Consider the following 126,405-nt stretch of genomic DNA (forward strand, 5'->3'; position numbering starts at 1 on the left):
ATGGGAACAGTTGCTCGGTGTGACTAGCCGGGGTCGCACTTGGCGTGTGAGTTAGGTCCACCTTGCAAGGTTAAATCGCATCGATTCGCCGTGACTCGCGGTTATGAGAACCTTGGTCACTTCGTCGCATCGTAGTAAAGAAGTGGAATGACACTGGAGTGGAAATGTTGAGTTGTATGTTACTAAAGATTAATATGATCAACCATGTATGCTCTAGAGAAATAGGCGAACGGAGTTTGTAGCTGCCAACTCAATTGGAGCTAAAATATTGAAAGTAAGGATCCAGTATCAGTAACGTTTCCGCAAAACAACTCCAGAGCCAAAAAGCCTTGCATGTCTAGATAATGGGCTAAGTATACCCATAGACGGGTAAGTCTTGCTGAGTATTAAAGTACTCAGGGTTTGGTTGTACCCTCTTCTGAGCAGGCTGTGTTCCGGAAGACTTCAAGGAGATCTGCGCATCTTGGGTTGGTCAGCCTCTTCCTCCGGGTTGGACTGTCGAGTGGGTTCCGTCTTCTCCATGAAGTACGGGCAGATTGGCCTCACATTAGTGGGCGAGATGTGAAGCTCGTCTTTTGTCGTCGATGGCAGTTATCGTATTGTATTTTGGGTCTCTGTTTTAAACTCTGTTTTACTTCCGCTGTGTTGAACTCTGAGATTTGGATTGTAAACCCTGGATTATAAAACTTTGTTGTAAATTATTTCTGAAGCTTGTGTTAAACTCTGTTTGTAAATTAATTTGAACTCTGCTTTTGCTTGTAATCACCTGTGCTCGTTTTTTGTCGAGAGTTCCCGTGTAATTGATCCTGATTACAGCAGGCAGTCTGGGTGTACTAGTTGAGTGCAGAAGTTGTGGTTTAATCTTAAGTTGTTAATTACTGCACTTGATCAGTATTATTTGGACTGTTCTGTGACAGCTGGTGTGGCAGAACCGCCTAAATTATCCCGGCTCAAGTGCGTAAACCATCACCATAAAGGCAACATTAGCTTAAACGCACTTCAAACGGAACAATTTTTGGTCTGTCGGGTAACGTCCCGATACAACCACCGATTCTCGGATCGAACAAGCATACCCCGCACGAAGGCGAGTTCAGAGATATTACAACCACAGTTTTACAACTCAGGCATAATAATGATTACAAACCCGTTAAACACATTATTACAAAGCCAACTTAAATAACAGTTATACAAGCTATGATTATAAGTTCAGAGTTTAAATAGCGGAAGGTGAAACACGATGACTACAACACGTCGCAAAAGTATACCAAGCTAGCCCAAGCATGGTATCACTCGTCATAGTCATTGCCGGCCGAAGACGTATCCCACTCTACGGACCAGCCAGGAGGCAACGAGCAAGGATAGGTCCAGCTAGCGATCTGATCCTCAAAACTCATACCTGAAAAAAAAAGTTTCAACAGCAAGGCTGAGTATTCTAATACTCAGCAAGACTTAACCGACAACGGGTATAAGTAGCCCACTTTAACTAGACTATGCAAGGCTTTGTGAGGCTCTGGTTTTCCTTTTTTGCTGAAAAGCAATAAAGAGTATGTCCTTACTTTCAAGTTTGAGCTTCAAGATTCTAGTTGATTAACCATTCTATGTAAGCATCTACTATCCAATCATGGTGGAACTTATAAGCAAACATCGAGATTAATAAGAATATTGTTGCTCTTATTACTCTGTGTGGCAAAGAGATCAAGCAGTCTCATTTCATCGTGAGAGGCGGACGATTCTGAATCGAAATTCAACCTTGCAAGGGTAACCTAGCACACACGTCTGGAATACCGTCGGGTCATTCCCAAACAACCGTTAACCTTTCTTTCCGGCTTGTGGATAGTGCCACTCTCCCCGACTACAGGGCTCCAAGGCCGAACCTTGTCCCTAGAAGTCATAGTGTTGCGCAACATATAATAAAACCTATCCCTACTGAGAGAGTGGGAGGTATATCCACTCCCCGGTCCAATCGGCTACTAGGCTTGCCGCGTACCATATTTACGGCATGTGACTAGTACTTTCAAAAACTTAACCAGCACTACCACACACCGCGACCTTAGCAAGTTCATCAACACAGACGGGGTCTCACATAGGACATGATATCGAACACAACCCCGTCCGTCGTCCTTATATTGATAACAGAAAGTAAACAAGCAATTCCTATAAAGCTCGCGAGTGACAGGCAATCACTCGACTTTTACCGTTCCTATAAGCTTAGCAATTACTCGAACTCAAGTCTAGTGTTCAGTACATAGGTTCCTAGGATCATGCATCTAGGGTTTCAATCCAAATCCTAAGAACTGTAAATGCACAAGTAAGTAATAACAGTAAATGATAATAATTTGAAATATAGGTTATGTCCGGGGCTTGCCTTCTCGGTAATTGCTAACTATTTCAGCGCTAGGCTCTCCCGAACTTTGGTTCGGGGCTTCAGTTAGTTCCGCAGTGTTTACTTGAGCGTCGAGATCACCTCCGTCAGACTCCTGAATCAACTCGTACGTCCCGTCCGACAAAGTAGTCGTATCTATATGTAATGCAAGGACAATATTAAAAACACACATGGGCAATCGTTTATAGAGTAGTTAAATAACACACTTAACAACACAAGGCATCATGATCAACAGCACAAAAGAAGTTCACTAACTTCATAAAATGAGTGGTGGTGATTTCCTATACGATTAAATCATGGTTTGTAAATAAAACAACAACTCAGAGTACAAATAGTAATAAATTCTACCAAAATTACCCTAAACAGAACATTAACATACTAAACTACTCTGCAAAAATCATGCCAAGACATGTAACCATTTAATCACAACAAATTATTTATGCAGGCAACACCTAGCACAAGCTTGAATTATACAGATCAAACTAGAGCAAAACAGAAGCTCAAAATTTAACAGGAGTCCTACACAGGGATTATTTATCTACTGTGAATTTTTCATGATTTTATCTACACAGAATTAATTCGGAGAAAAATAAACAAAACAGACATCAGTTTAGCAAGATTCAATTTTAGCTCCCGTTCTAATCATGAACTAAAGCTCAAACTTCCTGATCAAACTAATATACTCCATATGAACACTCAGGAATATGTTCAGGATTTAACAAGAACTGAAACTATTTATCATAAATAATGTGTACTAAACAAAGTTTAAATCAAAGAAAAATCTACACAAGAGAACTGACCATGAAATTTTTATAGCAAAGCTAGTGTTACATGAGTAAACTACCACCAAAATTTCATAGCAATATCAGCTTCCAAGCCTCAGATAAGAAAAAGATTAAACAACTAGTATTTATAAACCTAGTAACACAAATCAAAATCTACAGCAAAAACTTGCAACTAAAGCCTAACATATTCTGGTTCTACTGCATAGAGCTCTTCAAGAGGATTCCAAAACATCAAGATTTGCTATTTTACGAATTTTCCACGAATTGATATTGAATTTCAAAGATCACAACAAACTATTACAAATAAGCCCCTATAACACTATTCCCCTGAGTCACTGACATCGCAGACAGCCCCCTGGGCTTTTTCAAATTCAAAACCGAGGTCCTCGGGTCGGGTCAGAGGGGGAGCGCGGGTTTGACCGGCGATTTCCCGGCGAGGGGCTCACCGGCGGCGAGGGTGGAGGGGTGCGTGAGCCTCACTGGTGCAAGGCGCACCTCTGGGTGCTTGGAATCGAGGCTAGGGCGGTCGGAGGTGGGGTGTCGACGGCGAGCGGCGGCTTGCGGGCTCGGAGCACGGCGGCGAGGTAGCTCCGGTGAGGTTCGGGCGAGGGGAAGTGGCCTAGGAGCTGCGCGAGGTCGAGGCGGTGCTAAAGGTGGGGGCTGTAGGGGTGGAGCGGGTCTGGGGTGGCGGCTCCGCGGCGGGGTGGAGCTCGCCGGGGTTCAAGCAGGGCGGCGGCGGCGTTCTGCGGCGTGGGAGCGATGAGAGAGCGAAGGGATGCGCGAAATCGAGTTCTGGGAGTCTTGTAGTGCGCGGGCGCTCGCTAGAAGAGAGCGGCGGGCTCTGCAGGGGGCGCTCCACAGCGGCGTCGCGGTGGCGGCCGTCGGGGCGGTTCTGGAAGCGGCGGGGGCGCGTGGCTCGGCCGGGAGGCTCCAGCGCGAAGCAACAGGAGGGGGAGGAGGTCGTCCGCGACGCGTGGGCGCCAGCACACGGCGGAGTAATGGCCGGGAAAGCCGGGAAGGCGTCGGCGGCGGCGCTGTCGGTGGCGTCGGCGGCGAGAAGCAGAGCAGGGAGGGGGAGATGGTCATAAGGGTCGATTTGTAATTACCAAAAATTCCAGGGACCTCTCTATAAACAAGCAATAACTTTTAAACTAAAGCTCAAATGAAAAAGTGCCCAACATGAAAGTTGTTCAACTTTTCAAGATCTACAACTTTGATGTTGTGCAAAAATTTATTTGACCAAAGGATAGAGAGCTAAATTTGAAAACACAAAAGGGATTTTAAATTCTAGGAAATTTGTCTTTTTCAATGCAAATTCAGTTCAAATGTAGACTTACAAGCAAAAATGACTACCATGCATTAAATGCACTGAAATTTTGCACAAACACCCTCCATAAAAGCTATAAACACAAATAACTATATAAAGGACCTTGCATAAAATCATAATTACACATATAACCTTTCATAATTACAAAAAGATCCTTTTTAAGCATTTCAAGCACAAGATGCATAACAACAAACACAATTACTGTGTAGACACCTATTTAAATTATTGTGCAAACACCCGGGGTGTTACAGCCTTCCCCCCTAAAAGGAATCTCGTCCCGAGATTACAGGAAGAAAAGGATGCAAGGACTTGGTACCTGGATTGGTTCTAGGAAAGTCGGGAAAGTTTCTTTGGAGAAAATTTTCAGTTTCCCAAGTAGCTTCTTCTACAGTATGCTGATTCCACTAGATTTTGTACATTTTAACTTTCTCCCTTCTAGTACTTCTTTCTTTGGTGTCAAGAATCTTGATTGGATACTCCTTATAAGAGAGATCGGATTCAATCTCGATATCCTGTGGTTCAAGGATTTCAGTAGGTACCCTGGTGCACTTCCGAAGTTGTGAGACATGGAAGACATCATGAACGGCGGCCAACTGAGATGGAAGACGGAGTCGGTAGGCAACGGGTCCACAAGTTTCGATAATTTCAAATGGTCCGATGTATCGGGGTGCTAATTTCCCTTTTAAGCCAAAGCGTTGAACACCTTTAGTAGGAGATACTCGCAAATATACAAAGTCTCCTACCTCGAATTGTAAAGGATCTCTTCTTTTGTCTGCATAACTTTTCTGTCCTGATTGGGCTGCTTTAAGATTAACCTGGATAACTCTGACTTGCTCCTCTGCCTCAGAGACTAAATCTGGCCCAAAAATTTTGCGTTCCCCAGCTTGTGACCAATTCAAAGGAGTTCGACACCTTCGACCGTATAATGCTTCAAATGGTGCCATTTGCAAGCTGGATTGATAGCTGTTATTGTATGAAAACTCTGCCAATGCTAGGCACTTAACCCAGTTCTTGCCATATTGAATAGTACATGCCCTCAACATGTCTTCAAGGATTTGATTGATTCGTTCAGTTTGCCCATCTGTTTGTGGATGATACGCTGAACTACGAATCAGTTTTGTTCCAAGGGATTCTTGCATTTGTTCCCAGAAACGTGCTATAAACTGAGGCCCACGATCAAAAATAATCGTCTTTGGAATTCCATGTAAACGAACAATCTGATCGAGATAAATCTTTGCGTACCTCTTGGCAGAATAATTGGTGTGTACTGGAATAAAATGAGCGGTTTTGGTGAGTCTATCAACGATTACCCAAACAGAATCATGCTTATGAGGAGTAGTGGGTAAACCAACGATAAAATCCATACTAATGTCCTCCCATTTCCAGGATGGAATAGATAAAGGTTGGAGAGTACCAGCTACTTTCAAATGACTAGCTTTAACTCTTTGACAGACATCACACTCAGAAACATATCTGGCGATCTCTCTTTTCATTCGAGTCCACCAGAAATTTTGTTTGAGATCATGGTACATCTTGGTACCACCGGGATGAATCGAAAACTTCTATAGATGTGCTTCATCAAGGATTTGTTTTCTAAGCTCATGATTCTTGGGTACAACTAGTCGAGATTCAAACCATAAAACTCCTCTATGATCCACTCGGAAACATTTATACTTTGCTTCACCTTGTGATAACTTTTCCTTGATGACCTTGATACCCTCATCATGTAATTGCCCCATGATGATGCTATCATGAAGTGTAGGCTCAAGGGATATATGGTTCAAACTTCCTTGAGGTACCATTTCCAGGTTTAACTTCATCATTTCCTGGCATAGAGTTTCATTGAATGGTTCTACAGATAGACAATGGCATTGTGACTTGCGGCTGAGTGCATCCGCAACCACATTAGCCTTTCCTGGATGATAGTGCACTTCTAGATCATAATCCTTTATCAACTCTAGCCAGCGTCTCTGCCTCATGTTGAGATCAGCTTGAGTGAAGATATATTTAAGGCTCTTATGGTCAGTGTAAATATTACAGTGAGTTCCCATAAGATGATGTCTCCAAATCTTAAGAGCGTGAATGACAGCTGCTAATTCCAGATCATGGGTTGGATAATTCTTCTCATGATCCCGTAGAGCTCTTGATGCATAAGAGATAACCCGGTTGTCCTGCATAAGCACACAACCAAGTCCCGTACCCGAAGCATCACAATAGACATCAAAAGGTTTAGTACTGTCTGGTGTAGACAATACTGGAGCGGTAGTTAATTTTGCTTTGAGAGTTTGGAAAGCTTCCTCACACTTATCATTCCAAACAAACTTCACTCCTTTCTTCAATAACTCCGTCATAGGCTTGGCTATTCTGGAGAAATCAGTAATGAACCGACGATAATATCCAGCTAAACCAAGAAAACTGCGAATTTGATGAACTGAAATAGGAGATTCCCAATCCATCACTTCTTGTACTTTAGTTGGATCAACAGATATACCATCACTGGAGATAGTGTGACCTAAGAATTTCACACTGTCCAACCAAAATTCACACTTGGAGAATTTGGCATAAAGATGATGATCTCGTAATCGTTGAAGAACGATACGCAAATGTTCAGCATGATCTTCTTCATTCTTGGAGTAGATCAAGATATCGTCAATGAAAACCACGACGAATTTATCCAGCTCCGGCATGAAGACTGAATTCATCAAGTACATAAAATATGCTGGGGCGTTGGTAAGACCAAAAGACATAACCAAATATTCATATAGTCCATATCTGGTAGAGAAAGCAGTCTTTGGAATATCACAAGGCTTGATCTTTATTTGATGGTAGCCAGAACGAAGATCAATCTTAGAGAAAACCTTAGCTCCAGCTAACTGATCAAACAGAATATCAATGCGGGGAAGAGGATACTTGTTTTTAATAGTGACCGCATTGAGTGGTCGATAATCAACACATAGCCTCAAACTATTGTCTTTCTTCTTCACAAACAGGGCTGGACATCCCCAGGGTGAAGAACTTGGACGTATAAAACCTTTGTCAAGAAGGTCTTGGAGTTGGACTTTCAATTCTGCTAATTCATTTGGAGGCATTCGGTACGACCTCTTAGAAATAGGGGCGGTACCGGGTTGAAGTTCGATAACAAACTCGATGTCTCTATCAGGAGGCATTCCAGGTAAATCATCTGGAAATACATCCGCATACTCCCACACAATAGGGATATCTTCAAGTTTAATTTCTTTTGCGGCATAAGCACAAGAGTTAATGTACTCTCGTTGTGGTAGATAGAGTATGGTGGCTCCTTGATGTGGTGAATCTATCTCGATAGCTCGGGAAGAGATATCTAATAGTACTTTATGTGTAGTCATCCAATTGACGCCTAGAATAACGTCCATGCCTTCTAAATTCAGCAAGATCAAGTCTGTCTTTATCAATTTGCTACCCAGCTTAATTGGCACACATCTAGTGATTTGATTGGAAGCTATCTTCCCACCAGGGGTTGTTATCATAAAAGATCCCTTAGTATGACAAAAATCCAATCCTAATCTTGCTCCAAATTTGGCACTTATAAAACTATGCGTTGCACCAGAATCAAATAATATGACTGTGGGTTTATTGTGGATAGAGAAAGTACCCGTCATTACTGGTGCTCCTGCTGGAAGGTCTGCAAGAGTAGTGAAATTAACTCGCCCTTGCCGGACTTGCACCATATGCCTCTTGCCCTTGCCCTTGTTGTTGTTGTTGTTGTTGTTGTTCTGATTAGAGTTTTGCCCTGGATTATTCCTTCTGGGTTGTGGACAATTCTTGGCAAAATGAGAAGCACTGCCGCAGTTGAAACATCGATTATTACTATTCCCACTATTGAATTGTGGGGCATTCGGCCTTGGGCTAAATTGCTGCTGTTGCTATTGCTGAGGCACTGAAGGTCTGAATCCTCCTTGTTGCTGAGGCGGCCTAAAGACAAACCTACCCACTGGGGTACTTCTTTGTGGAGGCCTAGGTGGAGTATTTTGCACCAGGCGAAACCTCGGTGGCTGGGCACTCGAGGATCCCGTTGGTGCCTTTCGCTTTTTCTCAGCACGATGTGCAGCAATACAGTCCTCTTGCGTAATGGCCAGGTTGACCAGCTCATTGTAGGTGTTGGGCTGAACAAGGTTCAGGCGTTCCTTGAGCTTGGTAGTGAGGCCACGACGGAAACGATCACGTTTCTTGGCATCAGTGTCAGCATGATGGCCCGCATACTGGCACAGATGATTGAAGGTCTGTGCATATTGAAGAACAGTGCGGGTTCCCTGATCTAGAGCCAAGAATTCATTCAACTTTCTTTCAATTAGTCCATCCGGAATATGATGTGATCTGAATGCAGTTCTGGATTCCTCCCAAGATATGATATGTTCAGCAGGCTGCATTTCACAATAATTATCCCACCATATACGTGCAGGACCGCGAAGCTGTTGGGCGGCAAAAGGGGCCTTGTTCGCATCAATACATGGTACCGCTAACAAAGCAAACTTGGAATTGATTGTACGAAGCCAAGCATCGGCATCCAATGGGTCATCAGCTTTGCTGAACAGCGGAGGTTGGGTACCAAAGAATTCCTGGTAACCCGCTGGTTGGGCCTCCCTTCCTCCATACTGTTGGCGGGGCTGATTTTGTTGCCCTTGGACTAGCTGGCGAAGCAACTCTGTTTGCATGGCCATTAACTCGGCCAGATTCGACGGGGGTGGCGGTGGTTGCTGAGATCCACTGCCAGTTTCACAACCGAAGCCATCAGGCGTTCCGCGAGTATGACCAACCATCTGTAATTATGGAAGACATCCATTAGATACATATTTCTCGCTTCCAAAATCAATGGTACGTGCAATGATCATACATTGGATAGAACAACATCAGCAAAAATGTATCTAGATGCGGTGTAGCACAATATGCACAATACATAACTGTGCAACCCACAAAACTCAGAACAGGCTAGCTGTTAGATAACTTCATGCTCCATCGTATTGATACTCAATGCTAAGAGCAAAGGGTAAAGAAAATAATGTAGCAAAACACTCTTCATCGCTATGTGCTATGCTGCTAAACAACAAAGATCATAGAAGTGCTTGGTCTAAAATTTAGTCTCACAGATTCAATATGCTAAATTTGATGAGCACACATGTCACAAAAATTTGCAACATCTTGTATTCATCAAACAGCGTGAACATGCACAAATGAAGAGATTTGGTAAGTAGGAAGATCCTGATTTCCAAACTGGTAGTCGCTACTTATATTACATTCAAAGCAGCATATTTCTTACAACCTAACATCACTCACCCTTACCACATATAATACAACAAGTGGTACTCCTCCCTAGGGCTATCGTACAACATTTCTTTCCTACGTGCAAGCTACAACAAGATAAAACACGAACTTTCTAGGACTAGTCTAAGGCGCCTAGAAGTCGTCGAGGTTGCCCACAGAAGAGGCACTGCCGGAAGAAGAGTCATCCGGCTGAGGGTTAGGCTCAGCAAGTGCGTGCTCTGAATCTAAATCAGATACTCCCTCAATCTCCTCTGGGTCCTCCTCTGCTGCTGCAGGCTCAGCTGGGGCATCTAGTTGCTCCTGGAGCATACCAACATGTGCTAAAGCATCAGCCCAATCAGCTTGAAGCTCATTCACCTGCCCCTGAAGAAAACCAATAACTATGTTGCGCTGCTCTATCTCAGCACCATGCTCCATAGCCTGCTGCTCAAACTGTGCAATGGCCAGATCCCTCCCAGCAACGGCATCCTGAAGTCCCTGAATCTGAGTATCCTTCAAACGAAGGCCTCGTTGAAAACTCTGGGCCAAGTTTATCACCTGGTCCATGTGTCGCTGCTGAAGTATCTGGTAGTGCGACTGAGCATTCATATATCTGACTACTGCCTCGATAGTCTCATCCGCTACATCTCCAATCAAGTGCCCAAAGTGTGTGACCCTGAACAGCCACTCTGCATTGCCAGCACTGACTGCTGGAAACAAACCAATAGGATATGCTGCTACCTCCTCGGGATGGTGCTCACAAAAAGTGGTGATAGCGTTGAGAGCTGCTTTCTCAAACGCATCCACAAGACGGTACCCAATCACCTCAATCTCAATCGGTGGCCACTCTAAGGTGGGGTGCTGAGGAATGGTCATTTTAACTCTGTTCTTCTTAATTCCATCCTCCGAAAACTGACGTCCCGTGTACTGGGGTGGATCTGGGTAGTGGAAGATACGAAGTGAATCCCAAAGAATCCTCGGAAAACCCTCCCAGTACAGACAGTCGGTATAAGCATTTCCCTCCTCATCCCAAAAGACCTGGGAACAAGTCGCCATCTGAATCAAAAAGGATTCAAATGTGAGTAACGTGATTATCTCAAGACTTCTCAAATAAAGCTTTAAGAAGACTGCGGAAAAACAAATACGATTCTAAGTCAAAAGATGATATGGTTCCAAACTCAAAGAATAATAAACCACAATCGGTACTGGTTCATCATTTGAGATTCTAAGGAATGAAAAAGATCCTTACAACAACAAGATGGGGCTTAGGAGGAAAGCATGACTCAAAACCATATTTTTCATCCAAGGAAACCTAAGCATTTTACAAGTATACTTCTAAAATCAGAGTTTCACTCACTCAGGTTTTAAGCACACTAACACTTATCTTATAAGGATTCATACTAGAAATTCCTTAACAAGCTCATGTAGCAACTGCAAATATTATGAACCAATCAACCATCAACCAAATATGTATGCACGTCCTGACCGTCCTCACAAAATAAACAATTGCCAACTAAAGTTGGGCTTACGTGGTTAGCACGGTGGTATACATAAATACGGCTCTCCCTGTATAGCTAGTCGATACATTCTAACCGTTATTATCTTATCGAATCGTGGTTAGTGTACCTGCAGAAGATTGACAGAACATATATATATATATCCAATGAACTTTTCATGCCAGCACCCATGAAAGCATTCCCAAACATTACCGCTCACTATAGAAGCGGCAGCCATACAATTTCCGCCGTATGGCCAACGTTAACATACGCTACCCAGAGGCGTATTCACAAGTTCCTTTACTCCCAATATAGTCGACCGAGATCGATATATTGGCATCAGCTCAAGTAGGCCACTGCTGTGGCAGAACCGCCTAAATTATCCCGGCTCAAGTGCGTAAACCATCACCATAAAGGCAACATTAGCTTAAACGCACTTCAAACGGAACAATTTTTGGTCTGTCGGGTAACGTCCCGATACAACCACCGATTCTCGGATCGAACAAGCATACCCCGCACGAAGGCGAGTTCAGAGATATTACAACCACAGTTTTACAACTCAGGCATAATAATGATTACAAACCCGTTAAACACATTATTACAAAGCCAACTTAAATAACAGTTATACAAGCTATGATTATAAGTTCAGAGTTTAAATAGCGGAAGGTGAAACACGATGACTACAACACGTCGCAAAAGTATACCAAGCTAGCCCAAGCATGGTATCACTCGTCATAGTCATTGCCGGCCGAAGACGTATCCCACTCTACGGACCAGCCAGGAGGCAACGAGCAAGGATAGGTCCAGCTAGCGATCTGATCCTCAAAACTCATACCTGAAAAAAAAAGTTTCAACAGCAAGGCTGAGTATTCTAATACTCAGCAAGACTTAACCGACAACGGGTATAAGTAGCCCACTTTAACTAGACTATGCAAGGCTTTGTGAGGCTCTGGTTTTCCTTTTTACTGAAAAGCAATAAAGAGTATGTCCTTACTTTCAAGTTTTAGCTTCAAGATTCTAGTTGATTAACCATTCTATGTAAGCATCTACTATCCAATCATGGTGGAACTTATAAGCAAACATCGAGATTAATAAGAATATTGTTGCTCTTATTACTCTGTGTGGCAAAGAGATCAAGCAGTCTCATTTCATCGTGAGAGGCGGACGATTCTGAATCGAAATTCAACCTTGCAAGGGTAACCTAGCACACACGTCTGGAATACCGTCGGGTCATTCCCAAACAACCGTTAACCTTTCTTTCCGGCTTGTGGATAGTGCCACTCTCCCCGACTACAGGGCTCCAAGGCCGAACCTTGTCCCTAGAAGTCGTAGTGTTGCGCAACATATAATAAAACCTATCCCTACTGAGAGAGTGGGAGGTATATCCACTCCCCGGTCCAATCGGCTACTAGGCTTGCCGCGTACCATATTTACGGCATGTGACTAGTACTTTCAAAAACTTAACCAACACTACCACACACCGCGACCTTAGCAAGTTCATCAACACAGACGGGGTCTCACATAGGACATGATATCGAACACAACCCCGTCCGTCATCCTTATATTGATAACAGAAAGTAAACAAGCAATTCCTATAAAGCTCGCGAGTGACAGGCAATCACTCGACTTTTACCGTTCCTATAAGCTTAGCAATTACTCGAACTCAAGTCTAGTGTTCAGTACATAGGTTCCTAGGATCATGCATCTAGGGTTTCAATCCAAATCCTAAGAACTGTAAATGCACAAGTAAGTAATAACAGTAAATGATAATAATTTGAAATATAGGTTATGTCCGGGGCTTGCCTTCTCGGTAATTGCTAACTATTTCAGCGCTAGGCTCTCCCGAACTTTGGTTCGGGGCTTCAGTTAGTTCCGCAGTGTTTACTTGAGCGTCGAGATCACCTCCGTCAGACTCCTGAATCAACTCGTACGTCCCGTCCGACAAAGTAGTCGTATCTATATGTAATGCAAGGACAATATTAAAAACACACATGGGCAATCGTTTATAGAGTAGTTAAATAACACACTTAACAACACAAGGCATCATGATCAACAGCACAAAAGAAGTTCACTAACTTCATAAAATGAGTGGTGGTGATTTCCTATACGATTAAATCATGGTTTGTAAATAAAACAACAACTCAGAGTACAAATAGTAATAAATTCTACCAAAATTACCCTAAACAGAACATTAACATACTAAACTACTCTGCAAAAATCATGCCAAGACATGTAACCATTTAATCACAACAAATCATTTATGCAGGCAACACCTAGCACAAGCTTGAATTATACAGATCAAACTAGAGCAAAACAGAAGCTCAAAATTTAACAGGAGTCCTACACAGGGATTATTTATCTACTGTGAATTTTTCATGATTTTATCTACACAGAATTAATTCGGAGAAAAATAAACAAAACAGACATCAGTTTAGCAAGATTCAATTTTAGCTCCCGTTCTAATCATGAACTAAAGCTCAAACTTCCTGATCAAACTAATATACTCCATATGAACAATCAGGAATATGTTCAGGATTTAACAAGAACTGAAACTATTTATCATAAATAAAGTGTACTAAACAAAGTTTAAATCAAAGAAAAATCTACACAAGAGAACTGACCATGAAATTTTTATAGCAAAGCTAGTGTTACATGAGTAAACTACCACCAAAATTTCATAGCAATATCAGCTTCCAAGCCTCAGATAAAAAAAAGATTAAACAACTAGTATTTATAAACCTAGTAACACAAATCAAAATCTACAGCAAAAACTTGCAACTAAAGCCTAACATATTCTGGTTCTACTGCATAGAGCTCTTCAAGAGGATTCCAAAACATCAAGATTTGCTATTTTACGAATTTTCCACGAATTGATATTGAATTTCAAAGATCACAGCAAACTATTACAAATAAGCCCCTATAACACTATTCCCCTGAGTCACTGACATCGCAGACAGCCCCCTGGGCTTTTTCTAATTCAAAACCGAGGTCCTCGGGTCGGGTCAGAGGGGGAGCGCGGGTTTGACCGGCGATTTCCCGGCGAGGGGCTCACCGGCGGCGAGGGTGGAGGGGTGCGTGAGCCTCACTGGTGCAAGGCGCACCTCTGGGTGCTTGGAATCGAGGCTAGGGCGGTCGGAGGTGGGGTGTCGACGGCGAGCGGCGGCTTGCGGGCTCGGAGCACGGCGGCGAGGTAGCTCCGGTGAGGTTCGGGCGAGGGGAAGTGGCCTGGGAGCTGCGCGAGGTCGAGGCGGTGCTAAAGGTGGGGGCTGTAGGGGTGGAGCGGGTCTGGGGTGGCGGCTCCGCGGCGGGGTGGAGCTCGCCGGGGTTCAAGCAGGGCGGCGGCGGCGTTCTGCGGCGTGGGAGCGATGAGAGAGCGAAGGGATGCGCGAAATCGAGTTCTGGGACTCTTGTAGTGCGCGGGCGCTCGCTAGAAGAGAGCGGCGGGCTCTGCCGGGGGCGCTCCACGGCGGCGTCGCGGTGGCGGCCGTCGGGGTGGTTCTGGAAGCGGCGGGGGCGCGTGGCTCGGCCGGGAGGCTCCAGCGCGAAGCAACAGGAGGGGGAGGAGGTCGTCCGCGACGCGTGGGCGCCAGCACACGGCGGAGTAATGGCCGGGAAATCCGGGAAGGATGCGGCGGCGGCGCTGTCGGTGGCGTCGGCGGCGAGAAGCAGAGCAGGGAGGGGGAGATGGTCATAAGGGTCGATTTGTAATTACCAAAAAATCCAGGGACCTCTCTGTAAACAAGCAATAACTTTTAAACTAAAGCTCAAATGAAAAAGTGCCCAACATGAAAGTTGTTCAACTTTTCAAGATCTACAACTTTGATGTTGTGCAAAAATTTATTTGACCAAAGGATAGAGAGCTAAATTTGAAAACACAAGAGGGATTTTAAATTCTAGGAAATTTGTCTTTTTCAATGCAAATTCACTTCAAATGTAGACTTACAAGCAAAAATGACTACCATGCATTAAATGCACTGAAATTTTGCACAAACACCCTCCATAAAAGCTATAAACACAAATAACTATATAAAGGACCTTGCATAAAATCATAATTACACATATAACCTTTCATAATTACAAAAAGATCCTTTTTAAGCATTTCAAGCACAAGATGCATAACAACAAACACAATTACTGTGTAGACACCTATTTAAATTATTGTGCAAACACCCGGGGTGTTACAGCTGGCATCAGAGCTAAATGCACTTGGGGTGATTACTTGAGTGCTTAACTGCAAAGTTTTTGGGTTTTTCGAAAAGTTGACGCTAGATGCGCTAAGGAATAGGTTAGATAGTTCGTATGCCCTAATTATGAGTTATAAGTTAGGAGGCATCTAAGTATATATTTCATTCCAGCAATTCTAGCATTTACTTCTCGTTAAATCTTACTTTTGTGCACAACTCTTATTCTGTAACGACGCACCTACGCTAAGGTAAGCAAGGTGAGTATTCTGATAGTCCTTAGAATAGCCCACGTGTTTTCGTATACCGTATATGGTACTTGCTTGGGTGAGAAACGATAGAACGTGCATGCATCTGGTATATCTGAGTTTGGTCTGATCACCTTGTTTGTTTACTGTTGTGCTTCTTTAAAAATTTATTTATGTTGTTGTACAAAAATTTATTCTGCTGGTACCTAAAAATTGTGGAACTCCAGTGATGAGCTGTGCATTGGACGTCTGGGAATCTGAAATTCTGTTTGAGCAATGTTCAGTACCACCTACTTTAGAGCTACTTCAGAGCGGAGTCTATGCAACCTTAAACTACAAAGTTGTAGTTAGCCAAGTTACATAGTGGCTGAAGCAAGCCGTTTTATTTTCTCGGTGAACCATCTCGTGAGGGAAATGATTCATGCTGGGTGTTCATATTAGATATGCACATTCTTTATTTGCATGAATTAGTCCTGATAGTGGAATGGCTAACCAAGGAGTGGTTATTTTGCAGATGGGCGATAACCATGCCAATGAGAATCACGGAGCACAGCCACAACCACCTCTCTCTTTGGCTTAGGCTATTGCGGATCTTATCGCCGATCGCAATGAGCAAACTGAGTTGATGAGGCAACTAGTGCAAAACAATGCCGGCAGAGGCCGACAAGGTTCCCCACCTCCACCAGCAGAGACTGACTATGTCGGTTTTCTTGCCACCCAACCACTTTTGTTTCACAAGATAGATGATCCCCTTGAGGCAGATGCTTGGATTCGCACCATCGAGGACAAGTTCAGCATCCTCAATTGCACAAAAGTGAACAAGGCTGCCTTTGCATCGCAGCAACTGAGAGGCCCAGCAAAGATATGGTGGGTTAATCATAAAGCATTGCTCCCTCCCAATACACAACTCACTTGGAATGAGTTTGTCGCAGCATTCAAGGCCCATCATATCCCTACTAGTCTGATGAGAAGGAAGATGGCAGAGTTCCTAGCATTGAAGCAAGAAAACAATACTGTTCTACAGTATGCTCAAACCTTTAATTAGTTGTCTCAGTATGGTGGTTTTCATGTGGATAGTGATGAAAAGAGGCAGGATTGCTTCAGGAGGGGACTTAACACCAAACTGCAAGACAAACTAGCTCTAACTACTTGTGCCAACTTTACCGAGCTAGTCAATAAGGCCATTACTCAAGAAGATGCTACATTAGCTCACAAGGCAGACAAAAAGACAAAAGCACCTGTTGGATCTTCCAACTCTGCACCCCAGAGGTACAAGATAGTATAGACAGGAAATCAGCAAGCTCCACGACGCCCTATGCAGCCAGGTCGTTGGGTCGCTAGGCCGCCACAGCAGCAGCCGTGGGTACCACGTCTCCCAGCGCCACAGCAAGGACAGAGGCCGCCAATGCAGCAAGTTACACGCACTAATAACTATCCCTGTTTCAACTATGGACTTCCTGGGCATTTGGCTCGTGATTGTCGTCTACCACGCAAGCAATTTAACTATAAGCCTCTCGCACCAGTTCCAACTGCCAGTACACAGGATCACAAGAAGAAAGCTGCACCTATCAAAATTGGTCGTGTGAACTACACCACACTGGAAGATGTTACTGACAGTACTCAAGTGATGACAGGTATGTTTTGTGTCAACCAGTGCCCTGTTGTTGTGTTGTTTGATTCTAGAGCATCTCATACATTTATCAGTGAAGCCTGCGTAGCACAGCTCAACTTACGAGTAACACACCTGAAAAGACCCTATATTAATCATGCACCGGGTGCACAGTTAAAAGCCGGTCAATGTGTTCTGGGTGTATCCCTTGACCTAGGTGGGAAAGTTTTCCAGACCGGTCTCATTATTCTTCCAAACCAAGGAATAGATATCATTCTCGGAATGAATTGGATGGAAGAACATCGTGTTGCCCTTCATACTTCATCTCGCATCATTCGAATCAATTCTTCCACATACGGTCCTTTGGATATTCATCTTTCTAAGCATGATATCCCCATCAATGCAATCTATCACCTTAAAGGGAAAGGCTTAGCCAAAATTCCTGTGGTTAGTGAGTATCCTGATGTGTTCCCAGAAGAATTACCAGGTATGCCTCCCGATCGAGATGTTGAGTTCGTGATTGAACTACAGCCTGGTACAGCACCTATATCTCGACGACCATATAGAATGACTCCTAGTGAGTTGGCTGAATTGAAAATCCAGTTGCAAGAATTACTAGATAAGGGTTTCATCCGACCAAGTACTTCACCGTGGGGTTGTCCAGCCTTGTTCGTGAAAAAGAAAGATCATGGGTTAAGATTGTGTGTGGATTATCGACCTTTGAATGTGGTCACCATCAAAAACAAATATCCTCTCCCTCGCATTGATATTCTATTTGATCAATTAGCCGGTGCCAAGGTATTCTCGAAGATAGATCTTCGATCTGGCTATCATCAGATCAAAATCAGGCCATTAGATATACCAAAAACAGCATTTTCCACTCGTTATGGTCTCTATGAGTATTTGGTTATGTCCTTTGGGTTAACCAATGCTCCAGCTTATTTTATGTACCTCATGAATTCAGTATTCATGCCAGAGTTGGATAAATTCGTTATGGTATTCATTGATGATCTCCTAATTTATTCCAAGACGGAGGAAGAACATGCTCAGCATCTTCATATAGTGCTCCAACATCTTAGGGAACACCAACTATATGCCAAATTCAGCAAATGTGACTTTTGGCTGAAAGAAGTTCCATTTTTAGGTCATGTTATCACGACTGAGGGTTATCTCTGTTGATCGCAGTAAAGTATAGGATGTACTGAACTGGAAGGCTCCAACCTCAGTGGCTGAAATCCGAAGTTTCTTAGGTTTAGCGGGTAATTATCGTCGGTTCATATCAGAATTTTCTAGAATTGCTAAACCTTTGACTGAACTTCTCAAGAAAGGTACCAAATTTCATTGGAGTGACCAATGTGAGCAAGCTTTCCGGAAGTTAAGAACTCTATTTACTTCAGCACCAATCCTAGCTCAACCAGACACTACAAAACCATTCGATGTCTATCGTGATGCTTCAGGCATCGGAATTGGCTGTGTTCTGATGCAAGAGAATCGGGTGATTGCTTATGCTTCTCGATCACTCAAGTATCATGAAGAAAATTATCCTACACATGACCTGGAATTGGCAGCTGTAGTCCATGCTCTGAAGATCTGGCGACATTATCTTCTGGGCACGAAGTGTAACATTTATACAGATCACAAGAGCCTCAAATATCTTTTCACCCAAGCGGATCTGAACATGCGTCAAAGACGATGGCTCGAGTTGATTAAGGATTATGAACTCGAAGTACACTACCACCCCGGAAAAGCAAATGTGGTTGCAGATGCGTTAAGTCGCAAGGCTCACTGTCATTGCCTCTCTGCTATACCCTTAAGTGAGTCTCTTTGCTTTGAAATGGAAAAATTGAACTTGAGCATTGTACCACAAGGCACATTGGCCCGTCTAGAACTCACCCCTACTCTTTGTGATCTCGTCATCGCGGCACAAAAGAAAGATAAAAGGGTGAAGGAAATTCAGAGAAGACTATCAGAGGGAGATCACAAAGTAAGTTGTTTCCACCAAGATAATGAGAATGTGTTATGGTTCAAAAACCAACTAGTGGTGCCTAAGGATTTTGAGCTTAGAAAGCAAATTCTTGATGAAACTCATACTTCTCGATTATCCATCCATCCGGGTAGCAACAAGATGTACCAAGACCTGAAACAACGATTTTGGCGGACTCGGATGAAAAGAGAAATTGCCAAGTATGTATCCGAATGCAACATTTGTCGAAGGGTTAAAGCCAGTCATCTCAGGCCAGCTGGAACTCTTCAACCCTTAAATATTCCTGAATGGAAATGGGAGGATGTTAGCATGGATTTCATTGTCGGTTTACCTCGAACTCAGAAGGGTTATGATTCGATCTGGGTCATTGTAGACCGCCTTACCAAATCTGCACATTTCCTTCCAGTTAAGACAAAATACTTGACCAAACAGTATGCTGAGTTGTATATGGATCGCATTCTATGTTTACATGGTGTGCCAAAGACTATCGTATCAGATCGAGGGACCCAGTTTGTTGCTCGCTTTTGGAAACAATTGCATACTTGTTTAGGAACTTGATTGATCCGCAGCTCAGCCTATCACCCTCAAACAGATGGCCAAACGGAGAGAATTAATCAGATTTTAGAAGATATGCTCCGCGCATGTGTCTTAGCCTATCCATAGAAATGGGATCAATGTTTACCATTAGCGGAATTTTCTTATAACAATAGCTATCAAGAAAGCATCAAAATGGCACTATTTAAAGCATTATACGGTCGTCGATGCCGTACACCTCTGAATTGGTCTGAAGCGGGGGGGAGAACTATCTTTGGACCCGATATGGTTCAAGAAGCTGAAGAACAAGTCCGCCTTATCCAAGAAAATTTCAAAATTGCGCAGTCTCGGCAGAAGTACTACGCTGACAGAAGGAGAAATCCATTCGTCTTTGAAGTCGGTGACCACGTCTACTTAAGAGTATCACCTTGGAAAGGTGTGCAAAGATTCGGAGTAAGAGGAAAGCTAGCTCCCCGCTATATTGGTCCATATCCAATTGTGGAAATATGCGGTCCTGTGGCTTACCGGTTGAATCTTCCAGCAAAATTTTCGGCAATTCATAACATTTCCATGTATCACAACTAAAGAAATATTTGAGAATTCCAACAGAAGCTATTGATAGTGACTCAATTCAGTTAGAGTCTAATCTCACTTATCCTGAACATTCTATCAAGATTATTGATCACAAAGATCGAGTTACTCTTCGCACAACCAACCGATTCTACAAAGTTCAATAGAGTAATCGCTCGGAAGATGAAGCTACTTGGGAGCAAGAGGAATTTCTAAGATCCAAGTATCCGGACTTTTTAAACGCTCATCAAGGTACTTCTCACTTGAACCATCTCACCTTATACGTTCCCTCGTGCCTGAATCTCGGGACGAGATTCCTTTAAAGGGGAAAGGCTGTAACACCCCTGGTATTAATATTGTACATTAGCCGCTAAGCATCGCTTAATCATGATCATTAGTTTAAGCTTTGTCATTAGTAGTAATTGTGCATGCATAATTATATTTCGAATTCATGTCATTACATGCATTCAAGTTTAATTATGTTTGCACAATTTTTGCTAATTATAAACCAGCAGTCAAAATCCAGTCCAATCTCTGTCTGAACCCCTCTTTGCGTTGAGTCTAAAAACAATTTTGATCTTCTTTTGACCCAATTTTATCTCTCAAATCGTTGATCAAAATAACTTTTATCCAATACCAATGTTGTAGATCTTTTCTTCCTCTACAACTTTTATTTTGGCCAAACTTCAAGTTGCTGTGCGAAAATTTTAGTTTTGGGCGCTCCAAAATTGAATCTGTTTTGCCCCAAAACCCAGAGGTTCCGGGTTTGAAAATCGGAAGCTCCGGTTTTGCTCTGTTTCACCTACTCCGGCGCCCATACCGGCGACTGTGCCGCCGGCGACGCCACACGTCGCCGCGCTGGTGAAGCCCTCACCGCTTAAGCGGCGCAGCCACGTCACGAGCGAAACCCCATTTCGCTTCTCCTTCTTCTCCCTTCCCGTGCCCGCGCGAAGCCGGTAGGCGGAGCTCGCCGCCGCTCGCTGGAGCTCGCCGCCGCTCGTCACGCCGGCCGTCCCGCCGCCGTTCTTTGAGCCCGAGCCCTCCCCGAGCTGCTCCACCTCACACCGCACCTCCACCGCCCCATCCCGAGCTCGGCCCAGCCCTATCTCGGCCGAATCGGCCCCTCCTCCGTTGACCCGCCATTGCCGTCCCCATCGAAGCTCCGCCCCTCACGCCGACGACCCCTCTCCGGCCGTCCTCCACCCGATTCGAGCCCGTGGTGAGCTTTCCCGCGAGCCCCTCATCATCCCCGACCCTTTTCCCCTTCGATCCGGGCGCCGTCAGCGTCGGAACGCCGCCGCACCGCCGTGGCAGCCGAGCTGTGCTGCCGGCGCACGCCACGGGCTGCTCCTGCGCAGGCCCGGCCGCCACCGCCACAAGCCCCGGGGCCGCAGGGCTCCCCTGGCCGCGGGCCAGCCCCGCCCGCCGCCGGCCGGCCACGCCGCCGGCGGGGAACGCAGAGCGCCGCCGCCCCTGCCCTTGCGCGCCATGCGCCGGCTATGGCCTTGGCCTGGCTGTCCCCTGTTTTTGCCCCCAAAACCGGAACTGCTGGTTTTGGAACCCGGAGGTTCCGGTTTCCAGTTAAATTCCAGTTTTAATTTTGTGTACTGATCTTGTAAAATGCGTGGTAAATAGCAAAAAAATGTGAAAAATGCAAAATAAATTTTGTTAGGTTTCTAAAATCAAGACCTTCAGAGGAAAAATACTCATGCTTGTGAAATATCACTTTTGCCCCTGCTAAAATTTTAGTTTGTGCTTAAGCTAGTTTAATTTGTATCTGTTTTTTTGTTGGTCTAAAAATCATGAATTTTTTGTGGTAGACTACTCCTTGCATGTGTAGTTCACTGAAAAATTTCATGAGCATAGCCTATGTGCATGTTTGTAGATTTAATATAGCTTGATTTTCATTCTAAGACTAAATAAATGTTTTCGGTCATCAATAAATGTTGGTAAATTTTTGTTGCATGTTCTTTCAATATCTTGGCTTACTGATAACTTTTGGGTGTCTCGATTAAGTCTGTAAGCTAGGTTTTGCTTTTATTTCGTTCCTAGCTGCAGCTTTTCTTTTTGTGGTTAAGTGAATCCTTTTATGCGTTGGGGCTTTCAGTATTTTGTGATCAGTAGTAATTGATGCTAGTCATGTCTTCCTTTTTAGTTACCTCGCATTGCATCGTGAGTGCCTTGTAGCATTTTCTTGCATTGTTTTAATTGTTGCATGGCATCTTTCTTTGCGTATAGACGTCACGAGCGAAGCCGTCTACGAGTTGGTCGCTGAACCGATCCAGGAGCCGCAAGTCGGGGAACCACAAGCCGACGAAGCAGCTGAGCAAGTTACGGAGGAAATTACTAACCCCACTGACCTGCAAGGCAAACCCCGGAGCATAACCCCTACTTTAAAACTTATGCAATGTATTATTTAAGTACTTATGCATTAAGTTCTAGGAGTTATTTGGAACCTTAAATGCATTATCTTTAGGAGACCCGGTCTTTTACTAGCATGATAGGTCGATACCACTGCCATGCATAAGTAAGATACGGTAGAAGACGGGTGATTTCCTGTCACCCGCGAGATATAGGTTTGGTACTTCAGTATGAAAGTAAGAAATAATGCTATGAGAATGGAAATGGAGACTGGGCGGAGGGAAAGTTGGACATAACCATGGAATAAAGGAAAGTTGAGCCTCCGCCTGTGTCGATTGAGGACTGTACCGTTGCTGGCCGTGCTGACCAAGATTAAACAGTACTAACCACATGCCGGAAGTAGGAGGTAGTCGAAACCGGTAAGCTAATTACCTAAATTGTTTCGGAATCTGATTCTCGACCCGTGGTGCTGGGCAAGGGTTGACGGATGGTGAAGTCGTCCACGGGTTCACCGGGTGTTCGCACATGCGGGGCTCATCATCCGGGTGTTTGCGGGCTTGACTCAGGCTTCGGGGTAATCATGGGAACAGTTGCTCGGTGTGACTCGCCGGGGTCGCACTTGGCGTGTGAGTTAGGTCCACCTTGCAAGGTTAAATCAGATCGATTCGCCGTGACTCGCAGTTATGAGAACTTTGGTCACTTCGTCGCATCGTAGTAAAGAAGTGTAATGAGACTGGAGTGGAAATGTTGAGTTGTATGTTACTAAAGATTAATATGATCAACCATGTATGCTCTAGAGAAATAGGCGAACATAGTTTATAGCTGTCAACTCAATTGGAGCTAAAATATTGAAAGTAAGGATCCAATATGAGTAGCTTTTCCGCAAAATAACTCCAGAGCCAAAAAGCCTTGCATGTCTAGATAATGGGCTAAGTATACCCATAGACGGGTAAGTCTTGCGGAGTATTAGAGTACTCAGGGTTTGGTTGTACCCCCTTCTGAGCTGGCTGTGTTCCGGAAGACTTCGAGGAGATCTGCGCGTCTTGGGTTGGTCAGCCTCTTCCTCTGGGTTGTACTATCGAGTGGGTTCCGTCTTCTCCATGAAGTATGGGCAGATTGGCCTCACATCAGTGGGCAAGATGTGAAGCTCGTCTTTTGTCGTCGATGGCAGATATCGTATTGTATTTTGGGTCTCTGTTTTAAACTCTATTTTACTTCCGCTGTGTTGAACTCTGAGATTTGGATTGTAAACCCTAGATTGTAAAACTTTGTTGTAAATTATTTCTAAAGCTTGTGTTAAACTCTGTTTGTAAATTAACTTGAACTCTGCTTTTGCTTGTAATCACCTGTGCTCGTCTTTTGTCTAGAGTTCCCGTGTAATCGATCCTGGTTACAGCAGACAGTCTGGGTGTACTGGTTGAGTGCAGAAGCTGTGGTTTAAGCTTAAGTTATTAATTATTGCACTTGATCATTATTATTTGGACTGTTCTGTGACACCTATCGAGTCTTCTGAATAATCCGATGAACATGAGCATGTCCTAGAGAAGGATGACAGTGAAGCTCCTAGAAGGAGCAAAAGACAAAAGATTGTAAAATCCTTTGGTGAAGATTTCACTGTGTACCTTGTGGACAATACTCCCACGTCCATTGCAGAGGCATATACATCTTCAGATGCAGATGATTGGAAAGAAGCAGTCCAAAGTGAGATGGACTCAATTCTTTCTAATGGGACATGGGAGCTCACTGAACGACCCTATGGTTGCAAGCCAGTAGGATGTAAGTGGATATTCAAGAAGAAGCTTAAGGCTGACGGTACTATTGACATGTACAAGGCTCGGCTTGTTGCTAAAGGGTACACACAAAAGGAAGGCGAATACTTCTTTGATACTTATTCACTTGTCGCTAGATTGACCACTATTCGAGCATTAATTTTCTTGGCTGTCTCATGTGGTCGTATCATTCATTAGATGGATGTTAAGACAGCTTTCCTAAACGGAGAGTTGGATGAAAAGATCTACATGGATCAGCCTGATGGATTTGTAGTGAAAGGTCAAGAAAACAAGGTGTGTAAGCTCTTGAAGTCTTTGTATGGGTTGAAACAAGCACCTAAGCAATGTCATGAGAAGTTCGACAGAACTTTAACTTCTGCGGGCTTTGTCATTAATGAGGTTGATAGATGTGTGTACTATCGCTATGGTGGGGGTGGAGGAGTGATATTATGCTTGTATGTGGATGACATACTGATCTTTGGCACAAACACTGATGTGATCAATGGGGTCAAGTCCTTTCTATCAAAGAGCTTTGATATGAAGGATCTGGGAGAAGCTGATGTTATCCTTAACATCAAGCTTATTAAGGTTGAGAATGGAATTACTCTTTCACAATCTCATTATGTGGAAAAGGTCTTGAGCCGTTTTGACTATATCGACAGCAAGCCTTTTCCAACACCTTATGACCCTAGTGTGATGTTGAGAAAGAACAGAAAAATTGCCAAAAATCAACTGAGATATTCGCAGATTAATGGTTCACTCATGTACTTAGCTAGCGCAACGAGACCCGACATATCTTTTGCTGTGAGTTGGCATGCACTTGAAAGGGTTATGCGCTATCTAGCAGGTACTATGAGTTATGGGATTCACTATTCTGGGCACCCTGCTGTGCTTGAGGGATATAGTGATTCGAACTAGATATCTGACGTTGATGAGCTATATTCCACGAGTGGGTATGTGTTTATCCTTGGAGGGGTGCGATATCATGAAGGTCTTGCAAACAGACCATTTTGACACAGTCAACCATGGAAGCAGAACTTATTGCTTTGGACACAGCCACTATTGAGGCAGAGTGGCTGCGTGAGCTCTTGATGGACTTGCCTGTGGTTGAGAAACCAGTGCCGGCCATCCTTATGAACTGTGACAATCAAACGGTGATAGTCAAAGTGAACAGTGCTAAGGATAATGCAAAGTCATCAAGATATGTTAAAAGACGACTGAAGTCTGTCAGGAAGTTGAGAAACTCCGGAGTGATAAGTGTGACTTATATTCAAACAGACAAAAACCTGGCAGATCCCTTTACAAAAGGATTATCACGGAATGTGATAGATAGTGCATCAAGGGAGATGGGTATGAGACCCGTATAAGTTGCCACAGTGGTATCCCAACCTATGTGATCGGAGATCCCGTGAATTAGGACTTGGGGAGAACAAGCTGATGGTGAACTGAGGAGAGTAATGGTTAAACCCTCTTTAAGAAAAGATGCAATACTCTCAGTTGCTGTAAGGCAGGTTGGCTATTTGCCTTAATGTGTTTCTGTTGGCTCTAATGAGCAAAGGTGCTGTCCCACAGAGCATTCTTGAAAGAACACACCTATATGAGTCTGACTGCCTAACGTCGCAGTCTGTGAGATTTGGGTGATCTCTAGTAAACTCATGAAGAGATCAGGGAGTACGACGTATATGCTCCAATCGCGGAGTAGTCTACTGGCTGTTGTGTACTGGTTCGGGATTTGAGTGAATCTTGTTCTCACAAAACTTGTAATTCAAGGCTTAGTCCATTGTTCAAGTTGTGAATGAATGTAGCTTGAAGCTCTAAGCGAGAGTTCAACTTAACAGTCCTTGCTGAAAGACTGGTATATAAACAGTTGTGAGAGACAGGCAAAATCTCTTATGGGTATTTGAGATCTGGTGGGGGATTGATGGAATTTGGGCTAGCCCCATAAACAATTTCAGAAATTCCAAATAAATCTCAAAAGCACATGGTGCATGAAGGAAGTGAGCTAGGGTGCAAACCTTTAATCCCACATTGCTAGGGGAAGTTGAGGAGGTCCTATGGATCTCCTATATATCTAACTCATAGGCTACTATCAGAGTACACATCAACTCAAGCTAAAGTTACAAAACTGAGTTAGGGTTACAAATCTAGAGTTTTGCCTCTTTCTCGTTGTTGCGCCGCCATCATAGTCTAATCCATCCCGAACGACGGCGTGCACCAGCGAACGGGAGAGCAGGTCTCCGAAACCGCTCGCACTTGTGATCCTGCACCGGGAGAGGGCGAATAAGGTTTTTGGGAAGCGCTAAGCGCGACTGCTCATCTTCTTCGCCACGGCTCGTCCGCCGTCTAAGTCAGGAGCTGCGGCGTACCGTCGTCTGCAACGCCGGTTGCTGCGCTCCGTTCGAAGGACCGTCTTCGTCTCGTCTGCGCCTTTCGTCTTCCCGGCGGCTCCCGCACAGTACGTATTTTGTAATCATATCTGTTTCATAATCATGTTTTCTGAGATCATGTTTATGATATACGTATTGTCTAGTATGTTAGAGTCATGCATGCTAGGTTTAATTCTCGTCCTGATAAATCTAGTTCGGAATTTAAACTTACAGTTATCTATTTATCCAACAATTCATGTGCATGTTAACATTTTTTACAGTGCTTCTCCGATACTAGCACTCCACTGGACTTTTTTTTATCCGATCCTGAAATGAAACGGGCGTAGGTGGTAGCTGAGGGTGAGGCTATGGATTTCGGGGCGCTAGATTAAGTTTCTGGGCATCGGGTGGCGTGGCTCGGAGATTTGTGCGGAACGGCGACCCTTGTTGCTACTCATCCTGACAGACATGGGAGTGATTCCTGCAGCGGTGTGTGTGCGCGTGTGTGTGGCGTTGCTGCTAGGGCAAGCAAGCCGGTCGCCTGGCTCCCCTGATTTCCGGCCTCGGAAACGTCCATGGATCGTTGCCATGCAATTCTTTCTCGGCAAAGCAACCCCATGTTTGATTAATACCGTCTTTGTTCAGGTTTTCCTTCAGGGCGGTTCACTTTGTTTCAGTTTTCTTCACACACCGATGGAGCTCGCCCAAAAATGTCCTCAGAGAAGCAAAACGAGGGCCACACTGGGCCGCGAGTGGTATTCCTAGATGGGCCAAATGAGCTAGGCCTAGCATAAACAACAATGTGTCCATGCAACCTGATCTTTGGGCGAGCCCAGATAACAAATAAGTCGCCCACGATGCCGCAGGCCGGACCGTCCAAATTACGTTACGCTTGCAAGCGGGGCAGTTTGCGGCTGACCGCTCCGCGTCCGCAGCAGCCGCAAGAGTATATACGGGCTTATGCCGCAGCCCGCAAATGGCCGCAATTGTTTTGCGGGTTTTGCGGCAGCCCGCATGCCGCCGCGTCACTGGCTGTCTCCGAGCTTTAGGATACAAGTGTTTCCTTGCTTACTTGCTTGTTAAGCTCATGTTACTCAGATTTGAGAAGGCGCAAAGAGCGAGCTAGCTAGGCAGCAGAGGCAGATGGATCGATCGACCTCATGAGCGAGCGAAGCGCGCTCTCTGAGTAGTCATCAGTGATCATCCAACAGCTAGCTAAACTGCAGGCTGCAGGTCTCTGATCGATGATAATGGCGAGGCGCGACAGGTCCCCTGCCGCTGCTAGTGGCTGCAGCCTGGTGGTGGCACTGGCGCTCCTGGTGTGCGCCGCCGGCGGGGCCTCCGCGGCGGGGCAAGCAGGAGGGATGCCGCAGCCGGCGAGGGGCGGAGCAGAGCAGCGCGTCCGTGGAGGGTCCGCCGGCAAGGAAGGAGGAGGGCGGAGGGCCGCGCCGGTGAGCAGTGGAGTGGACAGAGCAATCTTGGCAAGACTACGAGGCTGAGTAGCTTAGAGTGCGAGGTTTGAATGTGATGTCCACCGCCGAATACCAAATGGCGTCCCAAATGGAGTTCTTCCCATTCTTACGTTGAACCTTTATTGATGTGTATCAGTATATGAACTATTATGACTATGGTATTTGTATGCACACTTATTACTATTGTATTTATATGCATGATTATAAATTGTTGCTTTGGTGTGGTCTTTTACATTAATATATGCATAGGTCATGCCAAAATTTTCATTTATTTCACACCTGGAAACCACTTTAAAACTGTCGGTTTTTTTGTTCAACGGACCAATTACCACTCAAACCGGACCGGTTTACTGGCCAAACTGGTCGGCTAACCGGTGGAAACCGATTGAACTAAATGAAATTTGAAATTTGAATTTGACCGGATTTTACCGATTTCCTGTCAAACCGGACCGTTTACCGAAACCGGAGGGCGGCGATTTCGTCAGACCGGTCGGTAAAAAAACCCTATCGCTATCGCGGGCTGAAATGCAACGTATCGCGGGTATGCGGAGCGGGTTTGCCCAACAGGTTGGCGGCAAAGCCCGTTCCGCTTGCATCCCTAGTCCAAATTTCAGCGGAACTTACTCTCAAAAAAAATGATAAAAAAAGAGTCTAGAAAAAACATGGCTACCTCAAACAATTGTGTTGTGAATTGTAAGTTTGTAACTACAGCTAATGCTGCCGTCTGTCTGTATTACGTGCTGTGGAGCAGACAAGCCGGAAATATTAGGAGTCGCTCGGGCGACTGACAATCAAACCATCACATAAGTCCCAATAACTAATTAATTTTAAAATAATTTTTTTCCCGAACAATTTTATTTATTGTTGGAACAATTTAAAAATTATTTTGAAATAAAAAAATTATTCCGGGACAATTTTGATTGAAATACACATGTGGTCAATTTATTAGGCTACTTTAGACCCAAAACACAAAAACTGGAGTGGAAAATAATACGTGCGACAGCTCGGCTGGGGTCACGCGCGTTAGCCCCAACGCGACCCAGACAAGCTGTTACTTGACGACATCAATCGTCTACTCCGAATCTCCGATGGAAGCGCATGCTTAATTGCCCGGTCGCTCTCAGAGCCCTGATGACCTTTTCCATCGGGGTTCCGGGGAAATGCATTCCTTCAATCCATCCATCACTAGTGCTCTCTCGTACACGCAAGCTCGCTAGCTTGGCTGCTCAACGCCAGAGGAACCCTAAATCATCATATCAGCCAACCCAAGCAAACGGAAGAGCGAGACGGAATGGTTGGAAACGAATTGCGCGTTTGTTGTTGCTGCACGTCTGACGACTAGCTAGCTGCGTGCTCCAAGGAAGAAATAAACTGAATCTCCCAGGCAAGAGTTTTTTCGTTTCCTTTCTGAAAAAGGAAAGCATCAAGTATCTGTTCATCAAACATACTCCTACTAAACGGTCAGTTGGTATGAGTGGTTTTTCTTTTCCTTCGGTGACAAATAATTATTGATGTTCCCACATCAAGAAACATCTTATTTATTATATATAAAAACATGCATAAATTGGACCCCTAGCTATTTTATAATGAAAACACAGCAACATTACTATTGCGAATGCACTCTTGATGCTTTCAAGTACGCAAAATTAAAACAGAGAAAACAATTGGGAAACTGTGTTCGAAATTAAATTGTTGACTTAATCAAGAAAATCTAAAAATGTCTGACTAGAACGATGCGTGTAATTGTCTGTCAGTTTGCGGTCTGCCCGTTTCGCTCCCTTGAATGCTTTAACTCGACCAGCTAGGGTCTGTGGACGACGAGTGCTACAAAGTTCAAAGAGTCCAAGCTACAGTTAAGCATAGCTTCGCTTAGTAAGATTGTTTGGAATCATGTTCAAATAAACTTGCTCCGTCGCCCAAAAAAAAACTACTCCTTTTTTAGTAGATCGGTTAAAGTTTGCTCAGATTATGTAGATCGGTTTAATTTGGAACCTAGAATGCATTGGAGTAAATGAGAGAGTGTAGGGGTATTGCAGCTATAGATTTAATTTATTTCATGTTTAACCAAGATATTGGCTGAAGGTGCTACATAAACACAACACACGCTGGTTGCTTAATAAAACTACTCTCTTCGTTCCAAAATCTAGGTCGTTTTGACTTTTCTAGATTCATATATTTTGCTATATATCTGGATATATATTATATCTAGGTGCATAGCAAACACTATGAATCTAGAAAAACCAAAACGACCTACATTTTGGAACGGATGGAGTATATACTATGAGCAGAAGATGCTGAAGACTGTATAGCTATGCCATATCTCTGGTCAGAATTAGCTACAAGCTAGAGAGAAAGCTTCCAAAAGGTCTAATATATTATTTCTCCATGACTCTTGTACAGCCTTCCCCATGACTAATTCGTATAGCTTCCGTTGGGATCGTCGAAAAATCAGATCACATAATTTCAGGAAGCTGTTTTCTTCTCCTGAATTTCAAGATGCGGATGAAATATATTGTTGGATAGCAGTTGGTATTCAGTTCAGTAGCAGCTGGTATTCAGTTCAGTAACTGTTGGTATTTTAATTCTTTTCGACTTTAATTTGCTGCCCGTTTGTACCAAGCTAGCTATGTACATTATTACATGAGCTAGCAAATTATTACAATGAAAATCAACCAACCAACCAAATGATGAGCAGTCATCTCTTCTATCCTTCTTATTTCAGCTCGGCCTTGCTGCTGCGCAAACTTCTGGTTTCACAAGCTTCGCATTTTCGACAACGACGCATATATATGCGCTTCATCATCGCAAGCAATCCCCGACGGCTCGTGATCATTTCTCGATGAACCCGGTCATCTCGAGCACGAGGTTCCTGACGTCGCGGAGGTCGCGCCCTTTGAGCGTCCTCCCTTTCCCCGCGCACATGGAGTACGCCGCCGTCCGGGCACCCAGCAGCCTCCGCCGAGCCAGGAGAACGTGCGGCGGCACGACCGCCATACCCTTCGCGCTTCTTCTCTGCTTCGCGTCGTCGGCGCAGCCGTCCTCTTCGACGCCGTCGCCCCCGCCGGTTTCTGGATCCAGCGCGGCGTGCTCCTCCGCCGCCCAGGGCCGGCACCGCCGCTTGCGGCGAGAGATCTCGACCGGCGCGGACAGCTCCGGCGTGTCCGCCGGCTTGGGACGAACGATGACGGAAGACAAGGTAGTACTAATACCTGTCTTCTCGACGTCGCCTTCATCGTTGTCATGATGCTCGTTGGCGCCGGGCCACAGGATTTCAGCTTCTTGGAACTCCTCCATGATACGGTGGCCTCGCCGTGGGGGGACGGGCAGAGCTCGGTGTGTCCATGGCCGGCTGAATTTATAGTGGTGTGCGTTGGAAGGAGGCGGTGGCGTGCCTTGGCGAACAAGCACTCTTCCTTGGGTGGGAAGATTGCAAGGGCATCGCATCGCGGCGCGCATTGTGTCGGTATACGCAGCAAGGAAGAAGAGTAAATTCCCTGAATGCCATCAAAATTTAAGCCAATTCCTTCAATGCCATCAAAATTTAGGCCATCTCTTCATTGCCACTGAAATTTTACTCCAATCCCCTCAGTGCCATTTCCGTTAGATTTCGGATGGAAACCGTAAAATCACTGTACAAACACGTTAAACTCCGATTGTCTAATTTTTGTGTTCCGTTCCTACCCCCGAACCCGATCCCTAAATCCCGACGCCACCTCACTCCAACTTCCCCCCCCCCCCCCTTTCGAGTGTGCCGCCCACCCCTCCCCCACTTCGGATCGCGCTGCCGGAGGGCGACGCGCCCCCGCCGCCAGGAGTCCGCACTCCCCCACCCCACCACTGACGCGCGGATCCGACGTGCCCCTGCCGCCAGGTCGCCGTCGATCCGCGCGGACACCCCCCCCCCCCGCCAGGTGCCCCGACCCGCGCCAGGAGCCCCCTCCCCCCGCCACCAGGAGCCCCGACCCGCGCGGAGCCGCGGACCCCCCTCCCCCTGCCAAGAGGCCCCCTCGCGCTGGCCAGGAGCCCCCCCCCCCCCCGCTCGTCGCCCTCGATCCGCCCGACGCGGCGCCAGGAGGGCGTTCCGCCCCCCCCCCCCCCCCGCCAGGAGGCCAACTCGCCCCCACCGCCAGGAGCCCCCGCGCTCGTTGAGGTCGATCCGCGCGCCAGCACCGCATCAGCACCGCGATCCAAGCACCAGGACCGCGTCAGCCCGCCGATCCGCGCGCCAGCCCACCGATCCGCACGCCAGCACCGCGATCCATGCACCAGGACCGCGTCAGCCCGCCGATCCGCGCGCCAGCCCACCGATCCGCACGCCAGCACCGCGCGCAGGGACCACGGAGGGGCGCCAGCACGCGATGGAGGCTCCAGGACACTCTTGGCTTCCTACAGGGTGAGATGTTCATCTCCTTTTTTACTGCTGCTAAAGGGAAGGCGAAGGAACCTAAAGGGAAGGCGCAGACAGCTAAAGGGAAGGCAAAGGCAGCAGGGAAAAAGAAGAAGAAGGAAGTTTTAGTGCTACATGATAGTCCGGCAACGGGTACTAGAAGCAAGACCACACCCCAGAAGGACAGCCATGCCTCACAAACTAGAAGCAAAAGAAAGGTTCCACTTCCAGATCTCAACTGCTAGTTGATGCAGTTCATTTTGTGGCACTCTATTTTGCTTGGTCTTTGTGAACCAATGTCATGTTCTTTTGCTAAGATAGTGTCAGCTACTGGGTGCTGCTAGTTCTTTCTTTATTTGCTAGACTAGAGTACTCTATTTGCTAAGGTATTACTAGTACTTTGCATGCATGACTGTGTGTATGGACATCTATGGTTGATTGTAATATGCCTGTATGGACATCAATGTTAACATGTATGGCTGCTTTTATGGACAGCACTGAAGCTTATACATGTCATACAGGGGCAATAACTGTCTACAATGGCATAGAAGGGATGGCACTACAAATATTTCATCCATGTCATACAGGGGCAATAACGTCTTTTTCACCTAATTTAACAGTCAATCTAACAGCTGACTCACGGAATGGCACTGAGGGGATTGGAGTAAAATTTCAGTGGCAATGAAGGGATGGCCTAAATTTTGATGGCATTGAAGGAATTAGCTTAAATTTTGATGGCATTCAGGGAATTTACTCAAGGAAGAAAGGAAGGGGACTGGCGGGTTGAATTGGAGCACGGTTCACCCTCTCGTCAGCTGCCACGTGGCTACCGCCGGACCGATACGGTTATGTTGAAAGTCCTCTGACCAAATGCCTTCTAATGTGAACTGTGAAGACGAGAGCTCTGATTATTAGCAGCACACAATTAGGGGTGGTAATAGGCCATGACCCTAATGGTCTCTTCCCAACGAGGTCCTTAAATTATTTAGTTCAAAATTATATAATATTAGAGCCCGGCCTTTTTAGGATCCGGTCCTTAAATTTTCTAGTTTAAAATTTTCTACAGTGTACAAACTCATGTTGGCAGAATTGTTACACGGCAAGTTACATAGGGCGGGAGCACTTGGTGTTTTCACCACATGCATGTTTCGTGTTGGATCTCTCTTGACATTTATGCCGAGGAACAACGAAGTTTTGAGAGACACAATTTAGGCCTTGTTTAGATGAAATGCAAAAAAATTTTGTGATAGAATGTTGCTAATTTGAAGTACTAAATGAAGTCTATTTACAAAACTTTTTACACAGATGGGTTGTAAATCGCGAGACGAATCTAACGATGCTAATTAATCCATGATTAATTAATAATTATATGATGGTTACTGTAGCATCACTGTTGCAAATCATGGATTAAGTAGGCTCATTAGATTCGTCTCGCGATTTACAGCCCATTCATACAAAATGTTTTATAAATAGACTTCATTTAGTACTCTATATATGTGTTCAAATATTCGATGTGATATTTTTTTTTGCGTTTAGGGGGTTTACAGGGTCTGATCTAAACAGAGCCTTAATGATGTACAAGGGCCGTGTCGTCAAGAGATAAGGTAAAAGAGTCGTCTGGTCCAGATCCAACCTACAGATTCCAAACTCGAAATATAGCCGCCATGTAGGAATTTCCATTTTGACCGCGAGTACAAATCGAAGTACACCAGATACCATGCCGTGATGGAGTTTGCGACGACCGTTGTTACACGAGCAGACAGCACAGCGCACACCCCAGGCTTGCACACTGCACACACAGCCGTTCAAGGCATCCAGCAGGTCGGCAGTCGGCGTTATCCTTCAATGAAGCCGGTCATCCGCAGCACGGAGGTGCGGAGCTGGCGCAGGTCGCGCGCTTGCTTGCACGGCGGCGGGCCGGACGACGCTCGCAGCGTCCACGCCGTCTCCGACCGCCGCCTGCCGGACACCAGCAGGTGCGGCGGAACGATATTAGCTTTCCCGCCGCCGCGGTCATCATCACGACGGTCACCGTCGTCCCTCGGCCCGTCCCACCGGCGCGCCCGGGCGGCCTTGGGGTTGGGAACGTCCACGGGGCGAGAGCGCGCCGCGGCGGGCGCCTCGGACGACGGCTGCACCGGCGCAGGCGACGCTCTCGGCGGCGGCTCGCTCGTGTGGCAGCAGGTCTCCGGCCAGAGCACCTCGAACTCGTCGAGCTCCTCCATCGCCATAGCAAAAGCGGCCGATGGCGAGATGCCGCCTGGGTCGGAGCGCCGGTCCAGCGTGCCGGGGGAGCGCCGTACTTAGGACTATCTCCAACCATTCCCCCATCCAACTCCCCACAAACATACTATTTACTATATTTTACTATCTCCCTCTAAAAAATTCCTCCTCTTATAGCTCCTTCTCTCCAACCATTCCCACATATCTATTCCCTCTATATACTATCACTCATTAACTAACTATTTATTTATCGTTTTTGAATTAAAAAAACATACATTATTTATACTATCATAATACGCATTATCATCATATTACGGGACTCAAACAAAATTAATATCATAAAAAAATGATGTGATTAGAATATAGGATAATATGTGATCTCCCTCCATACATAAAAAGAGATTCATCTCTCCCGCTACGTGAGGGCTGTTGGAGCGCTCGCTCCCCCGGGCGTTTTAGGCGGCTCCGTTGGAGCTCGCCTTATACCGCCGAGCGCCCCGGGCAAATCATCTCCGGAGCTCCGAGTCGCCACGGGTTCCGGTGGAGCCCAGCCACCGCGCGTTGGGCGAACCCCCACACGCTTCGCGAAAGGGACGGCGGCGAGAGAGGGGGTGTGTGGATGTGGATCCCGTTGGCGCCGTCCCGCCGCGGACGCCGGGCACACGCCGTGTTGCCGCGTCGGAAAGGAACCGCGGCGATTTGCATATATGCAATAAGCTCTGTGGCCGCGTCTAACTTGTTGAGGATTTAATTCCTTCCAATTCCCTCCAAACTGAATAAACCCTCAAATGTTTTCTCTTTTCTGCGATATTAATTAGCATCAGATTTTTGACACTCATTGATGAGTGGTCGTAATCAGGTTTTACTACTCTCTGCATGCATTTGTTGTGCGCAATCATGCAACAAACTTTGGTGCTTCCGGCCGGCAACACAAGTCATTCATATTGGGACAGGCGTCGCGAGTCACCGGTCGCCAATTTTTTTAATTAAAACACCGGTCGTATAAACTAATAATCCCGTCAGATTGTGGCGAAGAATGCTGGTTTTATCACACTTCTCCCATCCTTGCTGCCTAACCGTAGAGCAGAAAGCTAGCATATTCCATTTATTCATTTTAAAACAACGGCACCGGAGGCGCGATCCAATACGTAGTTCTTTTTTTATAAAAAAAATAACTTTCTGGTCCAAACATTGGATGCCGAAGGTATTCTATCGATAATCTCATAGTTTCTGCAGGATGGAGACAACGGAGTCGGTTTGAGTGCTGTGGATCCTGGATTATAGGTGTTTGGATAGTTAAGTGTTGGTGTTATTAGGTCAGCTGGATTATTTATGGGTTTATAATGAATGAATAGCTTGGTTTTTTTTATTACCTGGACCATAAATCTGGCTGCTTTGGGATCAGCGACATATCCTCGGGCCTTTGTTCTACATGGGCTTGAAGGATATTTTTTCATTTTTATATTTTTTAAAAATTAAAATTTCAAAAATATATGTCCGTTTTCAAATATTTCAAAAATATACCCCGGTCGCCCTTCCATAGGGCGACAGGCCCAATGTGTAATTTTTTTTTTCAAATTTGGGGGCAGGGGCCTGTCGCCCACCCCTCGGGCGACAGGGCCCTGTCGCCCGTTGGGGGGGCGACAGGCCCCCCTTTTTTTCTCGGACTTTTATTTTTGCAGGGACCTATTTTGAACTATTCGAGCATGTATTCGTCATCATCGTCGGCAAGATCTCGGCCGCTAACTCCTACCGCACGTAACTTGTCCTTCATTAAATCACGGAAAAAATCGCAAGAACTTCCCTTATTTCACGAGCATTATGGAACCCACAAACATAATAAATTCACATAAATAATATCTATAAAAACAAATGACAAGTAACCTACCACAATCATAAACATCGGATACAAATAAGCGGTCCACAGCTATCTCATTACAAATAAACATCATATACATCTAACCACCCCTAGGGCGTCGGACCCTCTTAGCCCTCTGCTGGGCACGGACATGTCCCTCGGAGTAGGTGAGAACATCCGGAGACCTCACCTGTCGCTCAGGACGCGCAAGGGGCTACGGTGTCTGCTGCTGAGAGATCCCAAGTGGTGCTCCTCCTAGCTGTGAATACCCCAAGACATCGGGGTCACCTTGCGCGGCAGGCTCTTCTGGACTCAAGCTGTCGAAGTCGTCTAAGGTGAATATCTCGTTATCTGGTCGAAAGGAGGAAGAAGAAGGTCCGGCGCCCGCATCGGGGTAGAATCCTACGCAAAAAATGTGGATGTTAGCGTATGCTCGTATATTTCGTAATGACATGTAGAAACCGAAATACGAAACATAAATTAACCTGTGTAGGCCGGTATCTGTGGCCCCGGTACCATCCCTGGATACGGTCCGCCAACTGGTGCTGTCCCTCTAAACATTCCAGTATGGCCGAACGCAGTAGCTGGATCGTATCCTGTATGTGATATTAGTAAATATGTAGGAACATTTGATGTAATTTTAAAGAGATATGTACGTTACCTGCACTTGGGAAGAACTGCGACGTCGGCCCGTGCATGGTCGACGGACACGGGAACGACGACGAGGCCTGAGACGACCCGTGGCTGTCTTCGTACTGCACACGGCTTCCGAAGTTGTGCGCTACCTGACGCAACTGATCACGCTGCCTCGACCATGCCTCTGTCTGCTCAAACTGGGTCATTGGGGATCCGGCACGTACCCTCGTCAGGTAAGTCGAGCAGTCCGTCTCCATCATGTTGCAAAGGCGAAGCTGCATCAATTCAGTAAAGTTACAAACACATGAATTATCTTATGAATTTGATTATATATGCAAATATGATCAAGAGACTCACCGCGCCAGCTAGTGCCTCCACGTGGTGCCGGGCATAGCCATCCTGAGGCCTCGCCTGGTGTGGCTGCGGGTGAGTGTCAACAAAAACCAGACGAGCCCGAGTCCGGGGTAAGTACCAGGTGAGGTAAGCCCTAAAGGAGCTATCTATGTGTGGTCCTGTTGGATGGACCAAGTGCTCATCTGTCTGTTCCCATTGGTCCACCCACGGCTGGATCTTGGTGAGCCAATCATCAGAGCACGGCAAGCCACTCCTTGACAACCTACAAAGTGGACCACGAAGAATCGTTAGATTCAACACGAATGTATGAGCCAAGTTCATTCATAATTACCTGTGGTCCTGGCGACTGACACGCTCCAACGCGGTGGGCACCGGAAACTCCTGGCGCTGCCCAAACTGTCTCCTGACTCTCCAGGGGCAATATGCCTCAACCGCGATGTCATAAACCAGGACGGCGGAAGTAAGCCACAGGCTCGCATTCGCAGAGCAGTGCGAAGACAGGCCTGCTGGTGCACGGGTAGCCACAGCCTCTGGGCTGTAAGGCTCCCAGACAACGTCCTCGGGCGTCAGCATGTCGAGCTCCGAAACAAACTCAGGATATGCGCGTTAAACCCGCGCATGTGCCCAGGACCTCTGCATTCCGAATAAGTAAAATTAAAATTGCGCTAATACATCATGTAACAATGAATAACAAAATTAGGTTTGTTCCGAACATACCTGACGCCAGATCCAGATAGTTCCCATAGTGGGCCTCTCGTCCTCCTCGTCGCCGTACATGCCCCCGTGGTAAGACTCGTGGCTGACCAAGGGGCGAACAACGGCTAGCCTCTCGTACGACCAAAGCTGTAGCAGTAGTGGACACCCTGACAGGATAGTGTTCCCATGTGTCTTCATGCACCCATCGCAGAGTCCACGGTAAGTGGCTGCAAGTACCGCCTCACCCCAGCTGTAGGGCGGTACGTCCTCGTCCCCATCCGCAATCTCCCGTGCATACGGAAGGAGAATCCTATCGACCGAGTTGCCATGAGTGTTGTTGAACATGATGTAACCAAACAACCAAAGTAGGTACGCCTCCAGCGATCTGGTCACACTGTACTCGTCGGCATCCGCAGCCAACAAAGCAGGCTGCATAAACAATTAAGATTAATGGTTTCAATTGGCAATGGAACATGTGAATTGTAACAATTAAATTTATATATGCAATGAATACGTACTGTAAACTGTAGGAACCAGGTCTTCGAAGGACCTGCTGCTCGCGGGTGCGGGTTGATCGGACCTGCTTCGTCCACGCGGTCAACCAGGGCAAAACGGGCCTCCAGCTCATCCTTCCACGAGGCCGCCACCACACGCGGACCTACAGCCTCCCCGACGATAGGGAGGCCGAGGAGGTAGGCCACGTCCTGCAGCGTAGGAGTCATCTCCCCACACGGGAGGTGGAACGTATGTGTCTCCGACCTCCATCTGTCAATGAGCGCCGTCAGGAGGGATCGGTCGAGCTGAATAGGCCCAACCTCGACAAGACGGCTCAGAGTCAGTAGGCCGGCTTCACGTAACCTGCAAAAAAACAAAAAATGTCGAAACAAAGGAATACCGGCGAATACAAAAGTGATAAACAATAATATTTCATTACATACCGATCACACCAATCGTGGTGTATAGAGATCGCCTCGCCGGTTGGACGAGGACGTAGCACCTCTAGGGCTCGGTGCTCAACAGCTGCAAAGTAAGACCTGTGGCTCGAGTCGATCACTGGGTCTAGCAAGGAGTCCATCTCCATACCTGCATTCAAAAATATATGAGAACACATAGGTAAAAATATATTTCATACAAACTGGACACATAAATACAATAATACTTTATTACATACCTGCCATATTTCATTACTACATATTACAAATAATGAAATACAATTGTGGATCATGACACCGAATGCCTTCCACGAGCAATTCTCGCCGATGCTCGTCTGAACGTAGGAGGTGCTCCATCTCTAGGATTTTCGGAAGGACCGACGTCAGCAGCATCGTGAAGTGCATTCTGAGGAAACTTCTTGTAGTTGTGACTCAATGATCCACATTGGCTGCAACGCTTTTGTGCCTTGCTTGCTTCCGACTCGTCTATACCATTCCGAATACGACGTGTCTGACGGCGGCCTTTGCCTTTCTTAGTGGCTGGATCAGGAATAAACATCTTATTCTCATTATCCTGAGTGAAAGGCCCCACAATTCCAATCCCGTATACCTCATGTCCCCATGTGGATACAGCTGCTTCCTTGCTGAAGTACGGTGAAACAAATAGTCCTGGCTGTAACGCAGACTCTGCACATGCCGCAATGAGATGGGAGCATGGCATATGCAATAACTTAGGCTTCATGCAGGAGCAGAATGCTTTGCCATCAACTGTAATCAAACTCTCCTCTACCACTCTATCTCTACGGATATCACGACCACTTCTATCCTTACATAGAACCTCAAATCTATGCTCCATTGTACCTGTGGATATGACGCGGTGCAGTTTTGCCTTTTCAATCTTCTCTTACATATATTGTGTCACTTTTTTGCAAAACTGAATTTGGGGGTTGCTGATGTTTATGCTTGCAGCCGTGTAACGCTCTCTGAAATACTTCATGCACCCATGATGAACTCAACAATTCCCACAAGTGGAAAGGCACGACAAGAACGCATAACCATATTGAAACACTCTGCATGGTTTGTTGTCTGAATACCATACCGTATTCCGTTGGTATCATAAAGGATTGACCATTTCTCCTTAGGTGCACCTCGAATCCAGTGTGAAAATGGCTTCTCAATTGAATCCCTAGCCTCTGCAGCCTGACTCGTGCCTGCTCCTGATGCCCTTACCTTCACTAGATCTGCAGTCAACTGATCAAGCATCTGCCATAATGCATTGAATTTTCTCTGTTGATTTTGGGTGCACAACCTCTTAAACAGGTTCTTAAGATCCTTGTTCTTGAAGTGTTCATAGAAGTTTGCAACCATATGCCTAATGCACCACCTGTTTTGGACATCAGGCCATAATGGAGGCGTTGTCGCAGTTCCACGTTGCAATTTCAGTATTGATTGCAGAATACCTGCATGCCTATCACTAATAAGGCACACATCTGGACGTGCAGCAACAACATGATTCTTCACTCGTTCAAGGAACCAATACCAACTGTCTATGTTTTCATTCTCAACAAATGCAAATGCGAGCGGAACAATTTGGTTGTTGCAATCTACACCGATTGCGGTGAGTATCTGACCTTTATACCTTCCAGTCAAAAATGTGCCATCAATGCAGATCACCGGAAGACAAAACTGAAATGCTCTAACAGAAGCACCTATGCAAAAGAAGGCTCGTTGCATAATTCTTTGTCCCCTAGTCACGGCTGGTAAAAGGTATGTGTCATAAAAGCTTCCAGGATTTCTAGCAGCAACCTGGGATAACATACGAGGTAGGTTATCATATGATGCCTCGTATGTGCCGAACCGCATCTCGAACACCCTTTGTTTAGCCCGCCATGCCTTCAAATAACTGATGGTGTACTGGTAAGTCTGCTCAATGTGTCGAATAATCATTTTTGGCTCATAATTTAGATTGTCCATAATAAACCCATACATTTGCTTTGCAACAAAGTCGCATGATATATTGCGATGCGAGGGAATAACTTATGACAGCAAACAAGTGTGCTCTGTGACAATGGAACATTTCCAGTTTGACTTCCATTTTCCCTTGAATGCATGTACTCGCCATGGACATCCAGCATTCACACACTTCACCTCATATTCTTTACTGCCAGACTTCACGACTCTGAATTCTCGTTTCAATGAGATTGCCCATAGTCTCACAGCATCTTTTACGGCTTCAATGTTTGGATATGTTGCACCTTGCACTACCTCATTCCCTCTGTACTCCCACTCCTGATTTCGTACATCTTCTGCGATATGACTGCCAAAACCATGCTCTTTCCACTCTTTTGGCAATGAGTACTGCTCGTCATCAGATGAGTCCTCATATTCTTCCATCTCTATTGCGGTTTGGTCTTCTGCCTCCATCTCGTCCACAATGCTATGTATCCTCTCTCCCTCATCAGCAAGGCCCTGTGGTCCCATGTTTTGGTTCTCTATCTCTTCTGACTCATCTTGCTCAACATAATTGGTCTCTCTTCGAATACTCGGAGTTCCTTGATCTGCACAATGTTGGATTTCATTTTGTGTCTTCTCCCGGATTTGAACAAGAATGGCCAGAGGCCACCCACGCTCTAGAGCTGCTTGCATGTACTTCTGCCAGTCATCAGTGCTGTGTATCATCATTAATTCTCATAATTCACTTTCTACCTCCCAATTAACAAGAGACTGGACAGTGATCACATGTGTCAACGGATCAACATGGAACCCACGCTGCAGCCACTTACATATGGAACCAAAACTCCTTTCCAGAGGTTTATCTATGCCGCTAGATGTGCGCTTAAAGACAGAAAGATCTACTCCATTTGGCCCATACATAACATTGTATTCACCATAAAATACTTGAAACTGCATTTTGCTCGACATATCTGTATATCACATAATACTTATCGAGTTATACTCTTTACTTCACTACCTTATTCAATAATCCGTAAAAACTAAGTATGGAATTCAACTACAACGTATAAGTATTCATAACTACGTGATGACTCTCGAATTCTATACTGCATATGCCAAATTCTATTCTAAATCATAATTAATTTATAAACATGTCTCTAATAGCACTGCAATTATAATAATAAATGCGTAGAACTAATTTTCTAAACTAATTTACTACTACGTAACTACAAACTAAAGTATCATTGAACTCCTACTTAAATGGATCCACTATAGCACTAATTAAATTAAATTACTCATATTTAAATACGTAGTACTTAAATATAACAATATTTAAACTAAATGTACTAACCTGCAGATCACAAGTGCTGAATCCGGCAGGGCTTCGCCGCTTTCCTTCTCCTCACTCCTCTCTTTTTTTCTGGATTTTTGGTGGAATTTTCGGGCTCAAATGAGGAGGGGAGGGCTGGGGCTTTTATAAGGGGGGAGACCCCGGTCGCCCGCGGGGGGGGGGGGGGAGGGGCGACAGCCCCCTGCCGCGACTGTGGGCCGGGCCCAGCGGCGGTCGCCCGTGGGCCGGGCGACAGGCCCCTGTCGCCCCCCCCCCCCCCAACGGGCGACAGGGCTTGTTTTTTTTCTCCAGGGACTTCGTTGCAAATTTGAAAAAAAAAATTACACATTGGGCCTGTCGCCCTATGGGAGGGCGACCGGGGTATATTTTTGAAATATTTCAAAACGGATATATATTTTTGAAATTTTATTTTTTTAAATATAAAAAAAGAAAAAACCGCGGCTTGAAGAGCCCAAGTTGGACCGCGAATATAGACGTGATCGAAATTGGGCTTCGTCTAAAACACCGGCTGCACTCGGACCGCCAGACAAACAGACCTGTTAGATTACCCAATTCACAACAGTCAGCTGTGGTTATCTGATATGTCTAGTTCCTTCAGACTTGGCGAGTGCTCCAATCGACCAAGGAATGGTGACGGGAAGAAACACACAGATATTCAGATGCAGTAGTGGCTTGCGCTTCATAATCCAAAGCGTTGTAATCTCCGTGATTCACATCATACAGTACAGTATAATGATCTGTGTTCTACAATGATCAGTTGCCAATCGGGTGGCATCCCTGCAACTCTTTTCCTGCCAGGCCTTCGTTTTGTTCTTTTGTGGGTAAAAAACTGTCCTGTCGCTTCTAGCATGTCTGCAATAACCTTGTGTATCATATTCACATTGCCTTGCCCAAATGAATTGCCATTCACGCACCTACAGTAAACCCCCACATCTCGTGTCCACTACAGTTTCAGCCGTCGACTTGTCACTCCTGCCCTTTCTTGTTTTTTTCTTTCTTCTTTTCATTCATGAGACGCAGCTGCTTCGACATTCTATTCCAGTGAAACCTCCTTTCAGAGCAACCTCCATTTCGTACAGCGGGGATGTTCTTGACACATGGCCAAATATAAGGGCAGGCATCAGGTATGTGTATATAGCCTGTTCACTTTCTGTCGGTCGGCGTCATTGTTGCTCCTATCTGTGCAGGTAAACCCGAGCCCTACCTGTTACAGTAGAGCTGGGACTTCCGTGCCGGCCCGGCCCGGCCCTCTTTGTGCCTTGTGCCGTGTCGAGTCTAGATTTTTAGACACGATCGGCACATGGTGACGTGCCATGCTGGCACGACAAGTCTATTATCAAGCCTAAGTACGGCCCATGGCACACCGGCACGTCTTCGTGCCATGCCAGCCCAAGCACGGCCCTCTGAATACTTGCAAGTGAATTTATATGCATTGATACAGAAATACTACTATTGTAATTAGAAAGCACATAAACTATCGATGGTATGAAAATTACATGATTTTCTTAAATGAATAATATTTTCTTTCATGATTGCTGTTAATTAGAAAGAAAAATTAACTGTTATAATAGAACAAGGGTTACGTACTGGTCGATGGGCTGTTTTCGTGCCGTGCCGGCCCAAGCACGACCTAAAATGCGGGTCGTGCCATACAGCCCGTCGTGATGAGATCCTAGGCACGGCACGGCCCTCGTGTTCGTGTTGTGCCGGCACGGTCCAAAATATTTCGTGCCGTGCCATGCTTTGGGTTGTGCCAAATAATCATGCCACGGCCCGCCAAAAAACGGCACGGCCCAAGTCCCAGCTATATGTTACAGTATCCTACGTGGTCCAGTACCCTGATGGATGCGTATCTGTTCACCGCAGGCCTTTCGTTTCGTGTAAAAAGCCTGAGCCGAGCCGCGCCTGGTCTCTTCTCCGATGCCTCCTCGGCGCCTCTCTTGTCCGAGTCACATGCACGACGCGCCATGCCACGCCGCGCAACAGTGCCCTGGCTGGCTCGGCGGCGAGCGGCGCAGGAAGCAATTCCCGGGGCGGTTCAGTTGAGTTGAGAGACGATCTCGATCGATCACCGCTTGCAGTCCGGACTTCGGCTTGGAGGCGGCGGAACGGGCGGCGGCGGCCGGGCTGCGCTGTTCCGTGGCGTGGCGTCTACCCGCCCGCGATGATGGCCCAACCGTGAGGCCGTGACTGCGACTGCGAGGGAGCGAGCCTCCGGATCTGCGATGTCTCACCTTCAGATCAGAGTCAGAGTGGGGCAGTGCAGTATTAGATAACTCGTTGTTTTCTGAAGAACAAGATGGGTGGGGATTCAGGGTAGGGTAGCGTTTGTTTTTCTGAGGGGCCGTTTAGTTCCAAGCAAAAAAAATTGGATGTCGCGTTAATAGTTTGACCAGATGTCGGGAGGTCTTTTCGGACACTAATTAAAAAACTAATTTCAGAACTCACTTGGAAACCACGAGGCGAATCTTTTGAGGCCTTTGACCACATCATTAGCACATATGGGGTTACTGTAGCACTTATGGCTAATCATGCACTAATTAGTCTTAAAAGATTCGTCTCGTCATGTACATCCAAACTGTGTAATTAGTTTTGTTATTTAATTACATTTAGTGCTTCGTACATGTGTTTAAAGGGGAGGTGAAAATTTTTGGGTGAAAATCTGGGGAGGAAAAGCAAGTTCAGAGCGGGTGGGGCAGGGCGATCCGCTGCTGGCGACGCCACCAGGAGCGAGCCGCCGCCCATGGCGCCCTGTCCCTCCGGCGCACATGGCGCCCGTCGCCTTTGCGAGGGGCGGAGCACCGAGCCAGGGGCGCGAGACGATCGGTCATCTCAGCCGCGCTGCTTTGCGGTCAACTTTTACCCCTGGCTCCATGCCTCCATCGTCTCCATTCTCCACCAGCACCACCACCGCGCCGGAGGGTGCCCTGCCTGTCAGGTATCTTTCGTCACATCACCTGGGAGGTGCCGCCGCCTGCCGATGGAGTGCTCGGACGGATCCATCCATGCACGCACGGACGCACTCACGCACGCGACGCGCGAGTGGCGCGACGGAGCATCAATGGACATGCCCCCCGCCCCCCTTCTCCGTTCGCGCCCGCGCGGCGACACGAGCGCTCGTCGCTCCTGAGCCTCTCGGCGCCTCCCGCCTGTCCGAACATGGGCGTGGGTGGCCGACGGGCGATGGCGCGACGCACGCCTCTGGCGGCCGGCAGCCCGCACTGTGCGCCGCCCCCATGGAGGCTGGATCCGCATGTGCGCCGATCACGTCTCCGCATCGCAAGGCTCGTCGGGCGCCGGCTCCGGCGCTCCCTCTCCTCTCCTGATTCGCTCTGCCACTCGGAGTTTTTGCCGGGGTTTCGTTTGGGAAAGTTTCCACTGTCCGGCGCTGTACATCCCGCGCCGGCTGCCGCTGCTCTCTCTCTCTCTCTCTCTCTCTGTGTGTGGGGGCGCGCGCGCGCGCGCGTGTCCAGTCTCGTCGCCCGCAGTGCAATTGTGCAAAGCAGCAAAGGCTACCTGGAACTCCAGCAATCAAATAATTGCGCTCCATTTGCCTGAGCTCAAGTGATCCATAACACGCACCTGCGAACCAAAAGCATGGCTGCCAGCACCCAGCGCTGCTGCTGAGGCCCGGAATGTTCAACCTCCGTGGAGGGGCTCGCCGCTCGCCCCCTCATCAGGCCTCAGGAGCGCGCGGCGTGGAGCCGGTCATGGATCGCCTGCAGAGACGGACCCCTCTGCGTGCGCCCTCCTTCCCAGGGTCCAATAATTCAGCGAGGGCGAGCAAAGCAAGTACCCCCAGGACAGGCTACAACCCTCAAGCGTTGTAACCAGCTCTGCCTGGGCCGTCAACAACTCAGGTTGCACAGTGCCTGTCTCTGTAGCTCCGCTTGTCGCGCGCGCACTGACGATGTGCGTGCCCGGAGACGACAAAGGGTCAAAGGCAGACCGCACGAGCTGCATCGTACCCGGGCAGCGGGTACGATACGAGCAGAGAGCCAGAGATAGAGGGAGGGCTCCGAGCGACGCATGGTGGTGCAGCGGCGAGACCGCGAGGTCATACCGCGTGCCTGGCACAAGATGGGTAAAAAAGGTCGGAGCAGCAATTTTTTTTCAATGTAATGCGAGGGTTTGATTTGAATCGGCTTCGGAGGTGACGATACGTGATCGCGAGGATTACTGCAACCAGCCAGTAAATCCAGATAAAAGAGAGGGTTTTTTTTTAACTGTTTTGGTCTTTTGGAGGAGGAAAAAACAGAGCATGTGGCTGCTCGTCAGCTGGCTCTTCCGGCAGCTGGATGAATTGCTCGCAAGTTGCAACAGTTGCTATTATATAAAAAAAAATCGCAACAGTGTATCGCCAAGCAGGCGCACGCACGCTGCCGTATTTGGTTTGTCCAGGAAAATTTTTTATGAAAACTTTTTTAAGCTTTGACCATTAATTAGAGGTATTAAATAAAGTCTAATTACAAAATCACTCCACAACTATAATACTGTAGCAGTTATTCTAGCTAACGAGCCATTTAATTGTACGTTTAGGGAATGATTAGACCCGGTCACTGTAGCATCACTGTAGCCAATCATGATGAAACTTGATTCATTAGATTCGTCTCGAAAAATTACACTCATCTATAAAAAAAATTTCGCAAATAAATTTCGTTTAGTACTACATGCATACATGCATTCGTCTTTTTTTGAAATTTTTTTCACTATATAAGGCCCTGTTTGGTTTAGGTTAGCACAAGTAGCACAAAAATTTTGACCAATAATTAAGGGTGCTAAATAAAGGTAATTTATAAAACTAACTCCACAGCCGTGTTCTACTTCGCGAGACGAACCTAATGAGGTCTTTGACCGCACGATTCGAGGATGGTTACTGTAGCATCACTGTAGCCAATCATCGATTAATTACTATCATTAGATTCGTCGTGAAAAGTTACACCCATCCGTGAAAAGGTTTTGCAAATAAACTTCGTTTAGTACTCCATGCATTGAAGATTCTTTTCTCGGGAAATGTGTGCTAGTAGTACTACACATAAACCAAACAGGGCCTAAACCAAACATGGCGCCTGTTTCCCCCTCTGTACGGACAGGCGGACCCCGGTCTCGTCACGTCAGATGCCCCTGTGGCTGCAGGCGGGGCCCCGCCACCCGCATTCGACAGAAACGTTGCCTCCCCGCTCCCGCGCCCCCGCTCCACAACCATCGACCGGCCCCCAAAAGCGAAACCCGAGGCCGCCCGCCACCCCCAGTCCACCACCACCCGGCCGGCAGCAGAGGGAAGCGGGGCGCAGCGGGGGCAGGGGGGCAGAGCCACACGCGCGCGCGAACGCGCAGCAGGGCGCGGCCATCATGGCGGCACCCTCCTCCTCATCCTCCAGGGCCCTGGCCACCGCCCTGTGCCTCCTCCTCCACCTCTCCCTGCGGGCCGCCGCGGCCATGGACCCCGCCGAGCGGGAGGCGCTTCTCCGCGTCATGGAGGCCGTCTCGTCGGACCGCAACTGGCGCGAGGCCGCCGGCGCTGACCCCTGCAGCTCGCCGTGGCCGGGGCTCGAGTGCAAGCCGGCGCCCGGCGGCGGCGGGGGGCCCGCGGCGCGGATGCACGTCGCGCGCCTCGACTTCGGGGTGCCGCCCAATCCGACGTGCAAGGACACGGCCACGTTCCCGCTCGGCGCGTTCGCGCTGCCGGAGCTCCGGGCACTGTTCCTCGTCGGCTGCTTCAAGAACCCGGACGCCATCACCGCCTTCACCCTGCCGCCGCCGGCCAACCTCTCGGCGTCCCGCCTGCAGCAGCTCAGCGTCCGCTCCAACCCCTCGCTGTCCGGCACGCTGCCGCCGCAGCTGGCCAGCATCAGGTCGCTCCAGGTGCTCACCGTGTCGCAGAACCCGCTCATCCGCGGCGAGGTCCCGCAGGGCCTCGCCGAGCTCACCAACCTGGTGCACCTCGACCTCAGCTACAACTCGCTCACCGGCCCGATCCCGAGCCGGCTCGGCGAGCTGCGTGGCCTGGTCGGCCTCGACCTCAGCTACAACTCCTTCTCCGGGCCCATCCCCAGCCGGCTCGGCGAGCTCACCCAGCTGCAGAAGCTGGACCTGAGCTCGAACAACCTCACCGGCGGCGTCCCGGCCACCGTCACCCGCCTGAAAGCGCTCACCTTCCTGGCGTTAAGCAACAACGGGCTGCGCGGCCGCCTCCCCGCCGGCCTCTCCGACCTCCGCGACCTGCAGTACCTGATCATGGAGAACAACCCGATGGGCGTGCCACTGCCGCCCGAGCTGGGCAACATCGCGCGGCTCCTGGAGCTCCGGCTGGCCAACTCCGGCCTCTCAGGCTCGATACCGGAGACCTTCGGGCTCCTGTCCAGCCTGACGACGCTGTCGCTGGAGAACAACAACCTGACCGGGCAAATCCCGGCGGGGCTGAGCCGGCTGAAGCGGATGTACCACCTGAACCTGAGCAAGAACGGGCTGGACGGCGTGGTGCCGTTCGACGGCGCGTTCCTGCGGCAGCTCGGGCGGAACCTGGACCTGAGCGGCAACCCGGGGCTGTGCGTCGCCGACGGGGCCGTCGTGCCGGACGTGGGCGTCGGCGTCTGCGCCGGCGACGCTGCCCGCAAGAGCTCTGCCGCCGCGGGGAGCTCGGCCGGGGGAGAGGTGACGGGGGGTCGCTGGCCAGCGGCGCTGCTCAGGCCCGCCGCCGTAGCGCTGTGCTGCTGCCTTCTGCTCTAAGCTCTTCTTTCTGATCCCCAGGCGTGCGCGCATGCGATTGTTTGGCTCTGAACTTGCATAGCTGCATCCGTTGATCCCTGATTTTCTGTACGTAATTGCGTTTCCCGTAACTTGCGATGTTCATTGTGCGGGGAGAGTGTGGCAGTGACTCTTTCTGTGACAAGAATTCCAAGGGGATGACTGGCGGGTTAGGACGGGCGTTGGTGGTGATTGGCGCACACGTGGGTTTTGTCGGATCACTTCATTCATTCACTTGTAAAGATCGGTGGTCCTGGGCCCCGGTGGTCAACGAAAGCAACGTGGGCAATAGGACTCTCTCCTTTCGCCAATCTGACCGTCAGTCCGTCACAATGTGCGTATCAGTTGGGGTTAGGCCTTTTGTGTATCTCCGCCCTTTGCATCGGTCTTCAGACTTCGGCGAACGTATCAGTTGGGGTTAGGCCTTTTGTGTATTCATATTCCTGCATGCGTCCGGCTCAAGAGCATGAGGTTTTTTGAGTTCGAAGCGGAAAAAATGGTGAAAAAACATGGAATGGAAATTTGAAGCAATCGTCTAATCTTACTATTACTAATTGGAGGTTTTTTGAAGCCTCCAGATGAAGCCATCTAGGATTCTAGGTGGATAGTCTAAAAAAATAGAGAAATCCTATAAATTCTCACAAAAAACAGAAACATCCGGCCATCAATTTGGCAACTCTAATCATAATAGCCATTGGATCTATTATTCTTTTCTAATAAATTACTCATCTTTGCCATTATGAAAATAGACTAAAGTAACCCCTAAACATGTATCTAAATTATCCACCTCTGCCATTATAAAAAATAATCAAAAGTAGCCCCTAATCTTCATGTAAATTACCCACTTATGCCATTATAAAATAATATTAAATAACCCCCTAAATTTTTATATCTATTATCCAATATAACATAATAAAAAGTTAAAATAAATCTAAATCTGAATCAAAACTATATTATTATAATAAAATTTTGAAGCGCATTAATATAAAATTCTAAATTACTATTTCTATCATTATTAATATATTATTTATGTTATTATTTATAATGTGTGTCACCATATATTCATGTATAAGAGAAGAGATAAGAACACCAATTTTTCATGTTGTTCACATTGCTCAAATAAAGTGTCAATTAAATACATATCAAGGATATATATATGAATGTGTGATGCAAAGTGAGAAAAAATTGTCAGTAACTAAATCTATCACATTTATTACAATTACATAATGATAAATATGTATCTTTACAGTACTGAATTAGAATATTTAATTGGCACTACTACAAAATTCTATTTTGCGAGGCACTTAAAAATCGGCTCGAAGGCGGGCAGAAAAAAACCCGCCTCGGTTAATGCCTGCAATTAACCGAGACAGTCATTTTTTATTAACCGAGACGGTTACAAAAAAATCTTCTCGCAAAATCAATTAACCGAGACGGTCAGCTTTAAAATGACCGCCTCGGTTAGTCTACTATTTTTCGAGGTGGGCAGGTTATAATGAACCGCCTCGGTTAATGGGCCGAGCCCTGTTTAAGCCCAAATGAGCCCGATTGTTGAGAGAAGTATATAAACATACTAAAACCCTAACCCACCCACTCACCCACCCCACAAGCAGCCACCACTCCCGCAGCTTCCCTTCCCGGCCTCCCTCTCTCCCTCCCCTAGCTCCCCTTCCCTCCCTCCCCTCCCGCAGCTCCCCTTCCCGGCCACCCTCCATCTTCTCCTTCCTCTACTCTCTCTCTCCCTCCACTCCAGCGGCGACCGGCGTGCGGCGTGCGGAGGGGCGAGCGGCGGGCGATCGGCGGCGCTCGAGGCCGTGCGAGCGGAGGCGGTGGCCCCTCGCAGTGCGTGCGGTGCAGCCTAGCGCGCTGCCCCTCGCGGGCGTGGGCGGCGGGCGACGGCCCATGCAGGCAGCGCAGCGAGGCCCCACACGGCGCATTGAGGCGCGCGTGCGAGCAACATCGGCGGGCAGCGTCCCCATGCGGCCGCGGCGTACGGTGGCCCCAACCGGCGTGTACGGGCGGTGGGCGGCGGCCCCTCGCGGTGCGTGCGGGGCGGCATGCGGAGGCCCCTCGCGCTGGATCTGGCGGTGCCGAGGCCCGATCCGACGGGGACGCGGACGTCGGCCTCGAGCTCCGCCACGCCGGTCCTCTACCTCGAGCTCCTCCGTCGCGCCGCCCCTCTAACTCGAGCTCCTCTCTCAGATCCGGCAGTGGCGCACGGCAGCGACGTCAGGATCCGGCGGTGGCGGCGAGATGGGCTCGGCAGGCCTACGATGCCCTCGAGGAGGCCGGATCCTGCCCCGGCGTGTGCGGATTCGGCGGTGGAGGGGGGCGCGGCGGCGGCCCGGAGCGGGACGCGGCGGCGACGGCCGATGGGCTCGGCAGGCCCGTGATTGGCTCGCCGGGCTTTTCTCTTTTTTTTTTTGATTTACTGAGGCGGGCACCAAACCGTCTCGGTTAATACCCCATTTACCGTTACGTCTGTTCGGAGGCGTTTCTCCTGCTCGTCTCGGAAAACTGATTTTGACCGCCTCGGAAAATGTTTTCTGTAGTAGTGTGGCTAAAGAGAGTGTAACATAGATAATTATTAGATATATCTAACTAGCCCGTGCGGGAGCACGAGTTGATAGACTAGTATGTTCGAATGGAGGTAATTTCCCTTGAATTTGCTCAAGAGAGGAATTTATTTCATGCGAATTTGGACACTTGCCTTGGGCGCTGCTCAAAACTTACCGTCGAAGTAAGGAGAGGGAAGCAAAACTGGGCGTAATGCTACACTGTTTAAGGGGCCATTTAGGAGAGCTCCTCCAAAACGGCTTTACTAGTGAAGCCAAAGGCGGTGAATCTAAAATAAGTGTTTTTATCCGGTTTTAGTTTATTTTTATCCCGGTTTACAAAATAACTTCATGTTATATTACTTCAATTTTGTGCAATGTAGGTCAAGCAAAAAAAAAAAAAAGAGCTTAGACCGCCTAGATAGTCTTATCGTGGACAATCCATTCAGATAACTGTCTGTCTCTCTCTCCTCACACGGTTCATATTTGAAAGCGTTGAAACCGATTACCGATCAATGTGTTTTCAGCAGCAGCCCACACCGTCTTTCGAGCAAAGCCTCCTGTCGCCGCCTTCTTTCGTATGTCATCACCAAATAGGGAAAATCGTTGATGTTTTTTCTTGCAGCTGGGACTTGAGGCTTGCATGCAAATTTCTGAATGACTGAAACTTTTCATTAGTTCGTTTTCTCTAAAAAGCTTAATCAAAAGTTGGCACAGTAAACAAACCAAAGGTGAAAAGAAAATGGTTAAACTCGAGGTTTGGTAAGGAATGGAAATGACCTGAAGTACAATCATTGGTGTCCCGGTTCATCTGGTCGCAGTCGACACGAACTGTTGACAAGAGAAATGACAGGATAGGATACTGACAAGGTGAGCGTACTGGCCTACTGGGTAGGCATTCAGGCAGCTGCACGCTAGGGTCATGGCGCAAATTAGAGAGAGGATTAGGATCGCGTAAAGAACGGGAGGAGAGAAAAATACCTGAAAGCCTTCGAAGCGAGGTAGATTCACAGCACAGGCCCAGAGAAAGAAAATGGCAGGTTAGCACTTCGCGGTATGATCCCTGCAGTCTGCACGCCGTCCCTGCAGGACAGCTGCCGGCTGGATACCCTACGTAGGAGTAGCCATTAGCCGGTACCAAAAATTGGTGAGGCGACGCTTTGTCAGAACTTCCACGGCTCAGAATCAGAACTCCTACAATTGTTTTTTTTTGTTTGAACCTTCTTCGACTCTGAGACAGTAAATTTTTTTGTGAGGACAGAATGGTAAAATGAAATCCCCAGGGAACTGGAAGCCAGCTAGGCAGCTACTGAGCTCTGGTTCCAGAAGGAAAGTATCTACTGCTCCGAGCTTTTTCACGGTGGTCCGAGCGAGGCGTCAGGCGAGCCCTTTCCGGAATTTCACACTCCACGGCCACGCGAGCAGCCCGGTAGGAAGCGGACGAGCAAAGGCATCGGCACGCCATGCACGCACGTCGCTGGCGTTCCGCTCTTTTTACAGTGACGTTCGTGAGCCCGTGACACGGACTGAAAGAATGGCTCCCAGGTCCGGCACGGGCAGGCAGGCAGTTCACGGCGGCCGGCGGAGGCAGCCAGCCATCGCTCCTTTCCTACCGCCGTAGCACACTAGCACGCGTTGCGCCGAGACGGACGGGGACGCGCGCCGCTGCCGGCTGCCGCGGCGCGATCGAGCCGGGGGCGCTAGCACGAGCGCACGCGCGGTGTCTGCCCCACTGCTGTGCTGTCGCTTTGACGAAAAGGGGCGGCGAGCGAGAGTGCGAGACGACACCCTGGTTGCGGGGCGGTGGAGGGAGAGGCGCGACGCGAGCGCGAGAAAAGAAAGCAAGCGAGCGCAGGTACAGTGCGGCACTGTTGCGCGCGGGGCAGGGGGCGGCCGCTGAGACTGCCGGCCCGCCCGGCAGGCAGGCACCCACCAGCTCCTGCCGCGCGCCGGCGCCCGCGCGAGGCCCGGTCGGCGGGCGCGTTCAAGACCCCAAGCGCCGCGCTTGGTGTGGCGGGCGCGCGAGGAAGGACGCACGCGGTGCTCCGGTGGGCGGGCGGACCGCGGCGCGGCGCGGCGCGGGCGTCGGAAAGGGGTTGGAGACGGCAGGCAGGCAGGCAGGCAGGCGTGCAGGGTGGTGGTCGCAGCCAGCAGTCTTCCCGTCGCGCAGGTGTGCACCAAAAGGCGGGACGTACGGGCGTGTGCTGGTACTTGGCGCCAGGGCCGCAGGGGGGCTTTGCCGCTGCGCCCGGTCCGCCTGCCTGCGCTGCTCTCACGTGGGGCGCGCTGCCGGATGGGCGGGTCGTGTGGGTGTGGGGTGTGGCTGTGGCCACTGGCCACCGGCCGCCACGGCCAGCCAGCGGACGGGCTCATCAGGCTCCGTGCAGGACCGCCGATCCCGACCGCCGCCGTCTTGTTTCGTGTGCCTTTTGATGCTATGCTACACGCTGCGTCGCTGCACTGCACTGCACGCTGCGCGCGGCATGTTTGTCATGTGGTGGGTGGTTCGGCAACTTTGGCCATGGCCCGGCCTTTTGCAGCGGAGATTGACGGCACCTGAGACCCGAGTCATGGCCGCTGCCACTGTTTGTTTGTACGGCCGTACCTCCCTAGCCGAGCAGCTGCCGGGCGCGCCTCACGTTCCCGGACATTGACTGGGGCGGTGACAACACCCAGACCTACAGTAGTACTCCACAGAGGAGCTCGCGATTCTTTTCATGGCCCAGTGTCTCCCTCCGCGCGTGTCACAACAGGGAACAACCAGTCAGCAATGATACAAGAAATCACTGACCAATTCATAAGTCATAAACTCCCTCCGTCTAAACAAATGTAAATCTGATTTCCCGAGGAGTCAAATAATCTTAAATTTGACTAAATTTATACAAAAAATTAATAATATTTATGTCTCCAAATAAATTTAGTATGAACATATAATACATGATAAATCTAATGATATTTATTTTGTAATATAAATATTATTACTGTTTTTTATAAATTTTTTCAAATTTAAGATTGTTTGATTTCTCATAAAGCGATATTTACATTTTTTAGAACGGAGGGAATACAAAATATAGATTTTTTGGGATTATAAATATTTTAGATGAATGGTTTCTTGTTTGTGGGAGAGGAAACAAACGAGATGATGGAACCAGTTGGGCTCACTGGGCCTCAGCGGGAGTAATAATTAGGCCAAACTTTTTGGCGAAGCCCGTTCACAAAATGTTTGGCCCAGCTATCTGAAAATTTTGTAACGCATTGTCCTGTCTTGGGCCTTATAGCCCGAGACGCCCTCGGTTCTCTCTCTCCCTCTCTCCTCCCCGCCGCCCCGCCGCCTCTCCCCGCCCGCCGCCGCGATGGAGGTTCTCCACGAGGAGATGCCCTTCGACCTCGACTTCCACCCGTCCGCCCCCCTCGTCGTCACGTCCCTCATCACCGGCGAGCTCTGCCTGTACGCCCTCCGTACCGCGAACCCTTAAACCCTATCCCGTTTCGAGTTTCCTGTTCTAGCTTAGCTTGCTCTTACCGCCACAAAGTAACCGCTTGCAATCTGGCTGGTTTCGCAGGTTTCGCTACGGCCCGGAGTCGGAGCCTGAGAGGTACTCACGAAATATCTTGCTGCTCGTGCACTTGTTGGTTTTACGCTTTGGAATTCCACCTTACTGTAGTCGTCACCGCGTGTTATTTTGCCTCTAGCATCTGTTTGTGTCCTAGGTTTTTGTTGGTGCTGTCCACAATTTCTAGAACTTTGGAGTTTCTACCTCTTGCTATTAATAACTGCAGTAAGGCAGAAAAATTCATGTGATTAGTGCATTATTTGATTCGGGTATTTGTCAATGCGGTTTTGCTATCACACAGTTCGAAGGTTAATTCCATATCTGTTAGACTAACACAAAGTATATTTCTGTTTGATCTTAAGGTTGTTTTCGGTGAAAGCTCACAAGGAGTCATGCAGAGCTGTTCGCTTTGTGGACTCAGGAAAAGGTAATGACTTCTTGCCTTCTGTAATTGAATTCCGTCATACCTGCCAACTTGTTACTTCGTTAGCTTGGAAGATGATGCAGAAAAATTAGTAGCACTATGCTGACAGTTACAATCTGGAACTAATTGGGAGGGGAACACGCCTTAATACATATTGCTACACACTTACGTCCTCTAACCATGTCCTGATAGTTTTCTTTCTGTCATGGTTTGGTTCAGTGATCTTGTCGGGGTCTGCTGATTGCTCAGTTCTTGCTTCGGATGTAGAAACAGGCAAGGCCATTGCCCGCTTGGAGGATGCTCACGAGTGAGTTTTGTTAGTTTTTCATGCTATTATTTATTTTATTTCTGTAACTAAACGTTGGCTCACTTGTAATTCGATTTTAGGGATGGCATAAACCGCCTTATCTGTCTTACTGAAACAACAATTGCTACAGGTGACGATGAAGGCTGCATTAAGGTATGAATCAGTGAATCGGTCCAAAATGTATAGGTGCTAATATGGTTGAGTTTCATTATATTCCTTCAGTACATTGATATTTAGGGGATATATGAAAATAAGCATGAACCAGCTTATATATATAACAATACAGTCAGTACCTGTGCCGAGCAATTATCATACTTACTCCGTCCATCCCATGAAGAATGCAATTCTTGTTTTCTCAGACAGATTAGTGGTAGCGTGAAAAGACTCTCATGCCCTCAATTTGTTGGCCTTGCCGTTAGTTTTGGCATGCAAATCAAATCTAATCACTTAATTAGGCAGGTAGTTGAGATCCAATTCTAGGATTGCACTCTTTGTGGGATTTTTTTTTCAAACACAGGTTTGCACTTTCATAGGACGGAGGGAGTAGGTAGATAAAATCGGAATGTCTGTTACAAAATTTTTCTCCTACATCTGTGTCTAAACAAACCACTCAATGGAGTTTTTGGATTGACATGACATTTATGAGATGACAATTTCTGTCGCTAAAATTTGTTTTATATGCAATCAACATTATTAGTTAAGATTTAGTCTGACACCTTATCCACATCCTTTCAATTCTAGGTGTGGGATACACGGGAACGTTCTTGCTGCAACACTTTTCATGTCCATGAAGATTACATTTCAGATATGACCTATGTGGCCGACTCAAATCAAATACTGGCAACAAGGTACATTTCCTGCAGTCGAGATGGATCAAAGACGGTTGACATGTTTTCTGCATGGCGAAGACTAAATATTATCACCCATCCTCTTATGTCCTTGCCCATTTTGTGTCATGAAGCAGCCATAACCACTTCCTGTTCTTAGTTCTGAACATAACTGTTACTTCGTACTAGTTATTAAGAAAATTGATGGGATTTCACAACGCTTACTTGCCCAATTTTGCATGTCAGATTTATGGACATGCACTATTTGCATGATAATATTGTAACAAAGGCTTGCACTTCTTTGTTCCTTGTAGTGGGGATGGAACTTTGTCAGTGAACAACCTGCGTAGGAATAAAGTGAGTTGCTATTGGAGTACATCATCTATGTTTCTTATGTGTTGAATTTCTTTTAAATTTAGGATGTATATTAAGTTAACTGGCAATCTCATAAAAAGGGCGTACCCAGTGCCGTAGGCTTCCCGCACAATCTCATAATTGTACCTAATTTACTACCAGGTAAAATCACAATCTGAATTTTCAGAAGATGAGTTGCTTTCTTTGGTGGTAATGAAGGTAGCTATTTTTGTCAAACAGTTTTTGCTGAGCAACATTTCATCCTGTTGTCATGATAATTGAATTTTAACTGGTTCTTTGTGATTCAGAACGGTAAAAAGGTTGTTTGTGGAACTCCAAGTGGAGCACTGTTATTATATTCATGGGGATACTTTAATGATTGCAGGTAACCATATTTTCATCATTCAACACTAGTTGCAGAAATGAAATGGCACATTTATAAAAACTTCAGTAACTAAATATATTTTTGTAATGCTATTTGTGTAGTATAAGCTTTCTTCTATAGCAGTAGCTGTTGGTGTTATGCCATGATACCCATCAAAGTAGTTATCTGAATGTGGTGTTGTGTCACATTTTGATGCTTAAATAGTGCTTATATGTTTGCTGCCTATATTTTTTCTAATAATCATTGTAATTATCATTTTTGGGAGCATTTTATTCTTACAAGTAATTTAACTAGTTCAGGCTTTATTGGATCAAGTGTAATCGCTTTCTTCCAGTGTTCCAATTTGCAAAGATCTATTGCCAACTTTGTTGAACTCTTTTCATTCATCAATCATTACTATTGCTGATTAGTAAATCCGAGACTGTTACTGATTAGTAAATCCTCGGAAGGATCTTGATAAGCATTTTTATTTTTCTAATCATGCCACTATGAGATGCCGTAAATCTGCTTCTTGCACTTTCTGTGGTTTAGACCAATTAATTCCGCAAGCGATGTGATCTAAAGTTATTCACTGACATGTACTTTGTGGTTAGTGACCGCTTTCTGGGACACACACAGTCTGTGGATACAATGCTGAAGGTTTGTGGGACCCAATCCTTGTGATAGCTGTCATTTCTGCCTTATTTGCGTATCAATTCTTATTATGAGTGTAATTTCTGTTCTAGCTGGATGAAGAAACTCTGATATCTGGTGCATCAGATGGTGTGATCAGGTTTGGAATTCATCACTGTAATTTGAATTAACAACTTCTTGCTTCTCAGACTGTTAGTCTGAATTGCTGTTCTAACATGAAATCCCTGTTCTTTGTGTAGATTAGTGGGCATCTTACCTAATAGGATAATACAGCCACTTGCTGAACATTCAGAATATCCCATTGAGTCCCTTGGTATGTTGCGCCCGTTTGCTTGTAAAATTTGGTGGGAAAAGGAAAACTGCATGTCCTCATTACTTATTTACTCTATGCAGCTTTCTCAAACGATAAGAAATATCTAGGAAGCCTTTCACATGATAAAATGCTTAAGGTGACCATCCTTTCTCTCTCTCATTGTAGGTGTGCCCTTGCATTAATCTGATTCGGCATCTTGTTTGTATGCAGCTATGGGACTTGCAAGAGCTCTTGAATGGCTCACAGGTAGTTAATGGTGGTGAACCTGTTGAGTCTGCTAGCGATGGTAGTGATGACGACGACAATGATGACGGCATGGATGTAGACATGGCACCTCCCTCTTCAAAAGGTAGAACTCTATCGAACTTTTTTTTTGAGGGGTAGAACTCTATCGAACTTTTTTTTGAGGGGTAGAACTCTATCGAACTGTGCTGTGCACCACTAGCATGATGACCCCACTTCTTTTGTTCACATTTCTTCTCTGAACGCTGTTTCATATTTTCTCAATTCTGGGTGGTGTTCAGGATCAAGGAGTAAGAAGGCAGGCAAAGGTCAGAGTTCAAGTAGACCGGCATCAGATTTCTTTGCAGATTTATAAGCGCCATGCTCCCAAAGCAGAAGCTGTGAGTTGTATTATTTTTGCTACTGTACGTGAGTGCAAGTGGGCAACTTTGATTGCCACTGCAGTTTTGGTATTTTCCAGTGCGGGGCATGTCAAATGTTGTTTCTAAGTGTATTGACTGATGGAACATTATAGGTAGAAGTAGTAAGCTGTGATTTATCTCCAGGAGACAGGACCTCGCTGTGTTATGCATTGCACATGTATATTGCTTTGACGATTTTCCAGTAAAAAAGGCTTCTGAGTATTGGATGATTGTGACCTGAATCATAACAAATTGGGCGCGATGCGCTAGTTTGGCTATGTTGGGAGGAATAGGACATGCCCTGCCAGTTCTCTACTGGATGTCTGAAATCTGTGGAAGTTTTTTTTTTTTGAATGAAAGAAGAAATCTATGGAAGTTCATTGCTTGAAGCAAAGTGAAGCACTCGCCTAGAGGCTTCAGTCGGTTCCTTCGATGTGCACGCTGGAGCAACTGTGACCGAACCAAAGAGTGTGTCCCCTGGTGTGGCACGGCACACGCCAACGCAGATGGAGAGTTTCGCGCGTGGGCGCAATGCCGCTATGCCGCCGTCGAATGTTTGCAGAAACTCCCTTTGTTCTGTGCTGTCTGAACCTGGCAATGCCATGGAACGAACCATAAAAGCCGCCGGAATCGGGCATACACATTCGACTCGACAGCAGCTTCAGGACGGCGACTTTGATGCTCTCCAGCCGCCAAAGGATGTTTTGCTGCGACGGCAGCGCGGCACTCTCCTGCAACTTTTTTTTTTTTGAGGGCAGCACTCTCCTGCAAGTTGAGCAGGTCCATCCGACCAGCGGCAGGAGTAGAGAGAGCATCACCGTGTTCGTGTCGTGTGATGCGAAATCGCGAGGCAGCGGTGACGCGTCAGGTGAAGCTGGCGCGTCTCGTAGGTAGGCAGGCCGGGCCGGCATGGGGCAGGACCGCAGGAGCCAGGCAGAGACAGGCCGCGCGAGCGGCGAGGGGAACCAATTATTGCTGCGCGCACAGCCAATCGCGCGCCCCCACGGCCCCCCGGACGACGTGTCGGGTCGCTCGCTCGGGCCCCATCAGGTTCCCACCAAAGCCCCGCGCACGCATCTCCGCGGATTTTTTTTTAATTTTAACCTTTTTTAATCTAAAATTTTAATAATAATTTGTATGGATCTAAAATTTCAAAAACTAGTCTTTTTTGTCAAGTTGGCGCGACCAACCTGCCACGATGACAGCTCAGCTAACTTGGCAAGATTGAGATCCTGTTTGGGAGGACTTCTTGAGCGGCTCCAACACCGGCTTTTACAGGAGTCGTGCCAAACAGTGCTTTTGGGGATGGCTCTGGCGTAGAAGCCCCGAGAAATCTGCTGACTGGAGCGGAACGGAGGGCGAGGAGCCACGAAATAGTAGCTCAGCGCGGCTCCGTGACCTCCTTCGTCTTGTCTGCCACCTTTGCCCCCCGCTAGCGCGCTGCGTCTCCTCGAGAGGTGGAGGCGGAGGCCACCGGCGGAGAGAGCGCGAGGTGGAGGCGGAGGCCACCGGCGGAGAGAGCACGAGGTGGAGGCGGAGGCAGCTGATTGCGGGAGGGGTGGCTCCATCTCGCAACTTGGAGGTAGCGCCGGCAACCACAAAGAACGGCAGCAACGCGGCAGCCAGCGGCGGAGGTGCGGGAGCCGCCAGCAGCAGCAGCACACCTGGGCCATCGGCGGAGTGCAGCGAAGCAGCGCATGGCAGAGCAGCAGCGACATGGAACAAGCAACAGTCTTGACCAGATAAGGGATATGTGAAGATAAGGAAGAGAGAAGAAAATAAAAAAGTAAGAGAGAAAATATAAAAAGAAGGGAAAAAGGAAAAACAATGAGTTAAATACGCCAGCGGCCCTCGAATTTGTCATGAGGTGCCACTTAAGTCCACGAACTTACAAAATCGAAATCTAGCATTCTGAACTTGTTAAGTTGTGCCATTTAGGTCCACAGCCCTTAATATGGCGCAATGTGGAATGAATATATGCATAAAACCCCTCTAAAATTACTATTTTCTACCTTCAGCCACCTGTTCTCTCTCTTTCTCTCTCCCAATACCTCCCCTGCTTCGCCTCGGAGCTCGCCGCCGCTGCCCTGCTTCCTCGCCTTCCACTGGAGCTCGCGGACGTCGCTGCCCCCTGGAGCTCGCGGACGTCGCTGCCCCCTGGAGCTCGCGGGCTTCGCGCTCACCGCCGCCCCTGGAGTTTGCGGCCGCCCCCTGGCTCGCCGGTCGAACTCGCGAGCCATGTACGGCGGCGACGGAGCTTGCGGGCCTCACCCGCGCGGCCGCGGAGGAGGTCGTCAAACTCCCCCACTATCTCTTCACTACCTCCACGCCAACGCAGCCCCTCCTCAGCACGCACGACGGCAGCGGCGTTGCTCGCGGCTCCCGCGTAGGCGGCGGTGGCGGAGCTCACGACCCCCACACGCGCCGCGGCGGCGTCGCTCGCGGCTCCCACGCAGGCGGCGACGGCGGAGCTCGCGGCCCCCACACGCGCCGCGGCGGCGTGGCTCGCGGCTCTCGCCTTCGGGGAGGGCCGAGCTCGAGGATGGGGAGGGGGGAGGCAAAAGGGGGTTGTGCCCCTGCTCGCCGCGAGCTAGGGAGGAACGACCGCGAGCTAGGGAGGAACGGCGTCGGCGGTGGGTGTCGGCCCGCAATCCTCATCCTCGTCGCTGCTGCTGTGCCTGCCATGGACACCGCCGCCATGGGAGAGCGGAGGCCTCCGCCATGGGAGGGGGTGGAGGAGAGAGGACCAGGGGCGACGGATCCACTCGGGTCTCCTACCCCAGCACCACAGTCCTTCCCCACCGCAGAGCTTGGCCGCCGGCGCCATGGAGCTGTCATGGCCGCTGCCGCTATGGACACGCGGAGGAAGGGGCCTGACCGGAGGAGCCGGCGTGGCCGGAGGAGGAGGAGCCCTCGCGCGCTCGCCCTCTCCCCGTGCACTGCAGCTCCTGGCCGGCGGAGGGAAGGAGGAGGGGCGCGCCGGGACGGAGGAGGACAGCCGCGCGCGAGAGGAGAGGCGCGCCGGCGGAGGGAGGAGCGGCGCGCAGGTCGGCGGCTCGCCGGAGGTGGGCGTGCGGCATGGAGGCCGGTGGCTCGCGACCGCGGGAGGTGCGCTCGCGGCGTGGAGGCCGGCGGCTCACAGAGGCAGGCACGCGCTGTGTGCGGCAGCCCTGGCTTCTATCCCTCAAGGATGTGAAGGTAGAAGACGATAAAACTCAAAGGACTTTTTGCATATATTCATGCCCCCTTGAAGGGGTATGGACCTAAGTGGCACAACATAACAAGTTCAGGGAGCCAGATTTCGATTTTGTGAGTTCGTGGATCTAAGTGGCACCTGGGGACAAGTTCGAGGGCCGCTGGTGTATTTAACTCAAAAACAATTGAGAGAAGGAAAGAAAAAAAAAGAAGAATTGAAGAAAAAAAAGTTAAGGATAGTATAGTCATTTGACAATTTTTAGATATATTAAACATCTATAAGGAGCTGTTTTGCCAAACGATTTTTAAAACGGCTTCAGCTCTATCAAATAAGCCACTCCACCAAAGGAGCCGGAGCCGGAACTATTTTTGGAGGAGCCGGAGCTCTGCTAAACAGGCTCTGAGTCGTGTCACATGCTTTGGCGTGACTCTTCAGCGAGTCGTACCATGCGGCGTGGCGTGACCTTTCAGGGAGTCGTGTCATGCGCCGTGACGCGACCCAACTTAATAAATGATTTCTTCTCCATTTCTTCCCCCCCCCCCCCGCCTCTCTCACCCAACTTGATCTCCATGACACCGCCCCTCCCCCTCTAAATTCACTCTATCCTCCACCCAATTCGAAGGGAAAATAAAGAAAAATCAATCCTTATAGGTAACTCCTCCATTCTAACTAATTGGTTTTTCTTCATTTCTTGGATTTTTTAGAATTTGAGTTGGTTGAGGTTATTATGGCGACCGCGCTTGCATTTTCTCTGACAACTCTTGTTTAATAGCTTGAAGTTAAACACTAATTCCAATTGAAACTGAATATTAATTGAAACTATTGGCTCTATTATATTGCAAAAGTAATCTTTTAGCGAAATCTATGTTACATTGCAATGGAGATCTATTTCATTTTCATTGTGCATCTCATGTCCTTAATTTTATTGTAAAATTTGTTTGAAAGTGATTGATGGAGTAATCAATAATATAAGAGAGAGCGTGATGTATATTAAGTGTTCCACAGCTATAGAGGAGAAATTTGAGGAGGTAATAGTTGCAATGGGCATAGATTGTGGGAGTCGTCCTACATTAAATGTGCCGACACATTGAAACACAACGTGTGATATGTTAGAGTCAGCTTTACATTTAGATAAACTTTTTATGAGTTAGAAAGACAGGACCATAACTACATATACTTCCCATCACTTCAATAATGACAACGCACTAAAGTAGTTTGCAATTTGTTAAAAGTATTCGAAAAAGTGACCAAAGTTGTTTAATTTCCGGTTCAAAATACTCCACCTCTAATCTTTATTTTCATGAAATATGGAGTGTGAAAAAAATATTGGACAAGTAAACATCATGTCAAAACTAAATTATTGCATTTATGGTGATAGAAATGAAGACGGAGTTTGAAAAATATTGAAAAATCTCATACTTAAATTGCATACTAGTTATACTTGATCCTCGATTCAAGTTTGGATTTGTTGAGTTTCACTTTTGAAGACATAGTTAGTGTTCACATTGATTAAGTAGGTAAAATTATAAAAAAATTGTACAACGGATACACATCTCATCTGAAATGAGAGAGTATTTTAATTCTTCAGCTCAAGAAGGTTAGATTGCAAGTTGAGGAGATTTACAGAATACCTAACCTAAGTTGGCGGGCTTCTGCAGAGCCTAATCAGTGCATACAAGTGAGGTGGATAGTCCTGCAGTGTCTGTAGATGGGCCTGTTTGCATCTTGAGACGGTGCCATGGAGATCAAGTCGGGTGGGAGAGGGGGAGAGGGGGAGATGTGCGAGAGAAAGGGGAAGGTGATCGTTTATTAAATTGAGTCGCGCCACGCCGCACGACACGACTCCTTTAAGAGTCGCGCCATGCCACACGACACGACTCGCTGAAAAATCACGTCAAAGTATGTGGCACGACTCAGCCTTGCCAGCGTGGCAGGTTGGTCGCGCCAAACCATTTGGCGCGACTCACATGTGACCAAAATTTTAGATCCATACAAGTTATTATTAAAATATTAGATTAAAAAGAGTAAAAATTAAAAAAAATCATCTCCGCGCGGGCGCTGCGCGAGCGGACGGACACGCCTCCTTCGAGGCCCTGTTTGTTTCTCCCTAGTACTACTAGCACACGATTCCCGAAAAAAGAATCTTCAATGCATGGAGTACTAAACGAAGTTTATTTACAAAACTTTTTTACGTATGGGTGTAACTTTTCACGACGAATCTAATGATAGTAATCAATTGATGATTGGTTACAGTAATGCTACACTAACCATCCTCGAATCGTACGGTCAAAGACCTCATTAGATTCGTCTCGCGAAGTAGAGCAAGGTTGTGGAGTTAGTTTTATAAATTGAATTTATTTGGTACCCCTAATTATTGGTCAAAATTTTTGTGCTCCTAGTATTACTCAAAACCAAACAGGGCCCGAGGCCCGCCAAGGCCGCCACCCCGGCGGGTGGGTCCCGCCCGACGCGAGCCTCGCTTTCCTCCCTCCTTTCTCTCTGTCGCGTCACTCGTGTGTCAGGAGCACTCCCCTCCCCTCCCTGGCTCTCCCCCTAGCTACCGGCCTCGCCTCCACGCCTCCGCCGCCGAGCCGCGAAACTCCCTCTCCGCCGCCGCCGTCGACTCCTGCTCCGGCGGGCAGGATCCGGCTCGCCGGCTCTCCCCTGCGGTGAGGTACGGGACCATCGCCTCACCTCTCCGCGCCTGCCCGGCTCTTATCCTCCGAGCCTGCTGCCTGCCGATTGGGATGGCCGTTAGGGTATTGTTGGAGCTCGGTCCTGTCGTGTCCGGCTCCCCGCTAGCGGGAGATGGATTTCTCGGGTCAGGCCAGCTCCGTCAGATCCGGGACCTCGGCACCTCGCGCCTGTTGGATGGCGTGCTAGTGGTTCGGGTGTGCCGTGTGGGTGTGGTGGGGTTGGGGAGCTCCGCTCCAGCTTCGTTCTCTACGGAGGTCAATTTGGGTGCCGATAGTTTTGGGAAATAACTTGAGGAATTGGCAGCGGGAATTCTGGTTCCCCTCCCCGCCTCTCCGCGGAGTGAATTGAGGCGCGCAGTGTGTTTGTTTAGCCTTAATCGAAACCTTACTTGATTCAATCGTCTAGATCCGACCTTCGAGTGGCATCAATGGATCGTAGTTTTTCATATTCATGAACTGATAATAGCTTCTGTTAACTTTCTCTTTTGCTCGCAAAATAGTATGATATGCTCTGGTTGTGATTTAGGTACAAGATGGAGGGAGTTGGAAGAGATGCCAACCCTTTGAGCGGCTACCGAATTGGCAAAACCCTGGGGATTGGATCGTTCGGCAAGGTGAAGATCGCCGAACATATATTGACAGGCCATAAGGTGGCCATCAAGATCCTCAATCGCCGGAAGATCAGAAGCATGGAAATGGAAGAGAAAGGTTGGTGCTTATTCGCTATCTACATAGCATTGGTTTGTGGTTCTGTATCGCGTACGGTATGTTTAGATATGCAGCAAAGCTTCTCTGGGGACATTACATGCTTCTGCGTAAAGAATAATAGAATTCATAGCTTCTAATAGCATTTAGGTAAACAATTAATTGCACATGTTCTTATATAGTATGAACTGTATGTATATATGGTAAAGGTCCTTACAAAATTATCCTCTGGGCCTGTGGGGGTACTACACGCTTCTATGTAAAGAATAATAGAATTCGTAGTTTTTAGTAGGAGTGCATATAGTTCAATCATTGCACATGCTCTTATTTATGGAATAAGGTATGAACTGTACAACCATATTTGCGTGTATAATGCTTCAGAAACTTACATGACCATTTTTCACTACTGGGTCTAAAATGTTTTACCAGAAATGACCAGCTACTATATGTTGGCGTGAAAATTAATGCCTGTAAATTTGGTATCAACATATGCTCTTTTGCTTACTAGTTTAAGTCTTTGATGAAGTGGTCGAAGTTTATGTCTTGCATCTTTTACTTTGATGAATTGCTCAATTTAGTTGTCTTTTAATATGTACCTGCAGTGAAGAGAGAAATCAAGATACTCAGACTATTTATGCATCCTCATATCATACGCCTTTATGAGGTGATAGATACACCTGCTGATATCTATGTTGTTATGGAGTATGTTAAATCTGGAGAGTTGTTTGATTACATTGTTGAGAAGGGAAGACTACACGAAGAAGAAGCTCGCCGTTTTTTTCAGCAGGTAGCTTTCTTGTATATCACTATGTTCATATTGCATGATGCATTATGCTCCCTGGTTTGAGCTGCAGTATGGCAGTATGGTTGGCATAAGCTGTTCCATGAGCAGATGTATTTTTTATATCTGTTGACTTTCATGCTTCTGTCATGTCCGTGTTTGTCAAATTGATAATTTGTGTTTATTTGGTTCATTGAGCTTGGTTCGATGATTTCCTTCTTGATTGACTTGTTATGCAGATCATATCTGGTGTTGAATATTGCCATAGAAACATGGTAGTTCACCGTGATCTAAAGCCAGAGAACCTTCTTTTAGATTCAAAATGGAATGTTAAGATTGCTGATTTTGGCTTAAGTAATGTTATGCGTGATGGTCACTTTCTAAAGACGAGTTGTGGTAGCCCGAATTATGCAGCACCTGAGGTACACATCTCTCATGGTTTTTATTTAGTATTCTTCATGGTTGCATTTAAGTAGCTAACTTGTTACGTGTCGCACTCACCCACTCACAATTCTTCCTTATTGTTTAGGTCATATCTGGTAAACTATATGCTGGTCCCGAAGTTGATGTCTGGAGCTGTGGTGTTATTCTTTATGCTCTTCTTTGTGGTACTCTTCCATTTGATGATGAGAATATTCCAAATCTTTTTAAGAAAATAAAGGTTAGCTTGCATCTGAGTGATTTACCCAAAAAAAGTTTCCTTATTTTCTTTTTCTTTTAATATGCTCCAGAAATTCTTATATGTAACTGTAGGGTGGAATATATACCCTTCCTAGTCATTTGTCACCTTCCGCGAGGGACTTGATTCCCCGAATGCTGGTTGTTGATCCAATGAAAAGGATTACCATCCGTGAAATCCGTGAACATGTGTGGTTCAAGATTCGGCTTCCACGGTATTTGGCTGTGCCGCCTCCAGACACTGCACAGCAAGTTAAAAAGGTATATTGATGATATTGTATATCAACTCGACAATCTGAATTTCCTCTTTAATGAAATGACACACAGCTCTCCTGCATATTTGAGGGGAAAAAAAACTTGACGATCCGGATGGGTCACCTTCAAATTTTAGAATCCTTTGCTTATGGATCATCTTGGTTTTTTAGGCAGCTAGGTGCATGCATGCGTGTGGGTTTGGATAGGCAGGCTGGGCCTTATCTACTTTTTCTAAGCGAATGATTTGATATTGTTTTGAATTTTGTAGCTTGATGAGGAAACTCTTAATGATGTTATCAAGATGGGGTTCGACAAGAATCTGCTAATTGAATCACTGCAAAACAGGTTGCAGAATGAGGTATCTGCTTTACTCTGTTTCTCTTATTCGTTGTTGTTTTATGGTATTGTGACACAGTTTGGTTGTGTAGGCAACAGTTGCCTATTATTTACTCTTGGACAATAGGCTTCGTACAACCAGTGGTTATCTTGGAGCTGAGTTTCAAGAATCTATGGTGAGTATGATTTTTGTCTCTTGAATGTCTAGCTGTTGATTGCGAGTTGTTCAGTTGTGATGCTCCCTGTAAGTTTCCTGCTAATTCCTATAATCTCTAGGACTCTTCTTTTTCTCAAGTAATTGCTGAAACGCCAACTTCGGCAACTGAACTTCGGCAACATGGGTTTACAGAATCTCCAGGTTCTGGCTTGAGGCAGCATTTTGCTGCTGAAAGGAAATGGGCCCTTGGTCTTCAGGTAATTTTCATCTGGAGTTCATCTTCTTATTTTCATTTTCCTGAATTCTCCAGATTCATTTGCTTGTAATTGTTTGACAGTCTCGAGCCCATCCACGAGAGATAATTACTGAAGTGCTTAAAGCTCTGCAAGAATTGAATGTTTACTGGAAAAAGATTGGACACTACAACATGAAATGCAGATGGAGTCCTGGTTGTCTTGAGAGTATGATGCATAACAGTGATGGCTTTAGTGCGGAGTCTGCTATAATTGAAACAGATGATCTCATCCAGAAATCAACCCCTACAGTGAAGTTTGAGATTCAGGTACCATTTTGAATCTTAAATCATACACAATTAATTGTTCTGTGAATTAGTCTTGATTAGAACATTTCTGAGACCTTGAACTATGCCATAGATGAGTCTTGACATATGTCCTTGACTCCTTTATGTACTATGTTTATGCAGAAATTTTTGTTAGGTTGCATTTGCATGCCAGGTTATTGGTGAACTGCTACCATGTTCACAATCCATTTAGGATGAAATATATTGATGATTGGGGATTCACATACCCCATCATTTATTGTTGCATAATTCATACTCACTCCCTTTTTGTTAGCATAAAGTATAATTGGAAGAGGCACTTTATTCTAATTCAGTTCCACTTACTGCAGCTTTACAAAACGAGGGATGAGAAGTACCTTCTCGACTTGCAAAGGGTCAGTGGACCACAGCTCCTCTTTCTGGATCTGTGTTCTGCCTTTCTAACGCAGCTGAGAGTTCTCTGATCCTGACATGATTAGCTCCCGAAGCACAATCCTTGATACAGCCAGTGGAGTTTCAATTTATATTTGAGATGTACATAATGACCATATATCCTTCAATAGATTATATTTCTGGAACATGTAGACATTAGAGGGTTTTGTTGTTTGCCCAGACGGTTGTCTCTGAAGATCCTAAACAAGGTTTGCAGGCAAGCCTCAAACCTCTTCAATTAGATGTGAAAATTTTAGGCCTTTCTTTAGTCCTTGGAGAAGCTATCCCATTAAGGTGATTGTACTAGCATGATACCCAGACTGAGAAATATCTCATTAAAATTGAAATGAAAGCTGGCCCTTTTTACATACCAGTATTGACAGTAATGGTTGGTGCTCATTTAGCAATTAAGATGTCACAGCAGTTTAAATCAGGTTAGACGTCATGTTATCAGATAAGAAATCTGTTTCAGAATTTCTATGATGCATCTCATTTGGATTTATCAAAAAGGCATATGCGCAGCAATGGAAGAGCTTAGGACTGCGGAAAACTGATACTGTGCTGCTCTAGCTCTACAGAATCGACTTAAAACATAAGGACGTACTGTACAGAAGTCAGCAAATAATTTACTATTTACAGTAGGAAATGCTATAAAAGACTAAGCTTGGTATACTATCACTGCATTTAAGGTGGCCTAAAGTATAATGTACAAGACAGTTGCTTAAAAAATGGACAATGGGTCAGCACAGATGGTGTGATATCAGTCGTTCCCAGTTGCATTAGAGCCATTCTCAGCTGAATCAAGATGTCCCATCTTCTCAGTGATCTGATCAACATTGTTTTGGTGATTAAGATTACTCCAGTCTATGGCAATCTTTATATCTTCAGTTGCCTCGCTTTTAACGTCAGCATGCTGTCTTCCTGACTCTGCCTCTCCTGTGAGAAACCGCTCCCAAAATACATCGTTATGGGGACCTTCAGTTTCACTGGTGGTCTCTTGTGAAGTGTCACCGGTTGTGGTCTCAGAGTTCATATCGGCTTCAGCTTTCCTATTGGCATCTTCATTGATGTCTGATAATGTCAGGACTGGACTCGGCGCGTAGCTCAGAGAATCTGCCAAGGAAGAAGGGAATTGAGCTTGCTCTGTGGTCGAAGAAAAGGGACTCAGTCCAGCTGATGACTGTTGATTGATGTTAGTGTCCATTGGTGCTGAATTCATCTCTCCTAGAGTCAGATCAGGGCTGGTCTCAGCAACACCACCGTACATCTCTTCCGCAGACCCATGGCTCGCCCTCTGGAAGAAATTCTCCAGTGACACCAAGGCCAGCTCCATCTTCTCAAATGGCTCAGCATTTAAAAGGTGGCCCGGAGACATGCTTGGTGCTTCTGCACCCAGTGTCTGCAGGAACGGCACCTGCTGTTCCTTGACCGTGGGTTCGTCCACAAAGAAATCGATCTTTGGAACCCTCCTCTTCTTGCTGAAGTGGTCTGTCTCCAGCATTGAGGCTGAGACAACCCTGTGTCGCTTCAGGATGTCGCACAGGGAGGCTACAATATTCCTCTGCCGCTGCTCCATTTGCACCAACCTGTCCTCCAACGACTGCATCTGCCAGCTGATCCCATACTGCTGCTGGTTCTGCCTCTGGAGATCTGCCAGGAGCAGGCTCTTCTCATACTTGAGCCTGTTGATCTCGTCCTCAAGCTCCCGCCTTTCAGCCTCTGCTAATGGCCCGTTCACTTGGTTCTGCAAGGAGTGGCTGTGCACCGGTTTGCGCCGGTGGATGTTCTTCAGAAGGTGCGTGTGGCCCCTTATGAAGTCCTCGTTAGCAAACTCCCATCTCTCAGGATCAATTTTCCGAAAACCCTGAAAGAAGACAGATCCAGATGGAGTCAGCAATCTGAACAGCTCAAGCTATAAATGAACACGTCGATCAACGCAGCTATTAGAAATATTGGCCATTTTTATGGCTCTATGCTTCATTGGGTAGATTACATGTCTTCAGCTTGGTTTCAAACATATGTTGCATTAGGCGGGCCCAGCACTTGAACAATGGGTATTCAAAATTAACAATACCTACCATTGTACACCTATTCTTTAATATTTATAGTTAATTATAATTTCGAATACCGTTTATTAGCAAAAATAATGGGTATTCAATGAATACCCTTGGGCCCACCCCCTGTTGCATTGCCTGACCATACAGCCTGAGATGAATGAACGCACAAGGTTGGATAAAAAAGAGGTTTATTTTCAGTGAGGAAGAAACATGAAAAACCCATGGTAATGTTGAACCCATGGAAAATTGATGCATGGATGATGATGAAGCAGTGGATGGAAAACATGCGGTCTGCACAGATGTAGAAACAGGGGGGTACACAGGATTCCGTGGGAAACCATGAAACAAGTTGAATTTGGAACGCGAAATGTCACACCATGGCCGTTCGCAGTACAGTACGGTCTCTGCGTCCCGGTACTGAAACTCGAACCATGTTTTGTTGCCAATTATGCATGTGCAGAAGACTGCAAGGACAAAATAGAAAAAAAAAGATACACACATAATCTCGAGAGAGAAATGGTGAGAGAAGCAAAGCAGCGGCGGCTGTCGAAAGCAAATTGAAGCGAAGTAGCTGGGCGAGATCGGGGGTCACTCACGTAGGTGTTGAGCTGCCTGATGAAGCTGGAGAAGTTGTTGTGCTTGAAGTACTTGGGCAGCAGGTCCCGCGAGAAGTCCGGCGGGTTCCACACGACGAAGCTGGCGCCGCCGGGGCCCCACGACACCACGTGGTTGGTCGCCGGATCCTCCACCATCTCGTAGGTCTTGATCAGGAACGGCGGCGGCGATCCCGAGCCTCCGCCTCCGCCGCCGCCGCCGCCGGCACCTCCGCTTGAACCCTCCATGCTGGCCACCTCCTCTCTCTCTTCTCTCTCCTGGTGCGGTCAGTATCAACCAACCCAACCCAACCCAACCTAATGATGGGGCGTGCGGCGTGGTTCTGCGGGAATTAACCGGGTCTCAGCGCCGCTTCCCAAGTCCTACCCACCAAAATGGACCTCGCCGTTCGGCCCTTTCACGCCAAGTTCACACTGAACTGCAGCCCAAATTCTCGCCAAGCTGCCGCTGCCGCGAAAAGGCGACTTCTCTATGACCAAGCTGAACTTGTGCTGCAAGAACCTACAAAGCCGCATGCGGACACGTCGGTGAGTACGGGGTGAATAGGCAACCAACTGCAGCCGTAGAAGCAAATTGCGAATTATTTTATTGGAAAAAAAGCATCGGTCTATCCGTTTGGCAATTTGGGCATTTGACCTGTGATGAAGGCAAAGAGGAGAGAAGGAAAACGGAGGGGGAAATTACTCCAGCGTCGACTCACCTCCACGGTTCCACCGGCGATGATCCCCGCCCGACTCCGGCGCTCGCCGCTAGCGTCGTGGGTGGACGGGAGCACGCGGGCCGGCAGAAGCGCTACGGGGCGGGATCGGAGCTCGTGGAAACCTCAAACCCCCGGCGTGTTTCCTCCGGTTCCGGGCGAGGAACAGACGGGTGGTGGATGGAGGGAGGGGGGAATCGAAGGCGAGTGTGGCGGGCGCCGCCGCCGGTGGCGTCGCGCGGCGGCCTTATATAAAAGCGGGGGCGCGCGGGGGCCGAGCCAGGCGTCGCAGCTGGGGGACGCGGACGCGGGGCATCCTGGTGGCTGGTCGCTGCATGAGCAGAGCGGGGGCGTTTGACTGACCGATCCGTTCGCCGGTCTGTGTGGCCCCGCCCCTTTACCCCGCCTAGTCAGCTGCCCAGCAGCGCCGCTTGCTTCTAGAAAGTGGAAAACCGGGCGCCCCGTCAACGTTCGCCGCCAGCCAGCGCGTGTGATAGGTCTGGTCCGGTCAGCAGCGGGAGCCAGGCAGGCAGCCAGCGCTGGGTCGGTACCAGTTGGCCCGGGGCCGGCCGGCCGCTCGGTCTCCGGAGATCGGAACGGCCGGGCCGCCAGATTCGATCAAACCTTGAGACCTACTGTACTCCTGTTGTCCGACACCGGAGCCAATTCGCAGCGGACGATGATTCCGAAAAGCTCGTAACGTAAACCATGCTGCGCTCCGCGTCTCTGCAGCGTGCGTGCTCCGTCCTTGCTTGGCAACCAGTAGTTCGGCTTCGGCGGCGCTGCCACCTATCTCTCTCACTCGCAGGGTGCGTACGTGTGCCCCGGCGCCGGCAATGCTTCGCCCCCAACCAAATACCGCCGGCGACCATCGCTCTCCAACTAACACCAGGAATCTTCGAATGGCAGGCGCTGCGCGTCGTGACAGACAGCCGAATGAAGCAGCCAAGGAAGCTGACGAACCCACGACGAGCCAGCCAAGCCGAATCTTCCCGTAAGCAGCTGTGAAACCCGCGTCCCACCGGGCACTGGCAGGCAGCAGGGGCGACGCGACGCGACGGGAGCCTTTCCCGGGCAAGTCGCCCGTCCGGTCGTCGCCGGCAGGATGAATGTGAACCCTCCGACCTTTCTAAGCCGAGAATTTTCACCCCACCCCGCCGCCGTGCAGCGTGGAAAATGACCGGCAGCGCAGGCGCAGCGCAGCGGCTGCGATGGCATGGCACGCGCGGATTAGTCGCCGGAGCCGCGCCGAGAGCGCGCGACGACGGCCGACGGCGACGCCATCCCTCCCCCGGGCGCGCGTCATCCCCGCTCCCGGAGCTCGATCTGATCCGCGCCGCGGGCGCTGTGTGTCCCGATCCGGTCACCGGCCGGCCTCGATCTTCTTCCTCTTGTAGCTTGGTCCCCAAGAACAATCCACCATGGCGCGGCCCGGTCCGGTTCCTATCATTGCTCCTTCTAGACGGGCATGCAGCGTCAGGGGGGTTTTTATCCGCACGAGGCCACGTACTAGTGGCCATCTTCTAGATACCAGATATATACCGGTAATCTAGAAGGGCGACATGTCGTGTGAACCATGGACGATTGACACCGTCATGACGCGTAGCATAACTAACGATATTGTTAACCGTACCTGTCGCTATTATCATCGTTCATCAGTCAGGCTACTAACGAGGAATCGTTTTGTTACTGCATGTAAAATTTTTAAGAGAAAGGAGAACACGGATGGATCTTCTCTGGTGTGGCCGCCATGTGGTGCTCGTTGTGCTCAAGGCCAGTAATAGAGACTCCAGGGGGCGGGGTGCAAACAGGAACGGGAAATCCAAACGGCCGAACTACGATATCATTTTTGAACGTTCCTGTTTTTTTTATACAAAAACAGAAAGTCTGTCATTTTCAACTAATTTCATAATCGATTTTAAAAGGTAAATTTCATAACCGTTTTACAAAATGCGTATTGTAAGACTGAAACACATTTTTGAGAATTTTCCCGACCACTTTCAACTTTTCATCCCTGGGCAGCACAACTACCCTTTGTCCACCTTTATTTACAAGTCATGCTAGCACCGAGTGTTTAATATTTCCTCAAGTCTTCAAGCCAATGTATATATAGGAGACGTGTGTTGGAGACTCCGTCAATCTGTCATATTTTAAAAGCAGCAAAAAAAAAGAAATGGAGGTGGCAATACACTAGATCTACTCGACAAATTGGGCGTCATTCGTACATTCTTGGTTTGGAAATCCCTGTACTGGATGAGAACAAATGCACATATATATCACGTACGGTCTCTCTTTTTTTTTAAAATGCAAATGGCATGGGACTGCTGCACATGGTAGATAGGCAGTACACATCAGGGCGGAGATAGGCTTGTTTGTTGGTGTCAGCTGACACCGACGATTTACTTTCAAAATAAGTGACAAACTACTTACACCCTGTTCATGAACTAATAAGCTGACATCGGTTTTTAGTGGAGCTGACACCGGTGACTCCATGGCTGGCTCCACCCCCATAAACACGTGACTGTAAAAAAACATGCGCCACGACATATAAACTCTGATGAAGTCTAACCTTCAGGACAGGGCAGATTTGTACATGGGGTGGGTCTACCACTACAAAGTATGTGGCTTTCCACTCTCAGGCAAGATCAAGTGGGTAATGGAAAATTTGCTCAGGAAAAGCTAGCAAGAAAATCCAAGAGTTTGGAAACAACTTTTGTGGAGTCAGCATCGAGTTCACAGAAAATTAAGACGTACTTCAACGTTCAGTATCACGTGCAAAATGTAGTTGAACTAAAGGATACCTGATCTTAGGTTCATCAGGAAACGGCAAATAAAGAAAGGATATAGCCGACCTCATACAACAACCACTGAAAGCATCACAGATTATGATTCGCTCCTATCTGGACTATCCGCAAAACAGCTTGCTTAATCGTTCTAGATACGGGTGCTAATTTGTCCGGGCGTGGACTGCGTTACAGCTTACGCGAAGAGCTGTGTAGCATGCCGACTTGCTTTATCCACCGCCTGCAGCCGGCAAAATACAGGTTCGAGAAATAAAAACACATACCCTTCCAGTCTAAAAAAAAACAAGTCATTCTATATTCAAAATTTATCTCAAAAAACAAGTCATCTTACCTTATTTAAAAAGTGTATATACATGTAAGAATCAATTAGTGTCAAATATGGGTAATAAATAGGAGCAAACATGATCATTTTACCTTTTTATTAATTTATTTATAGAATTTCTAAAGATGACTTTTTTTTTGGGTAGGAGGGAGTAAATAGGAAAATAATAACATAGAGTAGTGGCAAACTAGAGGAATACAAGACACGTAGATTATATTTAGATATTGTTGTCTGGAACACACAGCTAGGGTTAGATGGGTGTATACAATTTGGATGCAGATAATAATCTCATACTATTAGCTTATTAGTTGAGATCTAAGTTTTTCATACCCTTTTTACTGTCAGACATGCATGGCAAGAAATATGCTTGGAATATTCGGTCACCATCTATTTCTCTCATCCCTCGCAAAAATGTTTTTTTTGAACGAACCGCACGAGACAGTGCGAGTTTCTATTGATATAGCAGAAAAAATACAAGACTACAGTTCTGGAAGACCGTAGGCAGGAAAACAAAAGAAAGAAAGAAAAACAACAGCTACTTGCCCGATTGGATTGGGGCATCAGCACGAGTAGTACAAACTCAAGACCACCATGACTGACCGGTTGGATTGGGTCCTCAACCCAGCCGCACCATTCCACCCTACAACGGAAGCCGGAACGAGCCTAAACACGACGCCCACCAACAAACTAACATGAAGTCACCAAACTTCCGCCAAGACCTCGCGTCAACAGGGACCCGAGAAAAGACAGACCGCAGTACACCAAAAGGACCGCCGCTATGCGGGACCCCTCGTCGTAGTGCCATTGCGACACCGCACTCCACCTACAGAGTGAAACCACCGGATCCGGACCTCTCGCGGGCTGCCTCGTAGTCGCCACCACGACAGCACAAACGCACGGGGGCCACGCCACACCCATCGCTGGACTCCAACTCTCTCTCGTCGCCTCGAAGAAACACCGCATGCGGGGACCTCGCCACATCCGCCATAGCACTCAACATCACGGATCCGTTTCAAAAATCGCCATCAGAATGGAAGGCAGTGCTACCCCACTTCCTAGAGCCTCCATCGAAACTATCGAGCCACCGTCGAAGGTCGACATCGCCTCGTTGCTCCACCCGCGCACAAGGCCTCCGCCACCGATCCAGCAAACCAAAGAAGTTGCTTGCGCCATCTTATGACGATGTACTGCACCGACATAGCTCAGCTCCGCTGAGCCACCCGCCGTAGTACGCTACAAACCAAGTCGTCCCACGATGTCGTTACCGCAAGCGCCGTCCACCGACGCAGTCCCACACCGAACTGACAGTTGCCAGGCAACGCCATCCACCATGGTTCGCTGCAAGCAGCCAACCCGACAGAGTGTGACAACCTCTGGCCGCTATCAGAGCTGCGATCGCCTCCACGTGAGCTTGACAACCCCAAGAAGCTCGCCACCATGCGCAAAGCCAACCTGCTCCACCATCGAAAGCAGCCATCCATGAACTGTGGTCACCAATAATGCCGAATGCCGAGTTGGGTCTCAAGAGGCGACGCCTCCAAGGAGGGGACGACGCCGGTGGCGCCACCGTCGCTCGTCCAAACTGGACAGGGTTTTCACTCAGAGACCCTTGTAGCAAGGATGGGCTCCAAGACGACGCCCCCAATAGGGAGAACGGCGCCCAAAGGCGCCGCCGCCATCGTCACCAGCAAGGTTGCTAGCAAAAGCTTTCGCCCGGAGCAGTCCATCCCTACCACCACACAAACTCAGACCGGCACTACTAGGACCACCGCCATGGAAGCCCTTTCGGGACAGTGCCGCCAGCTGTGCCTCCCTGCGCCTTGCAAAGATCTCCTTCCTATTCTCGCTGCCATCCTTCACCGCCGCTGACCACCTCGCTTCCATGGCGACATGCCGGCCAGATCTGCAGTGTCGAACCCGCCGGGGCGCCTCCACCCCGCGCGCCCAATCACGGCCGGCGCACTGCGTGGTCCCTCGTGCCTCGCGCAGGCCCCGGCCACCCGAGCCGCCGTGTCACCTCTAGCTCCGCAAGGCCGCCATGTCGCCTCCAGCTCCGTGTGGCCCCATGCGCCGCCAGCCCGGCGCCGTCACGCCGTCATGCAGGTGCTCCCCGCGCTTCAGGATCACGACGTTCTCCATGGCGCACTCGTGCGCCGGCGAGCCGGCCCCGGCCGCCGGGGTAGACCGGCGCCTACGTAGCCGCCCGCTGGCATTGCTCGCCCGTCCGCGCGCCGGCCCGGGCGCAGGCCGGGAAGCCGCGGCATGAGACTTCCGCTGTTGCATCGGTCGGAGAGGAGCCTCGAAGGACGCGCGGGCGGTCCGTCCCTGGGGGCCATGGATCCGGTCGAAGGAGCACTGGAGCGCCCGCCAGTTTTCGCCGGAGAAGAGGGCCGCCACCGCCCCGCACGGCGTGCTCGCTCGCTTCCGCCGAGCTGCCCCGCCGCCGCCCTCTTCGCTGGTGCCGGACTTCCGGTCCCCAGCTCGGGCGACGGCGAGGGGGGGGGGGGGGGGGCTCCATGATTAATCAATAATTAGTAGATGGTTACTATAGCATCACTGTTGCAAATCATGGATTAAGTAGGCTCATTAGATTCGTCTCGCGATTTACATCCCTTCATACAAAAAGTTTTGTAAATAGACTTCGATATCCATCCGTCTTGTACCTATAGCCATTCTCGAATCTTTCTCGTGAAATCAAATGAGGCACTACTTCCTGATCTCTGCTGAATACTTCAATCTTAGCTGTCCACTTGGTTCTCAACTCCATAAGCTCCATTTAGCTTGGACTGCGGTTATTTTGAGACGAGACGAGCTTATGCGGTGGCAAATCAATCTGATCATCAGTGTTTTTGAGCAATGGCTTCATGAATATGGGGCAGCCATGGCCCTGCCCTGCAACATGAAGGCTCGAGAGGCCTGAAACCTGATGCCTCCCCACGGGGGTTAGATAATCAATCATGTTTAAGGAGCGATCGCGAGCAGTCTAAGATTTTCCTTGGTTCTAAGCTCATTTTCAGTATCCTCCAAAAGCAAGTTCAGAGAGAAAATCATTCATCTGGTACCTATACGATTCCTTTGACTCTATTCGCTGCATCTTCGTTGCATCCAGCCAACAATATTTTTCTTTCACGCAAAATCAGTACCAGCCACCAGCACTAGCCAGTCAGTAGTATTTTTTCTCACAAAAAATCAGCATCAACCAGCCGAACACCCTCGGGGAATCCATAAAAGAAAAACGATTCATCAAGAACAACCCTAGCATATCATAACATAACGCTAGCATATCATAACATAACGGATCTGAGCCCCGTTACTCCGTATCCGTCCGAACGGCCTGCCGTTCCGTTTCCACCGAACCTGCTCCCGCCGCAGCGGAACGGGCATGTGGGCCCCGCAGCTCCGAGACCACGAGTAGTAATATCTAGCCGTCCATCCATCCACGTCGTCTCGTCCGGGACAAGCAAGCCGTTATCGCGCTCGCTCTCCACTCGGCCAATCCCGCCACCACCACCACTAAACCCGCCGCTTCCTCCCCACCACGCCTGCGCCTCGCGAATCCTCTCTCTTCCTTCCCCTGGAGGTCGGCCCCCCCACGGGCTCGGGGGGCGCGGGACCGGATCACCCATGGAGATCTCGCTCGAGGCCTCGTGGGTGGGCGTGCAGCGGCACGGGCAGGACCTGGCGGACCGCCTCGCGCAGGGCTTCTCGGGGCTCCTCCTCCACGCGCACCCGCCGCAGCTGCCCCCGTGGTCGCCGCCGGCGCTGCTGCCGCCCAAGCTCGCCATCCCCATCCCCTTCGACATCGACCTCCCCGTCGTCCCCTTCGTCGGCGGGGCGCGCCGCGGGGGCGCGGTCGACCTCCCCGCCGCGGCCGTCTCGTCGCTCGTCGAGATCGGCGGGCGGCTCGGGCAGGCGGGCTACGAGCTCGGCGCGGCGGTCCAGCAGCTCGCGCGCCAGGTGCCTGTGCCCCTGCCGTTCCGCGCGGAGGGCGCGCGGCGCGGGAAATGGGAAGCCGCTCGGCCGCTGGCCGCGGTCGCGGCGGACGACGGGGAGGTTGCGCTCGCCGCGGGGGCGGTTGGGCACACGAAGACCACTTTGGAAAGGGTTGCGGACATGGGGTCCCTCGAGGTGGCAGCGGCTGCTGCTGCGGCGGCCACTGGAAGTGCCACCGCAGCTAGTGCGGGCGGGGTTGGGGCTGGGGGTGCCGACGACGACGGGTTGGATGAGGAGGAAGACGGATTCGAATGCGAAATTGGGACATTGGATAACTTTAAGCAGGCCAAGGTATGCACGATCGATTGGCTTGAGCTGGATGATCGATTGGGCTTAATTGACACATTTCTGCCACAGACTAAACTAGACGATTCTATTTGAAAACATGTACCGGAGCTATATTTTGCGGTTGTGCTTATCATAAGTTTAATGTCTGTAATGAGCCGTACATGTTTAATCAGATTATGACTACATGGTTGTAACTTAGCAGTGCGTGCAGTTCAATTATGCTGTTGCTACTTGCTACATCAAAAAGTGATACTTATTTCTCCATACCATCAAAAATAGATGGGTTGGATACAAATGTTTTTATTATAAAAAAGGTCCTGAAATGCTAATCATGACTCTTGTATCTGGCATAGGGAATTGTAAACATATCGGCAACTTACAACACCAGGCACCGTGACTTTGAGAGTTCAGTAGTTGCACGAGGAGACCTTTGGAGGTTAGAGTCATCACGTGGAAGTTTAACTTCTGGAAATGATACTTCACCTCTTTACCTTATTCAACTGGGGCCTTTACTGTTTGTTCGAGACTCTACACTTCTTTTGCCTGTTCATCTGTCAAAGCAACACCTTCTTTGGTATGGTTATGATCGCAAGGTACTTGTTCTCCCTTATTTTGGTTTGATATTGATTTCGCCCTACATGCCTATTCAAATTACATTATTGTTGCATCACTTGTCTTATGAAGACTAGCAGCCTATTAGGTTATTTTATTATAGACCATCACAGTTTCGAGCCTTTGCGTGTAGTTTATGGTCATAGAATCTCTACCCAAATGGAACTCAGTTCTTGGTCCTATTCTGGAATGCTGTCTGCCTCTTTGTATTGCTAGTTTCATTTCTCAGTTATTATGTTGTCACTAAAATACTCTAAAGTAGCTATGTGGAAGACTTGCAATTGTTATTCTTACCCCAACTTCATGTTTCATATTCTTTCTGAACATTACAGCTTAGCATGTAACTATTGTTTATTTCTGTATCCAAATCCGTATAAACTATTTATGTTATTGGGCCTAAGAGTGCATCGGCACATCCAGTACTTAATTTGGTTGCATTTGTTGCCTTTTCTATAGAATTTCACCTATTCAAGCACTTTCAAGTATGGGTACCAAATACTAAGGGGTCTGCTTGTGCCAAACTGACCCCAAAACAGCCAGGGGGAAATGAACTGAAGCTAAAACTTTTTTTTTGTTTTTTTTTTGGCTCCATCCAATCTGTGTGGGCTGGTTTGGCACAAACTGGTTTGAACACCCTTGTACTAATCAAGCCTATTCAAGCATTTCAAGTGTGTGCTGGCTTGTTCTTTGTTACATGTCCTTGCTGAAATTCATGTGTGTATTGCAGAATGGAATGCACTCCTTGTGCCCAGCTATCTGGTCAAAACATAAAAAATGGATGCTGATGTCAATGATGTGCCTCAACCCTGTAACTTGTGTAAGTTTACTGTGTACATGCTTTTTCCTGTTCTCTCCATAAACCTTTTGCCCTTTTGTTCTCCATTCCAACTTCTTTATTCGATATCTATTTGCTATCAGATTTCAGTTATATTGTATAGCAAATTAACAATGCAATAGACAAATGTTCTAATTGTCAAACCATATTCTAAGAACAGTCCCTGGATAATTGGAAATTAGTACCAGGTTAGTATGGTTTCCCATTTTAAGGTTCTGTCTTGCTATCATTGGATATTTATTTCCATTACATGCTTTTTATAGGATTGTCCCCATAAATAACTGGCTGACATAATTGGCTTTGGTAATTGACTTCAAAGATAGAATTTTGTAGAGCAACATAGCAGGACAATATAACCTTTTCTTGATTAGTGTAATGTTCGTATTTTCTAATCGAGGAATTTAAGCCCATGAAGAATGTTTCTTTTCTGGGAAATTGTCTTTTTGTAGAAGCAATGAGGTTGGCAAAATCTTACTGTTGTGCTGTGGCATATTTCTGTCGTTAATGCTTCTTAGCTTTGCTATTTGTTTCAGTCTTTCATGGATGTGCAATTTCCAAATGGGCAATTGACATATGTTGCTGGTGAGGGAATAACAGCAAGTGGTTTTTTGCCTTTATTTGGTGGATTGCTCCAAGCTCATGGAAACTGTCCTGGTGAAACAAGAGTGAGCTTCTCCTTCAAGGTTAGTATAGCATCACTTAATCCTCTTGAGACCGGCTCGTAATTTTTTTTGCTTGCCATTCTTATTTCTACTCCATTTATTTTGCAGAGCAAAAAAGGCACTAGGTTTACCCCAATGTTTCAATGGCCTGACAATTCCCTTTCATTTGGAGTTGCACAAGCTGCAGCATGGACGAGGTCTGGCCTTGTGGTGAGGCCCAGCATTCAAGTGAGGTAGGTAAATATAAGCACTTGTTAGAAGTTAATTGGTATTTCCTTTGCAAGAAAAATGAGGTCATTACTGAGCAGCTTAGTAATAAGGTGGGTTGCTGTTAGTGACAGTGCGGTGTACACCTTTGTTGGACAGATGGCTGTGTTAATATTTTCGTTGGTCAGGAAAGCTTTGGCAGATATTTAGGATAGTTGGTCCTGGTTTTGGGTCTGGAAAAAAGTGTTAAGGGTATTAGAGTGATAGTTTCTGTGTGAGGGGTTTTATTTCTACAGGTTTGTTTTCCCCCGAAAAACAAAACAAAACCTGTGTACTCTGGGTCTTCTCACCCACCTTCTTCTTAATATATTGATACACAGATCTCGTGTGTGCTGGAGGAAAAAAAGCTGACAGATATATAGGTCTACGATCAGAATTCAACTTGAGATTGTCATTTTTTTGGTCTATTTCAATGAACAAAAGCATGAGTAGCTCTTTTTGTGCTTTCGTAGTGTTAACTGCCGTCATGCTGTTTCTAGAAGGCATTCTACCAAACCTTTCTTTGCAAGTTCATTTTTAGTCGGACGCTTTTGAACACTTTGATGCATACATGCACCAGTGTTTGCCCCACGTTCGGAGGAAGTGATCCTGGAATTCGTGCGGAGTTTGTCCACTCATTGAAGGAAGAACTCAATGTAATGTGTGGTTTCTCTTGCTCAAGACATCCCTCGGCGTTCACAGCTCTTTCTGTAAGTGCTCCAGCACTTCGCATCTATAATAAGTTTCTTTTTATTAAAACGCACGCCTAATTGTTAACTGACGTCCTTGTATGGTTCTGTGGCAGCTTGGGCGATCCAAATGGAATGGTCAGGTGGGCAGCTCGGGGCTGGTAATCACCTTGGAAACACCCATTGACAACATGGCTAGGCCTTCTTTATCTATTCAATTGAACGGTGGTTTTGAGTTTTGACGTGTGACTCTATCCCTGCGGAGCCCTCGGTACATCTGTATATATATGCTTTCGAGAAGACGATACCACTGTATGTCTGTATATATTGCACCATTTTCGTAGTTATATATCTTCCCAAAGAGAAGTACTGTATATATAGTCCTATGTTTTGACCCACTACTATGGATAAATTTGAAGCCTTTTTTTTTGGTTTCGTGATAATAGCATCAAAGATGGTAAATAACATAAGTCACCAGTAGGAAATAAATAAATAAGGTGCGCGACGATAACACCAAGATGATGATTATACACCGTAATAATGAGCAGATACTTCGGTGGGTGGATCACACGCGGACACGATGCTGTTCCAATTGATCACATGTAGGCTTCTTGTAAATTAGTTTTTTTTACTCAGAATTAATGTTAAAAATAGCGGGTTAAGACGCGGTTAGTTTTTCAGAGGCTAAGAGAAGGCTATAATGGAATATAGTTCCTGCTAACCTCATTTAGCGGTTTTATAAATTGAGTAATTAAGTTCAGAATAATATGTTCAGACTTCAGAACATCAAATCAAATAGATACAGTCCATAAAGTTCATTACATCATGCATTGAAGTACGTCTAAAGCTTCATTCTCTCATTACATCAATGATGAATACCAAGTTTTGTAACTGATAGAGTTCAATATTGTTGAAAATAACAATGCATACTTGTGAGAAATGTCGGTACCCTGCAACTGGGGTACCCACTTCTACTGTGCCAAGACTCGCGTAGTTATCCGTAACTACGCCCTAAGGAGCTGAGCAGCCGGACCCCTGGGGTCCGACTCCATCTCACCGGACCAACGGCCCGGACCCGCTTCCCGCTCGGGGCCGGGTCCGGTGTCACCACGTGTCCTAGAGGTGGAAATGGTCAGCACCTGTGGCCGCGGACCCAGACCCCCGCAAGTGGGTCCGGGACCTCCACGTGCCATCCGGACTCCCGCAGATGGGTCCGGGACCTCCACGTGCCTATCCGGACCCCCGTGAGCTCTCGGCTCAGCTTGCTACTCGGGAGGGGTCCGGAGCCGCCACGTGTCACGCGGGCGCGGGCGCAAGCCTTCCGCTGGAAGCTCCCTCACCCACCCGCATTAAGTGCGAGTAGTTGAGGTGTGCTCTGCTGCCGCTGGGCATGGGGCAGCTTTTGTCAGTCCACACTGTGGATCACCAGTTACCGAGACGGCTCGTCAGTTACCAAGGCAAGCATTAAAAACTCAGCGCCGCGTGCATGGGCGACGAGTCATGATGACCAGCTACTGACTGGAGCAACAGTGCACGCTGCTACAGTGGTCTGAGTCAGTAGTTCGGCGCTTCATCATGACCTCGACGCGCGGCTGCAGATGCTAGACTCTACTCCGATAGGACAGCTCAAGACCATACCTGGTCAGAAGATTCGTACGTTGTAAGATAATATATCGCCGGGTCCACATGTCGGGGCCCTGCTCAGTGTACGTGCTCCCCTTGGTCATATAAAAGGGAGAGCACGCACTGGTAGGATGACAGGTTCACACAGACACAAGTGGACTCACTCTCTCTCCCTCACACTCTCAGCTCACCAGCTAGAACCACTCTCAAGCAAACTCTTGTGAGCACAGGCAATACAACACACAGTGGATGTAGGGTATTACGCTTCGGCGGCCCGAACCACTCTAAACCTTCTGTGTGATTTTCGTGTTCATACGCCTCTAGATCGAGCATTCCTGTGTGGAGGAATCCTCCGATATTTGGCGCGCCAAGTAGGGGACTGCTTGGCTTTCGCTTGATCATCGGCTCGGCATCACCATGTTTCGGGTGGCGAGCGCCCGGGGGCCAGAACTCGCGTGGCAAGCGCCCGCGTCAGCAGGATGGCGACAGCGGGTCATGCTCTCCCAGCTCGTCATCAAGCAGGTCCGGGGGGAGTACAGCTTCAACAAATCCCAGCTCGCAGCATACCTCACTCATGTGAGGAAGCCCGCTCCGGCGGAAAGCCGACTCCGGTCGCACCAAGCCCGCTCCGGCGGAAAGCCGACTCTGGTCGCACCAAGCCCGCTCCGGCGGAAAGCCGACTCTGGTCGCACCAAGCCCGCTCCGGCGGAAAGACGACTCCGGTCGCACCAAGCCCGCTCCGGCGGAAAGCCCACTCCGGTCGCACTAAGCCGACTCTGGTGGCTCTCTCCGATATTAAGCTGACTCCGGTCGCACCCCCGACTCTACATCTCTGTAAGTCCTACCCTTAGAGGCCCAGCAGGGAATAAAATCTTTTCCTTTGTAACTAGGTAGTACTTCTGTGTGGTCCAGTCCGGTGAGCCTCCCCCATGGAGGGGTCCGGACCTCTGCAAACTAGGTTCAGGGAAGCGTACTCACCCTCCGGGGAGGTCCGGAGCCGTGTAGCTGCTTAGCCTGGTTTCGTACCCTAAGCCTGCATGCTCTACCTCCCTAGGGCGAGTACCGTAGTACCTAAGACTGGGGGCCCGGAGGTCCGGACAGCTCCGGCCTCATAAACCCGTGTTCTGGCTTACATCGCACATCTCATGTACATCTAGTTATAAAGGAAAAGTTTATTCTCAGTTCGCCTCCAAGGATGTTACATTCCAATTTCAATCTACGCATTCTGTTTGCGCTAACCCCCACGTGGCTTCTTACTTTTGTGCGGTGATTGTGGTCCGAATTGAGTTGGCTAGCTAGTGAATTAACTCGAGACCCCTCATGGAAGAGAGTGGTTCGGACCCCTAAGAACCTGTAGGTTCAGGGAAGCGCACTCATTCTCCGGGGAGGTCCGGAGCCGTGTAGCCGCTTAGCCTGGTTCCGTACCCTAAGCCTGCACGCACCACCTGCTGTGAATGAGTGCCGTAGTACCTAGGACTGGGAACCTGGAGGTCCGGACTTTCTCTTAACCTAAAGGCCGGCCCCTTGAGCTCCGTTCACCGAGCCTAGCTGTCTATCTCAAAGGATCACAGCCAACAGGATTTGGGACCCGTGGGCACGCTACTAAGCATCTACCTTGAGTCATGTGCAGGTCCAAACGTGATGATGCAGCAGGTGACCCGAAGGATGGACGACGTAGGACAAGACCCTTGCGGCATGCACCGCTGGGCGCCAGAAGCAGCCAAGTTGCTCACAGTAGTGGCCCCACCTGCGGGTTCGTTGCCTCTCCCGAGGCGGGCCCGGGGGCCTCTATCGGTACCCTGCAACTGGGGTACCCACTCCTACTGTGCCAAAACTCGCGTAGTTATCCGTAACTACACCCTAAGGAGCTGAGCAGCCGGACCTCTGGGATCCGACTCCATCTCACCAGACCAACGGTCCCGGACCCGCTTCCCGCTCGGGGACGGGTCCGGTGTCACCACGTGTCCCAGAGGTGGAAATGCTCAGCACCTGTGGTCGCGGACCCGGACCCCCGCAGGTGGGTCCGGGACCTCCACGTGCCATCCGGACTCCCGCAGATGGGTCCGGGACCTCCACGTGCCTATCCGGACCCCCGTGAGCTCTCGGCTCAGCTTGCTGCTCGGGAGGGGTCCGGAGCCGCCACGTGTCACGCAAACGCGGGCGCGGGCGCAAGCCTTCCGCTGGAAGCTCCCTCACCCATCCGCATTAAGTGCGAGTGGTTGAGGCGTGCTCTGCTGCCGCTGGGCACGGGGCAGCTTTTGTCAGTCCACACTGTGGATCGCCAATTACCAAGGCGGATCGTCAGTTACCAAGGCAAGCATTAAAGACTCAGCGCCGCGCGCATGGGCGACGAGTCATGATGACCAGCTACTGACTGGAGCAACAGTGCACGCTGCTACAGTGACTGAGTCAGTAGTTCGGCGCTTCATCATGACCTCGACGCGCGGCTGCAGAGGCTAGACTCTACTCTGACAAGACAGCTCAAGACCATGCCTGGTCAGAAGATTCATACGTTGTAAGATAATATATCGCCGGGTCCACATGTCGGGGCCCCGCTCAGTGTACGTGCTCCCCTTGGTCATATAAAAGGGAGAGCACGCACGGTAGGATGACAGGTTCACACAGACACAAGTGGACTCACACTCTCTCCCTCACACTCTCAGCTCACCAGCTAGAACCACTCTCGAGCAAACTCTTGTGAGCACAGGCAATACAACACACAGTGGATGTAGGGTGTTACGCTCCGGCGGCCCGAACCACTCTAAACCTTCTGTGTGCTTTTCGTGTTCATACGCCTCTAGATCGAGCATTCCTTGGCTGTCCCCAAGCTCATCCTGCACCTAGGATTAGGCGGGTGCAATCCGCTACCCGGCTGGAGGAATCCTCCGACAAGAAGCTTCTAGAAAATTAGAGAGTATGCATAAACTATGATTACCATGCTTCATGGTACTCTAGAAATTAGATATTTATATGGTTAGATAAGCATGAGAAAATTCTAGAGTTAGGTATTTTATAAAAAGTGTGTAGAAAATGGACACATGACAAAATCATATGAGTCATGGAGTTCTATAAATAGGGGTGCTTCCCTCTCCTCTTGCCATATTATGGCATAAGAGGTCTCAAGTATAAGATGGTAAGGTTGTCATATAGAGTAATAGTGTTATAGTAGGGCAGCCACATAAAGAGTGCAAGAGTCTTGTGTTGTATTAAGTTATAGTGAATAAAAATTTGAGTCTCTAAATAGAGTCGTCTCTCATACTGGTGTCTAGGTGAAGGTCTTCTTGGTATAGTGTGGGTAGCCCAAATTCAGGAGTGAAACGAAAGTACCTCATGATTCGCTTGAGCGCTTGGCGGTGGGAGATTCTTGGCGACGCCTAAAAACGAGCGCACAGACACACTGCGAAGTGTATGTTTGGCCTCGTCACCGTCATGTACAACAACGACTCAATCATGCTCTGGTACTCCTTCTGATCCACTGGTTCTCCTTCCTCGTTCTCGTCCAAAGCTGTCACGGTTGACATGGGAGTTGAAAGAGGCTTTGCCTCGCCCATGTCGAACTTCTTCAGCACATCCTTGGTGTACTTACCTTGGTGGATGAATGTTCCCTCCTTGAAGGATAAATACGATTATGATTAGCATAACCAAGAAACGAACCATCACAAGAACGAGACTCAAATTTGTCCAAGTTACCTTGTTTCAAGATGAAGCAACGACACCAGAAGGATCTCAAATGGCTTATCTTGGGTGCACGCCGGTGCATGAGCTCATAGAAGTTTTCTCCAAGAAAGCATGCAAGAAAAATTTGATTCGAAATGTAACAAACAGTATTTATCGCCTCGGCCCAATACTTCCTAGGAGTCCTGTGCTCATCGAGCATCGTCCTAGGCATCTCAACAAGAGTCCGATTCTTGAGGGGATACATAGGGAGAGGAAAACTGATGTTCAATACCATGATCACGATAGAAGCCTCAAAACGAGCATTCTTGAACTCTGTCCCATTGTCGCTACGAATAGCTCTAATGGGGTCATATTGTCGCTCGTTCTTCAGCCTCAAAATCAGATCTCGAACCAAACCAAAAACTTCATCCTTTGTCTCAAGAAAGTAGACCCAAGAATAGCGAGAAAAATCATCTACGATGTCGATCACTAAAACATATCATTTGCCACCAACTGAACGCAACCGAACAGGACCAATAGTGTCCATATGTAGAAGCTCAGTCGGATGGTCAGTCATCACCTGGTTTACAGGTGGGTGTGAGACAACAACCATCTTCCCGTGACGACACGGAGCACAAACCAAATTCTTCTCAAACTTCAATTTAGGAAGACCTCGAACAAGACCCAATGAACTCAGGCGAGAAAGCAAATCAAAATTCAAGTGTCCTAATCTCCTATGTCATTTCCAAATTAAAGCTCAGAAGAAGAACTGGCAACCAAGCACTGTGAAGGTCCAAAGGAAGTAGAAAAATTAGCACGAAAAATCTAACCCTCAGATGATCATGCACCCAAGCTCACCCTGGGAATCAATTATCCATGAAGACCCATTCTTGAAACACACCTCAAAGCCTTCATCAAGTAATTGCGAAACCGAAAGCAAACTGTAACCAAGAGGTCGAACAAGTGCAACATGTTTGAGAGTAACAGTGTTACTCACCTTGGTCACACTTTTAGAGACCACCTTACCTTTGTTGTTATCCTCAAAAGTGATGTACTCCTTGGTACTCACGGGGGTGAGGCTAGAGAACCATCTAGGATTTCCGGTCATGTGACGAGAACATCTCGAGTCGATCAGCCACATGTCCTCTAGCCTTCCTATCTGCATCAGTAGTGAGAAGAAGCGTGAGCAAAGGTGCGGACACTGAGATTAGTTAAACAAGTGTTGTACCAGTGTCAAGCCATCTGCTCAAAAGTGGGGTTACACATCCACAAATTCATTTCTCCTTTGAGGCTGATGGCCACCACACGGAGGAAAGTGTGGTCCGTCGAGTCTCTGAAACCCAAAGCTACGGCCATCCCTAAGTTAGAGACACGAATTTCTCAACAAATATTAAACTAACAATAAATAAAAACTAATTATATGATTTAACTGGCTAAATAACCCTTATTTTAGCGGCTATAGCGGGATATAGCGGGCTATTAACGGATTTAGGCTTTTAAAACTAAAAGATGGATATCCTAGCCTTCTCATCTCCCAAAGGCTATAGTGGTGGTTATAGCCGGTTATTTTGAACATTGCTCAGGATAGGTGCTACTCCTTTTTTTACCACTTGTGCAATATACAGCAGGCCGTCACATCTACCCAATTGAATAATGTCACAGAGTGTTCCCTGTGTCATTGCAACTCATAGCATAGATCCTGCCAAGTTAAATTAGTTTTCATATGGAATGTATTGGTTCGTCGTGATTCATTTTGGGAAACTGACTTCATGTTCGGGGTTGGTAGAAGAAAAAAGGCTAAGGGCTAAATAGAGAATTTTTTTTAAGAACTCTAAACAGAGAACTTGCCTAGGCAGTCTCGACAGACTTGTGCTTTCGCAGCATTATTTCAGAGCTTATCTTATTTTAGTGGCTATTCATTATAAAGATGTTTTGGTACGAGCTCAACTTTCCATTCTTTCTTCATATGAGGCGAGTCCTGACATTGAAGTAGGGAAGGTAGTGGACATAGAATTGATTGTCGTCCTATCCTCTTTCGCTTGAATTAACATAGAATTGTGGGTTCTTGTAGTCTCCAACAAAAGACTTGGGGCGGATGAAATGATCACACCTTCCTAAGTCCTCACATGGCGGATGAAATGATCACACTTCACAAATTCCACACTCCCGTTGCGAAAAATCATGGATGAATCACCACCTAAATCCCTTAGAATTAAGCAACTCATATCTTTGGGTAACTATGGTAGTGGCTGCTGAATTATTAGACCATATGAGTGAGGAGTCGATGTTCTAGTTGGTCATTCCCAAATTTTTGGATAAAACTCTCTCTTTTTAGTTTTTTTTTTGTTCCCACCACCATTTATTTTCTTCCGCATCTCATTTCCTCTTTTGGCCCCCTCATCCCTCATTAATATTAGCTCATATATACCCAGCTCTACTTCTGCTCCCCACTCCTCCCCCTCTCCCCCTCTTCCCTAAAAGAAAAAGATATGGTGAGGTCTAGTCGACGCTTGGAGTTCCTTGCAGCAGCTTGTATGGCGGTGCGTGCATATGCATATCGCCTTTCCAACTGCAAGGGTACACTGCACTGTTTCTTGGCTGTGATGACGACGAGTTGTCGGGCAAACAATTCCGATCTGGTCGCACGCGCAGCCCGTATCAGTTGCGATGATCTAGCTTGGGCATTGAGTCACCTCCGACATCGTGGCATTCGCTTTCGGCCATGGTTTCGTGTTGTCAGTCCAACGGCATGGGAGCGTGCAATGGTCTCCAAGATGCACATCCGCGTGGCGATGCGCAGGCTGGCAATGGCCCGTGTAAAAAGACCTTGGTAGCATCTGGTGCGGCGGTGGAACAATATTCACCACATCTAGGGTTTGTCCCTCTTAGTTATTCAGCATTATGTATTGTTGTTCTGTCTCATCTGTCAGGGTTAGTATTGAACCTGTATCGCAGAATTTCCTTTTCGTAAGCTTCTACTAGGAAAACTTTGGGCGGGATTGTATCTTTTGGTTATGATTCTACTAGTCGATTGAAACACTTTACTAGCAATTGTTTTCTCAATTTCCATAAGCTAGTTAGCTACACTGATTATTCTTTCATTATTTCTAAAATTTTCCTTCGTCTTCATACGCAAGAGTGGAAATAAGCAATGTAGAAACTGGATCTTTTTGCTGCATCGCTTGGAGGTGGGGCAGTCTAAGAGTGTCTCCAGCAGTCCACCTTTTCTCAATAAATTAACATTATTGGGAGAAATATATGCTCCATCTGTTTTCCAATACATCTCTTTTTCCTTAATAATTATTGAGTTGCCCCAATATTTTGCTCCAACTCTCGTCAAATAAAGGGAGATTCATGCTCTTCCAATACAGTAGTTGTACTGGGATAAGATTATTGGGCGATTGTAAAAGTATCTCTCCCAAAAATCCAATAAAGTGGTATTGGGAAATTCTAATAACACCTTATTGGAAAGTGTTTATTGGTAACTTTTAGAGATCCTCTCCATTATGCATATTCGTGGGGTTGTTATATGCAGAATTTTTCTCCGAAGTGTACGATACTCAGTGCCATTATCTGTTATTACTACGCAAGTGCTATTTGAACATATGGTTGAAATTGAATTAAACCTTGATCTTTGAACTTGCTTGCATCCCATTTTTCTCAATTTCCATTGTCTACACACATCAACAAATGCTTTAGTGTTATGATCAAAATAACTAAGTCCGGTGAGTGACCAACAAATTAGTCGGGGTGCTAGATTTGAGGAGGGAGAAAAGGAGAGCCGGGTCAAGCAGTATTCGCGGGCCAAGTTGAAATGAAGATTGGGAAGGGATCCATAATTTGATTTATCTCTAGAAATTCAGTTATATTCAAAATTGATTTTAAAAACCATGGACTATTCATAAAAAAATTAACACTTGGTTTATCTCTAGAGATTCGGTTCTATTCAAAATTGATTTAAAAACCACAGAATATTCATCGAAAATATTATTGTGTCTAAAGAAATACAACTGTGATGATTGGGCTTGGGGACCCTAGCATAGTAGCATAGCGTTCGCCACTCGATAGACATTGTTAAGCATACCACCTGAGGCCACTCATGTTAAATATTATATATGCCGTGGTGATTATTCCCTTCTGTTTAAAACATGCATTTACTTTATGAATCCGCAAAACGGCAGGTGTGAAAAAAAAGTCCATGGCCATTGCTCTCGTCTCAGCGATGCGCACGCCGACGGTACATCTTGTGGGGCTTTGTCCTGCTCGTGTATCGTCGTCTCTCTCTGTAGATATCTGAAGAACCAAGTCTGAACGGACTTCTACGGATGAACGCAATCCCACAGTCAAGCACGTGTTCGTTTCGTGCCTGGAAAAAAAGACGCAGTTCCTGAGAATATTGCGCGAAAAGGCCAAAAGGTGGGCGCCGTCGTCACTGGCCGCCGGCCCGGCCGAGACATCAAAGGGAAGCGACGGCAGGTATCGAGCTTCGAGCGAGCAGAATGGCGACGAACACCCGAGCCGTGCAACTGGCAGGGCAGGGGGAGCCCTGACGCTGACGTCGCGGCGTCCTCTACCGCTGATGAGGCACAAGGCTACAGGCATCAACTTTTACATTATTCTTCGGCTGCCCCATGTACACACACGCCCGATCATCCTTTCACCGATTTGGAAGGATCATTCTCTCTCTGTTTTTTTTCTTTCTTTTATCTCAAAAAACTGGGAAAACGTACAAGCAGTAATAGAGAAACCAAGAAATCGAGGAGAGCCTCGTCGTCGTCGGCAAAGCAAACTTGCCTCGCCGGCCGGGGCAACAGCCGGGGCTAGTGCCCGACGCCAGGGCTCGGCACGGAGCGCATCAACCGCGCCGCCCTGCCGCCGGCCGAGAACCCACTCCGCACCGCCGCCGGCTCCTCGAGGGCCACGTCACCGCTGCCGCTGCCGGTGCTCGGTGACGGTGGCGTTCTGAGCACCAGGTCGCCCTCCAAGTACATCGCCTCGCCGCCTTCCTCGCCGGCTGCCAACAGCTTCCGGCCTTCGCACGGCGAGAGCTGAGACAGGAGCAGGCACAGGGCAAGACACGCCGGCACGAGCCGGCGCCACGAGGAGGCGTTGCCACCACTGCCGCCGCGTGAACCCATTGGAAGAAGCTGTGGAGTGGACCGTGGGGGATTCGATTTGCTCTGTTCTGGTTTGACGTTTGAGGAGGACGCCTGGCCTTGGCTCGGCTTGCCTAGTCGGCTACCTGACTTGTTGTTCAGCGTTTCAGACAGACTCTGATGGGTGGTTGCTCGTGCTGATGGGGCCGAGGATGAGCTCCATTTTATAGCCTCCCGGCGCAGATGATTCCTCGTTACCGGCGGAGAGCAGTCTTGACGACCAACGGCCGGCCTCAAAATTATACCCTTTTTTTTTCAGACGGCAGTTAGGTTCTGTACTTCTGTTCATTCATGCAGAAGTATCTCAGTTTTTCCTCAGAGGAAGTAGCAAAAGCAGCAGAATTCTGGACTAAGAAAAAAAAAACAGCAGAACTCCGTGGTCATGGTATACAGTATAAAAATTTGCACCATGCGTAGACGCCGAAAAATGGGATTTCCGTTGTTGTTTTAACAGACGGCAGCTGATTCAGGTGATTGCGACACCGCTGAGCTAGTACTACAACTAATCTGAACCTGTCACGCCAGCTGACTGACGAGTTCTTTTATTCGAGATATAAAACATGGGCAGTTAGTCAGAACGTAGAACTGATTAGTTTTTACATCAGACTACATTTGGCAAACATGCAGCATCTTCACTGCAAGACTTGCAAGAATCTAAGGGTGTGTTTAGATCCGCGAAAAACGGGTAGAAAAAGTCACATCGGACACTGTAGGACACTGTAGCATTTTTCGTTTGTTTGTGGTAAATATTGTCCTGCCATGACCTAACTATGCTCATAAGATTCGTCTCGCAACGTACATCAAAACTATGCAATTAGTTTTTTTATTTACCTACATTTATTACTCCATACATAGGTCATTTGCTATATTTAATGTTTCGATGTGATTTCGATGTGATAGAAAATTTAGAAGAATTTGGGGATCTAAACACACCATCAGTTAACTACGCGACGAGCCCCCCCCCCCCCCCACCCCCACACACACACAAAAACTCAATATGGTGTGCTACTGAAACTGAATCAGCAAATATAAACACTCATGTGGGGTTGCTATTGCATCAGCATCAGTGCTGGAGTTCTTGACCTATGAGAGGATCACATGTAACCTAAGCATAGCAGCTGCTGCTAGCCATCGGAATGTCGGCCTGTGTCAGCCACTGGTTTCCATGGAAAACTTGAAATGGAATCGCTGGCGAAATATAATGGACGGCGGGGAGCTAAAGGGAGGCCAAATCTGACTCGAGAACGCATTGCAGGCGTGCGGCCAGGATTAAACTTCTGGTGAACGCTATGTTTCTCTGTCATGCGGACCATACATGGCCTGCTTGTTTTCCATGCCATGCAGCCAATGCAAATTGGCCTTCTCGTGGAAAATGGCATATTCGTCGCGCTCGCAGTCTGACTACTGACGATATTACTAATCTTTGGAAACTAGGCTTATGGTTTAGTTTTTTACTTTTTTATGAGAGGAACCTTGGGGATGTCTTTTGGGTTATCATGGCCGACCTTGTTAGGCCTTGTTTAGTTCGAGGATTTTTTTCATAAGTCTCTATCACATCAAAAGGAATTTTACTATTTTATAGTATTAAATAAAATCTGTTTATAAATATTTTTTGACAGCTGAGTGCTAATTCGCGAGACGAATCTAATGAGCCTAATTAATTCATAATTTGCTACAATGATGCTGCAGTACCATCCGCTAATAATAGATTAATATACCTCATTAGATTCGTCTCGCAATTTAGCCCCAGGGTTCTACAATTAGTTTTATAATTAACCTTTATTTAATACTTCTAAATACTAAAAAATTCCAGGGACTTAAAAAAAGTCCCTGGAACCAAACAAGACCTTAGATTTGCAAAAGGGAGCAAAGAAAGCATGGCAAAACAATGGGTCACAGAGTTCAGAAAGCTCCTTTTGCATTGTTCAATAGTAGGTTCTCAATCAGCTTCTCAAAGAATATGCCAAGAGATGAACACTCATTGCGGCTTGGCCCAAGACCCCTCCTGCTTTTCAATGATAAGACCAGTCCCAACCCACAGTTTCTACGAGCAGTTTCCATGTGACATGTAAGCAGTACATTTGGTTTAGAAACCACCCTGCTGTTGGGGATTGGACCTTCGGATAGACTCCCGGAGGTCGATCTCACCCTCGGAAACGCTCCCTAACTCATTTGCAGGGCTCTAACGAAAGAAGGCGAGCACACCCGAAGGGCGACCATCGCTTGCGAGATCGCCCAAGGCCAGGGAACCTACCTTTGGGGGACCAAAGGATGCAATTGCTCGCCCGGGAGCACAAGCCATGAGAAAAAGACCTTCGAGCGGACGGGGAAGAAAACCTTCGGTAACGAAGGTGCCGACCGAAGGTTTTGAGAGGGAACCAACCTTCGAAGGAGGGACCAGCCAGGGACCTCGAAGCCCGAAGGATACCAACTACAAGATACAAGCCGGACGAGGGTTGCTGGACCTTCGATGGAATAAGGCGTGCGTGTAGAACGTGAATACGTGAGAAGATCGGATTTGTACACCTCTCACCCTGTAATTTTACCCTGAAACCGTCTGTAAATGAGTTGTACATGAGTTGGAAGGGGGCAATTTGGGGACATTTGGCCGAGGGTCAGGGGTATAAATAGCCCCATTGCTACAGTGTAAAGGGTTGAATTTTCAGGGGTATAAATAGCCCCCGCCGCCATGGGAGCTCACTGTGGGTGGACGGCGAGGGACGCGTGGGCGGCAGAGGTAAGGCGCTCTGCCAGCTCGCGGTGGCCGGCGGCGAGGCGCGAGTGGGCGGCAGTGGCAAGGTGGTGTCGCGGCGGCCGGCGGCCGAGGCAGAGTGGTATGCAGCAGCGCCAGGTGGGCCCCACAGATGGACTCGCCCCCAACGCGTCTTGCGTCTTGGGTGATGCGTAGACACCGTTTCGTGCAGGAGAAACGATGTCTTGGGCCGTGTTTGGTTGCCTCCCGTAAATTTTTTGAAAATGCATCTTTCTACATTTGAAGTACTAAACATAGACTAATCACAAAAATAATTACAGAACTCGTCTGTAAATCGCGAGACGAATCTAATGAGTCTAATTAATCCGTCATTAGATGTTATTTAATGTAGCATTACTGTAGCAATTTAGCGTCTGATAACAGCATAATTAGGTTCATTAGATTCGTCTCGCCATTTATAGACAGCAGTCGCAATGCGTTTTTTATTTCGTCTAGATTTAAGTCTCCATACAGGTGCCGGATTTTTTTTTTTGGAATTTTGATTTTTGCAACCAAACACGGCCTTGATCTCTTTCTTCATTTACTGCCCTTCCACATCAGCGTTTTGAGTACGTGGCATGCTCATTTAGTCGGATTACGCTCGAACTATCGCAGAAACGATGTTTTGGTGTTTTGAGTACGTGACTTGTGTAAATGTAAGGGAAAAGTTCGAATTACGCTCTCGAACTATCGCAGAAGTTCGATTTTAACTTTCAACTATAAAACTGGATAACATAGGCATCCAATTGTCGAAACCGGGCAAATCTAGCCCTTGAAGTGGTTTCAAGGTGGTTTTATATTTTTTTTAAAATTAAAAAATTCCAATTAGATCTAAAAAATCAAAACTAATTTATTTTATATTAGAAAAAATTGAAACTAGTATAAACTTTTTTTCTAAAATGTAACTTATCTATTATTGCTCTATTTGAATCTTGGTTATTTAAAAATAATAGACATAATTACAAGCAACCATATATTATGAAAATAAAAAAAATAGATATGAATAACCGAAAAGTATCGTGCCAATAGATATGTTACATTTTTAGAAAACCTTTGATACTCATTTCATATCTTTTTTATTTAAAATGAATTACTTATAAATTTTTAAGTTTAAAATTGAATATTTTTAATTCTCATAAAAATGGAAAATCACGTTCGGAACCAACTAAGGGGCCAAATTTGCTCGGTGTCAACAGTTGGATGGCCTTTATTATCCGATTTTATAGTTGAAGTTTGAAAATCAATTTTTTGTGATAGTTCGAGGATGTAAACCAAAATTTTCCCTAAATATAAATATCTGACATATTTGATTGTAAAATCATAATTCATCAACTCGGAAATGTAAATACCTACAACCGTCAACTTATGATTAATCCAAAGTCAAACCAGGGCGGGCCTCGGATGTCAAATCACTCCATGGAACCATCGCTCGAGATCCTCTCTGCTATTTTCATCAAAAAAAAACTTGGAGAACGAATACGAGCCGTTGCCATTCGATTCGCGACGAGCAGCTCCCCTGAGTCCTGACTCCTGAGCCGTCGGAGCTCAACCTCGGACGAAATGCCCCGTCCCTGTCGATTGTCATGCTCATGCCTGCTTCGTTCCAGCGCGCTGTGTTGTTGTGCGGCGGCGGCCCCAGCTCTGTTCACTGCACGCGTCGGCGTCGGGCTGTTGGCTGCCGTGCTCGCTGCTGCTACGCAGCTCGCCTTCCCGAAGCCTGACGCCGCCCACCAAAAACTCGTGTCGGAACTCGGAACACGCGTTGCGCAGGCTCTACGTTCGCGTCGCGTCAGGGTTCGGCTCGACCCTCGGTCACTGGACGGCTGAGGTTCCTGCCCGACGTGGGAACGGGTTTCTTAGCGGTACCAGCAGAGGGACTCATCCATTGACACGTGGAGTCGGGTCTAGGCGTCACCTCTGCAGCTACTGTAGAGGATCTCAGTCCAAATTTTAGCACGTGTTAGTATTCATATATTTGCTAAAGTTTTTGAGTCTAGATTAGACTTTAGCCCACCTTATTAGCATTTAGAGAAAAGTCCGAATTACTCGCAAAAGTCCAATTTTCAACTTTAAACTACAAAACCGTATAACATAGCCACCCAACTATCAAAACCGAGCAAATTTGACCCTTGGGTGGTTTTCAAAGTGGTTTTGTATTTTTTTTAAAAAAATAAAAAATTCCAATCAGATTAAAAAAATCAAAACTAATTCATTTTAAATAAAAAAAATATGAAACTAGTACCAATTTTTTTGTAAAAATGTAACTATCTATTATTGCTCTATTTGACTCTTAGTTATTCAAAAATAATAGACATAACTACCAGCAACCAAATATTATAAAAAATTGGATCTGAATAACTGAAAAGAATCATTCCAATAGATAGACTACATTTTTTAGAAAACTTTTGATAGCCATTTCATATGTTTCTGATTTAAAATGAATTACTTATAAATTTTTAGTTTAATTTTAAATATTTTTAATTCTCACAAAATGGAAAACCACCTAAGGATCAAATTTCCCCGGTTTTAATAGTTGGATGACCTTTGTTATCAGATTTTGTAGTTGAAGGTTAAAAATTGGACTTCCGTGATAGTTCAAGAGTGTAAAGTGAACTTTTCCCTAGCATTTATATTTGGATACAATAGTACCAAAAATTAGCACTCTCGGCTATTAGCATTTTGATTGAAACAGAAGCGTGAGAGATATATAATCACCAACCGCCATCCATGTACGGAGGTGATGAGACTTTGGTTCAATTAGAATTTCGACCAGCGACGGAGGGATGGTGAAATCATATTACAGGATGACGACGCCCAGAACAACCATGGACCGTGTTTTTCTTTTTTTTCTTTTTCGTTTGTTGTTTTTAATTTTCTTTCATTTTCGATAGTATTTTTTATTTTCCCTTTTCATTTTCTTTGTTTCATTTTTCTTTATTTTTAGTAATTCTACCTTTTCTTTTTCTTTCTTCCCTTTTAATTTATTTCCATCTCTTTCTCCCTTTTTATCTTTTGTTCTTCGTTTTTATTTTATATTTTTTAATAGCAATGTTAATTTTTTTGTTTACTTTTCTTTTTCTTTATCATTTAAACTCATTTTTCTTTTGTATACTAATTTATTCGTCATATTTACAATTTGTTGACGTATAAATCTTTTGATGATGTGGGTGCTTTTGCTTTCATACGAAATTATTTGTTCGGCATGTGGTACTATTTGTTCATGTTTGTGGATTAATTGTTCCTAATGTCAAAATTATTTGTTCTCGTTGCCTAACAAATAATTTGACTGCAAAAGTATTTTATTCACTGTAAAACCCTATTTCTTTCACTATGTGGACTATCCTTTTAAGTTGTTAAATTATTTGTTGTGCCGTTTAATCGTGTGCTCATAGAAAACAATCATTTATTCCTATTGTTCAGCATCTATATGCAATAGTAAAAATTTTGATCGTGGCAAATGTTTATAAAATAAAATCATATAAATATAGTTAAATGTGGTCTCATTTTGAAGATGTTTTGCTTGCATGTATAGCATTTATCTTCGTTTTCACACAGAAAATAGTTGAGGGGAGTAATTTAGACTTTTTTCTTTTTATTTTCTACTAGTAATAATAATTAATTTATTGGAAGCAGCGAGCGCCTTAAGTGACGGGTAATCGTGCCCCCGCCATTCTAGCGAGAGGAGCCCTGGGATAGGGACGGTCCGTCCCCCCGCCTGACGAACCCTCCTCGCGACGAGGGAGAGACGGAACCCTCCTCGATCCGGCCGGTAGAGACCTCGACTGCGATCGGGTCACGATCGCTCCGCCTGCGGCCTGGTAAAAATGCAGTTTCCGATCACGATTTTGAAATTCGACCGTGTTCTGATCGCCGCCGTTTGTGGTTGCTTTTGTGCGTGTAGATGAGTGTGTCAGGATCGGAGACCGATTCCGTGGCCTCACGGCGGTCCAAGAAGCCCAAGTGTACGCACTGCTGCCCTCCCCTTTTGTTCCCTCATTTTTATCTCTCTATTCCACCGTACATTTTGAATGCGTTTTTTTTTTCTTGGTATAGATATCAAATTGTTTGTTCCTTCTCAATTTGCCAATTGGTGAGGAATGAAGAGATGGTGTTATTCGAAATCTTAGCAATTAGTTCTAGTTTTAAGATCTCAAATATCAAATGCCTAATCTCTTGGGGGATTTGATGCCTGCTTCTGCGATTGAAGTCTCTTGGTTGTGTGCAGATTCCAAGTTTACACAGCAGGAGCTGCCGGCATGCAAGCCACTCTTGACTCCCGGAATTGTAAGCACTACACCATCCTCTCTGTACCTCCAAAGTTCTTCGTTCTAACCATGAAGACTGGTCTCCAAACCTGAACATGTTTGCATTATTGCCTAGGTCATCGGCGCTTTCTCGCTCATTGGCATCGTCTTCGTCCCGATCGGTCTCGCTTCTCTGTCTGCATCACAGGACGTATGCAGCTTCCACGTCGTTCATTCTGAAACCTCAATTGCAACACTACGATGATGCACTCGGCTGTGTCCTAACCTGATTCGCACACAGATTGTTGAGTTGATAGATCGATATGATGCCGAGTGCGTATCTGCAAACGACAAGGTCGGGTTCATTCAGGATACCAAGACCGACAAAGCCTGCACAAGGAAGATCACTGTGAGTGTGCCATTGTCTGCCTGAAGCCCTGAACCTGTGTAGCTTGCAAACTTCAAGCACATCGTAAGTAATGGTGGTGATGTGTCATCTTCCAGGTGCCAAAACCAATGAAAGGGCCGATACACATATACTACCAGCTTGAAAACTTCTACCAGAATCATCGCCGGTGATCCCTAGAACTTAATGCTTTATACACTTTATAAACTCTGTTAACTGAATATTTACGTCAGGTACAAACCTAACAGGCCATTGTCGGACTGAATGCCATGTAATGCTAACCCCAGGTATGTCAAGAGCCGAAACGACAAACAATTGCGGATGAAGGAAGCAGCGAGTATGATAACAAACTGTGAGCCTGAAGCCACCAGCCAAGACGGCGCTCCGATTGTGCCCTGCGGCCTCATCGCTTGGAGCTTGTTCAACGACACCTACTCATTTTCTCTCAACAAGAAGGCCGTTGAGGTGAACAAGAAGAACATAGCCTGGGACAGCGACAAGAACACAAAGTTTGGCAGCGACGTTTTCCCCAGCAATTTCCAGAAAGGCGGCCTAATCGGTGGTGCCAAGCTCAATGAGAAATTGCCGGTAAGTGCAGTGCAGCAGCAGCTTCTTCGATCTGTTCTGAATGTTCTGAGCAGTCATCTTGCATTGAGATGTTACCTCTTCCATCCTGAATTTCACTTAGGCTTTTTTTCCCCTTGTTCTTCAGTTGAGTCAGCAGGAGGACCTCATCGTCTGGATGAGAACCGCCGCCCTCCCAACATTCAGGAAGCTCTACGGGCGAATCGAGACGGACATCATGGCGAGCGACGAGATCACGGTGGTGATCCAGAACAACTACAACACGTACAGCTTCGGGGGCACCAAGGCGCTGGTGCTGTCCACCACGTCCTGGATCGGCGGCAGGAACAACTTCATCGGCGTCGCGTACGTGGCCATCGGCGGCATCTGCCTCCTGCTCGCCATGGGCTTCGTCGTGCTCTACGTTCTCAAGCCGAGGTACTCGTGACGCTGCTCACGTGCTGCGCATTTTTTTTTCTTGTTTACAACTTGTCTTCATCAATATTAAAAAGAAATTGGTTTGAACCAAAATTGTTATATTCAATGTTGAAGCGTACAACTTGGTGATGCTCTGTTTCAGGACCCTTGGAGACCCCTCGTACTTGTCGTGGAACAAAGAAAACCCAGACAACCCAAACTGAAATAAAGTCCGCGAAGCCCATTGTGCAGAGTGCAGTCACAGGAATTTGTCAGTGCCATTTCTACAACTACAATTCCTGTGGGTTTACAAGAAGTCGTTTGTTCGTGTCCATTTGTTTTGCCATACCCTAGATATACGCATATAGGTAGGCGTACTTGGTGATAAAGTTTGGAGAAGTTTTAACCATGTTTAAAGTTGCTTGAGCTGTTACTGTCCATAAGCAAGCTAACTGAATCTTCATCTTCAGTATTAATACACGCCGCTCAGATCTCCTGCCGCCTGCTTTTTTTCTTTTTCTCCGGCAATGCGGGTGGTGATCCAACAATGCATCTCCTCGAGGATCTGTTGGACTAGGACCGGGGCTTCTCTCTCCAAAGGACAGCGGTGAAATTTATTAGCAGGGAAAAAAACTAAAAACAAATGTTGCCCCAGTTCTTAGGGAAACGGGGCCCAAAACCCAAAACAGAAGAGGGCATGAATCGCCTTGCTCTGGAAAAGTCGCCACTGCTCTTATGAAAAAAAATTCTACAGAAGTTGGCACAGCCACAGCGGTTAGGTACGGCATGCTCCGTGTCGTGTACGTGTACGCAGCAGGGCACTCGGTAGTTGTCGGGGAGCCCGGCCGGCGTAGAACTACTGAACTAGGGTAGGAAGAAAACCGAGAAGCAACAAGGGCTTCGCCGTCACAAGTGAGGTGAAAGGGTAAGGGGGCGAGGTGACTGCAAGAGGAAGGAGAGCTCCCCACGCCTCGCCGGGCTTCGCTTGACGTCTCTGCCGTGATCTAGGAACAAATCGAACGTCCCGGGGCCAGATGGCCGAGGCAGTCGTCCCATGTGTCGCCGTCCCAGCTCTCCAGCTCACCACTGGCTCCGAATCATCCAGTCAGGCAGTTGCGCGTTTTAGGCTTACAACCTTATGAAATTCTCATTTCACTGATAACTCGTGAGGGTGAATCAGGAAAGAGGAAACTCGGAAAGAAGACATGCATATCGCCAAGGCCGTGAATTTATATCTAGGATTACTTCATATTTTCCTTCATAAAATGCCGATTTAGATATTGTCCTGCACCAGAACAAACTACACCTTACACAATTTGAGAAGGCAGCAAAAAAATATATATAATGCAAATATGGAAGCTAAATAAATCATGGCCCTTAAACTCGAGGAAAAAAAAAATCTTAGCAAGGGGCGGAGGTAAACCAGATGGACTGTTAATTAGTGTTCCATTGACACATGGAACAAAGACCTTGTCTGTTTCAGGTTCTGACTAATTTTAAAAGTTTGCTTTTGATAAATTCAAAAGTCAGATGACTTTGAGAATCCAGAGTGGATTCTAGATTCTTGATTTCAGATTTTAGGAGTCATTCGACTTTTAGATTTCATAAAATCGATCTTCTAAATCTTCCTAACGGCCTGACGTGACGGGGTATCATGAATCCTTGATAGTTTAGTTTATTTTTCATCCGGTAAGAATAGATGAATTTTACCCAAAATAAAAAAAATAAAGAACATGTTTTCGTCATTTGACAGAAGATTCTTTTATCTCTAAATATAAGTCTTTGCAAGGTCCAGTTTGCAAAAACAGAACCCCGTTAAACCTGAACCAGAAGAATTAGTGGCGGCAGAGGACAGTGCTAACATGTCGGAGTCCCGCAAAGAAAAGCAAACCAGTCGCCGCCGCCTGCCCGCCTCCTCGTTCGAGTCCGATCTTGCTGGAGGTCGCCGCATTCTGAATCCGGTTACCAATGGCTCCTCCCCTCCTCTCGCCGCCGCTGCTCCCCGACTCGCTCACGACACTGCCGCGGTCTTTCCCTTGCTCCCGCCCCACGCGGCAGCTGGCCACCGTCGGGTTCGCCGGAGCCGTTAGGAGCGACCGCCAGGGGAGTTGGAGTGCGCGGAGGAGGGGGAACCTCAGGATTCGAGCCACTGCGGCGGAAGCGGATCACGAGAGGCCGGAGGAGGATGTCGCCGAGGATTACTATTCCGTTCTGGGTGTGGTATGTATATCTGGAACCTTGGTTTGCCATTTAGCAACTACTTTGGCTTGTTTGTTTTGATCGTAGAGGAAAGAATTAGTTCTTTGGGCTAAACCTCTGTGATTAATTTCTAGATTATTTGCTCTTGGTGGCAACAAGTTCATAATTTTGTTTACAAGCTATATAACGTTTGGCGAAGAATCAAAATGCTACTTTTACTTCCACAAGAAAAAATATTTTCCTTCCCTTTTTATGTAGGTTCAGTTCAGATAATATTCCTGATCTTATCTATCTGAGATAATGAGTTTTCTGTTAATATGGAACATCTGATTCTTCTACCACCAGATGCCAGATGCAACACCTGAGGAAATCAAGAAGGCATACTACAGTTGCATGAAAGCGTGCCACCCCGACCTTAGTGGGGACGACCCTGACGTGACCAACTTCTGTATGTTCATCAATGAGGTTTATTCGGTAAGAGCCATTATGCATGCTGCGTGCAAGATGTTTTCTTTTTGCTCTGAAATTTGTCATTGCACTGAGCTAACATGGGGTGTGGAAGGGCAGGTGCTGAGCGATCCAGCACAACGTGCAGTGTATGATGAGATCCATGGGTACACAGCTACAGCAATAAACCCTTTCTTTGATGACAGTGCACCCAAGGATCAAGTGTTCGTTGATGAGTTTACCTGCATTGGTATATTGATAGCTCTGTTGTGAATAGAAGTTTCTCTTTTGGTTCATGAGTAGCGCGATTCATTATTTATGCGGATGCACCGCTACAGGATGTAAAAACTGTGCCAATATCTGCCCTAACGTCTTTCAAATTGAAGAAGATTTTGGGAGGTCAAGGGTCTACTCCCAGTCGGGTAGCACCGAACTTATCCAGGATGCCATTGATAGTTGGTGAGACTTTTAAGTGCTTGAATCTATTCAGTTGTTACTTCTTGTAGTTTCCTCAGCATTAGCGAAACGGTTCTCGCAAGATATTCAAGGTTTCAGATCAAATTAGTGAATATGTTGCTGATGTGTTTCCAGTTCTCCAGATGCTAATGTTTTTTGTGCCAAACTTCCATACTTCCATTTTTCAGCCCTGTCGACTGTATCCACTGGACTTCTGCAGCACAACTGTCACTCCTCGAGAATGAGATGCGCAGAGTAGAGAGGGTGAATGTAAGTAAACTTTCTATCAGATGGAACTTTGAATTATGTGTTGCCTTTATAGTTTTATACTGTCATGGTTGACCCTGAAGCAAGTCCGGTTAATTTGCATTTCTACATAAGCGTGTATACTGCATTGAGTAGTAATGAATTCGGAAGAATTATCTGCTGGTATTATCCAGAATTCTTCTAGCAGTACAGTAATCGGAATTTCAAATCTGAGCAGGTTGGTTTGATGCTTGCTGGTATGGGAGCTTCAGTCAATGTTTTCCGAATGGTAATTATATCTTTATTCATGTCAATTTTGTCTGCTTTACCTAAATTATTACTCCATGGCGGGATCTTAAGATTCCATTTTCTTTGGCCATGGATGCAAATTAACTTAATTGCTCTCTGTGGAAAGATTCAAAGTAATCTTCATGCCATACATTCAATATTGAGGTTACCAAAGTTCAATTGTATCGTAGCATAATTTCTTCTGGACCTCAACACTGCCTATCTGTGCTGTTGTTAAATGTAAACTTATATTGATATGTTTTCTATATGTGGTAGGCAAGTGTTCGCTGGGAAAAGAGGCAAGCAAAAGTCTTGGTACTGTTCGTTTGCACTCACCTTATACAATGATTTTTGAAAGAAAAAATATAAATGTCTTAAATGTAAATCTGCATGATTTTTGCAGGAAAAAGTCAGAACACGGATGGTGAACCAAGAAAATTCAGACACAGGCAGGTCTTGGAGCGATGTCTGGGGATCCCCACCACGAGATCAAAACAATGGTAATGCTAATAGATTGTCAGAGCTCAGAAGAACCCTGGTTACTCTGTAGCATTTAGTAAATTCGTATCCACTTACTCTCTGCCTATCAACCCTTGTATTGTTGAATATGATTGTTGCTGATGGGTACTGTCAGAGGAAGAAGCGTCAGAGAGAACCAAGAGAGCGGCGGCGGCTGCCAGAAGGTGGCGAGAATACTCAAGGCGAGGCGCAGACAGGCCTCCGACATACAAGCTTCCAGAAGCAGTGGGCAACAAAGATTAGTCCACTGAATAGAGAAAACATCTGCCATTGTTTGGCCAAATTTGGCAAACCTGTACTGTACAGTGTCGTTGTTTGCAGAGGTGATCCGAAGGTTTGCTTTGCCTTCCCAGTCGACACCCATGCTGCTCCTGTAAATCTAGACGTAGCGATGTTGATAACCTGTAGAAGACATGCACCAAATATATTACGTGTATATTCAAGCTGTAATATAAACAAATGCACATGTATATCTTGCTGGATGTGGTACTAGATGAAAACATGAGTTATTGTATGTGATGTCATTTTATACGAGTTTTGTGTAATCTGCTATAATCTTGGGCTGAAACTGGGCCAAATTTGGTGGTCCAGATATTTTATGGGCTGAAAATGGTTGACAATGTCCATATCAGCAGCCACATCATCCGCTATTTTAGCGTTCACGTCATCACCCTCATCCACGTCATCAGACACGTCATTAGCCATGTCATAATTACCATCCATATTAATAGCCACATGAACATCCATATAACCTGTTAGTGACGTGGCTTTTCAATTCATGACAAAAATTAACCTACATATACAAACTGGCTATGATGTTTATTTTCATCACTAATGTTGGGCTTGGGTTGGGTTGAGCGGGACAAAGGCTATTTCATGATGAATTAGAAACGTGACAGATTGTGTCAATGCATGATAATTCTGCAAAAAAGTCACATTGTTTAATATGTGACACTCAATACATGATGATACGTGAAATTGCTGCTTTATAACATTTTCAGTTATCTGTAATAAAATTAATCTGTCATAGATTAAATAATATCTAGTAATGTTGATTATTCCTTATTAGACTAAGATGATTATTCCTTATTAGACTAAGAATCCATCGCATTGTTTTGCTGGCTTGTCATGTGTACTATAGATGCTTGTCAATTCAATAACCAAGGATCTTGTCAATATAGTATGTCATCTTTTTTCCATGTCTATATGCAGATAGCCGCTTCATTTGGGAATGCAGCGGGTATGTTGCTCGCCATGCATGAACCTCGGCTTCATCAGGATATTCGTCTTCGGTCCAGACTGGCAGACACCAACCTCACTGAACTCAGCAAGCAAATGCATCACACAGCTCCCGGTGTACTAGCAAATCCCAGCCTAAGATGGCTGTCGTGGAGGATGAGCACCTATCATGGATGAACGAGGTGGGAAGTAGGCTTCTGCACACTTGTCTATTTCTCAGTGTCATTGCGATGTAGCCGAGAGTTTATCTACAATGAGACAGAGAGAGAGGTAGGGGCATGTGCCCCTATTCTTCTTTCTTGAGATGAAGAGAGGTAGGGGCATGTGCCCCTATTTTCCTTCCTTTTTTATAATAAATTCAACACCATACCACTATATTTATTTATTTACATGACGTATCGTTTGTGAAGAATATAGTTAAACTCCTACAAACAATAAAAAAATATTCGATGAAGAAGTTGTAGGTACACCAATCCATATTACAGACCGAAACCTCTCTCGTTAAAAATATTTTTCTTCCTTAGGTCTCGTGTAAGTCTCGGTTACTCGAGAAAAACTTATTCATAGTGCAAGCTGCACTGGAGTGAATCCTTTCGATCTTTTTTTAGAGGGAAAATGGTAATGAAAAAGAAGAAAAAAGATTGGAGCCACATTGCAAAAGAATCATTTATTTCAATGTTGTAAACTAGTGAGTGGTACAGGAGTTATGTGGTCAGTAACCCTCATCCTAATAGAGACACCTTGAGTATTAAGGTCAAGAATATATTTATGTGCGTCCAAATATGTCTCCTATCACACATAAAAATAAATCTATCAATTAGCAAATATAGGAAACACAAGATAGCTAAATTTCCTCGTATATTGAAGTTAGAAGTGGGATGTGCTCTTTTGAAAAAAAAAGACTTTGGAACGAGATCTCATAGATCAACATAGGCTTCGCTCTCATCCCTTCTCAAGGGGTACTCTTCCCACGAAAGCCACAGTTAGGAGGGAATACCACCGCCGGAGGGGTTTATTGCACAAAAAGGACGCAGGCTCCCATAGCGGGAAGCCCAACGAATGTCAAGAACACAAAAATCTCTAGAATTGATTCCCATCCCCAAACCTGGCAATACACCTGAACTTTCTCAATCGTCGGTTCCCATGCTAAGGACCGGATTCGGCCCCTGCAGCTTGTTCCTACAACTATTCTAGAGCCATCATACTATGCCATGGCACAACAAAGAAGACACCCCATTCAATGATGCACAATGTTGCCGACGAGTGCATCGCCCATGGGTGAGAGCGTCGCCGTGTTCTGGTGCTCGAGCCCAGGCCCTCGCACTAGCGAGGCGGCATCGAGTGGCGGTTCAGCTCGTCTTCCCGGTCGGCGACACTACGTTGGCCGGCAGTGGTGACCGACAGAGAGGGATCCAGGTAGGTCCTTTCTCATCTCCGTCGATTCTCTTGTGACCTTATCATTAGGGTTAGGGTTCCTTTGACTTACTTCTTCGATTCGAGATTGAATCTCTTTCATTCTATCTTTTCTGTTTCTTTCTTTCTTTTCTTGCCCAACTCCATCCTCTCGATAGGTCGGCTCTTGATACCATTGTTAGGAATACTGGACCTTCAAGGTGTAGATCGAGTGGGTGTCGTCGGAGTTGAAGAGGAGATTGCCGTCGCCTTGGGCTTGATGGCAAGGAGCGCGATGCCGAGTGTCGTGGATGAGATGACGTGAACGTCGACGGCGTAGTGGAGCCTTCCCTCCGCTTCTGCGCTCCCTCTAGATTGAGTCGCTAGGGTTACGAGGAAGCACTATAGGTACGACAACCGTTGGATTGCGTGCCTTGGTCTGCCTCTCCTCTTTTATTGTTGCACGGCACGAAGGGGGGCACCACTGCCAGTAAATGGCAGGCACGCCCCGATCAGGGCATGTAGGAGGCGGAGGAATCGGTTCTTTGACTGTCCTGAGATCATAACTAACACGACAAACGAAATACCATCCACCCCGAGATAAAAAGAATTTTGCAATTTCACAGGTCTAGAGGTGCACAAAAGTCGCGAGAAAAAACATGTAAATAGGGGATGAAGCGACACGCCGACACCCATACTCCATTTGTAAATCGAGACGTGGTGATGTTGATAACCTGTCGAAGAGAAGCACCAAAGTAAATGTAGTGCATAGTACACTGCAATCGGAGATCGGTTTTCGCCTTAGTTTGTGCAGATGAATTCCGGGGCAAATTTCCTTTGGTGTAACACCTGTGTTTTTAAATCAGGAACCTAAATAAATTTAATTAGATTTGTTATAGGTTCGATAAGGTTTTATTTAATTTCTCTTGATTCTAGAGCATATATCAGGAATTAAATAAAATACTTAGTCATAAAATAAATATAAGGAAAATAGGTTGTGTTGCATTTTCATGCTGCCTTTGCATCTTATTTTGTTTGTTGTTCAGTTTGAATTTGAATCTTTGAATTCGAATTTAAATTGAAACTATTTGAATCGTGTTAGAAAATGGAAAACCCTTTTTCTTTTTCCTATCTCGCTTTCAGCCCAGCAGGCCCAACTCTTTCCCTCTCCCCTATTTTTCTTTTTCTTTCAGCTCGGCCCAGAAACCCCTTCGCCGTCGGCCCGTTTATCCCTTTCTCCCGGCCCAGCTCCGCCTTCCCAGCCCAACCCGCCGCCCCCTTTCCTTTTCCCCTCTACCGCCGATAGGTGGGCCCCACCTGTCGGGGCCTTCTCCTACCCCGTGCGCGAGCCGGACTCTAGAGTCCGAGCGCCCTGTGCCGCCGCGGCCTCGGTGTGGCCCGCACGCCAAGGGTTCGCCCGCCCCTATATAAGCGGCGCCACACCCCCACCCCCCCTTGAACCCTACCCCGAAGCCGCCACCTCCTGCCTTGCAAAACCCTAGCTTTCCGCCGCCACCATTGTTGGCAAGCCGAGCTCGAGCCGCGCCACCGTTCGGTCGCGCTCCCGCCATTCTCGAGCCCTCCAGGAGCTTCACGTCAAGGTGGGGATCCTCGCAGGCCCGTTCTCCCCCTCCCTCTCGCTCTACTTCGACCGCTCTAGCTCGCCAGAGTTCCGCCGTGCCTGCTCGCCGCCGCAAGCTCGCTCCGCTCGCCTAGGCTCTGCGCTGATGCCCTAGATCGGTTCGCGAGGTTGCGCTCATGCCTCCAGTGCTTGCCGTGCTCGAATCGAGCCTTAGACGGCCGTTTACGGCCAAGTCCGGTGATCCGCCGCCGCGCGCCACCGCCTCAGCTCGCCGCCGGTCGCCCGCGCCGCCGCCAGCTCTCCCCAACCCACAGTGGCCGTCCGATCTAGATCGGGTGGCCCAGATTCAACCTAAGCCGAGTCAAACCAGATGCTTACCGGTCAACCAAGCCTGTTTTGCAAACAAACCCCTCAGTTTTATCAAAATTAACCCACCGTCCTCTGCTGTTGAAAAATATTTACAAGAAAGCCCTTTCTTTTATGTTTTAGCCCCTGAGTATAAGGTTTATTTATGTTTTAGCCCTTAGATCTTGTTTTAGCCATAACTTTTCTGTTTTAGATCCGTTTTCGATGATTCTTGCGCTCACACGATCCTTGCAATGCGTATAATAGTTTAGCAACCTTGTTTTGTTCTGTTCTTGATGTTTGGTGTACTGTTTCTTATCTTTTGCACTTGTTTGCTTGTATGTGCGTGTTCGGTACGATAGACGATCCGTAGTTCGAGGAGCAACATCAAGATCAAGGCTTCAAAGGACCAGACCAGCAGTAGTTTGAGGAAGGAAAGTGGACCCTTGATCATGCTTTTGACCCATGAAACACCAAATCAATCACATTTACTTTTATGTACATGCATGTGTCTATAATATGATGGGAACCGAACTAAGGATGTGCCTAGCTTTGTTTACCTTTATCCTTGATCAACTTGGGTTTAATTTTGTGTTGGGTAGCTATGCTAGTTGCTTTACTTTGGGTTATGGTTGGTTAATGATGATACAAATGCTATACTTGTTTTACTTCATGTTCATGATGGCTTAATGTTGTTAATCAAGAGTATATGATTTAATTGGAACATGGAGAACCACCCAAGAAAATAGTGCAACCACAATACCATATGGCTCTGGTCTTGGCTAAGTAACTAGATGATCTATATGTCGTGCCTGGGGCGATTGATTGGTGGATTTTTTTGGGTTATCGAGCTTTGAGGAGCGGGTGAAGGAAGCTTCGTCTTCCGAGGTACCGTAGAAAGTAAGGGACCAGTGCGTATATATAGTGATTCTTTGGAAAAGCCTCGTAGTGAATCCCTAGCCACTCACCAAAAGAAGTGTTTAAGGATTTTGCAAACCCGGGCAACACGGGAAACACGAGTTGTGGGTAAAGTGTACAACCTCTGCAGAGTGTAAAACTGATATATCAGCCGTACTTACGGTCACGAGCGGCTTGGACCCTCACATGATACGTGAACTTGAAGTTGATCTAAATCGATGCTTTTACTTATGGTTTTGTTGTTTATCTTCACATATGCTTATCTTGTGGGTTTAATGGTATATACTTATATCTAGCTAATGCTTGCTAATAAAATATGATCAACTAAAAGTGCAGTTAAACCGTGTCAGCTATTCTTTGTCTTAGCCTTGCATATACTATAGTTGTTTCCCTACCACTTGTTGTGTACCAATCATAAGTGTACTCACCCTTGCATACTTGCTGCTCAGACAACAATAATTGTCCAGAGTATCAGAAGACTTCGAGGATTTCTAGGCGTATGTCTCCCAGTCATCTGCCTGTGCTGAAGAAGATTCTGCTGCTACTCTATAGACGTTTATTTATTCGGTTTGGTAATAAAGCCTTTAATACTCTCTTTACGCTTTGCACTTGTGATGATAATCGCTTTATAGTCAATCATATGTGTGTAAACTGATGCTGGCGCACATATGAGATGCATTCGGTTTGCCTTCATAAATCGGGTGTGACATTTGGCAGTAGCCCTGTGAGCCCCAGCAGCAGGCAAAAGCACATCTCTGCCAAAGGAGAAGTTTTTTTTTGAGGGCATCTGCCAAAGGAGAAGTTGCCCAGCAATGCGGCTGCACATCTCAATCTGATGCTCAGAACCAATTGCCCCCCCCCCCCCCCCCGTATATATAGCGTGACGCTTTGTTGTGTGTATGAGCTGTTAGTATTGATCTCCACCGGCCAGTCCAACGACTGGGCCAACCTTGACTCGCGTCCTGATCGGGGATGCCCAGCCCAAAATGAGGCTAGTGGGCCCCCGTCGCGCAGCCTAATAAAGTGGAGGTGGGGATTAGAGGCTCTGGTCACGAGGTTCACCCGCGGTCGCTATTCCCACCATCCTAATCCTAATTCGATCTAGAGGAGGTGCTGCTGCGATGGGAAGCACCACCGGCGCCGCCCTCCACAACTCCGGCGACCTGCTGCGTCAACGGCCCTCACCGACCTCGCCATCGCCACCGAGACGCCTCTGCGCCCCGCATCGCTGCCTTAGCGCAGATCTTCATCGAGGAACCAGCAGTGTCATCCAGAGAAAAGACAGTAACCCCTCGATCTGCTCCTAGTGATCTGATTTTAATTCTAACAATGGTATCAAGAGCAGATCTAGTGTGTAGATCGAGTTGGGGAAGGTTTAGACCACGAATCGAAAGAAACAGAGGAAAAGAAAAGAGAATCGATCTCGGATCGATAAAGTGAAGTCAAACCCTAACCCTAGGAAAAGAAAGAGGTGCGGCGGGACTCACCTGGGTCACACCGCCGCTACCACCGCCGGCTGTCGCCGCACGAAAAAGGGCCCAGACGCCGGCGCTCGACCGTCACCGTGCGGGCAGGGCACCCCAAGGAGCCGGATCCGCCGGCGTGAGGGCTCGGACTCGAGCACCACCGCAAGGCCGCTCGACGGCGGCGTGCTCGCACTCGGGCGAACGCGCGCGCCAGCGAGAGGCCCCACGGTGGCGCCGTCCACCACTACGGCCGTCGCTCCGGCGCTCGTCTCTGCGCGGCACTGCATGGGTGGAAGAGGAAAACAGAAAGAAAGAGGAGGAGGAGGAAGATAGAAGAGCTCGGGGCTGCCGCGCATGGCCAGGCGGCGGCACCGGCCGTCTCCTCCGGCGAGCCACCGTGCGGGCCGCCGCCTCCATTTCGGGAGAGAGAAAGGGGAGGTGAAAAATGAGCTAGGGTTTCAAGGGGAGGCCGGCCGCCGGCGGTTTTGTTTCACCGGGATCGCCGGAGGGCCGTCGGATTTGATCCGACGGCAGATAGCACTCGGCGGCTGGCGGGCTGCTTTCAGCCCAGGAGCAGCGGCGCGCTGGGCCGATTCGGCGGCCCAGTCTTCGGTTTTCGGGCTGTAGGCCCAGGCCGCCGTGCATAGAAGGGCCGCGGGCTGTTTTTCCCGCTGGGCCAAAGCACGGTATGGAGAAGTTTTTAAGTTTTTCTATTTTCAGAAGCATTTCTCAGTGACATTTTGATGTCTTGATTAGTGTTAATCTCTATTCAAATTTACATCAATGTATATTTTGTTTAGAAATCAGAATAAGTGAAGTAATGGTTCTGAATATAGATTTAAAAGCTTCCGCTGCGAAATAAAAGGTTTATCCTCTATTTAAATTGGAACCAACTGGAAAATTTAAATAGAGAAGTCGAAAGATATTTGTTTGAAGTTGAATTATAGTATTGTTATTTTCTAACCAACGTTGATAATAGCAATATTATGATTCTATTATGAGTTTAAAGTTCAAGGTTAAATCTCTGACAAATTTTGCATCAATGTGATCAATTTTTCAGAGAAAAGAGAAAGACAAAGAATTGCTTCTGAAAAGAAAGAAAAGTAAAGAAAAGCTCAGATGAGTTTTTCCCTGTGGGAAAAAGGCGTTTTTAAGTTTAAGGTTAAGAAAAGCTTCCGCTGTTGTAAGTCAAAGAAAGGTTGTTTTGGCACGATTTTGCCATTGTATATGTCAAGTTGAGCATTAATTTGCTCTTAAAGAAAAGAAATTTATAATTTATTATGATGTTGTCATTTTCTGACCAAAGTTGATGATGCAATATTATAAATTTTATTCTAATCACATGTCCTATTTCTGCCCAACGGTGATATAGAATTAAAAGTAAAGAAAAGTTGTATGTTTTAATTTTGACCAATATTAAATTAAGTCATACAATTCTTCCCGAGTAGAGAGAAATTAACAGACAAAAGTTGATTCCGATCATCGCTACAAATAAAGTTTTGAAGTTACTTAGCAGCATAGTTGAGGTTAAGAAAGAAAAGTGTTTGTTCCATTCTGATTTTTAGTTGATATGGAAAAGAGATGCAACTGTTTTCGAAAAATTTTGGTTTCTCTCACTAAAGTGATATTGCAATTCGTTGAATTTTTTGATTAAATTGGAACCAATGGGAAGATTTAATCAGAAAAGAAAGTATATGTGCATGTTTTAGTCATTGTGACCAAAGTTTTATCACTATATTATGTTTTTACCTTGTGTCCTTCAACAGTAAAGATAATGGTTGAAATGAGTTTGACACATGTTCAATTTGACCAACGTTGAATTAAACATGCGTTGCAAATGCCTTTGAAGTTTTATACCGCATGTCGGAAAAGTTTTATATCCTACATGACAGGAAAAGTTGTGATGGCTAATGTGCTACTTGAGTATTACATAAAAGTAAAAAAATCCGGGGGATCTTTTAAAGTTATCCCAGCAATTCTTATGCACTACTATAGTGGCATATTGGATAGTGACTTGAAAAGAATCGAAGGACAAAAAGAAAATTGTATGCGAATCAAGATTGCAAGCATGACTTGCAAAAGTATAGCAAAATAAAGAACTTGATGAGTTCTTGAAAGTGCAACAAATCAAGAACTCTGAGAAGCTCTTGAAAAGGAATGAGGAAATGGTACTCCCATTATTTTGTATGACTTGGTCATATGAATAAAGTTATAGTAATGAAAGGTTCCTCGTTCACAAGTGTTAAAAAATAGTTTCGAAATTATGGCAGCAAAGTTTGTGCCATATTTCGAGGGGGAGAAAGATTAGAAAGACAAGAAAGATTAAAATTTAGAGAGAATTTCCCCGCAAAGTTAAATGCGATGCATTTTTAAAAGCAAGGATGATCTATTAAAGTGAATATGACCGAAAAGAGAGAACAATGGTCATAATGTTGATACCCCAACCATAAAAATAAGCAAGATTCTTGGAGTTTTTCAGCTCTAAATAGGGAAAAAAGAAAATTGAGCCTCAAAACACCCGAAAGAAAAGGTGGTGCTTAAAGGAAGGTGGTGCTTAAAGCACCCTTTGAGGCTTGTAAAGAACAAACCCAAACAAAAGTTTGAAGATATTCTATCTTTGCAATAGATGGGATAATCTGGGGGAGTAAAGTATGCCGAGAACTAAGGCTTGAAGAGAAGTGGGACTGTATGTTCTCTCCTATGATTCAAGCATTGAATTTGTCTCAACATATGTTTTGATGTTGTATGAATGTCATAAATTGAGTTGTCTCATTCATCGACGTGGCGAGAAGCCATGAAAAATATAATGAGACCTAAAAGTTCCAAATTTATTTTGGAACATAGAATAAGTTCCTAATGGAGCCAAGATAGTAGGCTATAATGGGTCTACAAGATTGAAACGTGACTCCGGAGGGAACATGAAAAGTTGCTAAGCACGACTTATCGCAAAAGATTTGTGCAAAGAAAAGAATAAGTTATAATGAGACATTTTATTCAGTCTCATAAAAAAATTCTTTTTAGAATCATAATGCAATTGATGTCATGCAGCTTTTAGAATTGCATTGGATGGATGTTGGAGCAATATCTCCCGACAGATATTTGCACAAGAAAGTATATACATGACATAACCAAATGATTTTTTGTTGTGGAAAGAAAAGAACATCGGAATACCATATGATGAAATCAGATCACAGAATAGCGATATCTAAAGTTTTATGAGAACAAAGAATGTTTTGGGTTTTAAGTAAAGCTCAAGATGACAAATTACAAATATGCAAAGTTCAAAGTTGGTAAATTCCTATTCCCGCAAAGTTCAAAAAAGGTTATTATGACCTCTAGTTTTGATAAGAATAATCTTTGTGAAGAGTCATTCGCTCTATGAAAAGAAATTCACCAGATAAAAGAAAAAGGGGATTTCAGGACTATCGCAGAGAGCATACTTAGAAAAGAGTTCTAAAATATATATAGTATGCATGCGAGTAAGCCTACGTCTGTCCTATTGTCAAGGATAATAGTTTTGGAATTTTCAGAATTCCAGGAACCGTTATATGATTGATCAAAAGAAAAAGTTACATGTACTTCAGCTGTTGGAAGCAAAATTAGTGCTCAAAATAATTTACCCTGACATAGCGCAAGTATTCGGGACATTTTGGCAGAAGTCCAGCCCAGCAATAGATCACTGGAGTGGAGTTATAGAATGTTTTGCAATTTTGCAAAATATTGTCAGCCTCATGCTAAGTAAGAAAGAAATATTTACTCTCAAAAAGTTGTGAGTAAAAAGAATCAAGTTTTGGCGAGTTTAGTGAAGCCCACAGTAGTAGCTAACACTCGAGTTTGGAGTTTTATTGTGGAAAAGCTCCAAAGCAAAATAGTTGTGATATTGTGGGTCGTGTACCCAAAGTTTAGCATTATATGAGGCTACAGGACAGGCAAAATGGTTAAGAAAACCATTACCCGGAATTGATAATGGTAGACAACAGCAATATATCATTCAAATGTTTTCACTCCTATGGCAACATGTCAAGTGTGCTGCCAAACACATTGACAATGGGTTATATGTTGCAAAGGAGAAAATCCAGAATCATATGAAATCATGGCGCACCAAAGTATCAAGCAAGTGATTGCGGATCCGCTTACCAAAGGCCTACCGCCCAAGTCGACATGGGTTTTACGGAAGGCCTACGATTTCTGGATTACTAAAGGGCCCAAAGAAAGGTTAATGTCTTGTTTCAATACAGAAAGGTACATTGTGGCTGTTAAGTCTGACGGTAACTAATAACTGTCATGATGAGTCACGCTCTACGTACTGATCTGCAATGAGATGAGGCAAATAGCAAAGCAACTGAAGAGAAAGTAAAGAGTTAAGTTCAAATTGAGAAATTTTAAAGTACAAAGGTGAGATCAAGGGGGAGAGTATTAGTATTGATCTCCACCGGGCCAGTCCAACGACTGGGCCAACCTTGACTCGCGTCCTGATCGGGGACGCCCAGCCCAAGATGAGGCTAGTGGGCCCCCGTCGCGCAGCCCTATAAAGTGGAGGTGGGGATTAAAGGCTCTGGTCACGAGGTTCACCCGCGGTCGCTATTCCCACCGTCCTAACCCTATTCCGATCTAGAGGGGGTGCTGCTGCGACGGGAAGCACCACCGTCGCCGTCCTCCACAACTCCGGCGATCTGCTGCGTCAACGGCCCTCACCGACCTCGCCATCGCCACCGAGACGCCTCTGCGCCCCGCGTCGCTGCCTTAGCGCATATCTTCATCGAGGAACCAGCGGTGTCATCCAGAGGAAAAACAGTAACCCCTCGATCTGCTCCTAGTGATCTGATTTTAATTCTAACATGAGCAGGCCGGGACACATGCATATACATGGTGCGGTCACTGTGCAGGCGTATTTATACTTGCTTCGATCGGGTTTTTGAAATGTGGCTCAGGATGCAAGCGGTGCGGGTTTTACGGCGATCCCGCTAGGCCAGCCCGCACTACGAACCCACTTAACCCGCGTCCCAAACCCACATAGCTGAAGCGGTCCTCGTGGGTATGCCCAGCGGCGACGCGTTGCAAACCCGCGTCCGCGCTCTCCCGGCGCTCCGCTTCGCATCAAGGGAGGACGTCGCGCCGTGGTACGACAGGCAGTTCAACGCCATCGTCGGCGCGATCCTCGCCCGACGCGTCGGCGGCGGCGCCCGCATCAACGAGCTGGAGATTAGCACCACCCACTGGCTGGAGCGGGCCCTCGCCAACGCGTGGCTCCGGTTCGCCGTGGCGCACGTCGTGGGGTCCTTCGCGCTCGACGTGGCGCCGCCCCAAGGTCCGGGGCCTCCTTGGCGATCTGCCGAGCCGCGCGAACGCCGCGGTGATAAGGCTCAGCCTCAGCCTGGGCCAGGCAACGCTCCAGCTCCCCGCCATGGCGGCGTTCCGCGAGCTGGCCGAGTTGTCGCTCGTCAACGTCGCGTTTGCGCGTGGCCAGAGCGGCCGGCTTGGCGGGCTGCTGTCGTCGCCACGCTACCCGCGGCGTTATGAGCTAGCCTGCTTGAACCTTCGATCGTCGTACTTCCGCCAATGCAACACTGCGTTCGTGAACTTCTATTAGCATAGCAAGCAAACGACACTCGGGGATAGCTTGCGGCCATGTGGGTTGCCGCAAAGCCCGCGGAAACTAGCGGACGCGTGAGGGCCGCCGCTTGAGACCGCATATGCGTTTGCGGCAGGTGCGGACACGCGGCGGGCAGCCCGCAACCCGCCCCGCCTGCATCCTGAAATGCGGCGATCAAGGCGACTCTGCTGCTGCTGCCGCCGCTGCGAAGGCACGATGAGTCGGTGAGGAATCGAGGATATGCTGCAGGACAATGCCTTGGTCCAGTCCTCTAGGCTCTAGACGATGCCCACCTACGAGAACAAAGGCAGGCTGCATGACTGCCGTGTCCCTTTCTATATCCTCCTTGGCCTCATTTTTTTTCTCTAAAAAAAAGAGCAATCTAGTTTCACCGGTCATATTAATAGAGAAGAAGCAAGCGGAAAATGACAAAAAAAGAAAACACCCACCCACATGGCCACATTCTTGGCCTCATTTCCTGCTACAGATCCTCCTCTACGCGTGTAATGCAGTGCTTAAGCAAGAGAACGTGTGCTGCTGCAGGACGATGGGCACGCGAGCTTTCGCGGGGTGTTCCCCCGGTCGGGAGAGACCACAGCATGCAGCGAGGATCGGAGACGGAATCGTGGAAAGGCGGTCGATCTGGCGAGCGAGCAAGGTGGCCCCAAAGAAGAGCATACTATGTAGGATATCCGAGGGCATCTTCCCCTGCTGCTGCGCTGCTGCCAAGGGTGGAGCTAGAGACAAATAGAGGGGGGTGCGACACTTCATAGTACATGTATAAAATTGAAGCAAACATGGTCAAAATCCAGAAAATATAAGTGATTATGAAAATTTTGTGGGTGCAGCCGCACCCACAATCATCAACGTGGCTCCGCCCCTGGCTGCTGCTGCTCTTGTTGATTGGCTCTAGCCTCTGGGGGTGACTACTACAGAAACGATTTTTAGGGGTGGGTAGAATAGCATTTTTAGGGGCGGCCGCGATACCCGCGCCTGTCTCTCACAGCTACAAATCGAGATTTCTAGGGGCGGATAAAGGGCCCGCCCCTGTAAATGAGTTTTCAGGGGCGGGTCAAGGCATCAGTTGCCCCTGCAAAATAATTTTGAGGGGCGGGTAATGTCTTGACCCGCCCCTGAAAACTCATTTACAGGGGCGGCTGATACCTTTAGCCGCCCCTGAAAATCTGTTTCCAGAGGCGGTTGATGTCACAACCTGTCCCTGAAAATTGGTTCCCGCTCCCTATTTTTTTCAAATTTGTTTCCCTCCAATTTTTACCAAATCTATTTCTCGCTTCTGGTTCGCGTGAATTTTCACATATCAAGCTAGCGCGCAATTGAGGATTTTCTGATCGATGATGCTTAAATATAACTAAATACAAATTCAAAAGAAAATTATAAAGAAAGTATCATTACAGTGTATCATTAGAGTACATACATTCATCATGAAATTGCGCATGGAATTAATTGCATAGTTTTGTCCTATTTCTTCTGACTAATGCTACTATAGTCGGCTCTGAGTTGCTGATTGTCCCATGGACGGAGGCTTCTATATTTTGAGTCAGTTGACAGTTCATGCTCCGGTTGAACAAAATATCCATCTATATGGACCACTTCATGCAATATGAAACGACATAAATCATCAACTACATTGAGAAGTTGTTCCTCATGGAGCGGACCTTGGTATTTTTTCCCGTTGAGCTTGCAAATAAAACATCCATTAGATGCAAGCAATAATAATATGCAATTATGCTTCTATTCCTAGCAAACTATAGACCCTTACACGTTGGGGATCTGTTGTGTATCTATCGAGCTCCCTCATGTGCTCTCACATGTAGTATCCACAGTACACAGAACCTGCAGGTTGCTTGTGGTATGGAAAGTCTGTGCGTATCACCATTTATTCTTGTCTATCTGGGGGATGAATTCCTCCTTTGAAGATGTAGTGCTTGTAAGCCCTGTTATTTTATGAAAACCATAAATAAGAAGTTATTTATATATGGAAGATTTAGCACGATGTCCAATACAATATATAAAAAATAAATGTAGAGGATAACAATTTTGCTAACATTTTTAGGATGGATACGAATTCTGCGTATGTTCCGTCTCAAAATCAGCAGAGTCAAATACAAGTATTTTTCCGATCTTCGATTGTAACGCAATTGCAATCCAGTGATTTCTGCAAAAATATCATATAGGCATTTAGTCGAAGCAAGTGCATATTATAACAAATGATTGAAATTACACATACCGGAAGTGGTATGGTGCCCATATGACATCCCTGTCCTGCCACCATTGCATCTGAAGCGATATGTATGCACCAACTTTCCTTACAATATTTTTGTGTAACTTTCTTCGCTTTTCAGCTTTTGCTTTGCGCGTTGAACACTTGTTTAGCTCATCGTGGTCATCCTTCCACAACATTGGCCCGTAATGCCTTGACTCACAAATAGCGAATGGGTCAAGGAACGCAACCTTACGATTTATAGCATAGCATCCGCTTGTTGTTATTGCATCCTGTAGAATGAAATGTTCCAACTAATTAGATATGTATGCATATATAATTATAGGTCATTGCATATAAGATATCAGTTTGGAGGCAACACTTACATGCACCAGAGTCTGACCATTTCTATGTTGAGTTGTTTGAGGCGGAACATGTCATGGATCTCTTCAAAATCGAACATGATATCATTGATACCCTCAGATTTGGGTCCAAAAATATCGGGATCATACCGAGTCCAAATGGTTTTGAGTCCAAGTCTACATGCTCTCGTGTACCAACTATGCATCCTCTTCATAAAACTTGGAACCCCTTCCATCAAAGAGTCGGGTAGAAATGGCTTACCATATTCAAATTTTAGCGGACAATCCAGTAAATCTGCTATGTCATCGACCCCAACATAACGATGAAAGTCGTCGTCAGGTGACACTAGAATCCGAAACATCCTTTGATTTATCCTTGAACTTATCCTTTGAGCTCTGCTTGGTGTTTGCCTGTGTGCCATCTATTTACAATCTCTAAGTCTTCCTTCCCATAAGACCGTATCACTCGTGGTACATACTGGCCAAGTTGTGGTGGTGGAGTCGAGCCCGTGTGCGCTCGTGGTGAATCTTGTCTAGGTGCTGATGATGCTTGAACTGGTGGAGGAGCTGGTCCGGAAGCAGGAGCCGGTGGTGATGTAGATATTGGAAATAAAACAAGCTCTTAAATAATATTGGATAAATGCTAAATAACTCAACAGCTAAGAGTAGATATTGGAAACAAATAAAAGGGGAAAAAATTCAAACTCCAACCCATTACATTATGTTAAAAAAAGGGGAAATCAACTCTTTTTTTCTTTCCTTTATATATCTAGTAATTTGTTTTTCTATAAATGAGGCTAAAACAAGAAGATTGGTTGCAAATAATTACATAATTATGTTCTCCAACTAATTTAACCTAAGTTTATCTAAAAACTTAAGGCAAATCGTGGCTTAAATGGTAAATCCATCCAATGGAGATCTAGATCTAGTTAGAAAATGTGAGAGCAATTTAAGCCTTCAAATTAACCCAAAAGTTTAGGAAAAACATAGAGTTAGCATCTACTTACCTCCTAGAGCCCCCAACTCCAAAGAAATTAAGTTCAAAACCTTCCCTCCTCTATTTTTGATAGGTTGGACTCGTCCACTCCATCAAAATCCTTAGTAAGAATGCTAGCAACCACAACATGCTCAAAGAAGGATCCCATGTTCTTAAAATATTAAGTACGTGAGCTGACCAAGAAGAGTAGTTTGAGTCATTACTTACAAGACACTCAAACTTTACCTCACATGAAGTCGACATCATGATTCTCCAAGCGGTTAAGCTTCAATTCGGAGACCAAAGCTCTGATACCAATTGAAAGGATCTTGATGTTGCCTAGAGGGGGGGTGAATAGGCATGACCTGAAAAATTACAACTAAAGCAGCGGATTAAAACTCACTGCCATTCAAAACCGGTGGCCACCGGTTTACTCTGAGCAGTGAACCCCTCTGAACCAAAAGTGATGATAATAAACTCAGTTGCAAACCATACTTGGAGATGATGATCAGAGTGGCTTTATTTCATATATCTCTAAGTACCTGCACTCAAAAAGCATATACAACACAAACGAGCAACTTCTCCAAATTTACAAGTGAATGCATAAGAAGCTCAAACCAACAAGGAGACACAAGATTTGTTTCACCGAAATTCGGATTCACCACGTTCACCACGTGTGAGTCCTAGTCTCCGTTGAGGCACCCAAGAAGAACACTTTCTTCTTAAGCTATCTAGCATCGCCTTAGTAACCCGAGTTACTAAGGGTTCTTTCTCGATGTAGGGTTGATACAAACTTTCCGAGGCACACCACAACCGTTGAGTGCTCACGGGCAACACCTAGCCGTCTAGGAGGCACACCTCCAAGAGTAACAAACACTTCACACGGGCTTGATGATGTCCAACAGTGCTCAAGGGGTTTGAGTGCTCTCAAACTGCTCACTTTGGCTTCTCTCTCTACTACCTAACTCAAAGATCTCACAAGATCAAACAACCTCACAAAGAGGAGTTGGGGAGAGCAAGTATGGCTTTGGCTTAGCAAGGAATAGCAAGGAAGCACACCAGCAACCTTAGAAACAACAGCTTGCCACTGAGGGGGTCGTGGGGTATAAATACCCGACTTCCCAAAAACTAGCCGTTATAGATCCAGTAAAAACTGGTGCCACTGGTTTCCAAAACTGGTGCCACGGAAATTCAAACAAATAGCCGTTGAGACGCCTGACACAAAACCGTTTCCACCGGTGTCCAAAAGCCAGTGCCACCGGGTTTGCTCTGACAAACCCAAGAAATGTGTACGTGTGGCTTTTGTGTCTCTTAACAACTCACATGGGTTACTTGAGCACTGAGACATAGTCAAAACACCTTGTGATGCATCCCTCTTGATAGTACGGTATTTCTAAACTCAAGATCAAATTTAAATGAATTATCACCCACTTGAGCTTCAATAGTATTAACCATGCCATACTTTGTCAATATGTCCATCTGAGAGTAGCATCCATCTTTATCTCTTTGAAATGAGCACTTCAACCATGAGCTAGTGACTTGAACCTTTGTCTTTGAATGAAATTCACTTCTAGTTCAAATCATCATCTTCACAATACGATTCTATAAAGATTTGATTTTTTTGCCCATATGAACACCATATATGACCAAGATTCCTCAAATTGAATCCAAAGAACATTTCTTCACCCTAGCATTGGTCCTTCGGCGCAACCCAATTACCCTTCTCCAAGCTTAGTCCCTCGAAACACTATTCCGGATTCCAACTCTTCATCCTTGCATCACATAGAGCTTCATATACATTTGTATCACATTTAAATTGATAATGAAATCCAATCTCTGATTCACTAGTCATTTTTCTTCTCAAATGAATAACACCAATCAATATAAAATTCTCTTTGTCTCTTTAGAATTCTCAGACTTGATCATTATCGATTTCCTTGCTCACGCCAAGCTGTCGCTTGTGTAGTCTCTTAAAACTCGCCTCTCGATCTCATCCATTCATTCACAAGAGTCCTCTTGAACTCACATTGACTTGTGCCATTAGAATAAAAACTATTTCTTCAATTGATTTTGATCATCCGCAAACCTTTGACTTTGAGTCCTCACATATGAATTAAACCATACTCCTTTTTACTTTCCATGCTTGCTTTGCTTGTCAATAATGTCTCATTTTATTATAGCACAGCACACATATTGATGTATGAGCCTTCTGTTTTTAAACATTAATCCATCTCTTTGCATAGATGACTGATATGATGATTAATTCCTGTTCATATACTCAACAAGATGATTAGTCATTTAATCGTGGTGTCAATCAATCCACCAAAACCCACTAGGGTCTTAGATCCTCTTTCAGTTATTAATATGTTTATACTAGGCAATTATGCCCGCACATTGCTACAGACAAAGTTATAAGTATCGGATACGTATTGGTGCCGGTGTATTAATTTGTAGGGATCTATGTGATTGAGTCGTGGACGGAGAGGGGTGGTCTGACTCACATACGGGATGGATTAAAGCCCCATCTGTCAATAACACAGGCGTATCAAACCAACGTATCAAACCAAAAATTTGGGTGGAAATCTTACTCGTTTTAATAATAGGTATAGAATAAGCTCACACACGTACCCATGTACGCAGTCATGGTTATGACCACATACACATCATCACATATCTCTATTATTGTAAACATATTTGTAAAACACATAATGGTTCCGTCTAAATTTTTGATTTGATCCACTTGCGTTATTGGCGGGTGGACCTTAGTCCATCCCGTATGTGAGTCGGACCAGCCCTCCATCCACAATTCGATCACGCAAATCCCACAAATTATCACACGGACAACTATATGTTTCGATACTTATACTAGCTTTATTAGTAGCAACGCACGGTATATAGTTGCCTAGACTCTATAAAATTTAAACGACACTGAACTACTCCCTCCGTTGCAAATTATAATTTGTTTAATTTAATTTCTTTATCTCAAGTTTGACTATTCATTTTATTCAAAAAAATTTATGCAAATATAGTCAGTTTAAATCATTCTTGAAAACATACAATAAAATAAATGATATTTAAGTTCAAAGAAATAAAAAAAATGATATTTTATACAAATTTTTGATAAGCCGAAACTTGGAGACAAAAAGTTAAACAAACTAATAATTTGGAATGGAGTGAGTAGTAGATCTTGGACTGATAGTCACGGTATTAGTGATAAGCTAAATTGGAGTTTGCCTTGGTAAATCTAAATTTACTTGTATTTACTGTGTAGGAACACATGCGCCTCCGTCTGCACACGCGGCAGCGGCATGCATGTCAGCACGCTCAACGCAGAAGTTTCGCCAACCTTGCCTTCGACATGGCTCCTACTATACCTTCATGTCCTCCGTGCATGCTAGCACGTGCCGACCATGCCTACACCCATCTCCGCATCCAGACACCACGTGCTCGAAACACAATAATGCCATGTCCGCATATCATGCATGCATGCATGCACACGGCGCAACCACTATGATCCTCCTTTGGACATGCAATCAGTGTTAGTTCATCAAGGAGTAGTATAGCTAGAGAGAGACTAGTGATTCAGCAGAGAGCAGAAGCAGCTACCTACACAGACTTAAGAGCAGGTATTATGGTGAGCCCCGAGCGGGCGAAATGGCGACGTGGATGAAAGAGAAGGCTTGAGAGAGAAGGCAGCGGGCGTCCGGCGAGACGCCTGCATTCAGCCGGCGGAAGCACTATTTGAGCCTGTCAGCGCCGCTCCGTCCGCTTTCCATTGGCTGCCGTCGCTTTCGTGCTACAGCGCTAAATAAAAAAAAAAGGCAACCTCCGGCTGAGCTGGAGCTCGCTTCCGCCGGCAAGCGGGCGGTGTTTTTTTTTTGAAGTAAACCAGGAGCATTGGCAGATCGTTTAAGAAGGAGATGAGGCGCCCCGTCGAGCCGGCGCTCGAACCGCGGCGGGCAGCGTGAGCCCCCGCTCACCTAACCAACTGAGCCCCTGCTCAGTTCTCGCGGGCGGTGTTATAAGTCTTGCTCTAACAACACATGCATGATCTTGTGGTTGTGGGGCCTCAAAGCTGCATTGCTGGGCAAATCTCCTTTGGCAGTGTCTGCACGCACGTAGCTCATCAGCCAGCCAGGTCACCGCTACTGCCAAAGGAGACGCACCCAGTAATGCGTGGGCCCCGTGCGTCAGCCACCCGCGCAGCTTAGGGACCCTGTCTCTGTC

At 46.7% G+C, this 126,405-nt stretch overlaps 10 protein-coding genes and 1 long non-coding RNA gene across 13 annotated transcripts; 7 read left to right on the plus strand and 4 right to left on the minus strand.

Moving 5' to 3' along the window:
- Window positions 1-30,888: 30,888 nt before the first annotated feature.
- On the minus strand, window positions 30,889-31,702 carry LOC120698027. Its single transcript, XM_039981472.1, has one exon. It carries the CDS (start codon window positions 31,654-31,656, stop codon window positions 31,192-31,194), a length of 465 nt encoding a protein of 154 aa, XP_039837406.1. The 5' UTR covers window positions 31,657-31,702; the 3' UTR covers window positions 30,889-31,191.
- A 1,089-nt stretch (window positions 31,703-32,791) lies between these two features.
- Window positions 32,792-33,459, plus strand: LOC120701278. Its single transcript, XR_005686025.1, has 2 exons — window positions 32,792-32,967; window positions 33,245-33,459. It is a non-coding gene; the product is annotated as an uncharacterized LOC120701278 (long non-coding RNA).
- A 908-nt stretch (window positions 33,460-34,367) lies between these two features.
- On the minus strand, window positions 34,368-35,046 carry LOC120701279. The gene has a single exon (XM_039985393.1). It carries the CDS (start codon window positions 34,978-34,980, stop codon window positions 34,585-34,587), a length of 396 nt encoding a protein of 131 aa, XP_039841327.1. The 5' UTR covers window positions 34,981-35,046; the 3' UTR covers window positions 34,368-34,584.
- A 12,809-nt stretch (window positions 35,047-47,855) lies between these two features.
- LOC120698028 (receptor like protein 29-like) lies at window positions 47,856-49,672 on the plus strand. Its single transcript, XM_039981473.1, has one exon. The coding sequence runs from the start codon at window positions 47,871-47,873 to the stop codon at window positions 49,479-49,481; it is 1,611 nt and encodes a 536-aa protein (XP_039837407.1). The 5' UTR covers window positions 47,856-47,870; the 3' UTR covers window positions 49,482-49,672.
- Window positions 49,673-55,337: 5,665 nt separating this feature from the next.
- On the plus strand, window positions 55,338-59,726 carry LOC120698029 (WD repeat-containing protein 55-like). The gene is made up of 15 exons (XM_039981474.1): window positions 55,338-55,502; window positions 55,618-55,650; window positions 55,971-56,035; window positions 56,252-56,339; window positions 56,420-56,492; window positions 57,081-57,187; window positions 57,481-57,523; window positions 57,683-57,739; window positions 57,829-57,905; window positions 58,499-58,544; window positions 58,631-58,677; window positions 58,778-58,851; window positions 58,932-58,987; window positions 59,062-59,200; window positions 59,376-59,726. The coding sequence occupies exons 1-15, from the start codon at window positions 55,408-55,410 to the stop codon at window positions 59,447-59,449; spliced, it is 1,074 nt and encodes a 357-aa protein (XP_039837408.1). The 5' UTR covers window positions 55,338-55,407; the 3' UTR covers window positions 59,450-59,726.
- A 5,471-nt stretch (window positions 59,727-65,197) lies between these two features.
- On the plus strand, window positions 65,198-69,663 carry LOC120698030 (serine/threonine protein kinase OSK1-like). The gene is made up of 11 exons (XM_039981475.1): window positions 65,198-65,365; window positions 65,914-66,095; window positions 66,695-66,879; window positions 67,113-67,295; window positions 67,403-67,534; window positions 67,627-67,812; window positions 68,075-68,164; window positions 68,235-68,318; window positions 68,419-68,556; window positions 68,637-68,861; window positions 69,209-69,663. Exons 2-11 carry the CDS (start codon window positions 65,921-65,923, stop codon window positions 69,320-69,322), a joined length of 1,512 nt encoding a protein of 503 aa, XP_039837409.1. The 5' UTR covers window positions 65,198-65,365; window positions 65,914-65,920; the 3' UTR covers window positions 69,323-69,663.
- A 154-nt stretch (window positions 69,664-69,817) lies between these two features.
- On the minus strand, window positions 69,818-72,926 carry LOC120698031 (heat stress transcription factor A-4d-like). The gene is made up of 3 exons (XM_039981476.1): window positions 72,663-72,926; window positions 71,944-72,463; window positions 69,818-71,154 (listed from the first exon to the last, which is right to left on the minus strand). Exons 2-3 carry the CDS (start codon window positions 72,187-72,189, stop codon window positions 70,051-70,053), a joined length of 1,350 nt encoding a protein of 449 aa, XP_039837410.1. The 5' UTR covers window positions 72,190-72,463; window positions 72,663-72,926; the 3' UTR covers window positions 69,818-70,050.
- A 6,314-nt stretch (window positions 72,927-79,240) lies between these two features.
- LOC120698033 lies at window positions 79,241-83,545 on the plus strand. 3 transcript variants are annotated; one of them, XM_039981477.1, is made up of 7 exons: window positions 79,241-80,069; window positions 80,420-80,659; window positions 81,406-81,495; window positions 82,047-82,196; window positions 82,284-82,408; window positions 83,002-83,131; window positions 83,227-83,545. In XM_039981477.1, exons 1-7 carry the CDS (start codon window positions 79,410-79,412, stop codon window positions 83,350-83,352), a joined length of 1,521 nt encoding a protein of 506 aa, XP_039837411.1. In that variant the 5' UTR covers window positions 79,241-79,409; the 3' UTR covers window positions 83,353-83,545. The 3 variants fall into 3 exon arrangements, with proteins under 3 accessions (XP_039837411.1, XP_039837412.1, XP_039837413.1); XM_039981478.1 differs by lacking the exons at window positions 83,002-83,131; window positions 83,227-83,545 and adding an exon at window positions 82,895-82,991 and having other exon boundaries at window positions 79,289-80,069; XM_039981479.1 differs by lacking the exons at window positions 83,002-83,131; window positions 83,227-83,545 and adding an exon at window positions 82,763-82,808 and having other exon boundaries at window positions 79,290-80,069.
- A 4,562-nt stretch (window positions 83,546-88,107) lies between these two features.
- On the minus strand, window positions 88,108-89,498 carry LOC120700670. Its single transcript, XM_039984917.1, has 3 exons — window positions 89,388-89,498; window positions 88,683-88,820; window positions 88,108-88,341 (listed from the first exon to the last, which is right to left on the minus strand). Exons 1-3 carry the CDS (start codon window positions 89,496-89,498, stop codon window positions 88,108-88,110), a joined length of 483 nt encoding a protein of 160 aa, XP_039840851.1.
- Window positions 89,499-99,973: 10,475 nt separating this feature from the next.
- Window positions 99,974-102,423, plus strand: LOC120701280 (ALA-interacting subunit 1-like). The gene is made up of 9 exons (XM_039985395.1): window positions 99,974-100,116; window positions 100,200-100,260; window positions 100,524-100,582; window positions 100,679-100,753; window positions 100,844-100,951; window positions 101,047-101,117; window positions 101,236-101,536; window positions 101,661-101,950; window positions 102,093-102,423. The coding sequence occupies exons 2-9, from the start codon at window positions 100,200-100,202 to the stop codon at window positions 102,151-102,153; spliced, it is 1,026 nt and encodes a 341-aa protein (XP_039841329.1). The 5' UTR covers window positions 99,974-100,116; the 3' UTR covers window positions 102,154-102,423.
- Window positions 102,424-103,772: 1,349 nt separating this feature from the next.
- Window positions 103,773-106,615, plus strand: LOC120698034 (chaperone protein dnaJ C76, chloroplastic-like). Its single transcript, XM_039981480.1, has 9 exons — window positions 103,773-104,149; window positions 104,474-104,602; window positions 104,696-104,825; window positions 104,914-105,034; window positions 105,220-105,301; window positions 105,516-105,566; window positions 105,842-105,880; window positions 105,969-106,065; window positions 106,200-106,615. The coding sequence occupies exons 1-9, from the start codon at window positions 103,898-103,900 to the stop codon at window positions 106,325-106,327; spliced, it is 1,029 nt and encodes a 342-aa protein (XP_039837414.1). The 5' UTR covers window positions 103,773-103,897; the 3' UTR covers window positions 106,328-106,615.
- Window positions 106,616-126,405: the final 19,790 nt, after the last annotated feature.

The sequence above is a fragment of the Panicum virgatum genome, chromosome 3K (assembly GCF_016808335.1).
Source record: "Panicum virgatum strain AP13 chromosome 3K, P.virgatum_v5, whole genome shotgun sequence".
Classification (NCBI taxonomy): Eukaryota; Viridiplantae; Streptophyta; class Magnoliopsida; order Poales; family Poaceae; genus Panicum; species Panicum virgatum.

Coding starts and splice junctions, on each gene's coding strand:
- LOC120698027 (XM_039981472.1), bottom strand. CDS start 31,656: ATGGAGGAGTTCCAAGAAGCTGAAATCCTGTGGCCCGGCGCCAACGAG.
- LOC120701279 (XM_039985393.1), bottom strand. CDS start 34,980: ATGGCGATGGAGGAGCTCGACGAGTTCGAGGTGCTCTGGCCGGAGACC.
- LOC120698028 (XM_039981473.1), top strand. CDS start 47,871: ATGCCCCTGTGGCTGCAGGCGGGGCCCCGCCACCCGCATTCGACAGAA.
- LOC120698029 (XM_039981474.1), top strand. CDS start 55,408: ATGGAGGTTCTCCACGAGGAGATGCCCTTCGACCTCGACTTCCACCCG. Junction 55,503..55,617: donor ATCACCGGCGAGCTCTGCCT/GTACGCCCTCCG, acceptor CTGGTTTCGCAG/GTTTCGCTACGGCCCGGAGT. Junction 56,340..56,419: donor CGCTTGGAGGATGCTCACGA/GTGAGTTTTGTT, acceptor ATTCGATTTTAG/GGATGGCATAAACCGCCTTA.
- LOC120698030 (XM_039981475.1), top strand. CDS start 65,921: ATGGAGGGAGTTGGAAGAGATGCCAACCCTTTGAGCGGCTACCGAATT. Junction 67,296..67,402: donor CGAATTATGCAGCACCTGAG/GTACACATCTCT, acceptor CTTATTGTTTAG/GTCATATCTGGTAAACTATA. Junction 68,165..68,234: donor AAAACAGGTTGCAGAATGAG/GTATCTGCTTTA, acceptor TTGGTTGTGTAG/GCAACAGTTGCCTATTATTT.
- LOC120698031 (XM_039981476.1), bottom strand. CDS start 72,189: ATGGAGGGTTCAAGCGGAGGTGCCGGCGGCGGCGGCGGCGGAGGCGGA. Junction 71,155..71,943: donor TCAGGCAGCTCAACACCTAC/GTGAGTGACCCC, acceptor GTCTTCTTTCAG/GGTTTTCGGAAAATTGATCC.
- LOC120698033 (XM_039981477.1), top strand. CDS start 79,410: ATGGAGATCTCGCTCGAGGCCTCGTGGGTGGGCGTGCAGCGGCACGGG. Junction 82,197..82,283: donor GAGTGAGCTTCTCCTTCAAG/GTTAGTATAGCA, acceptor TTTATTTTGCAG/AGCAAAAAAGGCACTAGGTT. Junction 83,132..83,226: donor CGGCGTTCACAGCTCTTTCT/GTAAGTGCTCCA, acceptor GTTCTGTGGCAG/CTTGGGCGATCCAAATGGAA.
- LOC120700670 (XM_039984917.1), bottom strand. CDS start 89,498: ATGACCGGAAATCCTAGATGGTTCTCTAGCCTCACCCCCGTGAGTACC. Junction 88,821..89,387: donor TCTCTAAAAGTGTGACCAAG/GTGAGTAACACT, acceptor CTTGAGACAAAG/GATGAAGTTTTTGGTTTGGT. Junction 88,342..88,682: donor AGGCTTCTATCGTGATCATG/GTATTGAACATC, acceptor TTATCCTTCAAG/GAGGGAACATTCATCCACCA.
- LOC120701280 (XM_039985395.1), top strand. CDS start 100,200: ATGAGTGTGTCAGGATCGGAGACCGATTCCGTGGCCTCACGGCGGTCC. Junction 100,261..100,523: donor GCGGTCCAAGAAGCCCAAGT/GTACGCACTGCT, acceptor GGTTGTGTGCAG/ATTCCAAGTTTACACAGCAG. Junction 100,754..100,843: donor CTCTGTCTGCATCACAGGAC/GTATGCAGCTTC, acceptor ATTCGCACACAG/ATTGTTGAGTTGATAGATCG.
- LOC120698034 (XM_039981480.1), top strand. CDS start 103,898: ATGGCTCCTCCCCTCCTCTCGCCGCCGCTGCTCCCCGACTCGCTCACG. Junction 104,150..104,473: donor ACTATTCCGTTCTGGGTGTG/GTATGTATATCT, acceptor TTCTACCACCAG/ATGCCAGATGCAACACCTGA. Junction 104,826..104,913: donor TGATGAGTTTACCTGCATTG/GTATATTGATAG, acceptor GCACCGCTACAG/GATGTAAAAACTGTGCCAAT.